This window comes from Pantherophis guttatus, chromosome 8, assembly GCF_059756535.1.
Source record: "Pantherophis guttatus breed Tessera chromosome 8, ASM5975653v1, whole genome shotgun sequence".
Lineage (NCBI taxonomy): Eukaryota > Metazoa > Chordata > Lepidosauria > Squamata > Colubridae > Pantherophis > Pantherophis guttatus.
In genome coordinates this window covers 67,256,074-67,400,252 of record NC_142070.1, presented here as the reverse complement: position 1 = coordinate 67,400,252, position 144,179 = coordinate 67,256,074, and the positions used below count along the sequence as shown (strand labels likewise).

At 38.6% G+C, this 144,179-nt stretch overlaps 4 protein-coding genes and 1 long non-coding RNA gene across 5 annotated transcripts; 2 read left to right on the top strand and 3 right to left on the bottom strand.

Moving 5' to 3' along the window:
* Positions 1-2,595: 2,595 nt before the first annotated feature.
* On the bottom strand, positions 2,596-18,822 carry PLRG1 (pleiotropic regulator 1). The gene is made up of 15 exons (XM_034411409.2): positions 18,613-18,822; positions 17,263-17,369; positions 16,404-16,543; positions 15,451-15,504; positions 13,951-14,044; positions 12,046-12,136; positions 11,794-11,895; positions 9,659-9,751; positions 9,193-9,342; positions 9,001-9,102; positions 8,301-8,403; positions 7,503-7,611; positions 5,822-5,961; positions 4,330-4,523; positions 2,596-3,303 (listed from the first exon to the last, which is right to left on the bottom strand). Exons 1-15 carry the CDS (start codon positions 18,619-18,621, stop codon positions 3,244-3,246), a joined length of 1,548 nt encoding a protein of 515 aa, XP_034267300.1. The 5' UTR covers positions 18,622-18,822; the 3' UTR covers positions 2,596-3,243.
* Positions 18,823-24,409: 5,587 nt separating this feature from the next.
* Positions 24,410-35,448, top strand: FGB (fibrinogen beta chain). Its single transcript, XM_034411410.2, has 9 exons — positions 24,410-24,538; positions 24,733-24,750; positions 27,717-27,929; positions 29,150-29,333; positions 30,871-31,098; positions 31,896-32,009; positions 32,358-32,480; positions 33,243-33,528; positions 34,859-35,448. Exons 1-9 carry the CDS (start codon positions 24,440-24,442, stop codon positions 35,085-35,087), a joined length of 1,494 nt encoding a protein of 497 aa, XP_034267301.2. The 5' UTR covers positions 24,410-24,439; the 3' UTR covers positions 35,088-35,448.
* Positions 35,449-47,547: 12,099 nt separating this feature from the next.
* On the bottom strand, positions 47,548-56,972 carry FGA (fibrinogen alpha chain). Its single transcript, XM_034411448.3, has 6 exons — positions 56,891-56,972; positions 54,813-54,941; positions 52,675-52,858; positions 50,876-51,021; positions 48,771-49,586; positions 47,548-48,449 (listed from the first exon to the last, which is right to left on the bottom strand). The coding sequence occupies exons 1-6, from the start codon at positions 56,939-56,941 to the stop codon at positions 47,700-47,702; spliced, it is 2,076 nt and encodes a 691-aa protein (XP_034267339.1). The 5' UTR covers positions 56,942-56,972; the 3' UTR covers positions 47,548-47,699.
* A 5,029-nt stretch (positions 56,973-62,001) lies between these two features.
* Positions 62,002-73,111, bottom strand: FGG (fibrinogen gamma chain). Its single transcript, XM_034411412.3, has 9 exons — positions 72,554-73,111; positions 72,402-72,446; positions 71,940-72,123; positions 71,748-71,841; positions 70,006-70,136; positions 67,017-67,150; positions 66,030-66,214; positions 65,020-65,297; positions 62,002-63,629 (listed from the first exon to the last, which is right to left on the bottom strand). Exons 1-9 carry the CDS (start codon positions 72,614-72,616, stop codon positions 63,433-63,435), a joined length of 1,311 nt encoding a protein of 436 aa, XP_034267303.1. The 5' UTR covers positions 72,617-73,111; the 3' UTR covers positions 62,002-63,432.
* Positions 71,277-122,198, top strand: LOC117662119 (uncharacterized). Its single transcript, XR_004590283.2, has 3 exons — positions 71,277-71,308; positions 74,827-74,938; positions 122,145-122,198. It is a non-coding gene; the product is annotated as an uncharacterized LOC117662119 (long non-coding RNA).
* The last annotated feature ends 21,981 nt before the right edge of the window (positions 122,199-144,179 follow it).

The following is a 144,179-nucleotide window of genomic DNA, read 5'->3' as shown; positions in this document are numbered from 1 at the left end:
GGAACTCGTAATCTGAAAAAGAATAATCACAACATCTAATATTTCTTATCTAGAAGATACTATTCACTGCAGTACAGATCCACTCATTAATTTTAGTTGCTATTGTTTCTCATTATAGCAGAGTAATATACACGTTACTTGGAGATAAATTACATAGAATGGTATGAAACCTATTATATTTCCTGTCAAGTACATTTAGTCCTTGTTTCTTTTGGGGGGAACATGCCTCAACAGTATTTCAGTGGTACACTTATGAATTACCTGCATTGACGTGGAAGAGATAGTTTTAAAAACACTTTTTTATGCACAAATCTAAATAAATTTGACTACTGTTTGAGTCTTGCCGTAGCCAAGGAAATAAATAAATCCCCTTTAACTGACTTTTTTCAAGTTGTTGACTCAGTCCAATACAAGCAGCTCTTGTTGCTTTTACCAATGGCAATAATGATAAAGGCAGAATAAATGAAACATATAACAGAAACTGTATTTTTTCCTTTAAATAAATGCGAAAAGATCATTTTGTGCTTTTAAAATTGTTATAAAATCAAACATTACTAGTACTTAATATAGCCCTGATAAATTGCCCAAATAGCAGTTTTATCCTTATGAGCTAAGGAGAATTTAGAGCACAAGATTTTTTGTCCACCTCAGTATAGACTGAGTACATCTCAACATTGTAAATATAGGATATTTTCCATCAATGTGGTTCCATGATTATCATCCAGAAATGATATATATCTAAAAGTAATTTAGTCATAACATTATTTTCTATGATCACCATTTTACTTACACCTGCAATTGTGCAAATCAACATTTATAATAGTTCTGGTATTTCTTAAGATAAAGATGAGTAATCTCATATCAACTGAAGTAACCATTGTACAGCTTATATCCAGTTCCTAATTTTCTCTGGATTGTTTTAGTATCTTGGAAAAATCTATTAGCAATTAATGATTAGCAATGATTTCTAAAACCTCTTCAACAAAGCTTATGTAAAATCCAAGTAGGTTGGACTATGAAATCCTTTCAGCGATTAGCTTTTTAGCTTACCCTTGTGGAAGCTATCTTTGGGGTTTTTTTGGGGGTAGGGAGTACTCTATATACCTGCCCATTTAACCATCCTATGTATGGCTCCTGGAGAATAAGATAGTACTTAAGAGGCTGTTTAGAATTTGGCCTGAGTAGCTATTCCCTGGAGCTCCTGAAAGATTACGCTTGAAGGATCACATTGAAAGCTCCCATTGATATAGAATAAAGATCTGGGCATCGTTCCTGAGATTGGCTCCAGCTCATTGGTCTGTCACACAATTAAAAAAAAACCAAGACATGATTACTTTCTGAAACGCTAGAATATACTGATTTACTTGACAAAGCTTCGGAGCACCCTGGCCAAGTAGCAAATGTTATGAAGTCTTTCCAAACAGAATATCCCTATTTTCAATTAAAATGTTAATATCAGGTACTCAACATATTAAGCAATTGCTTTTAAATGGAAACACTTTGAATGTGACCCAAGGAATCAAACATAAGGGAAATAGCTTTTGACATTCTTCTGCAAATATATGGACCAAAAGCAAGTTTCTATCAGAGATTCTTCTCAAATTGCAATTGCACAAGTGAAACTTTTAGTTCTTTTCTCCCATAATTCTCTAGTATGAGGAATAAAATAGTTATTAACACAAGGAGGTCACATACTTGTGATATGCTTAACTTAGGTTTATAATCTGTAGCTGACGTTTAAAAATATTGATGCAATGCAGTCATTTCATTTAACGAAAACTTGCAACATAAATTCCTAAGTAGTTCCACCTGATATTAAATATAATTGATCACCTTGGTATAAATATAAGCAATGGATCACAGCTTCACAATAACTCCAACCTGAGTCAGAGTATAAGGAAAAGTGATAACTATTCCAATTTTTTTAAGGTACTTAAAAATGTATCATTACACACTTGCAACATACATGATCTTTGTAACAAAAGCTTTCTACAGCAATTGCATATTTTTTTATCAAAACCTACTCATTAACAGCTTTAGGTGTTATATGGAAATTACACTAATAACAGTACCTTACAAATCAAGCATGCTACTGACATTACATGTGAATGAATACAAGCATACATATAATACATACCTTGAACATTTTTAAGAAAGTTTAAGTGAACACATTATATCATTTATATTTAACTTGTCTTTGTTACAACTCACATGGAGGGGAGAAAAAGCTAAAGATGTCAATCTATATTAGACACACCCTTGAAGCAGTAAGCAAAATCCAAAACAGAAAAAGATGTACAGTGATTTTTTTAGTCCTTCCTAAGGGACTTCCTCTCACTCTTTGAAAAGCTAGGGAGATCATGCTACTCAGAAGCAAAATTCAATGTTGTTTGAAGGGCTGCAAACCAAAACAAGGAACACTTTGCCACTACATTTAAAGCAAAGTCCACCCATATACAAGTATATTTTATTTCAGCTGAAAAGTGTACCTGTTTCTGAAATTTATTCTATATCCTCTCCAATGTACTACCTTCACTTTGTTTTCAAGCTTTTATAAAGAAGAACGTAAAAATGGAAGAGACAAACATCAAATTATTTTTAAAAGGTTGTTTCAATAAAATTTTAATGATGATTCCAACATGGGATAGGCAAAAATAGAACCGTGACTCAAGCAGAATGATGCACATTCAACATATGAGACTGCAGTTAAATCTTCTATTTTAGGGGAAATGAAATGAAATGAAATGTATTGGATTACATCTTGACAAGCAGCACATTGTATTAAGGACGTGAATCATTACTACAATGGCTTTTGTTTTCCGAATGGTAAAATTTTGACAATTTTACCGTTTGGGGTTCTAAGAGAGAGTAGTATATAATGGTTTTTTTAAAAAAATAATCATCAAAATTTCAAACATTACTTTTTCATCAAGAAGGCAGAAAGAAAACCTTCCATCCACACAGAAAGACATGCAAACATTTAATGGTTTACAGTTAACAGCACTCTACTGTGTAATGTACTCTGATTTCTTCAGACATGTATAATAGCTGCAGCTGATTTTTCTAGGTTGAGAGAAAAAATAAATTCCAAAAGAAAGTATTATAGAAGAAGAGAAAAAATAAACTCGGACAAGAAAGCAATACAAAATGTAAAGACTGCAAACTGAAGCAATGGCTTTAGCAGTGTTTCGGCTATGTCACAAAGGATTGGGATTATGGCACATCAATGGAAGTTTGGTTTCATTAAAATCGTTTTCTCTTGATGATTTCAGGTTTCCAGCTAACAGGATGAGTTTCTTCAGTCTGGAGAGATTAAAGGAGAAAAAAAAGAGTTCTAGCCCAATTCTAATTTTGCATATGCTACAGTTACATATTTCCTTAAATTGGCTCTAGGGAATTTCTGAATACAATCCCAAATGATATGTCAATTTAGACTACTTTGGTCTTTCTTATTTAGAACAGTCACTCATATTAACTTCCCAATCAATCCCTAGCTGAGGAGGAATTGTATCAATATTCTCCATTTCTTTTTAAATTTTAATGGGAAGAGAAAGACACTATTGGTATGGAAACACAAAAAACACATATGGGTTTATTTCCTATTTCATCTCAAGTTATCCATGATTAACAGTTTGGGAAAGAATTTTAAAAGTCCAATTGAAATCTTTCATATAAACCACAGCATCAATTAAGAAACATAAGAATTACAATTGTTTTTGAAAGTGTGTGCTCCATTTTACTATTTTCATTAATCAGATATTTTGCTAAATAGTCTAAGAGTGATTTCTTGTCATTTGTGAACTACCAGAATTCAACCAATTGGTTTGTTTTCATATATCTTCCTTTATACATCACAACATGCTGCCATACTAAATGTGAAAGCAGGTTGAAATATCATAAATTTACTTGGAAATAAATTCCACAAAACTAAGTTGAACTTTCTTATGAGTAAGATATATGTAAAATTGTTCTATAAAGTGTAATTCACTGTTTTTAAAATGCAATCATAAACACATATTTTGTTAGCCAAACTGAATAAATATCTGATCACATAATGTTCTCAAAGTTACTTTACTGAAACTGAAGAACAGAATGCAAAAGCATTTATTTTATTCTATTACTGGAAAGTTTCTATCAAGCAACTGAACTCAACTTATAAATCCTATTTTTTTAAAATAATGTTTCCAGTTGTGTAAAATGTTGTTTGTGAGCCTTATTTAAAAACAGTTTAACCTTAAATATACTTTTGAGATTTCAGAATATGTGCACTAAGTGTATCTTTAACCTAGTTTTATGCTGTAAAATGGTATTAAAAAATATTCCACATACCGCAGACTCATCTTCTTTGTAGACTTTTATAGTTTTGTCAGCTTCAGCTGTAAGAAGTCTGCTTTCAGATTGGTCAAATGCACAAGAAAATATTCCAGATTCACTGTCCAAAGAGCCAGGCTGTACAGCTGCATGCACCCTTTGGAAGTTGTACCCAGTTCTCCAATCCCAAAGGTGCATTGTACCATTGTCAGCTGAAAATAAAACACTGGCATATTCATTCAAAGTTACAATTCAAGTATAAAGCAGAGTTATTCCGAAGACTGACTACATCCACCATAATCCAGATCTGTTTGCATCTACACAATTCATTTCTACGTAATAAGATTAACAATCCATTTCTGTGCCCCTCTGATTTCACTAGAATTGACTTCTAGAAAAATTTAAACATTACAAGTGCTTTACCAAGATATAGTATTTTATTTTCCTATAACTTGTACTGATACTATGTATAGGAAAATAATGCTTGCTATTGGCAGTTAATATATATTGCAAATAGTCTCCTAGGCTTGGCCATTTGTATGTATTGGATTATATACCTAATGAGAATTATAGTTAAACATAACAAACGTACCTGAGGACTAGAAAGCCCAGAAAAAAAAAACTTCCCAGAATTCCTGTGCGAATATACTGGCACCAGGTAGAAACTCTTCATATTATCTGTGATGTTTTAGGCTAAACTTGCTTTACCATTTCTCCTGGTATATATATTTAAATGAGCTTGAATTAGCTTTTACTGAAAGCTCTCCCAAGAACATGGCTATATGATAGATATATATTCCTTTAAATACAAAAATAATTTTAAAATTAAAATATAACTAAGCATTGGGTGTTTAGTACTTGTAATTATTTTAATTAACTAGTCCCAAATGAACCAAATGTAAAATGCTCAAATCTATTTTTAAAGCAGTTTGCAGTGCCTGATGCTGAAAAATGAAATTACTACCCTGCAAACATTTGTTGAAACAAGTGTGTATTGCTGTCTTTAGAAGGAAAAAATTGAAAAACTGACATGATGCACTAGCCCTGGTGGGCAGCACAACTGTTAGTTTTGGGCAGGCTGATCTCCTTGCCCACATCAGATTGTAGCAAGTACCAAAATTTGAAGTAAATATATTGACTTTTGCCTTTGTGCAGGAAAATCTTACAGGAGAGAAGATGTTGAAACTTGGGCAAGGACATTTTAAACTAGAAATGGGAAACTTGTGGATTCTCAATGTCACAGCACGGCTACTGGTTAGACATGATGGTACAATAGTCTGACAGCCTATGGATAGCCACAGGTTAGCGTTCCAAAAATGAAAGGTCAAAATAAATTGGAAACCCAATTAAATCCTTCCATCACTGATGTTCATGCTAATGATTAAGTCTGCTAATAAGTTCTAAATAATCAGAGCTTTAGAATAGAAATGACAGTGCTGTATCATGAGTCTTACAGTGCATAATAGCAAATTAGAATTTGTTTTCAAATCATATGCAAATTTTAACTTACCTCCAGAAACCAGGACTCCATCTGAGTTCACAGCCAACGTGTTGATAATAGCACTATGGCCAGAAAGGTTTTGGATGAAATTTCCATCAGGGAATTTCCACTGTTTTATATTATCTGGAGATCCAGATGCAAATGTGTACCTGTAAGAAAATGTATATTAAGATTTTAAAAATTACTGGATGTCTAATTAATCAATATTTAATTACTGATTGTTAAAGTTACCAGGGTTTATTACAGTTTCAATGTTAAATTATTTCCTCTGAATTATTTTTAGTGGCGAAGAAACATGGCTTTCCAGGTATTTTTGAATTACAACTTCCAGTGATCTCAATCCACATTATTAGTAGTAAAAACTATATGGAACTTGACATTCAGCAGCAACTAGAAAGCCTACGTTCTTCACCCAGTAATTTAAGCACTGTAGAACTGCTTGTTTCAAAACAGAGTAACTGATTAATGAGGAGTAGGATGATTGTTAAAGCCAAATATTGTTAAATATAAATGGGAAGTTACATATACATAAAATAGGAAGGAAAATGTATGCATGTTTATTTTATTCAGTATAAAATGGTAGGTTTTTATATAATACATAGAAAGATATAGCATACAGATAAATTTTGTCCACTTTATATTACTTAACTAGGTTTCCCCTATCCAGTCCCACTTTAAGGAACGGTGCTCATCTCCATTTCCTAGCTGATGGAGCCAGCATTATCCGAAGACATCTTCCATTGTCATGTTGCCAGCCTGGCTATAAGCCAAAGGCACACAGAACACTGTTACCTTCCCACCAAAGTGGTACCTAATAATCTACTCACATTTGCATGCTTTCGAACTGCTAGGTGGGCAGGATCTGGGGCAGGAATGGGAGCTCACCCAGTTGCACAGCACTTGGGTCTCGAACCCAGGCTGTCAACTTTCCAGCTGACAAACTCAGCATCTTTAACCACTGAGCCAATGTGCCCCCTGGTACTTTATTCAACTAAAGATAATAAAATCAAAGATTTACTGTATGGGAATAATCCATCATAGCTCTATTTGGTCAGTAGAATATTAGAAGATATTTTCCAATATTCATTTTTCCCAAGTAAACAGTTCTATTTGGTGAGCAGAATATTAGAAGGTATTTTCTAATAATTTTAGAAGCCACAGTAAATTGGTGTAAAGTCTAAATGAAAGCAATCACACTATGGCTTAATTTGCAAATCTATCCACTCTCAGTCTCTTATTGAGATGTAAAAGGGGAACAACGCCAGCAGAAGGCATACTGCCTTCATCAGTGTAAAGAAATGAACTATTTAAATCTAAGAATAAACACCAAACTCTTCCTCACTAATTATAGTGAAACACAATCTAAGTAAGTTTATGCAAGATTGCAGCTTTAATCTTATATACTTTGATCTTGTTATGCTGTAATACAGAACCAACTTTTGCACAAAACCCTCTGGCTTTGATGAAGGAAAATTTCAAGCAATGATCAAAAGCTCAGAAGGTTTGTGACACTGCAATAATACATTGCTCTAATAGTTACAACTGCTAGAGAAATTAAACATATTATTGCCTTAAATAGGCAGCACAGTATTGAGTTCATGACTGGTAATCTGATTTATCTATACTAAAAAAAGTTTATTTACTTTTTTAAAAGCCTTTTTTTTAAAAAAAAAAACATGGAAAATCTTACTGTCTTGGATGCAAGACAACTGCTCTTACGGATTTCTTGTGATTTGTTAAGGTGACTCGTGTTTTTCCTGCTACCAAGTCCCAGAGACGTATGGTGGTATCATGACTTCCTACAGTGAAGAAATGAATTTAAGAAGTAATATAGATAAATACTTAGACCACATTTTGTTTTTCCTTAATGTTTTTCTTTGCCCTGCACTTGAAAATCTTCCTGATGCTTTGAGTCTTATTAAAATAAGAAAGGTGGTAGAGATACTGGTATTACTTCTGGCACCCCACTCCAGCAACACAGAGATCATACAGCACGTCAACAACAATTATGACCTTGGCAGAACAATACCCGCTCTGTTCTACCATAGCTCCAGGGAAAGTCCCAGGAGCCACAAATTGAACTGCTGCAGATACATATTCTAGTTCATTTGTAGGCCTTATTCATATGGTCAAAGCAGTAAAGAGATGATTTTCTGAAAGACCTTCTCTTCCTTTGTAAGACAGTTTTTCAAAACTTAAATCTATTTGCCTGAATAAGTATTAGCCGCAATCCAATAACAACTCTGAAAAGCATTCAAGATTCTCATGCTTTTAATATGTATTTTTAAAGGAATTCTGGGTATTTATACTTGTTTATACCCAGAGGTTCTTAGCTATATGCAGAATTATTGAAAACATTTACATAATTGAAAACTACGAATGCAACAAATGGAAGCATTTTATTCAATCATAAGTAACTACGTGCAAGTTGGCTACAGGACCAACTTACTGAATTATGTTCCACTCTAACAAGCAACATTAATCATACCTGTGATAATCTGTGGCTCTGCTGCTTGGCACTTCACTGTTGCCACAGCATTCGTGTGTCCTGACAATGTATGCACACTAGCTTTTGTTCTTACATCCCAGATCTAATAAGATCATAAATTTGAACAATTAAGTACAACAATGTAAAGGTTACAATCTTTATCAAACAAACGTTACCATTTGTATATAATTATGAGTTTATCACTCAGGATCCTGCTGACTTTAGTATCACTTATGAACTCCCACATACAGTAAGAACAGTATTCATATAGGAAAATAACAGAAACACACAAGCATTCCTGCCATTGGCATGGTTTGCTATTGGAAGGAGCAGAACTGAAACTGCTCAGCTTATTTTTGAGGAATAAAGCATGGATTACAACAGTTTGCAGTCCCAGGGACCTCTCTTATTTCTACTCCCGATCCTTAAAACAAAAAAGTATTAAACAGTACTCCCCAAATTTATTTTGCAAAAGTATTTCAGTGGCACAATCCTGGGATGCTGGGGTTACAAATGCATCAGATAACTCACTTTCCATATTTAGATATCATTCTTATTTGATTGACTGGAATTAATAGAATCTGAAGATTTTAAAAAGGGAGTATAAATAGCTAATGAAAAAAAAAATCACATTAGTTTCCACAGGGACAAACAAGTTTTTTTTTCAAAAAAAATATATAAAAATTTTGGCTTTACTTACACGTGCTGTTGAATCTCTGCTACAAGTTACAAGCACATCTATTGTTGGATGCAAATCCAAACCATACACAGCACTTAGATGGCCATGGTAATGCCTAATAACCTGGATGTAAACATATTACCATCAGTACTGAATGTTCTATCATCATTACATTGCTGAAAGATTCCAACTGTTTCAAGTTTATTTAGTTACCTTATTATATTCAAGATCCCAACATTTCACCTGTTTGTCTTCCCCACATGAGAACAGATAAGGACTTCTTCCACTGACTATTACACCTCGAACTGTACTAATATGTCCTGTTAAAGACAGTTTTAATTTGCCACTTGCAAGATCCCAAATCTGTAATGAGAAAAATACATCTTTGGTGTGCTTTGAAATAAAACACACAAATGTCTGTTATTCTAATTGAGCAACATCTCAAAGATCTTACTGGAATACAAAATACATTCCTTCAGGATGGTAGAAAGACTGAAACAATAGTTTACTATACCAATCCCAATTTGGAAGTCCTAATACACTTAAACAATTTGGCCTATAGGCAAAGATAGAAGATAATAAAATATAATGAAGTGGATATTACTAAAGCACTATTATGAAATATATTAGCGAAATAATAATAAAAAAGTACTGGACCACAATTAAGTCAATATCTCACCTTTATGGTCCTGTCAGCAGAGCCAGTAACAAACCACTGATTCCCTGGTTCAACTGCAATACATCTCACCCATCCCAAATGTCCACTGATAACCTGCAAAAGTTACAGGATAATTTATCAATTTAGATAAAATATGGAATGTTTTGGAAGTGTCTTCCAAAACTAACATATAAATCCTGACAGCTTAAAGCAGTTACATAACAAAAAGTCTGTTTGGTCATTTGGCTTCAAATTTACCAGTAACTGTAATGTTGACAATTTTCAATGAATAATGATTAAGGGGTTCCAAAGGAAATTGCAAAATGCAGGTTGCCCAGTTCTGCACTAAATTAGGATTATCGTTATGTGCAAATAGCAATAGCAATAAGACTTATATATCACTTTTTAAAGCACTCTTTGGGCAGTTTACAATGTCAGCATATTTTCTCCAACAATCTGGATCCTCATTTTATCAACCTTAGAAGGATGAAAGGATGAGTCAATTTTGAACCAATCAGGATCAAATTCCTGCAATACTGCATTCTAATTACTGAGCCACCGGAGCGCCTACACGGCGCCACCACAGCAGATCCATCCATGACCATGAATTTGTAGACTATGTTAAGTTCAAATTTTATTTGAAATAAAATTATTTTTGTTGCTGCCTTCTAGGGCAAATTCCTTTGCAACACCTTTTGTCTATATAATCCATAGAGCTAGATTAAAAGGGTCAGTATTATATTAGTTAAACTTCAGTTTGGAGCTGTGTTTCCCCCCTCTCCCCCAAGTTGCATCATTTTAATCTTTTTAAGTTTCCTCCTTGGTGGTATAAAGATAAATTGTCCGTATCTTTCTTCCATTTTAAAGTGAACTTGCGTTAATCTTGTTTGAACTGTATTTAAGAATGTGTTGCCTTGCCTACTATGGTTGTCACACCATTTTGTAAAAGTAATTAGTTAACTAATGTGGGAGGCAATAAATAAGTCATATACTGTGTACATGTCTGTAATGAGCTAGATGCTTCTAAGGGGCTCTACATACAGTATGTTTCCATGAAGTTCTGAAGGATGGGAGCTTAAAAAAATTAGTTCCACTCACTCTGACAGTTCCGCCAATAGTATTCCATGCAAGACCAAGCTATCTGAACTAAAATTAGTTGGAATTAGATTTTATATCAAGCTGTTTTTGCTATTTTTTCTGCTACTTTTCTGTTGGAGGCTCCAGCTGGTCCAGAATGCGGCCACGCGGGTGGTTATGGGCGCAACCCGTTGTGCCCACGTGACACCCCTCCTGCGCGAGCTGCACTGGCTCCCAGTGGTCTTCCAGGTGCGATTCAAGGTGTTGGTCACCACCTTTAAAGCGCTCCATGGCATAGGACCCGGGTACCTTCGAGACCGACTTCTGCCACCAACAGCGTCCCACCGGCCAGTTCGCTCCCACAGAGAGGGTCTCCTCAGGGTGCCATCAGCCAAATTATGTCGGCTGGCGACACCGAGTGGGAGGGCCTTCTCTGTGGGAGCCCCTGCCCTGTGGAATGAACTGGCCCCAGAAATACGTAAGATCTCCGACCTCCGGGTGTTTCGCTGCGCACCGAAGACCCTGTTGTTCCGCCAAGCCGGGCTATCAATGTAATGATTTTGAAATTGGGTGTTTTCAATTTTGGGGTTTTAAATCTGAGCCGAAATTATGTAATGATTTTAACTATTTTTAACTGATGTTTGTCTTTGTGCTTTTAATAGGCTGTACACCGCCCTGAGTCCTTCGGGAGAAGGGCGGTATAGAAATAAAATTATTTATTTATTTTATTTATTTATTTATTTACTTTGTAGTGATTAGAAACATCATTTCAAATTTTAAGTAACTCACAGAAATTGTAATTCAGTTATGATTTACTGGAACAAGACAGGATAAAAATGTGATACGACCTTGATTCAGTCAATAAACTTTAATCAGAATGCAGTTAGTTTATTAATAGATGTTTCCAATTTACCTGAAACATACTGAAGTAGGACTGATAGTAACTGAACTCAAGATCAGAATAGGCTTATTCTTCTAATAACCTCAGCGTATGGTTTTGTATCTCCCATCTAAACTAGTCCAACATTTCACAAACTATTTATCCGGCAATAAATACTTCTAATATATTTACTACTTACTCTGTATAGCTTCCATGGTGGATGCCACTGTGGTTTTGGCATTGTTGGAGCCTTTTTTGCCATCAATGCAGAATTTTTATTCCCACCAGCTTCCATCATAGCCTATAAATTGAACAAACACGACATCATATATTTTTCTTCTTTGGACTACTTTTACATGGGCCTATAATTCTGTCACAAAAATTCTATGCTCTTTCGAGCTCATTAGAAGGCTAAATATAATCTGGTTTTTACATGAGAAGTGAAACTTACCATAGTCAAACCTGGAGGCTGTGAACGCTCAGAAATCCCAGCATGTCTATATATATCACCTACACTAGCAGCAGTTCTATTTGATTCTATTCTGAAATGAGAAAAAAATGATGAGGGTTTATTACCTCCAGAACGAATAGACTGCTGATTCTGCATAAAACTGATAATACACCTATTCGAGAAAATCTGTGGAATATCATCATGCTAGTGCAGAACGAACAAATATGTTCAGATCACAATCCAGCTAAACTGGTAATAAGTAGCAACATTTTAATCATAACTATTAGATTCCATAGTATTTCATGAGCCTTAGACTTGACTAATTTTCACCTTGTATCAGTGCTTATCATAATACCAAAGGAAGAAATATGTCATACATGCACATCCATCGAGGCAAGCATGGTTTATAAGCTCTGTTGCTAATGGAAGCGTGTACGTCCAAAAGGATTGCTGGAGATAAGAATAAAAAGATGCTATTGCTGTCCCGTTGATAAGACCATTTACTCTGACTGGAATCTGTCTATCTGTCAGACCTGGAAGCCATCTTTCTACCTTTGAGGCTTCAGGCCTGCCACAAATTCTACTGTGGGAAAATGGGAGGGGGGATTGTATAGAGTGAAGAGGATATGTAGTCAAAATAAAATTCTTTCTAGAAAGTCAAGGCCATTGTGCCCTGCAGCTGTGCTGAGAAGAATGAGGAGGTATCTTCTGTTCTGGAGGGTACCTGATTGGTTCACGTGGTGGACGTGTGAGTGAAGGGCAAGGACTTGAACTTTCTTTTGGGTTAGGAAAATCCAGAAACTTTCAGATTCGGGTTTTCCCAGATGTGCCAATATGACATCTCTAATAAAAATTAGCTTTGAGGAACTTCAAGCCTCGAAGTTTGATTTCGGGGGGGGGGGTGTGTTACTTGGAACTCTGACACTATCAAGAATTAGCAGAAAGGGCAGTCTTCTGGATATGGCTTCCTCCTAGAATAGCCGTATGGCTCCTTCTCTAATAAATATTCAGAAAAGATATTAAAATAAACCTTTGCTCTTCTCTAAAGTCTTCAAGGAATAAAGTTATATTGTACTGTGACCGAGTAACTGATTTATCTGATCCTGTGATAGATTATTTTGGATTTTTTAAAAACAGGAGATCATTGTAACTGTAGCGTATTTTGCCAGAGACATTAGAATGAGACAGCATAGAAGACTAAGTAAGCAAATTGCACCCATCTTACTTGCATGCCTTTCTGGCTGGCCATTGTGGAAAAGAATACTTGACCAGACAGATCTATCCTTGCATGGCTCTTCCTTTTTAAGGTCGGTATTAATATAGCAATAATGTAGTAAAGAGCTGAAGTTAATTATCAGGTCATTTATACTGCAATTTATTTCTTTGTATTTTTAGGATTGCTTACTTAACAGCAATCCCACACAGGCATACTTGAATGTATGTCCTATTAAACTGAAATGATTACCGAGCAAAAGCCTGTTAGGATTATATTATTCATGGATTGTGTCCTGGCTCATACAGAAATCTTTAGACACTTATAGAAAGCAGCTTTCCTCAAAAGATCTTTTATGCCACACAAAGCCATCAGAAACAGAAAAGATATTGATTTACATACTGCTTCTGTTTTGCTGTTTGATGTAAGTTCCTATTTTACTTTTTTTCCCCTTAAATTATCAACAGTAAACAACGTCTTGCTGAACAATTAGAATAGAATAGAATAACAGAGTGGGAAGGGATCTTGGAGGTCTTCTAGTCCAACCTCCTGCTAATTACAAAGAACATAATCAAATGGAGCACACCATCATGAATAAACAAATACCGCTTGACAAATACCGCTGTGTTTTGCAAATGAATCTGAAATGCCATTTTGCTTTCTTAGCTGATTAATAAATAAAATATAATTACTTGGATTGAGAAGTAGGCAGTGCCACAGCTAGTGATTGAGATGCTGATTCACTAGGCATCCTTTGGATTTTAGTGTCTGCAGTCAGAGCAACTCCTTTTTTTTAAAAAAAAGAAAGAATATAATCAAGAACAATAAAATTAATAACTAAATGCTTATTTAGGTTATGAATTATATATTTAATACAGTACCATTTTTCATTTTGCAATACATAAAGGAACAATGATCACTTCTTCAAGCAATTGTGGAATCAGGGAAATCAAGGGAATTCTATGTGAAGTTTTTAACTGATAACAGACATGTTATATATATTAAAAGATTGCCCACTTCAAGTATTATTCTTTTTAATAGACTACTTTTTAATTTTGAATGCTTTTAATTCATTGCAGTCTCTGGATATAGGGCTAATGCTGTCACACAGATATTTCAACTGCTTAGTTTCATAGAACTCAGCAAAAATAATCAGTTTTTTTAAATTTTAAAAAAGACCAGTTTCACAATAATTTTACAAGAAGTTAAAACATTAATTCCATGTAGGAGTTTGGAAATTCAGTGAGTGGAAGCTGAGATTAAAAAATAAAATTGGATTAAAGAATGTTGTGATCCGTAATTTACCGTATTTTTCAGAGTATAAGACGCACCTCCCCCCCCAAAAGAGGGTAAAAATTTGGATGCGTCTTATACACCGAATGTAACCCCGTCAAGCCTCTGAAACGGAGGTTTCAGAGGCTGAAAAAAGCCTCTAAAACCTCAGTTTGAGAGGCTGAAAGCCTCTGAAATCTCTGTTTGAGAGGCTGAAAAAAAAGCCTCTGAAACGTCCGTTTGAGAGGCTGAAAAAAGTCTCTGAAACCTCCATTTGATAGGCTGGAAAAAAAGCAAGGCACAGAGCTCACAACCAAGGAGCCTGTTGCTAAAGTTCACTTCTGGGAACAGCTGGTTGGGGGTATTCCGGAAGGCCGATCCACCCCCAATCAAATTTTTTCTTATTTTCCTTCCCAAAAACTAAGGTGCGTCTTATATTCCAGTGCCTCTTATAGTCCAAAAAAAACGGTATATAACACATGAATTTGAATAAGATTTTTTTGAAGCTATATAAAAAGAGATAGAACATTCAAGAGAATTTAACAGTATATATCTACTGGGAAGCTGAATAGATAAAGCAAACAAAAAGAATATATTCCTAGTTTAAAAGTTTGAAAAATATCTGGCATCCTGCTAACTGTCTTAATTCAAAGTATTCCAAGCAGGAAGCAATTCTGTTTGTTTGTCTCAATGTCTAAGAATGGGTGAATTCTTCCATGAGATTGCTGAGCAGCTAAAAAGAATACAGAGAAGAACAGCAAGATGGTGAGTGGCTTACAGGCTCAATCTTAGAAATACTTCAGAAACTGGGTGTGTTTAGCCTGAAGAAGACAAAGTTGAGGGGAGACCCAAAGATCCTGTTCTAGAATACAACAGAATTCAACCTAAATATAATTGTATTTGGCAGTATGCTTACTCACCAGGTCCAGGAGGATATGGATGTGTTCCTGTTATCAAATAATCATTATCGTCTCCTAAACATTAAGAGATGTATTAAGACATTTATAGAAGAGTAAAAACAATCATTTAATGATTATACAATTCCTGTCATGATTTTAAACTGCAATCATTTGAATTTCTACTGAACAATTAATGTACAAAATCATGCATATATTTTATGCATATGAATGTGTATATGTATGTAAAAATGTATTTGAATATCTGAAAAGCTCAGGGGGAGTTTAGCAAAGATGTTAAACATATTCTGAACAATATCTGGAGGTTCAAGAAGTCTTCATATTTGAAATGATACTTTTTTCTTTTAATCAGGCACATGTGGACTTCACCCTGTAGGATCTACTTTATTTTGACTAGAATTTCAAGATCACTGATTGAATTCAGAAGAAAAATAATTGTTTGAACAAATGGACACAAGTTAAGAATTCACGAAGAATCTCTCTCTACCCACAAAAACTCATCCTAGCCACTTGTGATTAGTAGTGGAACTAAATTCATGTTCTGAAAATAGAAATTAACTCAGTTTTCTTTTTCATTTATTTAACTTGGGGTTTGAAAACTTTTTTAGTTATTACAATTTTCTACATAGCCAGTAATCAGATACTCTGCCAATGTATTTTAAAATATCTAGACATCTATTATTACATTATGATCTATATTTAATTATCTCTGCCTTAAATCAATGAATCAAGACAATGACAAGCCTTCAGGCAGTTACAATTCACTGTTCTTCAGCGAGCAGGCAACTCTCTCTTGAAAAGTGGAACACAAATCCAATAAAAACAATCCTAAGCATCTCTACAGTTACTATCATCTGATAGTGACCAAAGGTATTTCTTGAACACGGGTTCAGGATTATTAAAGCCATATCTGTATCCATCACCTACACACTTGCACACATGTAACGGTCACCTACCTGGATTTTGGAGATACTGCTTGTGTCCATAGGACTCTACACCATGGGAACCCTTCTCTCGAACACATTCTTTCAATACAGGCATGTGTAGCACAGAGCCATACTCTGTACGGAGTTTAACTGCCATCTTAACTTTGTGGCTGCATAAAAACATACTTTATTACATCTTTATTTTTTTTTACATATGTTTTACTATAATAACATATCAATTTGGATTATTTAACATACAATAACTTGAAGTTTATTTAACTGCATTAAGGGGAATCATTCCATTTTTCCATGGTATATAGCTCTGAATACTGGACTGATTCAAGACTTCAGGATACAAGCTATGAACAATGCCAGTGGTAAAAGCTAAAGTGAGGCAAGGAAAGGGAAGCATTGGAAAGATCAGCAGGGGTGGGGGGAAGCGGGGGACCTAGCTGCTACTGTCCTACTCGGTCTTCAGACAGCTTTCCTTTCCTTTCCTATCTGCTGACTGCCTTGGCTTCAAATATGGCATAAGGAAATATTTGGGGGGAGGGGGGACATTGGATAGATGGAGGAGGTCAAGTCAGTTAGATATGCTGCATTTGAAGTCACTAATAGTAGGGCAGGTAGGGAAAGGAAAGAACTCAGAAGATCATTGTACAAACCACATGGGGGATGCAAGAGAGATGCAGACTAGTCTTTCCTATTCATTATATTAAAAAATCCCAAATTTTGTTTCAGCTGAAACCTAGAACAAATGTTTTGAATTTGATTCTGCAGAACCACAACCTATATGATACCATTTGGCAGAACTTTTAAAGCACAATGTGTTTATTCTGGGTTCAAAACAAACCCTATTTTTCGCTTCATGCCTAGTTCTATTTCTTACCTCCTTTCATCTAATAATACAGGTTTTGCGTTGTCAGCCACAAACATATCATGGGTCCTCTTTAAAGACCTGAATACAAGAGTGTGGACGGAGTGCTTCTGCACTTCCTAAAAAAGAAAAAAAAAAAGCACACATTGTTGTTAGAGAGAAATTCCTTGAGGATGGGCTCCAGCCGGACTCCAAAAATTCAGAAGACTAAGCCTCTGGTCTTGGATTCAATTACTACCGGCAGATAACCATAATTTCTCTTTATGTGCCAATGAGCAAAGAAAATGAACAACTGACCTCATTGGGATTTGAAAAAGAAACCACATAAAACTTTTCCTACCTCCTTCAAAGCTCAACAGAATGTAACCTTCAGGTCAGAAGGAACCACTACATTAATCACTCAACAAAAGAATCATTATGTTTTACTTTTTATGGAATAAAACCAAAGGTAGCCATTCCTTCTTGCTCTAAAGATCAATATGTCACAAGAAATCTCCCCCTTACTATTGTACAATTTATATGGAAGTAAACCAGTGGTGGGTTCCTCCCGGTTCCGCCGAGCCGGTAGTGGTGATGATACGACTTCACCGAACCGGTTCTCCCCCCCCCGTTCCCCCGCGTTATTCTTACCTTTTATTTGGCCCCACCCCCAATCTATTGCTGCCTCCTGAGTCCCAGCTGATGGCTAGAGGGAGAAAAAACACTGTTTAAACTCTTGCTGGGGGGTTCAAAGGGCCACCCTGCAGCTGATCAGTGTTAAAAGTAGACCAATGCCTGCAAAAATAAATGGCTAGACCAGTGCCTGCAAAAATAAATGGGTAGATCGGTACAGCTCTGCAAGCAGTTAAAAGCCTGGTAGACCAGTACCTCTGCTAAATCCTAAAGAATTGTCACATGACCATCAAGCCACGCCCACAAACTAAGCCACGCCCACAGAACCGGTAGCAAAAAATTGTAGAACCCACCCCTGAAGTAAACGTCCAGCTATTTATTTATCTGCCAATATCTCAAGGCTTTGCTGGCTGGGGAATTCTGGGAGTTGAAGTCCGCCAGGCTTAAAGTTGCCAAGGTTGGAGACCCACCCTGGTTTGGAGGGCTAAGCCAGGGGTGGGCAAATATGGCCCCTTTATGACCTGTGGACTTCAACTCCCAGAATTCCTGAGCCACCTTGGCTGTCTCAGGAATTCTGGGAGTTGAAGTCCACAGGTTGTAAAAGGGCCACAGTTGCCCACCCCTGGGCTAAGGTGCTGGGCGAACACAGCCCCAGCGGGAAAGACCGAGGGCCCCGTCACTCATTTCCTTTCGAATAAAGCCCTGGACGCGTCCAAAGGGTCGGAAGGGAAAGCGCTCTTTCTTTCTTACCTCCACCATGATGGCAGCCGGCTTCGGTAAAGCCGCCCGTTTTCGGCAACGGATTCCTCCCCTCAACGGAAACTACTACACCACAACCAGGTCTGTTACTAACAGGCGCTTCCGGCAACGGTCACCGGCGCGACGGAAGTGACGTTTCCTGCTCGCACCCTGGAGCATGCGCAGAAGCTCGCCGTCTTGATTGGCGGCGCAAATAGACTCGTGATGGCGGAGCGGGGCGCGGGGGGCGGGGCAGTAGATGCGAAGTTAGAGTCAGAATTTCAGCCGGCTGGGGAGGAATCTTCTTACCGACAGAAGCAGCCGTGGAAGAGCTATAAATAATATACGATGTTCAATAAAAAAATAATAATTAAAAAACAATAATATACGATAAATTTCTTATATTAACACTTCAAATGTGTGAGATCTACTACTCCCAAGGTCCCTTCGTGGAGGAGGAGGAGTGCAAGCTTTTAGCACTCTTGAAATCCGGTTGATCGACTTTTACAAAACTGAGAAGAGCGGATCGCAAGATCCCAACGTAACAGAGTTGGAAGGGACCTTGGAGGTCATGTAGTCCAACCTCTTCCCCGCTCACGCACGAGACCTATACTAGGGATTCGAACTGCCGACTTTTCGTTCCTGCTCTGTCTCTCCCAAGTTCCGGATTTGATTAAAAAAAATCAACAGTTTGGAAGACTCTGAACCAGAAAATTCTAAATTTTAAGTTTTCTTTCAAACCCAAAAGAAAGGGTTTGTCAAAATTACACTGCCCCCAAAAATAAAGGGAACACAAGCAGAAGACATCCGAGATCTGAATGAATGAAATAGCCTTATTAAATACTTTGTTCGTTACATACAGTAGCTTTGTGTTCCCTTTAGTTGTTTGAGCAGTGTATAAACTACTGTATGTAACGAACAAAGTATTTAATAAGGCTATTTCATTCATTCAGATCTCGGATGTCTTCTGCTTGTGTTCCCTTTATTTTTTTGAGCAGTATAGTTTCGGTGCTATTAAAGAAATGGAAAACTAGCATACTTCTGTAGGCTAAATTTTGTTTTTATTTTATTTATTTGTCAAACATGTATAAGATTACAGATACAAGTATAAACATGATTATGAATACAGGATAAGGATACGAATAAATGGGGACAGTAGGACGGGGACGGTAGGCACGTTGGTGCACTTATGCACGCCCCTTACAGACTATATATATCATTATATATAAAATATAGTAATAAAGATCTATCAAGGTCTTCTTTGCAGCCATTCCTCCAGTCGGTAACAAGGTCTGCTTAGTAGAGGATTCCCAAGATAATTGGTCTGGGTTATCTTTAGGCCAGGCTGCATCCAGACTTGGAGAAAAGTATTAAGAGAAATTATAGAATTGAAGTACCTACAACACCTGTTAAGGTCAACCAGACTTTGGATAAAAATGCTGAAGTAGCCTGTGGAAAATGAAAAGCACTTGAGGCAGAAACTTTGCCCCCTTTTCTTTAAAAAAAGGAAGGTTTAATGGAGTGTGATTTTTTTTTTTAAAAAAAGGCAGTCTCCTATGCAATCCAGATATTCAAAAGATAACAAAAATATATATTTACAGCATTACGAAGTTTGCATAGTATTTCAGAGTTGTATACAACCTTGTAAAACTTCCATGCCCCTGGCTTCATGTTATATTTTGGGGCAGAAAGTGTTATTACAGATTCTGAACAGAAGAGAGTGTAGTTTAGCTTGTTTCACAGCAAAGTACTATAAAGCAATTATCAATATCAAAAGATGGGCCTTTCCCCCCTCCAAATGAAAAAAGAAAAAGAAAGAAAGCCAAAATCCAAACTGATGAAAGATTTAGGTTGGTTGGGGGCTGCAGTTCAATACTTACAGAGGCTACTAGCTTTAGAACAATTAAGACTATAAGCCTGTAAAATTTAAATCTCAAGATTTGTTGAATTTGAGTTTAAAGATGCTTGTTTCCTAATAAAGGAGTATCATGCTTTTATTGCTGAAATTATCATCTGCAAATAATTGGGCATCTGTGGCAGGGGTGGATTCTACTTACCTTTACTACCGGTTCGCAATGGGATCACGCGCGCTCGCTTTGCTTGCACATGCGCCTTGCTTCTGCGCATGTGCCTTGCTTCTGTACATGCGCAGATCGCTTCTGATGAAGTCAGGGTCAGTGGGCGGAGTCTCCCGCCGATTTTACTACCGGTTCTATAGAACCGGTCCAAACTGGGGGGGCAACCCACCTCTGATCTGTGGGAAGAAAATTTGTAAGATGCAATGGGCAAAATTGCCAATATATAAGGGTAGGATTTGCACCATGATGCTATTGCATGCATTTTATAATAATCTCAATTTCTGCAAGATATGCCGATAACCAAAATATGCGATGATATACAAAATGCTAAGGAAACTAGATTGATCATCAACAGTTTCAAAATAATCACATATCTAATAATTTCTGCTTAGTGGATTTTAAGATTTTCCTTGGAATAATTTTCAGTAAATATACTGATATTGAGTATTTAATAGCTAAGTGACTAAGAGCTAATCTGATAATTCCAATTAGTTTTTTTTTGTGTGTGTGTGTGCATTATAAATATGCAATATAAAAATAGCTGTCTTTTTTCCAAACAAGTTGTATTTTAAAATGTACATTTGGATTATGTGCTGCTACCATATTTACTCAGCTGGGGCAGCTGAAAACTGGAAACTATGCATTAGTCTTCCCAAAATGTTTTGGTTGTTTTCTTTATATTGTGATTACATTAGATTCTCATTTACAAGAAGTTACTACTTCAACTTTTTGCTTGCCTTCAGATTACAATTTGAGATATCAGAGATAGACTCTGTGTTTGCTGCTTTAAAAGTCAGAATAAACTTGCGACACCCCTTGTGAAAAAACACTTAAATAAACAACCAGAGGGACTGGTTGGCTTCAACATTGCTTATATTTGGTCAAAAGTCTCTGTTCCTGGTGCTATGTGCAAAAGCAGTCTGATATGAGTGCTGAGAGGTGGCCTTGACTCATCTGATAGATACAGCAGGATATTTCACCACTGTTTGAATAAGCCCAGTAAGGCAAACAATGCAAGTTAGCATCTCTGTCCTCCACTGGCTAAATAAATAACTTGGTAAATGAATGAAAAAACCAAGGAAGAACAAAATGCCTACCAACATCTTTACCTCCATTTCTGTTTACATGGAAAACACTGTTCTCCATCTAGCTTTAGCAATGCAGCTTATTTATATACTTCATTCTCATAAAAAGCTCAGGCAAGACAATATGCTATATGCTTAGTCATAATAGTTCAAAGAAACCATGATTCTCCTGTGTAATCTTTGCCTAATTTGAACTGCAATAGCAGATATTTCTCTACATGCTACTGCAGTTCAAATCAGGCAAACAGACACACGGGCAAATCATGGTGGCAAGTATTGTGTAACATTGGTCAACAGGATAATAAAGATAGTCAAATAATTTCCCCTAAATGCTGCAAGGTATTATTTGTGGCCTAACTTGGGAAAACTATTTTGTAATGTTAACTTTGGTGCACAGTGTACTACTTGAATAATTGTCTATTTTACTTTGCTGATTTTGTGAGTCATTGTTGGATGCTCTATTCCACATTTTCCTGTTATAACACTAGGACATCAACAGGTCAAACTATCTGTACATTAACAGATCAATCAAATATATTTAGGAATGGCTAATGCAAAAAACCATCAAATGTGGCATTCTTATATTTCATACTACATATGTTTAAATTTTAGGGTGCTAATTAGGTTGCGCTCCAAAGACTTTATGACAAATATACCAGAAGTGGTTAAGATGTTGCGCTAAGAATGGAGAGACCCAGGTTTTAGTCCTCCATCAATCATATACTGTAAGTTCCCTGGTTGTCTTGGATCAAATCATATTTCTCAGCACAATCTGTTTCATGGAGATGTGGGGAAATTAGAAAGAAAGAATGATGTACAGTATATATAACTCAAATGCTTTGGCCACCTAATGAGAAGGAACAACTTCCTGGAGAAGAGCCTAATGCTGGGAAATGCTGAGGGCAAAAGAAGAACGGGACGACAGAGAATGAGGTGGCTGGATGAAGTTACTGAAGCAGTCGGTGTGAGCTTAAATGGACTCCAGGGGATGGTAGAGGACAGGAAGGCCTGGAGGAACGTTATCCATGGGGTCTCAATGGGTCAGACACTACTTTGCACCAGTTTCCAGACTTCCTTTCCAACCTCAACATCTTTTAATTTATGGAATTGGATCATAATTCCTTCATTGGACAGGATGGCATAGAAGAATATTTTTGAAAAGAATGCTGGTGGATGATTTTCAGGTCTTTTAGTTGCAGAATCTTCTTTTCATAATTTATGTAGTCACCCATCTTAACCAATAATTGAGCAGGTAACACTACAATAAACCTGCATGTATGATAAAATAATATATCCAGCAAAATTTTATTTTCTCAAAGTTCAAGCCACCACAGAATACCCACAGCAGTATTTGATCAGTAGGAGAAATACAGTATCATATAATGTGGCCCTACCACTTCTTTTAGCTTCAGCTGGCCTAATAAATGTTCTTGCTCTATAATATAGACTTGGGAACTTTTCTCAAAGTTGAGATGGCTATTGACAAGCATCTGCAGAAAACTGAGTTTATGTCAGAAAATAACATACAGTGATACCGTATCATAAATCCAGACCTTATGTTCTTTCATCCTAATTCCCAGTAGTGAAATTCAAAATTTTTCCTTACCGGTTCTGTCGGCATGGCTTGGTGGGCGTGGCAGGGGAAGGATACTGCAAAATCTCCATCCCCACCCCACTCTGGGGCCAGCCAGAAGTGGTACTTGCCGGTTCTCTGAACTACTCAAAATTTCCGCTACCAGTTCTCCAGAACCTGTCAGAACCTGCTGAATTTCACCCCTGCCAATTCCTGATGCAAACATGAGTTCTGTTTGTTTGTTTTTTATCACTTTCCCTATAAGGGTTATCATTCCTTTTGTCCAGTTAAAAAAAAAGTGGTATCCCATTACGTCAATAACCATGAGATTTGATTATTTGATTTAATCAGGACAAAATACAGTGTGAATTCCCAAACATAACATAAGTTTCTCTGAAACCCTATTTTTTTTATGCAGGGAACAAATTTACATTTACAATTGTTTTTCTTTATGCAAGCCTTAAAGCTCAATTGTACAATAAGGCTTGTAATTGACAGGCAAATTATGTTTTTACAAAGCGGTGATGTGGTTCAGGTTGAAGTGTCATTTGACACAGGGGTGGGTTCTACTTACCTTTACTACCAATTTGCAATGGGGCTGCGCGCATGCGCGCATGCTCTTCTGCGCATGCTCAGAAGCATTTTGATGATGTCAGGGTCGGTAGGCGGAGCCTTCCGCCGATTTTACTACCGGTTCTATAGAACCAGTGCGAACCGGGCGCAACCCACCACTGATTTGACGGTACAAATCATTCTATAAGGAAACATCCCTAAACTACAATAACTAAAATTACTATTGGTCAAAGATATAACCCAAATTCAAAGAAATGGGTTGTGCTAAAGCCCCACTGAATACTCATCATTTTTGAATCACCGCCATTTGATGGCGCAGAACGATATTTTAAAAACTCATTGTTTCTGTGCTTAAGCTTGTGCATAGCAAAAAATATTGCTCAATTAGTGACTTGTCCAGGCACAATGTTAACTATTAACAATTGGAACGACAGTTGGACCTATCAGGAATCATTTAGTACCCCTCATGGTGACTCACTTATATAGGAGCTTGGATTTGCTTTCCCTAATTTGGGGGAAATACTGCAAAGATGTTCAAGCAACTCAGTATCATGAAACTACTATTGCTCTTTCTTCTTTCTGTTGCTCTAGTTAAATCTGATGAAACTGCAGATTATGATGATGATGAGGTTAGAATATCACTTCTTTTATATGGTAGCATGTTTTCTATTTCATTTAGATTAAAACATATTTCTGATTTGTACAAACAAAAGTTTAGTTTTCAACCTAATCTAAGAAAAATGTGCTGCACTTTTGCCCATCCGAGTACATATTTTCAATTTTTCTCTCTCTTCATTTTCTCCTTTTTTTTTTCTTTATACAGGTACCGGATGCATCACTGGTAAGAATATTTCTTTTAAAAAAATTAAGTTAAAATATATAAGCATATACTAGTTTATGCTTGTTTCTGTGGTAGATAGCATTCTGGTAATGTGTTAATAGTGTCCTATCAAATGCCTTAATGCAGAAAAATCTATATACAGAAAAGTTAAACTTGTCTGAAAAATTTCAATTCGAAAGCAAATTTTATTGTTACTAGGAATGAAATTTCGTAGGTATAATGGGAACCAGTTGATTTTATAGACATTACTTCAGCATCATTTATAGTATCCTTAGTGGTTATGGTTTTAAAAAAAATATAAAAAAAAAGAATGTGAAAGTATTCTTCATTCCTATAGTTAAGAGGGTGGAGTATAGAATCATTTGCTTTGATAATGCACACTGAAGATATGTTAAATAAAAGCCTATTGTCTGAGCAGGTAATCACTGAACTTTTCAGAAATTAAAAAATATTCCGTATTAGTCTAAAAACAATATTGAATATTTTATTATGCTTAATAGATATTTGTAAATGAAATTTTAAAACTTTGTGGAATGAAATATGGTATTAGATTACTTATTTATCAGCAAAATGTTATATAAAATATATGATTAACATGCTAATCGGTGATAATCCATATAGCTAATATATATACATGTACATATGCATGTACAAATATATGTAATCGAAGAAAAGTAAAGCCTATTTCTCTTCATATTTGTAGCCATAAGGCCTTAAGTTCTTCAGTCACTGTCTTTTATTTTAATGTACAAAAATATTTTAACTGCTTTCCATTCCCCCTCCCCCCCCCAAATTTATCTTTTGTTGTATAAAATGTTGTGTGAAGAATTTTGGAGATAATACCAAGCTTTTCCGTGATTTTTTGAACTTATGATTTCTTAGAAGGCCTGGCTAGGCTAAACTAAGATGCTGAGCTTGTCGCTCAGAAAGGTTAGCAGTTCGGCAGTTTGAGTCCCTAGTATAGGTCTCCTGTATGAGCAGGGGGTTGGGCTAGATGACCTCCAAGGTCCCTTCCAAATCTGTTATTATCATAGCCAGATCCATAGCCCACATCCACACAACTGTGTTGTTCCTGAAGTGGATATAACCCATAAGATCTTCATGTCATGAAACTTTTCCTAGCTACTTTAAACTGATTTTTATATTCTTTGGCTTTGATTCTTTTTCCTTTCTGCATATGTGGATTTTTTAAAATTTCATTTGGCTAGTCTTGGTGATTTATTCTTAGGCCATTTCTTTAGTTAAGGTAGACTTTCATAAGTGGAGTGCAGAAATCTGAATTACTACTAGTGGTCTTCCAGTTTTTCTTCCATTCTTTTTTTTTTTTAAAGCTATCTAGCACCCTCTCTTTCCCAACAAATATATACGAAGGGGTGTGTGTGTGTGTAATACAATATTTGACAGTACTAAGCAGAAGGAGGTCAAGTTTTTCTCTCTGCTGTTTTTCCTCTTATAATCATATACTTAGAGGCTGCTTCTCCTCCATGTGCTTTCAGATCAACTTTTATTGTGCATTATATTGAACAGATGCCCCAATATTGATCAGATGCCCCAAATATAAGTCCTGCCCACAGACACATTTTAGAGATGTGTGTTGCTTGCTGCTTCCTTCAACAAACTAACATTTGAAATGAGATCCCTTCTGCGTGGCTTTCACCCTGATGATGTTCCATAAAGCCTTCAAAACATAGTTGTTCTCTCAGGTCATGGGGTGAAATGAATGGGGCTCTTTGATTGAGTGTGCCTATTACTCCTTTTCTGGTCTATATATTGTGGCCAAATCACATTTGGGTTTTGGTTTATATTGGTTTTTATGTTAGTATTTTTGAGCTACCCAGAGTCAGTCAGAGTTGGACATTGTCTAAACTGAATTAAGTAAACAAACAAATAAATACAGAAACATGTCTAGGCTGAATCCTATTTTGGGGAATAAATCTCATTGAACTAATGGGTTTTACATTTGACTAAATTAATGGGAATAATTTGTTAATGCTGTAAACCTGCAGTTCAACCACATCACGTTTGCAATTTTTCTGAGAGTAATAGAGCTTTGTTCTGAATAGATATATATTGTGAATTAGTACTCTGCAGTTGTGTATAAATGTATGTGACAAAATAGGTGACAAAAATAGGATTGCCAACATGGTCTCCAATGTCCGATGACAGATAGGGCACAAGAAGAAGAGGTTGTGTATACTATAATAATAGAAGACAACAGTTATTTGAAAGAAGAGATGGCATTATTCTATGGAATGATGGATAATTACTTGTTTGTACCTTTCCCCCCCCTCCTGTGGATGGAATGAGCTAAGCCTAATGGAAATAATGCATATGTATCTTACCTAATCAATGTGGTTTGCATAGTTCCCCAAATCATTATTTTTAAAAATATTGTTGAATAAGCTGCATTGTACGAAAACATAAGTCACATAAACCCTGGCTAACAATCCACAGAATTCTGGTTGGATTAATACTGCATCCTAAATTAAAACCAAACCAATGATATTGTGCCATAGTGCAAACCTAGCTATTATTGTTAATCATATAGTCAAAAAATTAAAATGTTAGTTAGGTATTGTTGCTAATCATCTCCATGCAATCTACAAGTTCATTATTATTTAATTTGATCAATTAGTTTCCATGAAAGAAAACTTACAGGCTTATTATAAAACGTTAAACCACCAAGAGCATGCATGGTACAATAGCTAAGGTATTGGACTAGGACCTGGAGGGATTGGTGTCAACTTGATGTCTCAAGGAGACTCAGGATATAAATCTAACAAAGTAAGAAACCAAGCAAAATACATTACACAGAAATATTCCAAAAAAAGCATTTTTCCCCACATGAGTTCGCATCACTTTTTTTTGAGAATTTGATTGTCTGTGTTTTCTGCTAGAAAATTTCTCATCTTGAAAATTCTGACTGGTTGCAATTTATAACAATATTTTTCCTTAATGCTAAATAGGTTGAAAATAAAGGTAAGACTCCGGATGCACGAGGTCACAGGCCTTTGGACAAGAAACGGGAGCCACTTCCAACTCTCAGGCCAGCTCCTCTTCCTCCTGTTGGTGGCGTGAGATATAGAGCTCGTCCAGCCAAAAAAACTATTACTGATACAAAGCTAGGCCCAATCGTTTACCCTGATAGTGGAGGTTGCAAACACTTGGCAGAGGAACTGGTAGGTATTAATTGTCCTGAGATAGAGTTGGGCTAGAATATTTAAGACTAAATAATCTGTTGCTTTCTTTAATGCTTCCTTTTCAGATTTACTGCACATTTTCATGAATGGAATGTTTATATGGAAGTCCATTTATTATGTGGCCATTTGGTGTGGACGATAAACCGTTTCAAATAGAATACACGCATACACACACAAAAACATTGCTTCCTAGGAAGATTGTTTTAAACCACACAAATTAGACCATTACAATTATAATTGTTTGAGTATTTCTTCCCTTTCATTATTTGCCTATTTAAATCAGTGGCAGAGATGTCAACATGTTCTTTCTCATAGGACTCCAAAAGGCACCAAGTTCAGAGTATTGTTGGGCTCATTCCCTGTAACTCTGCTTGAAGAAGGAATGGGCAGGACCAGATATCTTGAGTTTGATTCATTTATTTTTTTAAATCCTTTTAGGCAGGGGTGGGATTGAAAACTTTAAGCAAACGGTTTGCTACTCAGTTGCTGGGTGGGCGTGGCCACGGGGGTGTGGCCTACTCGGCCTCCTGCACCACAGCGGGAAGGGCATTTGCACCCTCCCCAGGCTCCAGAGGCTTTCCTCGAGCCTCCAGGAGGGCAAAAACGGCCTTCCCTGGGGTTCGGAGGCCCTCTGGAGGCCAGAAATGGGCCCATTTCCAGACTTCCTGTACTTCCAGTAGGCCCATTTTTCACCCTCCCAGAGCCTCTGTGCGGGCCCTGCACTTACCTCGCATCCAAAACAGACCATGTGGAGACTCCTGGCAGGGGCGGGTTGGGCTGGGTCAGCTAGTCCTTGTAACTACCGGTTCGACAAACCAAATTAAAATTAACATCCGGTTTGCCAGAACTTGTCCGAACCGGCTAAATCCCAACCCTGCTTTTAGGGCTCCTTCCAGGTAACTTTGATGGCACCATGAGGAAAACGCTTCCATATTTCTGCAAATCCCCATGAATAGCACTCTTAGTCTCATTAGATCCATAGGATCCACAAAAATTACTCTTCATCTCATAACAGATTATTACTTGGAAAATATTACTTGTATTGGTGTGAGATGTTGTTAAGAAGAGAGATTTTTATAAGGCTCATAGCAAAATAGAAAAGAATTACGCTCTGTCAACCATCTTGTTTGCACTTTTTAAAGGTTATTTTATCATTTCTAATTTTGAATTAACCTACTGAATTTGTTGTTCTTTTTAAGGGTGTATTATGCCCAACAGGCTGTGAACTGAGAACTGAACTATTGAAGCAAGAAAACACAGTGAAGCCAACTATTAAGGATCTAACAGACAAAGCACACAATCTACACCAATCCTCCTCAACTATCAATAGCTATGCTCATTTATTGGATGAACGTTTAGCCAAAAGGCAGAAACAATATACGGGTGAGCTGTCAAACAGTAAATTAGTATGTAGGCAAAACTGCCTTGTTTTCATCATGAAAGTTTTGTTTTTAAAAAAGATGAGGGGTAGCAAACAACATGAAAAGGCAAATACATTCTACAAAATAAGTACACTTGAATTAAGTGTGCTTAAATCACATGATTTACGCCTCAAAGGTGCACCAAGAGCCATGGTGGCACAGTGGTTAGAATGCAGTACTGCAGCTACTTCTGCTGACTGCCAACTCCCTGTAATTAGGCAGTTTGAATCTCACCAGGCTCAAAATTGACTCAGCCCTTCCATCCTTCTGAGGATGGTAAAATGAGGACCCAGATTGTTGGTGGCAATATGCTGACTCTGTAAACCACTTAGAGAGGGCTGTAAACTGTGAAGCAGTATATAAGTCTAAGTGCGATTGCGTTTGTTATTTTTCAAAAGGCAGCTGGAGTTTGTTTTTCCTTGAAGACATTTTGCTTGGATATACAGGACTGAAGAAGCTTCTTGGATTTGAAGTGAAATGTCTTCAAGAAAAAAAAAACCCAAGAAAGTCCAGTTGCCTTTTGAAAAAGCACCTTTGGGACAACCATGACCTGGATGACTGAAAATCTCCGTAGACACATGATCTAAGTCAAAAAAACGTACAAGTGATTAATACTTAGTAAATAAAGCTTATATGGTTTTTCTAGTTTCTACGTGTTTGCTATAATACCTGTAAAAATTAATTTTAATCAGTGTTGCATTATCTTTATAGTTATACATTAGGTAAGATAAATAGCAGTTTTCTAGTATAATCTTATATTTATTTAAATGTGAGTTCTGCTAAACTAAAAAAAAATTGGAGCTGTTGCATTCCCGTCCATACTTTAACTTGCAATCTTTTAGATAGTCTAAATCTTATCTTTGGTTGCAAAATCTGCTTGTGAAATTTGCCATGAAGATCAGTATGCCAAGTTGCTTAACGCATTGTAAGCCGCCCTGAGTCTCCGGAGAAGGGCGGCATATAAATCAAATTAAAAAAAAAAGTTTGTCACATCAGTTGGTTCCCAATCTGAATAATTAGTGATTCCCGACCCTGGGCTATTAAATGCTTTTGACAAACATTTTCTTTCATTTTTGACCATTAACCATTCTTCCTGGGAATGATGAGACCTAGAATAATCTAGGAACCCAAGAGTGAAAACTACTTAAATTAATATAATAATACCAGTCAAGTACTGGATCCAGTAAGCAGATATGTCCCTCAATCATCTATGATCTTTGTCTAAGAGGAAAAGGGGAAGAAAGTTTTGACCTTGGTTTATAAAACGGCAATTTATAAAACGGCAAAATTGTAATTATTTATGTTGCATATAGTGCCACCTGTTCATAGAAATTTACATAGATTGGGAAGCCTGAGTTCTTTTATCCTGGAGTTTTAGAGTCTAGAAATAAGCACAGTACAGGAATTAGAAGGAAATGGAAAGTCTTAATATCTTGTTAAATGTATTTTGTTGTTCTTTTTAAAAAGCTTGCCACCTCTTCATTTCTTTTTATCTCCAGATAATCAGAATTTAATTTCCCAATATAACAGAGAACTTGAGGAACACTACACTTTCATCAAAGAGAAATTAGATAACAGTATTCCATCCAATTTACGACTTCTTCGTTCAGTTGTGGATACCTTGAACAAAAAGTTACAAAAACTAGAAAACGCTATTACGTCACAGTTGTCTGAATGCCAAACCTCTTGTACAGTTTCTTGCAATGTTCCAGTTGTGAGTGGCAAAGGTAATGTTTCATTTCTCCAGTGGTGGGTTCCTCCCGGTTCCACCCGGTTCTGCCGAGCCGGTAGCGGTGACGATATGACAATACACAAAATATACAATACACAAAACAATACACACAAATTACACTTTAATTTGTTATGCTCCTGGGGTTGGAAAGCAGGTTAGTGAAGGGATGTGGCTGCCTTTGGGGGGGAGGTGTGAGGGACTTCTGTTTGTGTGTGTGTTTTTCTCTCTCTCCCTCTCTCTTTCTCTCTCTCTCTGGAGGCCGGGGAGGCCAAAAACGGGACCGTTTTTGACCTCCCTGGCCTCAAGAAGGCGGGGGGTGGGTGGGCGGGCAGGTGGGGTGATGTGGGCAGTGCAGCATCATGGTCCCACGCGGGCTGGATTAACGGCTTCGGCAGGCCGTAGTTTGAGGACCCTTGTCCTAGACCTTTTCGTCCCACCCTTGTTTGGTTATTGTTCCCTTGCCCTTGAGAGTTCCATGTTTATACAATAGTTATTTTTTATCTCAACACTAATGGCTTCTGTATGGCCAAATTCAATCCTTACAGTGGGATGGATGAAAGAATTTCCAAATCAGCATTTCTAAAATTGCATTTAGTCCTAGGTAAGGCAGAGATCCCAAAAGCAAGCACATACTTGAAAATTCTATGATAGGTGTTTACTGCAGATAAAATCTTCAAGCCTTCCCGTGCAGTTTTAATTATGTTGTAGATTTCTGTAGTTTACTTATTCCTCTGTTCAGCACATTTTTGTTGCTCACTAAACTATATAGATAATGGATTTTTCTGTTTGCAGAGTGTGAAGATATATATAGAAAAGGAGGTGAAACATCTGAGCTGTACCTTGTTCAGCCTGATTCTTTCTTTAAACCATTCAGAGTGTATTGTGATATGACCACAGACGATGGAGGTAATTGTTAAGCTAGTATCCTTAATCAAAATGGTTTCAAATGATGGATCTGCCAGCTTTATAATATTCACTTGCTACTTCAAATACTGTATGTATACAATGATAAGAGCAAAAAACAAGAAGATCCACTTTCAAATGCTGGGATCTTTTTTTCTAGGCAATAGATTGAGAATAAAAGAAGAGGGCACATGATTGACTAAACATAACAGTGATAACAAAGGGGAATCCATTCTGAGTGGGGACTCTACAAAGAGCATCTGTCCCTTCCCCATCCTCCAGTTATGAGGCTTTATGGAAATATTTCAAGAAAGTGGACTATGTGATTATAATTGTTATCATTTTGAACAGGTTGGCTTCTAATTCAAAACCGCCAAGATGGGAGTGTTGGCTTTGGAAGAAAATGGGATGCATATAAAAAAGGATTTGGAAATATTGCTTCCAGTGGTGGAAAGAACTACTGTGACACCCCAGGTAAGAATCTGTTTTCCAGCAGTGTGTACCAATACATACTTTGTTTTTCCGAAAATAAGGGCTTGGCCTTATTATCGGGGGTCTTATTATTTCTGGGGTGCAAGAGGCCTTGGGTGGCCTACGCCCTCATAGCCAGGAGTCTGCCATAGAGAGGCTCCCTTCGTGCGCCGCCATCAAGCCGCTCCTCTCCCATGGTGTGTGTGTGTAGAACGCAAGTGGCCCAAAGCCACCAAGCTGCGCAAGTGCCTGTCCCCACCCACCACTTGCGTGCCTCCCAGGCCTCACCACGTCAATGTGGGCGAAGCTGGTGAGCACAGGAGCTCATAGCCAATGCCGCCAGCGCCCACCACCAGCACCTTCACAGAAGCCACGCCCTGGGCTAGCTCTCCCTGCAGGCTCCAGTTCCAGCCATCACCATAGAGTGGGAAGCACACTCCCAGAGCGGCCGCTGCCCTGGCTGGGGTTTGGAAGCCGCAGAGACAGAGTTTGGGGGAGAAAAAGAAAGATTTCTGCTGCTTCTGCTTTTGGCTGTGTGCAAAATAGAATGCACGCCATTCTATCCTTAAAGTTGATCTATCTTCTCCCAAAAGTCCAACTGAACTTGTTTTTGAGTTAATCCATTCCCAATCTATTTCAATCTTCATATTTTCATACATCCAGAATGACTTTGATTCAGTTATTATGGTATAGCTTTATGACAAATTGAAGACACTGCTTAAAATTTGATGAAAAGAGCTTCAAGGGATTTATTTTGTGTCATAGGTGAATATTGGCTTGGAAACGACAAAATCAGCCAGATTAGCAAATTGGGGCCGACTGAACTTTTAATTGAACTGAAAGATTGGGATGGCACTAAAGTTAAAGCTCACTATGGAGGCTTCAGCATTCAGAATGAAAACAGCAAATACCAGCTCTCCGTTAGTAACTACAGGGGCACAGCTGGAAATGCACTTTTAGAAGGAGCTTCACAGCTATTTGGTGAAAACAGAACAATGACAATCCATAATGGCATGTTCTTCAGCACTTTTGACAGAGACAATGATGGATGGTAAGTATATGCTTTTTTCATTCGGTTTCTTTATAGTTTTATATAGCACTTCCGCAAAAAAGTTTTTGAAATATATTTGCAAATCATCCTCCTACAGATGACTTTTTTGGTAATTTTTTTCTATAGTTCCTTGTGAATGAGCTCGGTTGAACTCTGTTAAATTTATTACAGACATTCATATCATTTGTCCAATTTTTAATCCCATGTTTTCTCTGGGAACTCAAGATTGGATGAATACTGTAGTATTTTTTTTCTCTCACTTTTCTCCCCAGCACATCTATGGAACAAATTAGGTTGTGAAAAAGGGACTGCCTGAAAGTCATCTAGTGCAGAGGTCTTCAAACTTGGCAAATTTAAGACGTGTGGACTTCCAGACTATGCTGGCTGGAGAATTCTGGGAGTTGAAGTTCACACGTCTTAAAGCTGCCAAGTTTGAAAACCTCTGATCTAGTGAGTTTCCATAAATGAGATGGACTTGAATCTCAGTCTCTTTATCTTAGTTCAATACCATAACCATTTTAAGTCTTCATTAGAGCTGTACTGTCTGGAAAAGATTATAAAGAATAGCCAAAAAGTAAAATTATGAGTATCTGATATTCCATTTTTGGACAGCTGATCTTCTAGAGTAGTTAAATTGATTAAAACAAGTAGATAGAGAAAGATAGATAGAAGATAGATAGATAGATAGATAGATAGATAGATAGATAGATAGATAGAAAAATAGATAGAATGCTTTATTGGCCAAATGTGATTGGACACACAAGGAATTTGTCTTTGGTGCATATGCTCTCAGTGTACATAAAACGAGAAGATACATTCGTCAAGAATCATAAGGTACAACACTTAATGATAGCCGTAGGGTACAAATAAGCAATCAAATCATACTAGGAAACAATCAATATAAATCGTAAGGATACAAGCAACACAGCCAGGCAGTCATAAGTGAGAGGAGATGGGTGATAGGAACGATGAGAAGAATAATAGTAAGTAGTAAGTAACCTTATCTAAGTAAAATCCAGCTGTTTCTGATGTGCTATCTTATATATAAAAACTATGTTAAAGCAATACTTCATATTGTTTTGTTTGGGATTAAGGAAAGTTTCAGGTATAGTAAATACTAAATGAATGCACTTTATGGGGAAATATAGACATTTAAAAGTGCAACAACTAAAATCAAAGAAGCCAAAACTGGAAGGTTTCTATTATTTTTGTTATGTGTCACAACAGTGGATATATACACATAGTAAGATAAGGGAAGATTCATGGTATGTATTTACATTTCATTTATTGGTATCTATTTTTTTAAATGTTATGTGTAATTAATTCACAGGATACACCCAGATCCCAAAAAGCAATGCTCTAAAGAAGATGGCGGTGGCTGGTGGTATAATCGTTGCCATTCAGCCAATCCAAATGGCAGATACTACTGGGGTGGACACTACACCCCAGAAATGGCAAAACATGGAACAGATGATGGAGTTGTATGGATGAATTGGAAAGGATCCTGGTATTCACTCAAAGAAATCAGCCTGAAACTCAGACCAATTTCCCAGTCCTAGTAACAATGATTATTTAAATAAATAATTGCAAATGTTCACATCTGTTTCTTGATACTCAACTTTACTTTGCATAAAAGCAGTGAAGAACAATAAAACAATTCTTCCTTGGTGATTTGTTTAAAAGCATTTTGATGAAAATGGAAAGACTATGCTGGAAATGAATCTACCAACCAACCGATTAAAACAATGTTATTTGTGATGTACAAAGGGGCAGTTCTGAAATCTACGTTTTGCTAAATAAATATTTTATCCTAATGTCTGCCCATTAGCTTACTCACTGAAAAGTAGATTCATAAGTAGTGAGTTCTTGTCACACATTTTGTTGAAAATGCTTAATAAAAGAAACCACATTCTATTGTCAGGGTGCTTTGTCCTTCTAGCTTCCTTCTTAGTATGCAAACATGATTACACTACCTGTTTCAAACAATATCATCGTATCTTTTGTTTTACATTGTTCTCATAGCTGTTAGTATGTTTCTGATTTCTTTTTAATCATTGGAGACTAAAACACTTCTGGATTTATACCATAACTTCTCAATCCCTGCAAGGCATATTAGAGGAATATTAAGGTTGGGAATTTCATTCTCAATATATTTGTAATGCACAGGTTAAAAGTAAAGGTAAAGGTTCCCCTCGCACATATGTGCTAATCGTTCCCAACTGTAGGGGGCAGTGCTCATCTCTGTTTCTAAGTCGAAAAGCAGCACTGTCTAATGATAATTCTGTAGTCGTATGGCCGGCATGACTAAACACCGAAGGCGCATGGAATGCTGTTACCTTCCCACCAAAGGTGGTCCCTATTTTTCTAGTTGCATTTCTACATGCTTTTGAACTGCTAGGTTGGCAGAAGCTGGGACAAGTAACGGGAGCTCACCCTGTTACGCAGCACTAGGGATTCGAACTGCTGAACTGCCGACCTGTTGATTGACAAACTCAGAGTCTTAGCCACTGAGCCATCACATCCCCTAATGCACAGGCTAGGAAAGGTTTAATAAATTTATTTGCTGCCCATCTTGCTACCAGGCAACTTTGGGCAGCTTACAACATTTTACACACACACACACACACACACACGATGGGAAGTGGCAACTATTATTAGTCGATCAACCACCTCCAGTGATATTCCCCAAAGGATCTCCAACTGACAGGGCCAGGTCTTCAAGAAAAATCAAGAGAAAACAACATGCTTGATCCCAGGTTAGTTTCTGGCATCCCTAGTTAAACCAGACAGAATTAAGACAGATCTCTGATGAGGTTATTAGAGAGCTGAAGTCTCTCCGAGGTAGCAGTATAAGGACATGGAGCTATGTTTAGACAGGGTATGAGATAAATTCATAGATTCATGCCATCCTTGTCCTGGAGATTGTAATGGTTTTACAAACAAAGTATATTTGCTTCCAAGTAAGTCCTACTGTCATCAGTGAGATTATTCTGTAAAAGTATAGCTTCATTCTCTACTATTAGGTTGATACTTACCAGATAATAGTATTTTCAGGATACTGTTGACTTGGTTGCCTCTTTGATCCCTTGACAGCTTTCTGTCATTTTCTCCAATGTTCCAAAAAATGCTACCATGGCATTTCCTCAGAGGAGGTAAACTGAAATGATGAGTAGCCTCTTGGTTCCAACAGTAAGAACTTAGAAGGATCTTGGTCAGGATATTGTTCCATCTAGTCTAGATGACCACCATCAAGCCACCAGATTTGAAAGTTTGGGCTTAGAAACTTAGAACCTACACCGCCTTCAGTCTGACCTAAGCATAGTACATAAAATTATCTGCTACAATGTCCTACCTGTCAATGACTACTTCAGCTTCAACCACAACAACACATGAGCACACAATAGATACAAACTCAAGGTAAACCGCTCCAAACTCGATTGCAGAAAATACAACTTCAGCAACAGAGTGGTCAATGCTTGGAATGCACTACCTGACTCTGTGGTTTCTTCCCCAAACCTCCCAAAACTTTAACCCTAGACTGTCTACTGTTGACCTCACCCTGTTCCTAAGAGATCTGTAAGGGGCGTGCATAAGCGCATCTACGTGCCTACCGTCCCTGTCCTAATGTTCCCTTTTATTCGTATCCATTTCATGTTGTTGTGGGCCGCCAGCGGCCTACGCGGATTGTGGCTGATCCCGACGAGGAGGAGGATGGTGTGGTGTCGCGCCAGCAGCCTGTGCAGCCGGCGCTCGAGTCGGACAGCAAGGAGGCTGAAGAGAATGTGGTGCCAGAGGCAGAGACTCAGCCAGGGCCTCAGAACCTCCAGAGGCTCCTTCAAGTGAAGAGAGTGAAGTGGAGGAGCCTCTTCTCAATGTTCGAGCACGCAGGGCTGCCAAAAGGCAGGAGTGGCTACTCAGGAGGAGGTCTCCTTGAGAGTAAGGCTTGGGGTTAAGTGGCCACTCCCTTAGCCAATTTAAATTTGCACACAGATAGCAAACATTGCTGGAAACAACATTTGGTCCTACGCAGAGCATTTTGAGAGTGAGTTTTTTGTTACAACTTGGTTTCTGAGCTGATTGCCAACCCTTGTCGGACTTCGTTTAATCTCTGTAATTCATAGCAGGCTGATAAGGACATTTGTGGTTAAAACCTGCATTTTGAAAGGGGTCTGTTTGTATTAAACTGAGTTTTTGGAGCTCTGTCTGTGTGTTACACTTCTTGGGACCCGTAGCTGGGGCAGAACACATGTATTCATAATTATGTTTATATTTATAACTGTTATCTAATACATGCTTAACGAAATAAATAAATAAATAAATAAATAAATAAATAAATAAATAAATAAATAAATAAATAATAAAGTAAGTAAGTAACTAAGTAAGTAAGTAAGTCTGTACTACATGGGGAATGTACTACAAATGTATTACATTTGGAGAATGCACAGGTCTGGCTTAAAGGGTATACCCCTTCCACTGTTCATCTGCATCTATCACACATACATACCCATCACACTATTTCCATTGAGTGTTGTGGAAAAACAAGAAACACTAACACAAATTCATTAAAAGCTTGAAATAATTTTTTTTTAAAAAAAAACAGCTAAAAATGTATTTAGCCATAGCTACATTCACAAAGTATTGCTCGTTGTTACATAGAGTGCCCTTTCAATTGGAATTCTACCAAACTTTTTCCCAGGCACATATAATACCGTGTTTCCCCGAAAATAAGACCCTGTCTTATATTTTTTTTCGAACCCTGAAATAAGCCTTATTGCCATGCATTCAAAAGCCTGACTGGGCTTATTATCAGGGGATGTCTTATTTTGGGGGAAATGGTAGTTTAAACCACTTGTGGTTTTTTGTAGTGTCCTTTTTTGCATTCTCCCTTGCTACTATTCCTTTTATATAGAAGAACAGTAATTAACATTCTTCCAATCATGAGGCATAGATACAGTCTTGTATGTTGAACAAATCATGCCCACCTTCCTCAAGCAAAGCACATTCATATTTTTAACATGTTTCCAGTTACTATTTCTTTGGATATGTCACCTGAAGTCTTACCATTCCCATAGCATTTATTATTTCCTATTCATCCCTTTTTACAATTGAAAATACTTAATTATTTTCAATTCCACTCTTCAATATATCACTCTCATTTTTGTATAGATCCTTGAACTATTTGTTCATTTCAGATTCATCACAAATCTTTTCATTTTTTTTAAAAAAAATCTATTCAGTCTTCTGGATGTTTATTTATCTCCTTTTAGAACACAAACCTGTTTCCCCCCATTTTTGGTCCTTATTCATCTTATTTTCACCCATTCATTGCATCTCTCACAAGAATAATTGTTCTGTTCATCCATATTCAATAGTTTTCCAAAATTTCTTCCATTTCTCATTATTATCATCACTCACTGAAGTGTAACATACAGTTATCCCCACCTATGGATTTCTATTTCCTTATATATATACTGTAGCCAACTATATAGATGCCAATTCATGCTTTTTAGCATACATTTTAGCCCTTTCATTCATAATTAAAACTACTCTTCACTTCCCTACTTCTATTAATCTCTTCCACTCCATGGGATTGGACAACATTCAGATCTATTCAGTGAGTTTCCGTGGCTCTAATGAACCGGAAGCTGGGTTTTATCAGCTTCATTAAAAGCTTGAAAGCTTGGTTCAGTCACTTAACCAATATACTATTCCACATCTGAGTTTATTTGGGGGGTCTTTGTAAAAGATTTTGTCAAAGGCTACTTAAAAAGTTCATGCATACAGTATACGTTGAAATGCTCTTGTGTGTATATTTGTTGAAATCCTCAAAAACAATCTAGAAAGTGAGATAGCTTTATCTTTGGAAAAACTATGTAGTTTTCTTTGAAGAAAGCTTGTTCTTCGATGTTTGTACTTATTTTTATTAACAACCATTTTTTCTATAACAGAGGTTGAGCTAGCTTGCTTATTATTTCTTTAGCAACCCTTTTAAAAATCAGAGCCATATTGGATATTTTCCAATCTTTAAAGCAGGTGCAAAAGGTTGTTTTTTTTTAAAAAAAGATCAGCTATTCATATTAACATTCTTGAAAGATTTTTGAGAGAATATCATTTGGACCCGTGAACCAATTTGTTTTTATTTTGTCAGCCCTTGTAATTTATAACTTCACCCCTTTACCTTTATTTGTCTCAATTCATCCAATCTTGTGCCTAAATAAATTAGTTTAGGAACAAAATATGCCTCTGTGTACTGTTTAGAAACAGAAAGAGGAGCAGGAATGCAGAAATGTGAACAAGAATTTGTCATTAGTGGGCTAGATATTAGAGGAAATCCAAGTCTCCTTTAAGTGTTTGAAAGTTAGCTATGCATAGGTTCTAAATAAACATTAAAAAATAAAATAAATAAATAACTTTATTGTCATTGTACGTGTATACACAGTATACCCATACAACAAAATTCACTTAATACCCAAAGACCAGGTCCAACACACATAACAATCCCCAAACACACTTCCACCCACCACAATTCTCCAACCACCCAAACATCCACACAACAGACCAAGTAATACTGTCCAACAGCTCACTGATGGTGGCCCTTTAGTTCATTGTTGAGTGTAATTATAGCTCTGGGATAAAAACTATTCAGAAAACGTGTGGTCCGAGTTTTAATTGTTCTGTATCTTCTGCCAGAAGGCAACAGTCCAAAAGGATTGTAAGCAGGATGGGAAGAGTCTCTGAGAATGTTATGCAACTTTCTCAAACAGCGAGATTTGAAGATGTCGTCCAGGGCTGGTAGCTGGAGTCCGATAATATTCTGAGCAGTTTTAATGATTCTTTGTAGAGCTTTTTTGTCCGCTACAGAGCTGCTCCCATACCGTGCAAGAATGCCATATGTCAGGACACTCTCAATGTTGCTGCGATAGTAGGACAAAAGTAGATGCTGAGATAGATTTATCTTCCTGATCATTCTGTGCCTTCTTCACAAGTATGTTAGCATTCATAGTCCATGAGAGGTCCTTTGAGATATAAATGCCCAGAAATTTAAAACTACCCACCCTCTCCACCTCCTCACCATTTATGTACAATGGTAAATGTACACCTCTCTTCCTCCTGAAGTCAATTATAAGTTCTTTAGTTTTTGTGGTGTTAAGTGTGAGATTATTTTCATTACACCACAATGTCAGCCCTTGTACTTCCTTCCTGTAAGCAGACTCATTGTTCTTATTAATGAGCCCCATCACTGTTGGGTCATCTGCAAATTTAATAATTGTGTTGGTGTTATACAATGGGGTGCAGTTATGTGTATACAAGGAATAAAGGAGGCTCCAACTGGTCCAGAATGTGGCCGCGCGGGTGGTTACGGGAACAACATGGCGCTCCCATGTGACTCCCCTCCTGTGCGAGCTGCACTAGCTCCCGGTGGTCTTCCGGGTGCGCTTCAAGGTTCTGGTTACCACCTTTAGAGCGCTCCATGGCTTAGGACCGGGGTACCTACGAGACCGCCTTCTGCCACCAATAGCCTCTCACCGACCAGTACGCTCCCATAGAGAGGGTCTTCTCAGAGTGCCGTCGGTCAAACAATGTCAACTGGCAGCCCCCAGGGGGAGAGCCTTCTCTGTGGGGGCACCTGACATCTGGAACGAACTCCCTCCGGAGATACGGAGGATCCTGGATCTGCGCACTTTCCGCCGCGCCCTCAAAACATTCCTATGGCCTAACCTCCCTTTTTAATTGCTTTTAAATTGGTTTTATAATTGGGGTGTTTTAAATCTGGCCAAAGTATTTAATGTATTTTAAATTGTTTTTAACGTTTGTATTATGTATATTTTACTTTTTTGGCTGTTCTCCACCCTGAGTCCTTCGGGAGTAGGGCGGTATATAAATTTAATTATAAATAAAAAAATAAAAAAATAAAAAGGAAAGGACTTAGCACACAACCCTGGGGGGCTCCTGTGCTTAGTATCAGAGTAGAGGAATGGTGAAATCCCATCCTTACTGACTGTGGCCTATCTGTCAGAAAATCCCTTATCCGCAAACAAATCCTCTGATTTATACCCAAATTGGACATTTTAAAAAACAAAATGGTAAAATGGTATTAAAGGCAGAGCTATAATCCACAAATAACAGCCTTGCATATGTCCCCTGTTGTTCCAAATGATTCAATACAGTATGGACAACAAGAGACATAGCATCGTCAGCTGATCTATTACCCCATGTGCAAATTGGTATGGGTCCAAAGTAGATGGAAGACTAGTCTTAATATAGTTCAACACCAGCCTCTCAAAACATTTCATGACAACAGATGTTAAAGCTACTGGTCTATAATCATTAAGGGATACCACTACTGTCTGCTTAGGGACTGGCACTATAAAGATGTCTGCCTGAAGACATCTGCCTGAAGGTAGGGATAGAGTACTGCAACAGGGATAGATTGAAAATATCCGTGAACACTCCAGCTAGCTCTGCAGCCCAGTCCCTGTCAACTCGTCCCAGAATTCCATCAGGCCCAGCTGCCTTCCAGATATTAACATTCTGGAAAGCGCGTCTCACATCAGAGATCTGCAGTAGAAGTGGTTGTCTATTGATGGTAGATGTTAATGGTGCACTATCAGTGGTAAATGCTGGAATGATGGTCGTTCCTGTGTCCACCTCAAAACGGTTGATTATGCTCAGTTGGAAACTATTGGTTATCTATTATGCCATCATCTCTATTGTGATTCCTGGATTAGATAGGCCAGCCTTTTAGTTCTCTGTTTGGCATTTTTGAGGAGAAAGTCTAATGGGCAAAATGGGAACCACAAAGCTTGTGGGTATTCAAGGGACCCTTTTCAATCTTTAAGACTTCTGAAAGTTGCTTTGTCCCTACTCATTTTGGGAAGCCCTTGAAACGGCAGGCAAAATCTGGATTTTGGCCTTAACCTGGCAGAAATGATACAGTTGTTATGATATGACAACCCAGTTTATAATTGTGCAGTTAGTATTTGAGAGCAAGTGCTTATATATATAGATTAGCGTTTGCCCATAATTGCTGCCATGCAAAAACATGTCTTAACCAAACTTATAATTGTTTTAACTGATTAACTGAACTGATTAGAAAGTCTTTGGAGTTTACTTTTCTGCAAATATTAAGCAACAGGGTTTTGTAAACTAACCTTTGAGTTTCTGGCTTGTCTTTTTCATGTGTACATCACATGTCTGCCTTAATATTTGACATGGACCTTAGTATTAACTTTAGTATTAACTTTGGACTGGATTCACACATTGCAGGAGCCATGGTTTATTTAAACATGATTTGCTGAGAAAGCCACAATTGATTGAGATCACACAATACCCTAAGCCAAAGCAAAACATGTTATAGATATGTGTGAACATAGCTAATCCTTGACTTGTAAAGAATTGGATGGGACAATTCCTAAAGATGGATGTCCTTGAACATGAGAGATAAATGGCATCTTTTCATAAGGGCTGAGGCCTTTGAACTATGGTGCTGGAGAAAACTCCTGCCAAGTCCCTTGGACCGCAAGGCCATCAAACCGGTTAGTCCTAAAGGAGATCAACCCTGACTGCTCTTTAGAAGGCCAGATCCTGAAGATGAAACTCAAATACTTTGGCCATCTAATGAGAAGGAAGGACTCACTGGAGAAGAGCCTAATGCTGGGAAAGATTGAGGGCAAAAGAAGAACGGGATGACAGAGAATGAGGTGGCTGGATAAGGTCACTGAAGCAGTAGGTGTGAGCTTAAATGGACTCCAGAGGATGGTAGAGGACAGGAAGGCCTGGAGGAATGTTGTCCATGGGGTTGTGCTGGGTCGGACACGACTTCGCAACTAACAACAACAAGACCCCCACAATATACAGTATTTCCATTTGATCTAGGATTTGTACTTGGGGGAAAAGACCTAAATGTTTCATCTCCTCTATACTACTATTCTTTGTGATTCCAGATTCACTGTGTATTCTAGAGCAAGGAAATGAAAGAAGGGAAGACCCAGGAGACTCTAAGGAAAAACAGCAGACCTCAACAAGGCCAGACCCTGGTGATTGGTGTCATCTGTAATCCAGCCAGTTAAGCCTGCCTGTATATTAAAGCCAATGCCTGAGGCCTAGTTCCGAGTCCTTTCTTCATTAGACATTAATAAGCACTAAAGTTGGAGCTTCCTTGGTTCAACCTGAATTCTAATACATCCTCAGATGGCTCGGATGGGCGCAAGAAGGCGAAGCTGGTCTAAGTGGCTGCTGAATGCAGGGTGTGTGTGTGTCCCTCAACTGGCTTCTCTGTGTCCCAAGGACACACACACACACACACACACACACCCTGCGCTCAGCAGCCACTTAGACTGGCTTTGCCTTCTTGCGCCCACCCGAGCCATCAGCTGCAAGCCAAGGAGGATGTGGGGTGATGATCGTGTCCCTATCTCAAAGTCCCCATGACTCCGGATGGGTTTCGCAGTTGTGTCTCTGAGTCAACACCGGGGAAGGAGCAGAAGGGTGGCCAGCTGCCCCACCCACTAGTCCTTCTCTGGCATTGGCTCAGCCGGCAGCGCAGCAATGGGCATGGTGGAGATCGGGTGATGGGTCCAACCACAGGCGGCATGGCACCCCCGTCTGACCTCCGCCACTGAGCCAGGCTCTCCAGCTGCCACAGGGGGAGGTGGCGATGCCCACAGTCCAGGGGATACATGCAACTGGCGGAACAAGCCATGAGGGTTTGTCAGCCCTGCTTTGATGGCAGCCATGTGGTCACCTGCGCAGGCAGCCCATCCCCCTACCCTCACCGGCTGCTGGTCCACCAAAGCCCCGCCAGCTGCACCTGCTCATCCAGCGGCTCCCAGCGGGAGGAGCCCAGGCAGGGTGGCAGAGTCCGCGCATTTGGAGGCTGAAGTGGCCCAGTCAAGATGCTGCCACCACCACCCACACATACGCGCCCTCGTGCCCTGTTTTGGGCCTGGAAAGGTTCCTGCACCAAACTTTGCCGACACGAACAGTCTGCCAATGCTGCTCCTCCTCCTCCTTCCAGCCTCGAGCTCCAGGCAGCATCCAGCATGGCCATTCATGCCGGTAAAAGTTGGTGCAACCCTCTCCAGCCACTTCTTCCAAGGGAGCCACTTCCGGCACGCGTGCCATAGGTTCGCCAACACAGCTCTAGGGGTTGACTGACTAGTTTTGTTGCTATTTGTTCTTTATAGGCAATTTTGTCCATCAGTTTCAATCAGCAATTTGCGGCTGGCTAGAACATCAATTCCTGATTATTACTACTACCAGTAGCGTTGAGTACAGTAAATATTAAATAGAAGTAGCAACAAAAGCTGTGGTTCATAGCTGCCAGTGGTCAGAGTCATAGTGATCTGATATTACAGGTAGTCCTTGACTTATGACCACAATTGAGCCCAAAATTTCTTTTCCTAATGTCCTGAGACATTTGTTAAGTGTGTTTTTTGCCCAGTGGTGGGATTCAAGTAATTTAACAACCGGTTCTCTGCCCTAATGATTTCTTCCAACAACCAGTTTGCCAAACTGCTCAAGAAGTTAACAACCAGTTCTCCCGAAGTGGTGTGAACTGGTTGAATCCCTATTCTATGATTGGTTTTGCCCTATTCTATGATCTTTCCTGCCACAGTTCTAAGTGAATCACTGCAGTTGTTAAGTTAGTACAGGTAGTTCTCGACTTATAACAGTTCATTTAGTGACCTTCAAAGTTAGAAATGGTGACATGACCATTTTTCACACTTATGACTGTTGCAGCATCCCCATGGTCACATGAACAAAATTGGCAACTGACTTACATTTATGATAGTTGCAATATCCTGGGATCATGTGATCCAGGGGTGAAGTGCTCCCAGTTCAGACCGGATCACCCGATCCAGTAGCAATGGAGGTGGTTGGTTCAGAGAACCGGTAGCAAAAATCCCTGCCTCCCCCCATTGCCCAGCTGAGCCGCGCAATCATCAGAAGCTTTTTTTTTATTTTTAAAAGCATTTTTTCTACAATCTCTTTGGCTGAAAAAAATGCTTTTAAAAGTAAAAAAAAAAAGCCTCTGATGATCGTGCGGCTCAGCTGGGATCATCAGAGGCTTTTTTTTAAAAAAGAAAGCCTCTTCCGATCAAGCAAGTCAGCTGGGATCGTCAAAGGCTTTTAAAAAGAAAAAGAAAGCCTCTGCCGATCAGGCAAGTCAGCTGGGATCGTCAGAGGCTTTTTTTTAAAAAAAGAAAGCCTCTGCTGATCAGGCAAGTCAGCTGGGATCATCAGAGGCTTTTTTTTAAAAAAGAAAGCCTCTGCCGATTAGGCAAGTCAGCTGGGATCGTCAGAGGCTTTTTTTTAAAAAAGAAAGCCTCTGCCGATTAGGCAAGTCAGCTGGGATCGTCAGAAGCTTTAAAAGCATTTTTTTTACAATGGTTTTAAAAGTTAAAAAAAAAAAAGTTGGCCACGCCCACTCAGTCATATTACCCTCACCACCACCAAGCCACGCCCACATAACCGGTAGTAACAAATTTTACATTTCACCACTGATGTGATCCCCTTTTGAAACCTTCTGACAAGCAAAGTCAATGGATAAATCAGATTCACTGAACAAACCTGTTACTAACTTAACAACTGCCGTGATTCACTTAACTATGGCAAGAATGGTCGTAAAACGGGGCAAAACTCACTTAAATGTCTCTTAGCAACTTAAATTTTGGGCTCAATTATGGCTGTAAGTTGAGGGCTATTTGTATCATGGCTGTTAAGTGAATGCACCTTCCCCAATGACTTTGCTTGTCAGAAGGTTATAAAAGGTGTTCACATGATTAACAGAATAACAGAGTTGGAAGGGACCTTGGAGGTCATCTAGTCCAACCCCTGATCCCGGTCCACACGTCTTAAAGCTGCCAAGTTTGAAGACCTCTGCTTTAGATCCAGGAAATGATTATTCAGATGAGGAGAAGTGAAATTACAAGACCATTCCATCACCATTCTCTGGATGCATCCAGTCAGCCTTTCTTAGCTAGCTCAAATAAATCAAGTCAGATAAGGGTCAGGTAAGCATGTGATGAGGGAACGGTGATAAGTGGTTATATGGCCTCAGAAGCTGAAAATGTTCCCATGCAATTAGATTAGATGATGAATAATTGCCCACCACAGTACAACTGCATTAAATGCTGGGTTCAAATCAGTATGAAGTTGAACAAGAAGGGCGCATATGTTTCCCAATGAGTCTTTGAGAACTCCAAAATTGTTTTTTTTTTCTGAACGGTGCTTGAACATCCAATAGGCTTCTTGTGCAGTTATTTGAAAATCTAATGGAAGTCATAATTATTTTTTTCAGTGTTGAAGATTATTATATTTCCTCAGTGAATATTTAACTATTATAGTGTGAGTTAGGCTTGGGGTAGATTTCCTATATAATTGTAGGCTTCCCTGTAATATTGTTTCATCACACTGATAATAAATGTTCCTGTGCCACATTTCAAAATTTTGTGTTAACAATAATTCCTTTCTAAGAAGGTTTTGCTTCTTTATTTTACAAATCAGGATCTCATCCTATTTAAAAAGGTAAAGGTTCCCTTCGCACATATGTGCTGGTCATTCTCGACTTTAGGGGAGGTGCTTATCTCTGTTTCAAAGCCGAAGAGCCAGCGCTGTCTGAAGACATCTCCGTGGTCATGTGGCTGGCATGACTAAACACCAAAGGCACACCGAACGCTGTTACCTTCCCACCAAAAGTGGTCCCTATTTTTCTACTTGCATTTTTACATGCTTTCGAACTGCTAGGTTGGCAGAAGCTGGGATAAGTAACGGGAGCTCACTTTGTTACGCAGCACTAGGGATTTGAACTGCTGAACTGCCAATCTTCAATCGGCAAGCTCAGCATCTTAGTCCCTTATCCTATTTATCCTATTTATTTATCCTATTTATTCAATTATAAAACCATTTCCACTGAAATGGTTTAAAATCTGGTTTCATTGTAGTTCTTCACACAGTTGCAGCATATAGAGAGACTTCCTTTTTATTTTGCAAAATAAGTTAAATACATCAGAAAAATTTATTAGAGTGAATCTGTTTATTTTGTTTAATAAGTAGGTATCACTCAGTTGCATTCAGATAGTAAAGAAACAAACACACACACACAGAGACACACATAAGTTTGAGGTATATATTGTTTTGGAAGTTGGATTAAATTTTAGGGCGGGTATCTAGTCTGTTTCCACTGGCCGAATTTTCATTCTCACAACTTTGAGAGAGTAATCTGATGGCCGAAAGGGTAACCAAATCACCCCATTTTCAATCTCATAAGGAGCATTGTTCCTTGGATCATACTGACCCCCTGAGTAGTAAATACCATTAAGATTAGCAGCTTGGCAGTTGTTATACCACCAGCCACCTCCATACACCTCAGCGCAATTATCCTCCCACTGATCACTGTCTTGGTCATAAGTACTAAATTTCATGTTAGTGTGAGCTGTATATTCAGTGCCATCTTCCTCTGAACCTCTGATCAGGGCATCCCCTGCTGTCCCCTTATAATTGGAGACTCTGAGTCTATAACCTTCTGATTCAGAATCTATGTGTATATTATATTCTGCATAAACTTTATCACCCTCCCAATCTTCTAGTTCAACCCGAAGGACAGTATCTTTTTGGGTCAGGATATGGAGATTTTCATTGCCCAACCAGAATTCTCCCCTCCCTTTGACATCCAAGCTTCCGAAACCTTTCTTGTAGTCTTCCCAGGTCCGGTTAAAATTCAATGACCCATCCAATCTCTGTTGGATCAGAAGCCATCCTCCCAAAGTAGTCTCTTGGTCGCAATAAACTGAAAAAACCTTAGCGGATCCTGCTGGCGTGATTCTGAAAATGCCACTTTGGGCACCAGAAGTGTGTTTTTGGTGGATATCCTCACAGTCTAAAAAAACAAAGTTGATCAAGTTGACAGAAGTTTTCAGTTAAGTTTTATTACAAGCTCACAGGTATCCAACAGTAATATTGCTGAAGTCAACTGACTATACTCAATGTTGTGCTACATGGAAAGACATATTGCATCGTCCCCCACCCGAAAAGTACACTACAGATTTAAATTTATTACCTCTGGCATTCTGTATGGAACTGCCTTGCTAACCAAAGACTCATGATAAAAACTCAATGTATCCCACCTTTCTTAAATGGCAACAAACAGACACATGGCTTTCATTAACTGAACAATGTCATGGATTGCAGTATTTGTGTCAGTTTGGTTGCAAACTTCATTTTCGCTCCCTCCACAATTATTTTCCATGAACTGGATGGATACCTGTCCCGATGTTGCCTTTCCCATGCTCTATGTTTTCATCATGTTGTACGTCTTCTGTTTCAATGACTCTTCTTGACTTGGTCTCTATGATTGTCTTGGTGCTGCCTCCATGGGAGATATGGTCAAAACTTGAGAAGTCATCAAATTCTCCCTCCCCTATTTCTGAAAAAGCGTCCCCTTCCTGTACTCTTCTGTGGCTGAGTTCGGAATCGGCATCTGGATGGTGGGGAACAAAGTCATGAGAGCCACTTCCGCCACTTCCACTACTGAAAGCTTCTTTAATGAAACCTTGCAAATTAGAACAATCGGAACCATCAGGAGTTTTAAATTCTTCAATGGTCTCTTCTCGTAAACCGTCAGGCCCACGAATGACTTTTTTAGTGATGGTTTTGATACATGTACGGCTGGTATGAACTTCAGTAGAAGGTCTTATTATTGCTTTGTTTATAGATGTTTTTCCAACCTCTCCTGTTCCGGAAGCAGCATATTTAGTGTCTGCTAAGGATCCTTTAGAATCTTCCAATACTACCTTAAACACCTTTATACTGTCAAGTATGTTTGCTTCCTGTTCAGTCAGAGGACCAGATTTATAGTGACTGGGAGCAGTAGAATCCTTCACTTGTGTTATTTTCAGGGACTTGATGGGAACAGCTTCTTCTTCTGATACCAGTTTAATGGCATTAACTTGTACGAGCTGCTTCTGTATGTTTCCATAACTCTCAGTGTCCAGATTGTAGTTGAAAAGACGAGCACACGATCCTTTGCAGCCACGTATCTTTATATCAATGTCAACCTAGGCCATAAGGATTTGGAGGGAAAAAATGTAGAAATTTGTAAGTAAACATTGATTACTAAAATTCTCCGAGTTGTAACCCTAGTTGCAGGGGTGCTATTCAACAGGTTCTGACGGGTTCTGGAGAACCGCTAGCGGAAATTTTGAGTAGTTCGGAGAACCAGTAAATACCACTTCTGGCTGGCCCCAGAGTGGGGTGGGAATGGAGATTTTGCAATATCCTTCCCCCAGGAGTGGGGAGGGAATGGGGATTTTGCAATATCCTTCCCCTGCCACACCCACCAAGCCACACCACACCGACCAAGCCACGCCCACAGAACCGGTAGTAAAAGCATTTGAATTCCACCACTGCCTAGTTGCTGCACCATAACATTAAAAATAAGGAACGCTTGTCAAGCCATTGCTGATCATAGCTCCATTGCTACTTGAAGGAAGGCCAAATTCTACCATAAACGTAGATGGGCCATCTGCAGCCATTGAGTTATATGTAGCTTCATTTCACATGACCCTGTATAATTTGCAAAGTCCTCTGAAAACAAATTGCAGATATTAAATATCCTTTCCCTAGCAGTCTGCTGCAAAATTTAAAAAGGAATATAGCTCATCCATGTTACTGCTGATTCACATTTTTGGTCTTACCTACCAATATATTATTTAACATAATAAAATAACATAGTAAAATGTTGCTGCTGTGAAACAGGAAGGAAGGGAGGAAGGGAGACTATCAATGACAAACAATCATTTTCTAACCCCACAATGGTTCTGAAACTGCCTGAGTCGTTGAAACATATAACCAAGGGTGGGCTGCTGGGGGTTCGGAGGGGTTCGGGAAAACCTCTAGCTAAGATTCTGTGCAGTTCGTAGAACCCCCAAATTCCACTCCTGGCTGGCCCCACCCACCCTGCCACGCCCCTTCCATGGAGTCCCCATGCTGCCTGTTTTGGATGCAGGTAAGTGCAGGGTGTACACGGAGGCTTGGGGAGGGTGAAAAACAGGCCTACAGGAAGTTTGGGAAAGCCAGAAATGGGCCCGTTTCTGGCTTCCAGGTGGGCTCCGGAGCCTGGGGAGGCTGTTTTTGCCCTCCCGGAGGCTCGAGGGAAGCCATGGTGCAGGAGGCCGACTAGGCCACACCCATCATGGCCACGCCCACCCAGCAACCGGGCAGAGAACCCCTTGCTAAAATTTTTGAAGCCCACCCCTGCATATAACTGATAAAAAGAAGCATTGGGAGATATTTGCTCCAGCATTTTAAAAAGATACATCTTTTAAAAAACAACAACAGAACTCACCTCTAAACGTTTCAACTCTCCAACTTGATTCTGGATTGAGTTCTGCAAGGTTTTAATCCTTTCTACTTTATCAGCAACTCTCTGTTTAAGTATCACCAACCTCCTTCTTAGATCATCAGATATTTGTCCATAGTTCTTATCTAATTCTGAAATAAAAGAAGTTAACGTAGCCGCAGCCCTTTATACAGTGTAAGCGATCTAAAAAAAAAAATGCACTAACCAAAACTACACAGCCTTCATAGTTTGATGTCTTTAAAATTAGATGGAACCATCTGTATAACAGTCAGTACTACTCAGGGGTCAAATTCAGCTGGTTATATCCGGCTCAGGCAAACCGGTAGCAGAGGCTGCGGGAGGCTCCGCCCACCCGTGCGGACATGATGATGTCACTTTTTTGTAATGATTTTAAGCCTCTGCGTATGCGCCGAAGGCTTTGCACATGTGCAGACGATGGCTTGCGCACATTTGCGAACAGGTAGAGAAGGTGAGTGAATTTTACTCCTGGTACTACTCTATATGTGTTTGTAAGACTGGATAGAGACTTAGAGATAGAATACTATATCTGCAATTCCTCCTTAATGTCCTTTCCTTTCCCTTCTAGGTTTTTTTTTTTTTAAACGAAGTATAGCTATGGACTAAGATTGGAATCTCTCTACTATGTTCCCTTCAAGAGTTCATCCCATCTCTTGTGGCTTTTTTCTCAGTCTATCATCCCAAAGCATTGTCTCTCACTCACTGTGGTTCCAATTAATATTGGGCTACATCGTTATTTGTAATATTGGAGTATATCATTGTTTGTGTTTCTGTTTTAGGTGCAGCCTGTCAAATAATGAGTGGGTAGCTTAGAAATGTATTAAGCATGTCTAATTTGGAACAGGATTTCCTCTTAATACTAACCCAGGTGTTCCAGAGATGGCACTGGAAAATAAATGTATTGGTCTGAAAGCATGGCAAATAATTTTCAGAAGGAAAAGTGAAAAAATAATGCACTGGAAGAAATACTTTTCTAAGATTTGGTTAAGTAATTGGTAAAAACATTTTTGTGATCTGGAAAATAACTGAAACAGCCCAGAATTCGTTAATAGTGCTTTTTACCAATGTATGTCAAATAGTTTTAATTCTGAGGTAAAACAAATATGTTTTTTTAAAAAAAGAAATAGCTAACAGTATTTAAACTCAATTATTTTATGCCAGCTTTCCCAGTCTGCTCTCCAGATACATTGAGGATAAAGAATTCAAAGAATTTCATATACATTTAAATTACAGAAATACAGATTAAAAGTGTTGGAAGGGACCTTATAGGTCATCTAATCCAATTTCCTGTCCAAGCAGGAGACCCTACACCATTTCTGACAGATGGCAGCCCAATCTCTTCTTGAAAGCCTCCAGTGATGATGCTCCCACAATTTCTGAAGGCAAACTGTTCCATTGGTTGACTGCTCTCACTGTCAGAAAATTTCTCCTTATTTCCAGGTTGAATCTCTCCTTGTTCAGTTTCCATCCATTATTCCTTGTCTGGCCTTCAGGTGCTTTGGAAAATAGCTTGACCCCTTCCTCTCTGTGGCAGCCCCTCAAATATTGGATGGCTGCTATCATGTCTCCCCTGGTCCTTCGCTTCACTAGACTAGCCATGCCCAGTTCCTGCAACCATTCATGTATGTTTTAGCCTCCAGTCTCCTAATCATCTTGGTTGCTCTTCTCTGCACTCTTTCTAATGTTAAGGTTAACATCTTTTTATAGTGTGGTGGCAAATTTTATGGGCATTTTAAAAATCTTCATAAAACTGTGATTAAACTCACCTTGTTCACTGGGCAGATATCTTTCCAGATAGTTAAAAATTTCTTGTTTCAAATTATTAGATGACTTGTAACTATTTTGGCTATCCAAAAGTGCCTTCTTAATATTTTCTATCCTGTTTTGAAAGTCATCGTTTGTTTCATCTATCAGTCCTTGAATCCTGCAACCTGAGGGACATTTAATGCCCTAAATAACAGAAACAAAATAAAAGGTTACATAAAGTAATTGACAAATAAATGACAAATTTTACAATTGATAAATGTTACAACGTATAGATAGTCCTCAGGTTATGAACACAACTGGAACCAGAATTTAGGTCACTAAGCAATGTGGTTAAGTGAGTCCTGTGTTGTGGTTGTTAAGTGAAACATTAAGGGAATCCAGCTTTAGACTGACATGTCTACTCAATCATTGTGGTTTACTATGGCTTACCATATCGTGTGCACCCAAACTGTGGTTAAAAACCTCTTGTACAGATTTGTATATTTCATGCATATTTACTCAAAAGTAACTCTTTGTATTAATTAACTTTTTGTTCAACGGCAATGGCTCCATTATCCCCTCTCAATTCATAAATTAATATTTGTGTGGAAATGCACAAGTCAGTATGACTAGGTTTGTTATGTGATGACTATTTTTTGAAGTTGTGCAAAAAAAAAAATCTACTATCTGGTTAGTTATTTTTTCTCTGGAGAGGAAAACAATTACAGGGAGTCCTTGACTTATGACCAGAATAGAGTCCAAAATTAATGTTGCTAAGGGAGACATTTGTTAAGTGAGTTTTGCCCCATTTTATGACCTTTTTTGCCACAGTTGTTAGGTGAATCACTGCAATTCTTAAATTAGTAATACAGTTGTTAAGTGAATCCCTATTGACTTTGCTCGTCAGAAGTTCGCAAAAGGAGATCATATGACTCCAGGACACTGCATAACCGTCATAAATGTGAGTCCCTTGTCAAGCATCCAGATGCAAATCATATGACCAGGGGGATGCTGCAACGGTCATAAGTGTAAAAAATGGTCATAAGTGTGTAAAATGGTCACTTTTTACAATGATATTGTAACTTCAAATGGTCACTAAGCGAATTGCTGTAAATCGAGGACTACCTATAGTTAAAAAAATCCATGATGGATGGCTGAATAAATAAATAGACTTATTAAATTCCATTTCTTTCTTCCCTTGTGTGACAAAGAAGGTATCGTATTATACTCCAGTTTACTCCAGTTTTTCTTCTGGAGTAATTAAATTACTTGTTTGCTTCTCTGCTAGTTCTCACAAAACACTTATCAGCCAGTGACCAGGTTAACTGTGCTGCAGCTCTTAGGAAACTGAGCAGAACTGTGGCCTGAACTATTCCTAATCAAGCCATTTCTAAAAAATGTTTCTTTAATGCTTTGTTTTGCATGAGTCAAAAAGAGGGCTGTGAAAATATTTACAGACCCCTTGCATCCTGGACATAAATTGTTTCAACTCCTACCCTCAAAACAACATTATAGAGCACTGCACACCAAGACAATTAGACACAAGAATAGTTTTTCTTCGAATGCCATCACTCTGCTAAACAAATAATTCCCTCAACACTGTCAAACTATTCACTAAGGCTGCATTACTATTACTATTGCTATTGGTCTTCTCATTGTTCCTGTCACCCATCTCCTCCCACTTGTGACTGCATGACTGTAACTTGTTGCTTATATCCTTGCGATTTATATTGATATTAATTGTTTCCTAGTATGATTTGATTGCTTATTGTACCGTATGACTGTCATTGGGTATTGTGCCCTGTGATTCTTGACGAGTGTATTTTGTCTTTTTATGTACACTGAGAGCATATGTACTACAGACAAATTCCTTGTGCGTCCAATCACACTTGGCCAATAAAGAATTCTATTCTATTCTATTCTATTCTATTCTATTCTATTCTATTCTATTCTATTCTATTCTATTCTATTCTATTCTATTCTTTTGATTAGTTTGGATAACTTAGAATAACATTTTTCAACCAGGAGCTTTCTACAGGAGTTGATATTCATATATACCTATATACCTATATACCTATATATATATATATATAAGCACATAGCAATGAGAAACAATATGATTCGTCTGCCATTGGCTTTTTGTTTTCTTTTGGCTTACCCAGTCCTCATCGGCACATATTGGCCAATCCTTATCAGATTTGCAGTCCGATTCAGCTTTATGTTCTACAATTCTGGGACCACGCAACACGTCGTCAAGTGGTGGAGGGGAGGATTCATTACTTGTCACCTGTGATAAAATAAGTAAAGGAGGGTAAAAAAAAGAGACCAAATTAAGGCTGAAATTAAAGGCTGAAAACTCACACAGTAATAAAATAATTCCTTTAATAAATAATTTGTACCTTTTAAATCGATAATCCTTAGTATTTGCTAAAAATAATCAACTACATTTAGACTGTTCTTTTTTGAAATAAATAGGTAACACTCATTCAAAGAAACAAAACCCATAAAGTCTCAAAGAGAGACTCCATCTCTGACAATAGGTACTTACTTCCTAGTTTTATAAATATGGATTGAGTGATTAATTTCACTACTCGGGAAAAAAAAATCCCCTTTTCCTATAAACAGATGACATTACATTAGAATTGCTTGATTAGGGTCCATGTAAACAAACAGTAACACATAATCAGCTTTAATTTAAATCTCATTGATTTCAATAGGATTTCAATGTAGCTCACCTGTTGGATTCAGGCCATAGTGTTCTTAGTGGTAAATTAACATATTACAAAATACATTAAATATTATGAGTTGGATATTGAAATTAGCAATTGCAATACAGACTGCAATACAAGTATGTTAGATAGCTCAACTTAACTCTCCATTTAATTAGGAGACATATTTTAATTTCTGTCATGGGACTTTCAATTGTGAAGTGAATGGATTGATATACAGAGAAATTCTTCCTTAATATTAACTATTATAGTAAAAATAGAAAAATAGAACGTTAAATGAAGTACAGCTTTCTCAGTTCAGATGCTGACTACATCAAAATGCACATACTGTGATAATTCTGATAAGTTCATGTACATTTTGAATAGTGTGTATAAGCTGTGTGTAGTTTATTTCAAATACAAAATAATCTCTAATTCAAACCAAAGGATTTTCAACTAGTATTGTAAAAAAAAATTATAATACAAATCATGATGTCACAAATTACTCTCCACTGGGACTATTCCTAGAATTATGTTGTTTCTGATGTAAATGAAGATCATGTCCTATGAATAGGATTATTGGATTATTGATAACAAATAATTAAACCTGAAATAAAAGATTAAAATCAGCAATACTCTATCCTTGTTAAAACGTTACCAGGGATTACAAAATAATCAATGAATCAGTGCAAGAGATATAGCTAACAATGCTATATCTCTTGGACTGCCTTTTTATCACGTGAACCGGATTTAAACAGCAGCTATTGAAATGACTGTAATATGCTGATTACCCGAGTTCCATTGTCCCAGATTTTTTCTTTAGATTACATCAGAAATCTTTGAAATCAATGGAACTTCTAAGCAGCCATATATAGTTTTACAATATTAGTTTTACGGTAATGCATTTGTAGTTAAGTGCCCCTGTGTGAGCCTGACTTCTGATAATTGTATGAACAAATGTTAGCACGTAAAAATATTTTTTCTTTATTTAATATTATAGATGACATGTTCAAACATGTCATCTAGATTTTGTATAAAAATATAAGGGAAATGCATATGAATAATGTATACTGTATTTTTAGTCAAATATTTATAAAGCACCCACAGTTTCTAAGCAAGCAAGATGGTAAACAGCTTTTGTGAGCATTTAAAATCACAAAGACACATCAGGATATGAGCTACATCGCAATATTCTTCTGGGTACCCGTCAACGCTCCAGAGATGGAATTACTTATTCCATGTAAGTCATTGAACATAAACAGGAGTTAAATGTGGCAGTAAGATTTTTACACATGTGCACACAAAGGTAAATACAATTTTTTATCAACAAACTTCCAAGTTGGTCCAAGAATTATACCACCCCTAAGAGAATATTTGAAGTGGAAAAGCTGTTGTTCTTGATCATATTATAGTGTATTTGATAGTGAAGGGATGAAATATGTAGCTGCTTAAATAGGCAAGCAATAAAAAGAACAGAAATCAATACAACCAGTAAAGGAAAAAACAACTAGATAAAATATATTCATACCAAAGTGATGCTGAAGGACAGCAGTGCACAGAGAATTCTTAGCTGAAACATCTTCAGAAGGGTATGGATGTAGCACAAAGGAATAGCCTTAATTTAGGCATTTTTGGTTATATTTCTATCTTTGTCTTGTCAATCCTCCTCCCCTTCCTTCATTAATGATTAGTTTCCTTCTGTTTACACAGGCATATTGCAATCTCTGAGTTTGGCGACCCAGCAGCTCTTGCACAAGCTCTTCAATTTGTTTTTTTTTGACAGTCTACTCTAATTGCTCAATGCTAGCAAACATGGAAGGCAAGTCATGATTGCTCCAACCATATTCCTGGAACTGAGATTGCCTAAAGGTTGAAGTGAGTCATTTCAGGGTAAATTGTAGAGAGGAATCCAACATTAAGCACAAAGCAAATGTAATGTCAAACAAATGCTATTTTTTTTTGCATTACAGGAATATGTTGCAGAAGATAATTTGTTCTCAATCTTTTATACCTCATTGTAATATCTAGATCTAGATCTAAGAGATCTCTGGAAGGGCTCTCTACATGGAGCTCCCCTTGAGGAGCACCCGGAGGCTCCAACTGGTGCAGAATGCGGCCACGCGGGGGATTATGGGAGCGAGGGGGTGATCCCATGTGACACCTCTCCTGCGTGAGCTGCATTGGCTTCCAGTTGTCTTCCGGGTGCGCTTCAAGGTGTTGGTTACCACCTTTAAAGCGCTCCATGGCATAGGACCTGGGTATCTGCAGGACCGCTTCTGCCGCCGATAGCCTCCCACCGACCAGTATGCGCCCACAGAGAGGGACTCCTCAGGGTGCCGTCAACCAGGCAATGTCGGCTGGCGACCCCCAGGGGGAGGGCCTTCTCTGTGGCAGCTCCTGCCCTCTGGAACGATTTGCCCCCGGAGATACGAAGGATATCGGATCTCCGGGTCTTTCGCCGTGCCCTGAAAACTTTTCTTTTCCATCAAGCAGGGCTGGCGTGAACCCCCTCCCCCCTTTTTAGTCTTTTTTAGTTTTTTAGTTTTAAATTGTCATGGGGTTTTAATTGAATTGTTTTAAATTGGGCCAGTTATGTAATTCTTTTAACAATTTTAAATTTTGTATCGGCATGTGTTTTAGTTCTGGCTGTTCACCACCCTGAGTCCACTAGGAGAAGGGTGGTATACAAATTGAAATAAATAAATAAATAAATAAAATAAAAATATTTGTACAAATTCTGGAAGATTTTGTCTGTCTGACTGACTTCTTATCCTACTCTTCCTTCCATCCCTGTAAGGGAGGTCCCTTAGTCCCTATGAGACAATAATGGAGGAAGTGTAAACACACAAATAGATCCTTTTTTGAAGGGGATCTCTTGAATGCCATCTCAGAATGAATGAATTTAACATGAAATGAAAAAAAGTTATATATATATTTTTTTGGGGGGGAGTTATATATCTCCCTCCAGAGGCTGGGTAAGATGCAGTCAAATCTAATTAAAAGGTGGTTTTCAAAAGGCAGCTGGGTTTTCTTTGTTTTTTTCTTTGAAAACATTTCGTTTCTCAGTCAAGAAGCTTCTTCAGTTCTGACTGAATAGTGAGTAATGGAAGGATTTACAATTGTTGCAGTCATCTGAAGGTTGGCCTTTCACACTCTAAAGGTCAGTAGTTAGCTCTCTGAGAGTTGTTGAAGCCACATTGCTGGAATATCTGAAAAGCTCAAGAGGATTTTCAACCAACACAACATACATGCACACTTCCAACTCAAGAATACATTAAGGCAGATGTTTGTCCACTCCAAGGATAAACCACCTGGACACAAACTGAACAATGTGATATATGCAGTACTTTGCAGTGAGATATGTGGAGTTAAGATCTGTACATTGGGAAAACAAAACAACCACTTCACAAACACATGGCTCAACATAGGAGAACAAACCCAGCAGGACAAGATTTAGCAGTCCATCTGCATTTAAAAGACAAAGGTCACTCTTTTGAAGACAGCAAAGTCTACATTTTGGACAAAGAGGACCACTGGTTTGAAAGAGGGGTAAAAGAGGTCATCTATGTTAAAACTGAACTGCCCTCTTTCAACAGAGAGGAGGGATATGACACCACCTATCTCCTGTCTACAATACAGTACTTTCAGCAGTTCCACACCCATTTGTATTCTGATTCAGGTGATCCTGAGGATACAGATAAACTCCCAAGTGGCCTCAATGCCTCTCTGAGAACTAATAACTGACCTTCAAAGTGCTAATGACCAGATGACTACAAAGAATATATATCCTTCCATTCCCCACCATTCAGTTAGAACCTAAGAAGCTTCTTGAATAAGAAACAAAACATTTTCCTTCCTTATACCATTCTCTGCCCTAATGATTTCTTCCAACAACCAGTTTGCCAAACTGCTCAGAAAGTTAACAACCGGTTCTCCCAAAGTGGTGTGAACTGGCTGAACCCCATCACTGCCTTGGAAGTCATCTAGTCCAACCCCCTGCTCACGAGAAGACCTATACTAGGGATTCCAGATGTCAAACTGCTGACCTTTCTGATCGACAAGCTCAGCGTCTTAGCCACTGAGCCACCTAGCCAGCTTTCATTTCTAGCTAGCTTTCATTTCTGAAAGGACAGTTTGAACACCATGAAGTTAGTCTACCTAGCCTTGTAGTATCAATGCTAATATTGGCAATAGATGTCCGGCTGGTTAGGGTCAGGTATAATCTATGCTTTGATGACTTCTTCTGCTCCAAGCTTTTGTTCATTTCTTTGATGGCAAAGATTATTCTACTATATATCAGACACTTGATGTTTAAGGGATTCAGAGAGTGCCATTGTTTGGGATTTAATAAACAAGATAATATTATCTGCTGCCATTAATGATAGGTGCAATATACTGCTGAAAAGTGACTCATTAAAAGCAGGGTTAGGAAAACAGCAACTAAATTTGTTCTTTATATATCCACTTACCCAACAAGCACAAAGACTTAAGATGAAGCTGAAAGCCAATATTTACCATAACATATGGTATGGAATAGTACCATACCATAGATTAGTCCTATCCCCGTTTTTTAAAAAGGTATATGGTATGTTCCTTTCCTTTCCTTTCATATCATATCATAACCAAGGACACTGTAGAACAATCATTTAACACATGTTGGCTTTAAAGTGGCCTATTAGTATGATACTGTTAATATTTATAATTTTAGATCATAAAGGTACATTATTTCATACATGGAATCTAATTTGCCAGTTTATTTTCCATTACCCTTAATTTTTGTGGTATATATATTTTTTTCACTATCCTGAATATTTGGAGCCATCTGAAAACCTGATCACAAGTTGCAGTCCTTTTTAGATCAGAAAATATTTTTGAAATTGACTCGAAGTTAAGCAGCTCCTTGAAATTAGACTATTGCAATTTGCGCTACAAGGGGCTGTCTTTGAAAACTATCTGGAAACTGCAGCTGGGACAGATTTCAATCAATACTTGCTGGCTGATGGAAACTGAATTCATACTATAATACCTGTGGTGAGGTTACAATGCTTGCCAATAGTTTTCAAAATTCACTTTGAAGTACTGTTGGTAACTAAAAAATCCTACTTGGTATGGCTTCATTTTCCTTTGGGATTGTTTCCCTTTAATAACATCTACCCATTGGTGAAGTCTTTCTTGGAGGAATTCCTTTTCGATAAGTTGTGGGAAATGCAGAAGGCTAGAAGATTAAATGTAGACTTGTTGTCTTGCTGTCCCCTAATTATATATGAATTTTCCCCAGAAGTTCCAATTCTTCTAAGTTTTAGGAAAACAGTTAAAACAGTCTTCTTCTGTTCAGTATCCAAAAATTAAGTGGTTTGTTGATTTATGTCGGCTTTGGATGACATACTTTTTTTTTTTTTAATTTGATTTATATGCTGCCCTTCTCCGGAGACTCAGGGCGGCTTACAATGCATTAAGCAAAAGCCTTCATACTTTTGTAAAATACTGTATTTTATATTTAATAGGATGACTGTTTTTCAATCTGTGTGTTTTTTATTATTTTTAAGGTTTGATTTTGTATTGGGATAGCGATATGTACTTTGAGGTTATGTGCTTACGTGGCATACTAGTATACAAATTTGATAATAAAATAAGCAACATACATTCGGTTCATAGGAGATATAAACAAATCAAATCATCTATATGATCGTTTAGCACAAACATGTTAATCCAATCTAGGTTTTTGCATAGAGTTTTGAAATAAATTTATTTGCAAATGAAGTTTTGAAAACTGTTTTTTATTCCTGTTAATTGCATCACTGATAAAAGCCCTTTAAAAAGGGAACCAAAGCTGAGTATCACCACTGAATTTTACCTTACTTGGCAACACCTTGATGATCTGAATTGATACCAATGCTTCTGAAACAATGAGTTAGCTGGAGGGAGGGGGTTGCATCTCTCTCTGTTTAATATTTAATCAAATATGTATATATGTATGTATGTGTGTATGTGTGTATATGTATGTATGTATGTATGTATGTATGTATGTATGTATGTATATATAATTTGATTTTAAATACAGAATACAAAATATAAATAATAAAATTAAAAACCTAGTAAAGGGTGCTAATGTCCACTGATCATATAGTAAAATATTGACTATAATGGATTCTATGATTTGCCTTTGATGACAGTCCTAGTGGAACTGTCTTCTACAAGGGCAAGCATGATCAGTCATGAGGAAGCTGTCAGTTCAGCCACACACAGAGAGCTGCCTGCAACAGTGGATACCAAATGGTTTTGCACCAGTAGTGTCGTTTTTGATGACATCTGGGTGGGTGGGCGGAGCTTCCCGCTACTGCCGCTACCAGTTTGCTTGAACTGGGGTGAACTGGGAGCAACCCACCACTGGTTTTGCACAAAACTCACCAGGATGAAAGAGAATCCTGGTGAGAATTAATGTAAGGTTAGAAGCCACTGTAAAATGTGCAATTGTTTTATTAGTCATTTTTAAAAATATGGGTCACCTAGCAAAGTTCCAATATAGGAACTATTTTTGAAAAGAACAAGCTAACCTGCTTTTTAATTTGAATGCGTGTGATATTTCTTGCCACATGGATATTTTTAGTATGGTAAGAAAAAGAATTAAATTTGATCAGCTTAACATGTTTGGAATTTTTATTCACATCAATTTGCATTTTACATTGAGTTGTCCATCTTTAATAGAATAAGCAAAGCTAATATTGCTATGTTTTTTTATGGCAGCTGAGAAGACATTAGCAACACATTAAAACTGATTCATATAAGACACACTGCAAAGTAATTAGAAATGATAGTGTATATATAGCACAGTTCTGCATGTGTAGGAAATTTATTCAAACATGGAAATCACAATAACATAAAGACTGTGAGACACAATGCAGAAAACATCAAGATTCAGATTTTTGACATGTCAACTATGCCATTCAGCTATTCACTATTCCAAAATTTAATGTACAGTCTACTCAACTGTACACACATATATTTATGCAATGTGTGCAAGAAATGAATGATGAATGTCTTTTATTCCAGTAACAGAGAAAATTACTGTCTGAACTGAGTTTAGCTTCACTTCCATTTTATTTTTTAAAGCATCTCTAACTTGCAGTAAAAATGAAAACGAACACTTTTATTTGAAAAATATTGGATTTTTAATGTCTGTAAATAGGATTCCATGAAGATCTTTGTTCATTTATCTGACATCCTCAGTAGACAGTAACCACATTCCTAATTTAAATGTTTACAAGAAGTTACACTTAATGAAGCCAGATTATCAGCAGAACTCATTTTCCTCAAGATTTGACTGGGACAAGACAAAAGTTATTAGAAGTTTAAATCACTGGGTGCAAATTTTACTCTAAGTCATAAACTAGTTTATTTGGCTTTGGCTCTTGTGCACTTACTGTTCTAGTTTGTTAACCAATGATTCATAGCCTATAAATCCACCCAACATACGTCCAATTGTTGCTGTACATGACTAAGTATGGTATGGCTTAACTCATTGTGGGAACCAGTGGTGGGTTGCCCCCGGTTTGGACCGGTTTGCAAGAACCGGTAGTAAAACCGGTGGGAGGCCCCGCCCACTGCCCTGGATGTCATCATCGGCGATCTGCGCATGCGCAGAAGCAAGGTGCATGCGCGAGTGAAGCGAACGGGTAGTAAAGGTAAGTAGAACCCACCCCTGATGGGAACCAAGCAATGATATCACTGAGATTTAAATTATTCATGACATACATAAAGGCTATAGATTTAAACTGATGTCCTCTAAATATGACTGAGTGTTAAACCAATCACAATAATCTATAGCATCTGCTTATAAAGTCAATTAAAGCAGTAAACACTGCCAGAACGTAAATGATCAGTAATTGTCATATGTTTATTAGAAAATTTAAGATGATTTTTTTTCTTTAAAAAAACCCCACTTTTTGTCATGAACCTGCCGTTTTATTGTAAACAATATGCTCAAAATTCAATAGCTCTGACATTTTACATAGGATACAAGAACAAATACTGTTTATGTTCATTGTTGCCTTTACATAGGCAGTTCTCTTTCTAAATGTCTCCACGGTTTCCAAGATCAACATCTTTTACTCCTCCACTTTGCTGCCCTGTCACAATTGCAAGTCTGCTGAAAGGAATGACTTTCATAACTGTTTTCTTCAGGGAGTACCACCGATTATGCCAAGTTACCCAGATAACGCCATTGTCATAGCCATGTGGACCTGCGTCTTTCTCGGAATAAACACCACCTACAATGTGGGGAGGAAAAGTAAATGTAAATGAGCCAGGAAATACTTTTACATAGCTTTGAGATACCTATGTAGGTATTTTAATGTTATTAATTCATAAAACTAATATATATTAATTTTAAGACCATGCTAGGTGAGTGTTATGTACCGTATTTTTCGAAGTATAAGATGCTCCCGACTATAAGACGCACCTACCTTTTTTGGGGAGGAAAACAAGAAAAAAAAAATCTGCCTCTGCCTCCCAGCAATTTGCAGCAAACAGCAGAGGCCCATGTGGCAATAGGCAATGGCAATCCCTGCAGCCTGAAACAGCTGAGGGTCGGGGGGCCGATCCAACCAACAATCAACTGCTTGTGCTAATCAGGCTGTGCTGAAGCTGAAACGGGCTGTTTTCCCTTTGCTGCTTGATGCAAGGAGGTAAATTGCCGGGAGGCAGAGGCCAAAGGGTGGGGGCCAGCAGGTGGGTGGGGCTACATTAGGTGTATAAGATGTACCCAAATTTTCACCCTGTTTTTTTTGGGGGGGGGAGAGGGAAGTGTGTCTTATACTCTGAAAAATACGGTAATTTCATTTACTCTATGATCAAGTTCAATGGTATTAAACTGCTATAGACATAGTGTTTAACATTTCTGCATGAATTATAATCCAAAATTGGAATTTGCTATCATGAGATGTGCTGTCTACCAGTTTGGCTGGTTTCAAAAAGATACCTGCATCAGTTCATGAAAGTTATCGGGATCAATGGCTATTAACCTTGATGGCAATGTGACTGTTCTTGAGAGCCAAACCAACAAAGGCATATTCAATCCGCTCTTTATGTTTTTATGCTTATTTAGAAATTCCACGGGATTAAATCAGATTGATCTTTTAATGTTGTTAGTTACGAAGTCGTGTCCGACCCCATGGACAATGTTCCTCCAGGCCTTCCTGTCCTCTACCATCCTCTGGAGTCCATTTAAGCTCACACCGACTGCTTCAGTGACTCCATCCAGCCACCTCATTCTCTGTCGTCCCCTTCTTCTTTTGCCCTCAATCTTTCCCAGCATTAGGCTCTTCTCCAGTGAGTCTTTTAATAGGTATGTTTATTTAGATCTAATAACCCCAAAATTACGTTGCAGATATTTAGTTATCTTTTTTTTTAAAAAAAAAGGGAAGGAGGACTTGAATTAATACCTGCTTAAAATACTTGAGATGGTTGATATTGAAAAGACATTGTTCAACTAACCTCCACTTTCCCTCCTGAATGATATTTCGTGAATTTTTAAAAAAGGCAAAAATGGCATGAAGAAAGGCTACAAGTTAAAAACTGCTGGGAAAGACAGAAAGCAGCTCTATGGGAAATGTCTCATCCATAGACCGCATTGTGCATATGGGAACTTCCAAATATTACCTTGATAATATTTGCCATTCAAATGAGCGGCATGACATTTGTTCATCCACCAGCCAGATCCATCTTGTTGAGCACAGTTGCCTTCATATTTATCATTATCGTTGTCATACGTGCTAAACTGTATGCCGTTGTGAGAAGTAAAAAATTTGTCACTGGGATCGTCTTGAAAATCAAATCCATCAAAGGCATCCCCAGCGTCGCCCCCAGCAAAATAGGCATAGATCATACGGTATTTGTCAGCTTCATTTCCCAATTTGAAATGGGCATAATCTGCATATCTGTGTGGGAAGAAAGAAAGAAAATCACTATTAACTTCTAGTGGCCTTTAATTTCTTGGCCATTCAGTTGGATGACCTGATGCTAATATTTCAAGGGCATTCATTCCTGAAAGATTATGAAAATACTTAATTTCAGGAGTTATACAAATACACAGGATCTACATAAACAAGCAAATAATGGAGAAATTATGATCATTCCTGCTGCAGACACTGCTGAAACAAACAACTATTTATTTGAAACAGATAAACAAACTAACCCTAGATAATATTATAATGCTTTATAATGCTAATGTATACATTGGTTAAAAGCAATTTAAATTCCACTAATTTCAATGGGTTTGAAATACAGTACATTTAGCTTGTAGGATAGCAATAGTACTTAGACTTATATACCGCTTCATAGTGCTTTACAGCCCTCTCTAAGCAGTTTACAGAATCAGCATATTGCCCTCAACAATTTGGGTCCTCATTTTACCCACCTCGGAAGGATGGAAGGCTGAGTCAACCTTGAGCCGGTGAGAATCAAACTTCCGAAGTGCTGGCAGCTGGCAGTCAGCAGACATAGCCTGCAGTACTGCATTCTATCCACTGTGCCACCATGGCAGCATTACAACTAGTTGCAGTGATCTTATTGTACCACTTATGTGCACACATGTAAAGTGCAGGTAGCTAAAATAGCAATTTTTGCCAATCCCCATTATGTTAGCCTTGAGTTGATAAAGAAATCTATACCTTTTTTCGTTACTCCAGTCCTCCACCTCTATTCTCAAGGCATATGGAACTGTAGTCTGAGTAGTTATTAAATGAATCTTTTCATTTCCCAACCAGAATTCTGTATTGTCATTAGGTGACAGATGTCCAAATCCTTCCTTATATTGAATCCAGTTTTTGTTAAAGTCTTCGCTGCCATCAAGCCTCTGTAAATAAAACAGAAGATGAATAGAAATTATATATTGTTGGGCCTCTTGATGCGGGCGAAGAAGGAGAGTGCAAAAGTTGGCTTGAAACTCAACATTAAGAAAACTAAGTTCATGGCATCCTCTCAAATCCTGGCAAATAGATGGGGAAGAAATGGGGATAGTGACAAATTTTATTTTCCTGGGCTCCAAGATCACCGCAGATGGGGACCGCAGCCAAGAAATTAAAAGATGCTTGCTCCTGGGGAGGAAAGCTATGGCAAATCTAGACAGCATACTAAAAAGCAGTATGCCAACAAAAGTGTTCATAGGCAAGGCTATGGTTTTCCCAGTTGCAATGTATGGCTGTGAAAGCTGGACCATAAGGAAGGCTGAGCACCAAAGAATTGAGGCCTTTGAACTATGGTGCTGGAGAAGACTCCTGCGAGTCCCTTGGACTGCAAGGCAATCAAACTGGTCAGTTCTAGAGGAGATCAACCCTGACTGCTCTTTAGAAGGCCAGATCCTGAAGATGAAACTCAAATACTTTGGCCACCTAATGAGAAGGAAGGACTCACTGGAGAAGAGCCTAATGCTGGGAAAGATTGAGGGCAAAAGAAGAAGGAGATGACAGAGAATGAGATGGCTGGATGGAGTCATTGAAGCAGTAGGCGTGACCTTAAATGGACTCCAGAGGATGGTAGAGGACAGGAAGGCCTGGAGGAACGTTGTCCATGGGGTCATGACGGGTCAGACACGACTTCGCAATTAACAACAACTAACACTCCTTTGCTGTATCTCCTTTTTTCTGTGATATGCTTACCCTCTGTAAAACTGTCCACCCATTGCCTAGATTGTCGATTTCACAGTACACCAGGAACTGTTGCTCCACTTTCAGGGGTTTTATGAAGTACAGTCCACTCTGCCGTGCACCTTTATTAGCAATGTCTTGACAATCTATAATAAATATGTAAGAGAGAAGTGGCTTGTAATAACTGCAATCCACCATATTCATTTTTAATTAACTCTAAAAAAAAAAAACCTATTTATTTTAAATGATGGTTTATTATGTTCTCATTCTGTCTTGCTGAAAGAACTCACAACACAATACATTTTTTTAAAAAATAATATCCCTTTAATCTCACATCTATCCTGTAAGGAAGAAAAGATTGGACTCCAAGCGTTCCTGTTGCAATGGAAGGTCTATTCCACTAGTTATCCTCAACTATACATACTGAATTGCTTTGGAATAAATGATTTCAAGATCACATAATATAAAAAGTACAGGGGCTTGTATCTGAACCAAAGCCTCACTGTTGTTATTGTTATTGGAATTCATTTGGTACTGAACATGATTTTTTCTGATGGAAATTGAAACGTATAGTCAAGCTTCTAAGCATCTGGACTTGTTGCCACAAACGTTGTTCACATCAGTTCAAATGAAACTAGGAGTAGAGCAGAGCAGAGCAGAGCAGAATATCAGAGTTGGAATAGACCTTAGAGGTCTTCTAGTCCAACTCCTTGCTCAGGCTAAGACCCTATATCATTCCAGAGAAGTAGCTGTCCAGTCTCTTCTTAAAAGCCTCCAGTGATATAGGACACCCACAACTTCTGAAAGCAAGCTGTTCCTCTGATTGATTGTTCTCAAGAAAGTTCTAAGTTGGATCTGTTTTTAATTAGTTTCCATCCATTGTTTCTTGTCTTGTCTTCTGGTGCTTTGGAAAAGAGGTTGATCTCTTCTTTTTTGTGGCAGCCATTCAAATATTGGGACAGTGCTATCATGTCTCCCCTGGTCCTTCTTTTCGCTAAACTAGACATGTCCAGTTCCTGCAACTGTTCATCATGCTTAATCTTCAGGCCCCTAATCATCTTTGTTGCTCTTCTCTCTGCACTTTTTCCAAAGTCTCGATATATTTTAATAGTTTGATGACCCAAACTGGATGCAATATTCCAGGTGTGGTCTTACTAAGATTTTGTAAAGTGGTACTAGTACTTCATGTGATCCTGATTCTATCTTTTTGTTAATACATTTTAGGATTGCATTGGCTTTTTTGGCTGCCGCTGCACACTGCTGGCTCGTATTTAAAAGATTGTCTATTAGGACTCCGAGATCCCTCTCACAGACCGACTGAGAAAATAACTAAGGTTCAATCAGTACAGAAATTAACTTAAAACAATGGGAACCAATCTTTGCCTTAGCATACTGAAAGAAGGAAGAAGCTATAATTTGGTTTATTTCTGCACCTTAGCATGTTATGGATATAGCAACTGTATTTTGCGATAAAGCATGTTATGTGAAACTAGCCAATGTAGATCAATAAAGCCATGTTTAGAAAATGTCTGCAAATGTTTCCATTGATCCTCATTGCCTAAATAAGTCTACAAGAAGCCCATTCAAGAATTATTGGTGGTCCTACACAAAAGCAGATACGGGAATAAATAAAGCAACATGAGCAGAATTATAACGTATGCTTTTGTTTGATACTTCATTATTATAAAGCTAGTTCCTATTTTGTTTCAACAGATATGAACATATATCTGTTTTTCAACTTTAATGTTTCATCTGAAAGTGGCATCTCCTTGACTTCTTCCATAGCAAACTTAGAAAACTGGAAGTGGAAAAAAAGTGTCCTAGTCTAGGCCATTGCCTAAAATACTTTTTTAAAAAATAAAATACTTATTTAAAAAAAGCTCGAGATAACAGATATTTGTGAGACACAAAACAGATATTTGTGAGACACAAAAGATCAGGTCCATATTGAAGGTCTGGTTAAACTGATTGATTGCTACTCATGCCTATGTACAGGAATATTCTCAACTAAAAGTTAGCACCTACTAGGAGTTAGGGTGAATGAAATTCAGGGGGAAGGGAATTGGGCTTAGTTTACTTTTGGTTATGTAAAGATTCTAGGCTTATCTCTCTTTTAACTCCACTCTAGGCTGTTGATAAGAATCCATCTGGGGGGGAAAGGACCAACTTCTTTTGGCCCTAATCAACCTTTGAGTGACATATTGGAAGGTCATACTTAATAATTAAGAAATTGGTGTTTCCAAGACCAGCAAGTGAGTAGTTCAAAATTAAATGAGTTAAGTAGAATTAATATTTCTCCCATTTACATCTTATTATAACTTAAAGGCAACTTTTAGTGGGGCATAGTATGATATGTATGCAGTCATGATAAACTATTTCTGGATAGAATATTTGTGCATTATCCTTATGTCAACATGCTTTACACAACTTCTGAAGCCACAGTTAAAATGCTTTTGCATACAGTTTCTTAGTGGCTTATTTGTGGATTGCTTCCATATGACCATAATTTTAAATGCCATTAATTTAACATAATACATTAGATCATAATATCCAAAATTCTAATTCTAAGGATATTTGACTATAAAAATGAAGAATGTAACTAATACTAAATGAATTGATCTATAAGTGTTCTTACAACTGAGGTCAAAAGATAATTATAGCAGTAACATCTACAGCTTAAGTCTGTTAATATCCACTGAAATCAGTTTATTTCTTTCACTTAAAAAATAGGTAGAGCACCTTTCAAATTTGTTTTGTTAAGATGTTGCCTCTATGTCTAACTGCTACCTAATAATATCTTTTCAAAAAATAAATTTAACCTAAAACATATAAGTCAACTAATTATTTCTGTTAATTTATAATATGCTAAAGAAATGCTTTTTAAAATCAATTATTAAATTATAATGGATAAAAATGTACTTTTGGCTTGGTAAACAGTTTTTCAGAGGAAAACAGAATTTAATGTTAGTAATAGCTTAATATAATAGCTTGTTACTCTTACCTCTTCCAGTTAATTCTTGTATCTGGACAGTGTCTTTACATGGCTGTTGACATTGTTCCTCGAGCTGAGCAGTTTTCTGCTTTAGTAACTGAATCTTATTATTGTTTAATATCAGTATGTCTGTCAATTGCCTGCAGTTTAAAAAGTATAATATAGTTTTATCATACTGGTTAGAAGCACTTGAAACTCACATATAATGGCCTTTTCTTCTATGAAAGAAAGCAGCGAGGAATGAAATAAATGAAAGGGAAAACATGAGTATGCATTGCCCGATATCAGTGATGGTTAACTTTTTTGGTGCTGAGTACTCAAAGCGCATGCGCCAGCACACGAATGCACACGCGTGTGCCCCAACCCCCAAAATTCAATGCGAGCGCCCCCACACATGTGCCCTGCCCCCGCGCATGCATCTGTGTTCCCTGTGCATGCACCCTCCCGCGCATACACCATGCCCCCGCCCCCCATTTTGGCTTCCAGGTTGGTTCTCCTGCATTTTTGCTGCCTGTGCCTTCCACGATCTCCTCAGTTTCTCCCCCCAGCATGCCTTAGCTTTCTCCTGCATTTCTGCCATGGAGAGGCATCTGCGCAGGGTGGCACCTGCAGAGATTGGGGAAGGCAAGGGTCGCAGAAATGGAGGAGAAAGGTAGGACGCGCTGGGGAGGAAACTACAGAGATTGGGGAAGGCCCCTCCCCCCATGCATGTGCAGCAGAGACCCGAAGACCAGCTGGCCAGTGGGAGGCATGTGTGCGTGTGTGGTGGAGCTGGGCTGGGGCGACAGCTGGCATGCCTGCAGAAAGGGCTCTGCGTGTCACCTGTGGCACATGTGCCATAGGTTCACCATCACGGCCCTATATGATCTATCCACTGAGGGATTCTAAAATTTCCTTTCCTCTTTATCTATTCAGTGTTTAATAAGAGAATGCTTGAATGGGACTATCAATTTGCAGACCAACCTCCGTATACATGGGGCTCTGTAATATTATTCTTCTATTTGTATACTAATTTTCTTCCCACATTACAGAAGGAAGGTCCAAAATGAAAAAAAAAAAGTGCAAATATAAACATATAATTTAAACTAAGGAAACTAGAAAGGGTCTAAAATGGATAAATCATTCTGTCTTAAGCTGATATGGGGAGCCTAAAATCTATTAAAAATTGGTAACTATAACTTTAAGAGATCCCAGCCATTGTAACCAACAAAACAGAATATTGGGAGCTAAAATTCCACAATATCTGGACAATGCCAAGTCTGTTCCTTCCCTACCTCAAAGGAGTGCTATATGGATAAGATGTACTCGATAAGTAAGTCACGTATATAGTGAGATAACAAACAAACATTCTCTCAGCATTTTTGCTATTCTTTATCCTTTGTAAAATATAAAGGTTCTTTTAAAAATAGGTAATTCTGCATTAGTTAAAATACAAAGCAATTCAATAGTGTACAAATTCTGTGCTTCTTTTAGATGAACAAGAACTGTTTGGTGTAGTCTGGCTCTACTCATATTTACCTCTCCAATAAGTTACATACGTATAAACTACAATATAAACAGTTTAACTTTCCTTGATGCCTGATTTTAAATTTGACAACTAATTCAACATGGACAACATGAAAGGAAGAAAGATTTGGTCTTCATACTTTAGCAGAAATTATGCTGGAAGAAAATAGATGCAAACCTTTTAATTCAATCCACAGTATGTTTTTTTGCATTCTCAACACTGAAAAAAAAATAATTAAACCTACTGTATGGTATTTTCATGACCCACAATGATGTTTTCATATCTCAAAATTTCATCAATGATTTGTCTGGACTTCTGTGTATAACCTGGAATCACATCTATAGGGAGAAAAAAAGCAGGGGTGCGTAAAACATTAAGGATACCAAACTAAATCATTGAAATAGTAAAACTATTTACGGTAGCCTTTGATTCTCACTTGACTGAGCTGCTGGCTGTGAGACGTGCACTTGTCGGATCTGGCGTATCAAGCTGTCAGTTACTCCTGAAGAATTAGAGATCTCCCCCAACAATTGTTCAAGGATCTGAAGATCTCGATCGACGTCCTTATGATACCTGCTTGCGAAATCTGCAACGCCGCATGTTGTAGGACAAAAGTTGCCCTACAGGAAAAGAGAAAATTTTTAAAATCGTATCGACTATAGCCAGACATTAAAGCTTTTTTTTTCTATACACATGAGATGATGTGGTACAATAAAGGGATTTGTGACAAATAGAAGTCTAAACATAAACAAGATGACCAAGAACCCTATACTGATTGTCAGTTGTTAATCTAAAAAGAGTTGTGGACTTTAGTAAGAACTTCATGTTTACAGCTAACAATCTACAGTAACAACCTGATTAGAAAGGACTGCAAAAACAACCCAGATTATTGACTTACGAATCGTTCATCCAAGATGCAGCAGTTGTCACGCGTGGCAAAATACTGAATAAAAGAAAATACAAAAAATATCAGGATGGCATTTCAGTCATTATGATATTTTGATCACTACGTATTTTACAAAGGTCCATACCCTGCCCAGGTAAACTTACTGCAGTACAAGTTGAAAAGAAGAAAAATAGAAGAGGCAGCCACTTGTGAAATTTTGGCAGCATATTGTCTGTAGCTTCCAGAACCGCCAAACACAAGAGAGGCAGTGCTTAATCAATGTGAGTTTGTGGACTTCAGAGAACTGAACTTGTTCTCTAAACTGTGTAGGGCAGCTTAAGAGATCATGTGGCATTTAGTGGGTGAAAATAGGCGGGGCTGACACATAAAGAGGACAGCCTCTTCCGGCCCTAGTGGGAGTGTTTCCAGAATTTGCTGCCACCCATTCATTGCATTTTAAAATCCTAGATGATTTTGACTTACCTCTGCCAGAAAAACCTATGGAAGGATAACTTGCCCTATGAAGCAATTTCTTCCAGTAATCATTTGCAATAAGGCTGACTTGCTTGTTTGAAGGACCTGAATGCAAAAGATAAGAATTTCAAAAGCAGCTGGCTCTCACAATTTCCCCCCTGCTCTTAGGGGAAAAGCTAAATTTTGTTAAACATGACTCATGTGAAAAAAAAAAAGTCTTCAAGCCATAGCAATATTAAAAGTTTTTGAGTGCAATACAAGGCAGCAGTTTTGTTCCATTTTAATTAGCATTGAAGGAAGAACATAGCTCTTTTCTTTGTCTACATGGCCTCTAATTTCTTCTACCTCCTCTGATCTTGCCCTGACCATTAGTTTAAAAATATCAATTTTGGCTTAAGTCATAGGACAAACAATACTTCTGCACCCTATTGATCAGGGTACAAAGGGAGCTCAAATCGGTAAAATTGTTTTATCACATTAAGGGCAACAGAATTATAGCAAAAGATAATCTAGAAGGCAGGATTAGTTTATGTAATAAAGAAGTGATTCTATTGCTTTCACTGCTTTTTATCCTACGGATACAATCATTAAAATTGCTTATTATATCGGTGTTAATTCAGGTTTCCCATTAACCAGCAGATCCTAGCTTTTTAGTGAATGAAAATTCTGATATACATTTATAGTAACATATCTCTTATTTAAAAAAATCCCCTACCATTGTTAAGGGCTAGCACTATATCTATTTTACTTATTAATTTGTTTATATATTTGTACATTGGCAAATCTTCACAGTGGGTTACAATATACTAAAAATCAGGGAAAGTGCACAAATTAAAACACAACATTTAATTATAATAATTACAGCACCTAATAATAAAAAGGACACCTGGTTAGAACCAATCACAATAATTCTCCCTTGGAAAAGTTCAGGCTTTAAAAGCATTCAGGAAGTAGCCAGCTTAATTTCTAGAGGGAAGAAGTTCCATAAATTCCATAAGGGGCTGCCAGAAAGAAGAGGGGGGCCAACCTATTTTTCAAAGTATCCGAGGGCAACACAAGAAACAATGGATGGAAACTAATCAAGGAGAGAAACAACCTGGAATTAAGGAGAAACTTCCTAACAGTGAGGAGAGTTAACCAGTGGAACTGCTTGCCACCAGAGGTTGTGGGTGCTTCATCACTGGAGGTTTTTAAGAAAAAACTGGACAGCCACTTATCTGAAATGATATATGGTTTCCTGCTTGAGCAGGGCGTTGGACTAGAATTCTTCCAATGTTCCTTCCAGATCTATTCTGATTGTTTGATTGATTGATTGAGTAAGTAAGGTGCTGCAGCAAAAAAAATAGCTGCTATTAGTCTTGGCTTTTCTACCTCATGGGTAGAAATGACTGTAAATAACATAATAGAAATGTAAACTTTGTGTCATATGTGTCCTACGGCTTAGTGAAATGTGCAAAAAAATGATATATATTTTTTTACATATATTGCCTTCAGTTAAGGCAGCAGTTCATAATAATTTAGAAACTAAAACCAAAATAGTTAAAATTTGAGAACTCATGCAGGGATTTTAGCCTCATCAAATTTTATGATCAGTTATCAATTTTTAATTCCTCAAGATGCAGGTAAATGGGCTCCAAATGAGATTGTAACAATTGTAATTTAGAATTTGCAACTTGAAATCAGAGGGTGGCCTGTAATAAAAATGAAAGTGAAAATTATACCAGAAATCAGACATTAATTTCTAATTTTCTTATAAACCACGGATATTTATTAATCCTATTTTCTGCAATTGTATAATCTCCCAACAGAAATATATTAATATTTTCCCCTGAAACTTTTCTTGAGTGACTTCTAATCTGGGATAAAAAAAGCAGTTCATGAAGGTTATAATGTCTGTCATATTAATCCATAGGCAGAAATTAATTGCACTAGAATATTAATCTTATTTCAACATTGAAAACAGGAGTTTTCCAAATCACATTTGATGAAGAAATTCAAAGGGTTGGCACAGACAGCTCTGTTCTCCAATATCTCATCACTGATGCTTTTCTCCAGGCCCTGCTGCTTTAAAACAGGTAGACCTTGATTTACAAAAGTTCATTTAATGACTGTTGAAAGTCATAGCGACACTGAAAAAAGTGACAATTTTCCACCCAACATCGCCATGATCACATGATCAAACTTTAGAAGCTTGGCAACTGACTCATATTTATGAATTTGCAGTGTCCCGGGGCAGTGGTGGATTTCAACATTTTTTACTGCTGGTTCTGTGGGTGTGGCTTGGTGGGCGTGGCAGGAGAAGGTTACTGTAAAATCCCCAGTTCCTCCCAATCAGCTGGGACTCGGGAGGCAGAGAATAGAAGGGGGCGGGGCCAGTCAGAATTTTTACTACCGGTTCTCCGAACTACTCAAAATTTCTGCTACCGGTTCTCCAGAACTGGTCAGAACCTGCTGAAACCCACCTCTGTCCCGGGGTCATGTGATCACCTTTTGCGCCTTCTGACAAGCTAGTCAGTGTTTCTCAACCTTGGTAGCTTGAAGATGGGTGGACTTCAATTCCCAGAATCCCCCAGCCAGCTGGCTGGGGGATTCTGGGAGTTGAAGTCCACCCATCTTCAAGCTTCCAAGGTTGAGAAACACTGAGCTAAGTCAATGGGAAAGCCGAAGGGACTTTACAAATGCGTAACTAACTTAACAACTGCAGTGATTGGCTTAACAACTGTGGAAAGAATGGTCATAAAATGGGGCAAAATTCATTTAATAATTGGCTCATTTAGCAACAGAAATTTTGGATAAATGTGCATAGAATCATATTGGAATACCAAATAAACAGCCCTTTTTCATTATTATACAGATATGGATTGTTAAATTTATCCCAGAAAATGAGCAGGACTGTGTATTTATTTACATTATTTATAATGTGCCCAGAAAATTATCAAGGGACTTTTATAGTTGATAGTACAACAAATTAATGATATAAATAAATGAACAAGGAAATATTGTCTGACAGATTACTAGCTAAAAGAATAAAAACGCAATAAAATGATTATTTTTCAAGCCTAAGAAAAGAATACGTCATAATATATCAGAAAGGTAAAGGAGATAAGATATTCTTCCCCATTTGTTTTTGCTCTTGCAAATTGTGTCCTTAGAAATGTTTTTCCAGAAACAAAACAATCATAAAATAATGTGTAATGCATTTTTAGAGGCCAAAATGAATCCTAGTATATCCCAATTGAGCAATTCCGACCTTTCTTGTAGCTTGCTTACTGATTTCTCAAGAACTTCTAAATGATTATACATGTGGAGATACAAAGAAGATTAGGTCTAGATTACCATGTCCCTTTCAAGCTGATTAGAAGGGTGAAATTGGTGCGAGGTTTGTTCAAACTTTCTAAATTATATTTGTTATACAAATACTAGTTTGATTCAATTCCTGTGACACAAAATGTTCTCGGTGAGGTGAACATTTTAGGTTAACAAAAACAATGAGATGTCAGCTGTCTGTTTGTCACATATTTTCAAAGAAACGTGGGAAATAGTTCAGGATATTTGTAGAACATTTAAGTTCAACATTACTATCAATTTTATAGTCCACACCCATTACGGGATTTAGATTTAGAATGGAATCCAAGGATGATTTTGGCAACCAAGACACGATTCATTGAGGATGTGCACACATGAAAAGAACTGCAAGCGTTTATTTTGCAAGTTTAATATATTATTATATATATGCAAAAATGTGGAGTCACAGCTTCCAATTCCTTAGCTGTTCTTCTTCTTCTTCTTGTGTCATATCCGTCATCGGACGTTGGCGATCACATTGATTCTTGATAAATATATCTTGTCCTTTTATGTACACTGAGAGCTTTAAAGGTGTTGGTTACCACCTTTAAAGCGCTCCATGGCATAGGACCTAGTTCTCTTCGAGACCACCTGCTGCTACCGACAACCTCCCATCGACCCATGCGCTCCCACAGAGAGGGCCTCCTCAGGGTGCCATCAGCCAAACAATGTAGGCTGGTGACCCCCAGGGGGAGGGCCTTCTCTGTGGGGGCACCTACCCTATGGAACCAGCTGCCCCCTGAGATAAGGAGAATCCAAGACCTTGGTGCCTTCCGCCGTGCCCTTAAAACTTTCTTTTTTCATCAAGCTGGGCTGGCTTAACATATTTTTAAATTTTAAATTTTTAATTGGTTTGTCATTTTAAACTGGGGCCAAATTAATATATATTCTTTTAATTGTTCTTAATGTTTGTATTGTATGTTTTTATCTGGCTGTACACTGCCCTGAGTCCCTTGGGAGAAGGTGCGGTATATAAATTTGAAATTAAATAAATAAATAAATAAATAAATAAATAAATAAATAAATAAATAAATAAAAATATGCACCAAGATAAATTCCTTGTGTATTTAATCACACTTGGCCAATAAAGAATTCTATTCTATTCTATTCTATTCTATTCTATTCTATTCTATTCTATTCTATTCTATTCTATTCTGTTCTCTTCTGTTCTCTTCTCTTCTGTTCTGTTCTGTTCTATTCTAATTGCTAGCTTTTCATAATGTACTGTGAAATAGGTTACAATTTACTACTTACTCTGGCTGACTGTGCATCACAACATACAAGCCACATATGATATGTAAACCCATCTACTGTATTTGTGATTAAGGTTTTTCTCCATTTTAAAAGCATCTTTGATTCAGTAGTGTATTATTTAAGCTGTTCTCCCACCATTTTATTTTATTGGTTTTGCTTCATTTTATTAGCTCAGTTGTTGCTATTTTATAGGCCAGGCTTGACGTTATGAATCAAAAGATCTATTTCAGCTACAGTGAAAATATGAGGGTCTAGAGGCAGAGGAAATGACAATACTTGAAGGACAGAGATGATTGGGGGGGGGGGGGAGAGAGAACCATATCTGCATGAGATGCGCAATCTACAGACCATTTTTGTAGTTCCTATAATTTTATACTTTGAAATTAAGTTGAGGCCAATGAGATTTATTTCCTGGTGAATTTGGATCACATTGCAGTTGGACAGTTATTGGAGGGACTTTGGTATATTTATAAAAGGTTATTTTTTAAAAAAGTTCTTTATTTCAAACAGATTGCAGTGTATACTTTACCTTGAGAGGAAGATCACTGAACTCCATTTGTTAACAAAGAGCAGACCTGCCAATGTGCAAGGAGAAAGTAAATAATCAGCTCAAATATTTGTAGAACGCATTTTAATTACGGGAAGATAGACTAGAACAAATTGGATAGTTTGTGGGCGATGATTGATGCAGTAGAGGCAAATAGGGACAGTCCACATAAATGAATAATACCAAATTTCCTGGATATGAAATGGGGATAATAAAAAAAACCCACTCTGTTAAGCAAGGACACTAGGAACAAAAGGTGGGCTGCTGGGGGTTCGCAGGGGTTCGGAAGAACCTCTAGCTAAGATTCTGTGCAGTTTGGAGAACCCCCAAATGCCACTTCTGGCCCTGCCCATCCCGCCCCTCCCAGAAGTCCCCATGTGACCCGTTTTGGATGCAGGTAAGGGCAGGGCACACATGAAGGCTCGGGGAGGGCGAAAAATGGGCCTATCGGAAGTTCGGGAAGGGCCCCGTTTCCAGCCTCCAGAGGGCGTCCGGAGCCTGGGGAGGCCATTTTCATCCTCCCAGAGGTTCGAGGAAAGCCTCTGGAACCCGGGGAGGGCAAAAATGTCCCTCCCCCATGGTGCAGGAGGCTGACTAGGCCACGCCAACCGAGCAACCGGGCAGAGAACCCCTTGCTAAAATTTTTGAAGCCCACTCCTGCTAGGAACCAAAAATAGAGATGAAAATAATTGCCAAAATGGATCATTTCCAAATGAACGCAGAGATGATGTGTTACTTAACATCTGTGGCAAAGTAAGGAGGCACAGGTTTAAGAACGAATGAACAAAAGAAAGTGGATTCAGTGACTAGTAGCAAAGAAGTACAGAGTTGATTTGCTAATTAAGAAAATGAATGAGGATCAAATGACAAAATACATATATGAGGAAGAGTGGATGAACTGAGAAAAAGTGGGGAGAACTTCAGAAAGATGAGAAGTGAAAACAACAAAAATATGGATGCTGTACGGACATGGTGGAAGCAGTGATTGTTAGGACAGAAAAGTAGAATGCTGTTGGATTAAAGTTATTTTAACTCTTTATTGTGCACCTTTAACTTCTTTCTTGCTCCTTTTCTGGGCTCTGCACAATGTTTATCTTGAATGAGAAAAAAGCATGATGGCTATACATGTGTATAACAAGTGCAACAGAGCCCCCTGCTGGCCAGATTATCTGTGAGAAATTGAGATACTCCAAGTACAGTTAGATGTAAGTCTATTTGTAAAATGTTTGGCAAACAAACCATTAACCCTGAATTTGCTAATCATTTTATTTTTAGTTTCAATAGCCAAAAACTAAGCACAGGTGCAATGAAGCAGCTAAGTAATTTTAGGCATTGGATAGTAATTTTAGGAATTGGATTACAAGCCAGAAAGAATGTTGATACAAGCACAATCAGTCTGAGTGGCCAATGACATACATGTACCGTGTTTCCCCAAAAATAAGACCCTGTATTATATTTTTTTGAACTCTGAAATAAGCACTTGGCCTTATTGCCATTTGGTCAAAAGTCCGATTAGGCTTATTATCAGTTGTTGCAAAGTCGTGTCCGACCCATCGCGACCCCATGGACAACGTTCCTCCAGGCCTTCCTGTTCTCTATCATCTTCTGGATTCTATTTAAGCTCACGCCAGTGGTGAAATCTAAATTTCTTTCTTACTGGTTCTGTGGGTGTGGCTTGGTTGACTGGGTGGGCATGGCTATGTAACCATGTGACTGGGGGATCAAAAGACAAACTCATTAAGAATGTCCTGCTGGAGCAGGGTTGGACTAGATGACCTCCAGGTCCCTTCCAGCCCAGGATTATCCTCTGAAGCTGCATCTAATGCCAGGTTTGTAGTCCTTCCTGCCTCTCCTTTTTCCTTCCTTCCTTCCTTCCTTCCCTCCCTCTCTTTCTTTCAAAAACGCACCCCCACCCCCCATTTTTGTCCTACACCCCTCCCCCCCGTTTTTGGCCTAGCAGACTTCAGGGAAGCCTACTGGGAACAAAAACGCACCCTCCACCCCACCCCTGTAAAAAAAGGTGATCCAATGATTGTGCGCCACAGCTGTGATCCTCAGAGCCTTTTTTTACCTTTTAAAGGCGTTTTTTTTTCTACCAGCTCAGGCGAATAGGTAGTAAAAAAATGCTTTTTAAAAAAAGGCTCTGATGATTGTGTGGCACAGCTGTGATCGTCGGAGCCTTGTTTTTACTTTTTTAAAGCATTTTTTTACTACCTATTCGCTCGAGCCGGTAGTAAAAAAATGCCTAAAAAGTTAAAAAAAAGTTCCGACGATCAGCTGAGCGATATTGGCACTTTTTAAAAAAACTTTTAAAGCATTTTTAACTACCGGTCCTGGCAAGTACCCCTGCATGAGCAGACGGTACAAAAAATATTACTTCCTGGTTAAAACCAGGAAGTAATGGCAACCGGTCGGGTGGGCAGAGCCTTGCGCCAGGATCGCTACCGGTTCTCCGAACCACCCGTCATGCTTGCTACCGGATCGGGCGATCCAGTCAGAACCGGGAGCATTTCACCCCTGGCTCACGCCTACTGCATCAGTGATTCCATCCAGCCACCTCATTCTCTGTCATCCTCTTCTTCTTTTGACCTCAGTCTTTCCCAGCATTAGGCTCTTCTCCAGTGAGTCCTTCCTTCTCATTAAGTGGCCAAAGTATTTCAGTTTCATCTTCAGGATCTGGCCTTCTTAAGAGCAATCAGGGTTGATCTCCTCTAGGACTGACTTGTTTGTTTGCCTTGCAGTCCAAGGGACTCACAGGAATCTTCTCCAGCACCAGAGTTCAAAGGCTTCAATTCTTTGGCGCTCAGCTTTTCTTATGGTCCAACTTTCACAGCCATACATTGCAACTGGGAAAACCATAGCCTTGACTATGCACACTTTTGTTGGCAGGGTGATGTCTCTGCTTTTTGGTATGCTGTCTAGATTTGCCATAGCTTTTCTCCCCAGGAGCAAGCATCTTTTAATTTCTTGGTTGCCGTCCCCATCTGCAGTGATCTTGGAGCCCAGGAAAATAAAATCTGTCACTACCCCCATTTCTTCCCCATCTATTTGCCAGGATTATTATCAGAGGATGTCTTATTTAGGGGGAAACAGGGTATGTAGTATTTGGATCTGTTTGTCATTGCCACATTACCAACTCTTTGATAGTAATTTGAGACCCTCTTGAAAATGGACCTTGTTTACTGCTATACAAGTAAAAACAAAGTAAAACTATTGCTTTGGAGAATGGGCTTGAACTTTGTTTTTCATTTCTTCATCAATGTTCATCATGTATAGCATCTTAGTTAAGGAAAATTTTGTTCTTATAATGGCTTACACCTTTTTAACGGGGAAAGTTACATTTTATTTTATTTATAAAATAAAACTTTAATTTTCTTTATCACAGATGGAAAACACACTGATGGGTTTAATTACTAAAGCAGGGATGTCAAACTCAATTTTATTGAGGGCCGCATCAGAGTTGTGTTTGACTTCAGTGGGGCAGGGGGGCGTGGCCAGCTCAACGTCACTCATGTGGGGGACTGCCTGAGGGGGCCCGAGTGCTCTGCCAGCAAAAATGGAGCTCAGGAGGGCCGTATGTAGACCTCCCAAGCTCAGTTTTTGCTGGCAGAGGCACCGTGGGCCGGTCCTTCACTGTTTCCAGGGTGGTCCCACAGGCGATATCTAAGCATCATGCAGGCTGGATTCAGCTTGCGGGCCTTGAGTTTGACACCCCTGTACTAGGATGATGGACACACGTTGAAAGATCTGGACAATCATGTTGGGGACAAATCTTCCTGGGGAAAATCTATGCGCACGTTTCGTCGTGCTCTCAAAACTTTTTTGTTTCAGCAGGCTGGCCTGGCCTAACTCTCCTTTTTTAAATTTTTAATTCGTTTGATTTTATAAATTGGGTGTCTTCATCTGTGTTTCGGCCAAAATATTTAATAATTTTAAGGGATTTTATATATTTGTATTATCTGTATTTTATCTTGGCTGTTCACTGCCCTGAGTTCTCCGGGAGTAGGGCGGTATAGAAATTTGATTAAATAAATAAATAAATAAATGGCCACTAATAGTCAATGTCAACTTAATGGCATATAATTGATTAAAGGGAAGAAAGGCAGTCATTTATATTTGCATTCACCTTCTATTTTGCTGTGTTTTAGGCAAGCCCTACTGGTAACCACTTCAAGAAAGAGAATGGTGACCAGGTGGGGGACATGGACTGAGCAACAAGACTATAGGACAAGCTGAATCTATTTAACCAATCTGATGCTGATAGCCTAAGAAAGATTCTGCCCATTTGCTTGAAAAAATTGCCAGTCTAGATGGTTTCCATACATGCTTTCTTTAAAAACCCCAATAGAAAAATAAGCTGTATCCAGCCCTTTCCTGATACTGGATTTTTTTCTTCTAGAAATGATTTATTATTCATGCACCCTTTCTTGTCTATATGAATAAGAGTAACAAACATTCTTCCAGTTGAGCTCAATTCTGCACAACTTTGTAAGACATCCAATTTTGTTTTATTTTGCCTCAAATAAACAGTCCTCTCTCCCAAAGCTTCCATTTACTTCATTATGTTGCTATTAAAATGATTCACACCCTCAGTTGAATGAAAGAACTGAAGTCTTGAACTTTAAAGAAGTCAAAACTCAAATCTTCCCATACCCCAGAATTTTCAATCTAACTTTTCTCACATGCGTGATCTGAAAATAAACTGGAGTATACTCCCACTTTCATTTTTGAAGCAATCTGGGAGAATTGTTGAAAGATTAATCATTTGCCTTAGGCTATATAATTCTTAAGCTCTGAAAAAGTGAATGTTCACCTTCAACAAGATGATTTTGAATAATTTGAACCCAGGAGAGAGGGTGTCTAAGAAGGGATACCGTGAGTAAATGAGAAGCAAAGCTGAAAGCTCATTCTTTATCCTCATTACACAACATTCTGGTGAATTTAGGAAAAACATTTTGTGGGGTCTTGTTGTTAGTTGCAAAGTTGTGTCCAACCCATCGTGACCTCATGGACAATGTTCCTCCAGGCCTTCCTGTCCTCTACCATCCTCTGGACTCCATTTAAACTCATGCCTACTGCTTCAGTGACTCTATCCAGCCACCTCATTCCCTGTCATCTCCGTCTTCTTTTGCTCTCAATCTTTCCCAGCATTAGGCTCTTCTCCAATGAATTCTTCCTTCTCATTAGATGGCCAAGGTATTTGAATTTCATCTTCAGGATCTGGCCTTCTAAAGAGCAGTCAGGGTTGATCTCCTCTAGGACTGATCGGTTTGACGAATAGGAGAGGGCAATAATGTTGGAAAGGGATGTATAGTATGAGCAAGTCAAATGACATGCACAATATAATTTTGTAATCAAGAATGAAGGAAAAGTTCATACCAGTAATTTCTCAGGATAGCATGGACAAAATCTAACTGAAAATCTATTTTCATGGCCAAAATTCTTTAAGCCAATGCTTTTCAAATTTGACAACTTTAAGATGTGTGGAGTTCAACGCTGAGAATCGGAATTCTGAGCATTGAAGTCCAAACATCTTAAAGTTGCCAAGTTTTAAAAAACATGGCTTTAAGCAATGGGCTTTTACCCAAAGAAGTGGATTAGGTTGTAGCTAAAGATACATTTGATAGGTAAGATGAAATTCCTTCTGGTTTGCTAATAACATTCGCATGGCCAGCCTGTAAATGTGAGACAAAACTATTGCCCATTATCTTAATGAAAAGCTTCATGGATATTTGGGAAATGTGTTGTTATCGCTACATAATCCTTGAATTAAAAGTCAGGGTTTATAGACCAGTCAAGAATCTTTGAGCTTTGACACTGAGTTTTAAAAATTAATCCTCTCATGTGGAAAGGAGTATGTGTACATTTATCTCAAGTTACATTTCCATAATTCTATATAACACGGGTGAGCAACTTTGGCCTTTATGCATTAAAAATTCAATTTATTAAGGATAGTAGAAATTCTGTTTCATCATGTTGTGTAAGGGTAATGCCTAGATCAGGGGTCTCCAATCTTGGCAAGTTTAAGACTTGTGGACTTCAAAGAAAGGTTTGCTGGCTGAGGAATTCTGGGAGTTTGTTTGTTTGTTTGTTTGTTTGTTTGTTTGTTTGTTTGTTTATTTATTTATTTATTTATTTATTTATTTAAATTTATATGCCACCCTTCTCCCGGAGGACTCAGGGCGGCACTCAACCATCACGTAGAGTAAAAACAATAACAACAATAAATAAAGTTTTTAAAAAATACAATTAAAATCCCACAATTAATTAAAAACTCCCAACAGATCAGACAATTTGTTTAAAAAGCCATGTCTTCAGGTCTTTGCGGAAAGAACGGAGGTCAGGGGCTGTCCGGAGCCCAGTGGGTAACTCGTTCCAAAGGGTCGGTGTGGCCACAGAGAACGCCCTCATCCTGGGCGCCATCAGCCGACATTGTCTGGCTGATGGCACCCAGAGGAGGGCAGTCCTATGTGAGCGCACTGGGCAGTGGGAGGCCGGTAGGAGGTGCTCCTGCAAGTACCCTGGACCCATGCCATGAAGGGCTTTATAGATAAGTACCAGCACCTTGAAGCGGACCCGAAGGACCACCGGCAACCAATGCAGCTCGTGTAGGAGAGGTGTTACCTGGGAGTAATGGAAGCTCCCGTAACAACCCGTACGGCCGCATTCTGGACCAGTTGGAGCCTCCGGGTGCACCCCAAGGGCAGCCCCATGTAGAAAGCATTGCAGTAGTCCAAATGAGAGAGAACAATAGCATGAGTGACTATACGGAGGGCATCCCTATCTAGGAAGGGTCGCAACTGGTGCATCAGGCGAACCTGTGCAAAAGCCCCCCTGGACAGCCATCAGATGATCCACTAAGGACAGCCGCGAATCCAGGAGGACACCAAGGTTGCGAACCCTATCAGAGGGAGTCAACAACTCCCCTCCTATCAAAAGTGATGGGGCCACTAGATCCTGGGATGCCGGCATCCACAGCCACTCCATCTTGGAGGGGTTGAGTCTGAGCCTGTTCCTGCCCATCCAAACCCCCACCGCTTCCAGGCACTTAGACATCACGGAAAGGGCATCCCTAGATTGGTCCGGGGTGGAGATGTAAAGCTGAGTATCATCAGCATATTGATGGTAACTCACCCCGAAACTCGAATGATCTCACCCAGTGGCTTCATATAGATGTTAAAGAGCAAGGGGGAGAGAACCGAACCCTGAGGAACCCCACAAGTAAGGGGCCATGAGGAGGATCTCTGCCCCCCTGCCCAGACAAACTGCGTATGGCCCAAGAGGTAGGAGGAGAACCACTGTAAGACAGTGCCCCCCACTCCCAACCCCTCGAGTCGTCGCAGTAAGATACCATGGTCAATGGTATCAAAAGCCGCTGAGAGGTCAAGTAGGACCAGAGCAGAGGAATAACCCCTGTCCCGGGCCCGCCAGAGATCATTCACCAGGGTGACCAATGCCGTTTCCGTGCTGTGTCCGCGCCTGAAGCCTGATTGGTAGGGGTCTAGATAGTCCACTTCCTCCAGAAATTGTGGAAGTTGACATGCCACAACAGACTCAACAACCTTCGCTATAAAGCGAAGGTTGGAGACAGGACAAAAGTTGTTTAAAGAGGCCGGATCCAGGCCAGGCTTCTTGAGGAGGGGTCGAACCATCGCCTCCTTAAGGATGGCAGGGAAGACTCCATCCCTCAACAAAGCGTTAACAATCGCCTGGATCCAGTCTCCGGTCACCTCCCTGGTTGCCGCAAGCCAGGAGAGACACGGGTCCAACAAACACATCAAGGCATTCAATCTACCCACAATCCTGTCCACTTCATCTGAGGATACAGGGTCAAAGTCAACCCAGATGACTGTGGGAGAAAACCCGAATAACCAAAGACCTACATACAAACACCCGTGAAAACCTCAGAAAACATATATATATATATTTCTTTTTCTTTTTCGTAGGCTTTTATGTGCATATTCTTTCTAGCCAGGTTTTACCTACATAAGCTAAGATGTTCTTCAGCCCTAGTTCTGTGAAATCTCATTCACAAGTTTCTGGGCTTTTTGTATCTTGCTGAAAAGCAACAACCCTAACAAGGGTTAGGGTTAGGGTTAGGGTTAGGGTTGTTGCTTTTCAGTTGCTTTTCAGTTGTTGCTTTTCATACACACACACACACACACACACACACACACACACACACACACACACCATATGGATGGTATATGTTCTTGTTTCATATCTTTTCCAAACCTGAGCCAAATCTTTTTCCAAATTCAGTTCTTAGAACTGGCATTTTTTAAAAAAATCTAACTTTATTTTACTGGTTTCATTTAGTCCAGGTGAGGGCAGTAAAAGACCTTTTGCTCATCTGGATCTGAACAGTTTTCTCTCTCTCTCCCTTTTCTAATATTTTCTCTCCTGTGGTTCATATCATGAGGCTAAAATATAGATGGCATTTTTGCTTGTTCTTAAAATAAATAAGATTGCCACCATAAGGGGTATTTTACCATAACCTCTCACTAATCTATAATCTTGACTGTGCTTTGGCCTAATAGCCTTTCAGATATCTTCTGGAACTAAAAGGTAAGTTCTTTGCTAAGATTTCCAAAAGGGTTTTGTACAGACTCAATAAACCTGTTTAAGTGAAATTTGTCACTCAGGCAGATGGTAACATCAAAATGATGTGCCTCAGACAGTTTTAAAATAAAAAACTTTGCAGTGGGTTTCAAGAGTACCTGCCGGAATGGAAAGTAAATAAATGATACTCTGAAACTGCTTCATAGATGGTCTGAAAAGAAAGATGTGTGTATCCATGGGTGGGTGGGGGGGACACATTAGACTGTAACCCTCCCTCCAAGCAATCCTTCCTGAGAAAATGGTTGTGCCTGCAATTACTTTTCCGTAATCTATTTTTAAAGCAGTTTAAAGAGAAATGAAGCAGTTCCTTTCAAAATCTTTTCTAAAGGGCATTGTGACTCTCCACTTACAACTGACTGCTTTTCATCAGTTGTTTTTATTATATTCTTTTGTATCCTCTGAAAAACAAGTGGATCCTCCTGGGGAACATTTTACAGTGATGGGGGAAGCCATCTTTCTGCTGAATGTTACCCATGGGAAACTGCTTGTATTCATTTGGAAAAAGAAAAAACAATGTGTTCTATAGCTCCAAAACATCCCACCGAACTGCCAGCCCTTTCAATGTTTTCTTTTCTTTGTGATTTCTATATACAGAGAGTCACTTGGTGTAGTGGTGAAAGGTGCTGCCCTAAACACCACTAGACTGTGAGTTCTAATCCTGCCTTAGGCACGAGAGCTGTTTGCGTAACTTTGGGCCACTCCCTCTCTTTCTCTCTCAGCTCAACTCACTTCCCAGGGTTATTGTGGCCAAATAGAGGATAAAGGAGTATTGTTTATGTTTGCCACCTTCAGTTACAAATATAGTACTACAGGCAGGATAAATATATAACAAATAAACAAATCTATGGGCCCTCTCTCTCTGGAACACCATTCCCCCTGAGGTATAGTTGGTCTTTTTCCTGTTTCTTTTCCAAAAGATCCTAAAAAAATATGCTTTTATCAGCCAGTTTGGGGACCCTGAATGGAGATGGCGCTAATCAAAGTGATTAATTTGATTGTATTGCTGCTGCCTGAGGAGGGGGGTTGTTGGTTTTTTTAAATGAGTTTTTATGTTGTGAGTTTTAATGTTGTAGGCCTCCAGGAGTTACCTATGTGTGAGTTGGGCTGCCAGATAAATTTGTTTAATACATACACACATACATGTTTTTTGTGAAATCATTTCCATGTATTCTGTAACCTGCTGCAATAGCAGCATTCCCTGGTTGGTTGGCTGGTTGGGGCCTTGCCAGAGGTGGGTTTCACCAGGTTCTGACCAGTTCTGGAGAACCGGTAGCAGAAATTTTGAGTAGTTTGAAGAACCGGTAAATACCACCTCTGACTGGCCCTGCCCGCATCTATTCTCTGCCTCCCAAGTCCCAGCTGATTGGGAGGAAATGGGGATTTTGCAGTAACCTTCCCGTGGATTGGGGACCGAATAGAGTTTTTACAGTATCCTTCCCGTGCCACACCCACCAAGCCACGCCCACCAAGCTACACCACGCCCACCAAACCACACCCACAGAACCGGTAGTAAAAATTTTGAAACCCACCACTGGGCCTTGTCCCTGGAATTGGGTCAGAAAGGGGCCCTGGAGAGGATTTGCTGAGAAAGGTAGTCTCTATCAGGAATTTGACAACTCCCTACAGCCAACTTGTGATGGGACAACTCGTTGTGGGATAATTCAACAATCCCTACTAATTCATCCTTGTCCTACTGTCCTATTGTCCGCATTTATTTGTATCCATTTCCTGTATTCATTATCATGTTTATACTTATATCTGTTATCTTGTACATGCTTGACAAATAATAAATAAATATATTCAATTTAATTATTCAAAATAATTAAAAAATTATTTTAATTTTTGTTATTCACATTTTATTTTGTCCCTCTATTTAGGCACCCTTTCTTTAATGATTCTATTGGATTATTTCTTCAATACTAGTGTAACTCTTGTCCTGCGGTGAGTTGTCTTACACCGAGTTGTCCATGGTGAGTTCTCCTGTGGCAATTTGGCTCTGGCGAAGTTGGCTATGGGGAGTTGTCATAAACCTCTAGCAGGGGCAGTTAAGTCTGAGCGCTGGGAGAAGAACAACAGATTTAAGCAGCTGAGGGGGAAAAAGGAGTGAACAGAACAAAGCTGCTACAAGGAAAAGAGGCTGCACTCCTTCGGAAAGAGAGAGAGATTGCCACCTCAAGGAAACAAGCCTAGAGACTATTTCCTGTCTGCCATGAGAGGTGGACTAGATAGGACTGTCACTGGCCAAAAAGGACAGTCTTTGGGACATTTTTACTTTCAGCAACACTGCTCACCATAAGATTTAAGGTTTTATGTTACTGTGTTGTTTAACTTATTTTTTTATCTTAACAGCCATTATGTTTAATTTAAAGCCGTAATTCCTTCCAAGGTGTGTTATTGTGCCTGAGTCAGGTCGGGCTGGTCATTGGGGAAAGGATAGAAGGACCCAATTGTCAGCAGCCCTTTTGGAGGAAATTATATTCCAAACAGTGGTGGGTTTCAAATTTTTTCTCTTATGAGAAGTTTTTATTTTATAAACAAGCATACATACAATATATAATCAATCAATCAGTGTATCATCTGAATACATCTTTTTTTCCTCTTACTCCTCCAATATTTATCATATCTTGATATTATCATTTCATTTGTTGTAACATTTACAACAATTTACAACAACAAAAGTAACGATTTACTTTTATATTTGTACCTTTATCTATTCAACAATTTTAAATTTCAAAACCTTCAGGAAACTATCCCTTAAATTTTTAATTAACCATTTCTATATTTTTCCAGTCCTTCTTCCTCAATCAACATTGTTCCCTAATAAAGTTCTAAATTAGACATTTATCCTCTTTAATCCTTCATAAAATTAAACATTTTAAAACTTTAAACATTTTATCTCATATACCTTCTTAAAATACTATAATCTTATGTTAAACATTTTAAAAATCTCCTAATACATCAATAAGACATTAAGTCATTTCTCAAAATATAAATTTCAAGCCCTTCAGAAAGGTATTCCTCAAATTTTTAATTAGCCATTTTAATACCTCGATAACTCTTAAAAAGCTATCCTTTTTACCTCGATAACTCTTAAAAAGCTATCATTTTTATGTCCAAAACCAAGTGTAATAACACATTTCCTTTATATTATTATCTTAGAATAAACTTTAAAAATACAAATTTAATTAAGCTTCTCAACCTATTGCCAAAATCCTCCCCAAAAAAGATTAATCTTCAGTTCTTCCCTTCTTTCTATATTTTTTCCAGTCCTTTTTCTTCGATAATTCTTTCTTCTTCAGCATTGCTCCTCCTTCTGCTTTTATTTTCGAGAATTTTAAAATTTGGATTTGAGGTTGATGTCTCTTTGAAAGTTTTTGTCTTCTTAAAGTTATTTCATTTAATCTGAAACCCCCATAAATCTCTCTCAAGTCCTCCTGATTAAACTCTTCCAGATTCCTTTGCTTTCCCCTCTTGGTCTGGAAAGCGTCCTTTTTATCCAAAGTCACATTAAACTGGATTTCTGCCTCATCTTCTTCCAACAGCTCACTACTGTCTAACAAGCCTTGAAATGATACTATATTCTCCTTTGTCTTCATGTTTTGAGTCAAAACAGTTTCTTCTTCCTGAGACCTTTCATCAAAAAAACCTTTAAGACTTTCCAGTAGAGTAGTGGTTTGTGACTCAAAAATTTCATGTATTATAACTCTTATTTGTGTATTTGCTGATGTGTGTAATAATAGTCCTTCAGCACTTTCAAAGGTACCAGCCATTTTCTTTTTTTCAAAGTCCGATTATTCACACAATTTAAAAATGTAAATTAGTTGAAATCAATTCCATAGTCTTTTGCTTTCCGCTTCCACTTTAAATCTTTTTCTTAATGTGTAATCTGGTAGTTGTTAACAATGTTTCTAACGTTAAAGCACTTTCACTGGTAAATTTCATTTTCATGCCCTCAAGCGCCATTTTCCCCTTTGTTTAAACGGAGTTAAAGCTCAATACTTGCTTTTTGTCGTTCTCCTGATTTTGCTCTGCCAGCATCCAAAGTCATGATGTCTTGTAAAACTTAAAATTGCATTGCTGGTGTGGTCGCTATGCCTCGGTCTGCAAAAGGCAGACTCACCCCGGATCCGGAGCTAACGAAGGGCTTTCAGGGAGCTCTCACCCTGCAAATCCCAGGCTTAAAAAGAAAAAAACCTGGGGGTCTAGGGGAGCTCTACCCAGATCCTTCTGCTCTTCTCTCCCCCTTTTTCCCAGGGGGATCCGCTAGACAGCTGGTTTTCACTGTTCTAGCGGCTATACAGATCGCGGGGCTGGGAAAATTTTTTACTACTGGTTCTGTGGGTGTGGCTTGGTGGCCATGGCTTGGTGGGCATGGCAGGGGAAGGATACTGTAAAATCTCCATTCTCATCTCACTCCAGGGGAAGGATATTGCAAAATCTCCATTCCCACCCTATTCTGGGCCCAGCCAGAGGTGGTATTTGCTGGTTCTCCGAACTACTCAAAATTTCCACTACCAGTTCTCCAGAACCTGTCGGAACCAGTCATTTATTTGAAGAAGCACTCATAAGTAAATTTATTGAATTCTACCTTCCCCTATGAAATAACAAGGCAGAGCTCATTCTTAGTGGCACTGGGAAAAATTATTCCAAGGATCCTAATAAGAAGTAAGACCATTAATGTAAAATGGATAATCTCTAAACAGGGACAGAGTTTTAAAAGGAAGAAACTTGCTCCATTCTGCCAAAACAGAAAAAAAAAATCTAGTTTCATCTGAATGTCAGATTGCTTATAGTGATCTTTACATCTTTGAATCAGTGGTGGGATTCAAAATATTTTACTACTGGCTCTGTGGACGTGGCTTGTGGGTGTGGTAGGGGAAGGATACTGTAAAATCTCCATTCCGTCCCCAATCCAGGGTAAGGTTACTGCAAAATCCCCATTTCCTCCCGATCAGCTGGGACTCGGGAGGCAGAGAATAGATGGGGGCAGAACCAGTAAGAGGTGGTATTTACCAGTTCTCTGAAGTACTGAAAATTTCTACTGGTTCTCCAGAATTGGTCAGAACCTGCTGAAACCTACCTCTGATTCCAAATATTAGAATTTCCTAATAAACCAGATGGATATGTTCTCATACGGTAAGTTTAAAAGAGCAGCACTATGTTCGTGAATGATGGCTTATATGAACTTTGATCCAGGGCCTTCCTAAATAATATTCTTGGGCATGACAGCCTTTGTCTATTTAGTCAGAAAGGTTTTCTATTGGAAATAGCAGTGACTCTCTGAAGAGTTGGACAGGGATTTTTTTACCTTTAAATGTGTTGCCATAATAGAAGTCTCATGTTCTGCCACTCATTTATGACCCTTAGTGTTGTGTATGATGTATTTTCCAAGAGATGTCAGAGCTGGAAGAAAACAAGCACTTTTATAATCTTGAAAACATTACCACAACCAAAATTTCTAGGCATAAGTGAAACATTTGTTAAATGAGCTTTTTACCTATTTTACTACCTTTCTTTTCCAGAGTTGTTAAGTCAATCATAGAAATTGTAAAGTTGTTAAGTGAATCAGGCTTTCCCATCGACTTTGCTTGTCAGAAAGTCACAAAAAGGTAATCAAATAATCTCAGGAAACTGCAACAATCATAAATATGAGTCAGTTGATAAGCATATGAATTTGGATTGTATGGGATGTTGCAATTTTCATAAGTGTGGAAAACAGTCATAAGTCACTTTTTCCAGTACTTTTGTAAGTTCAAACGGTCACTAAACAAACTGTTGAAAGTCAAGGACTAGCTGTATGTGTTATGGAACATATAATTTACCAAAGTCACAGGTGTTTTACCAATGCATACTGGTAGTAACTGTCTCATGCTTTCAGTATTACCTATGCAGTGAAATCAGTAAGATTTGTTTAGATTGTTTACATGTTTCTTCCAAAGGCCTGCAAATTTCTCTCAAATTTCAATGGGGCCTCAATCCTATGCAGCGAATACCTACAAATATGAAATCATTGCCGTGTTAGCTAATATCATTTACAGTGTAAATCCAACTATAATTTATCACAGGGTTATTTAATTTAATAAAGAACTAAACACACACACACATGGATACAGCCACTCCTCATTTGGAAACTATAGAGCTGAGCATGTTGACTTGTAATTAGTGAGCCTCCCATGATGGCCAACCTGACCTTAGGTGAACCAGTTGTTAAATTACCCTCCCCCATTGCTATCAAAGTGGATCCTGGGCGCTGTGCTGCAATAGAGAAACAGGCAATGGAGCTGCTGGCACAAGGAAAGGAGGAGGAGCAAGGAGAAGAAAGAGGGAAAGCGGCCTTCTCCTTCCCTTGCGCTGGCTGCTCCATTGCCCATTTCTCCATTGCAGTACAGCACAGTACCCAGAATCCACTTTGATAGCCTGGGGTGGGGTGAGTGGGAATTTAACAACCGGTTTGCTTGAACCGGCTGAATCCCACCACTGCATAAGATCTGTAATTATGAGTGTAATCGATCAAGGAAAATTTCTGTCCTATTTAAAGCATTCCTGAAATATTTACCTTCATCCACAATTTGGTTTTCTATAATTAAGAATTAACTATCCAATCATGTATTGTACAAAATATCAGCTTTACTGCTTTGCATCATTCCCATTTACATTAGGAAATAAATCTGAGCTCAGTGAATATTATACCCATCATTGTACAGATAGACAGCCTAAATAATAGATACAGCTGCTAATAACATAGCTCAACAATTACTTTCCAGATTTCATTTTCTATGCAGACCTGCAGAACAACAAACCTGCTTAATAGCTGAATACAATTAATCATAGAGAAGGAAATCTATTTCTAATTTTTTATATTCTACCTGCTTAATTGCCTATCTTTACAATTTGCCTTTGAATTTTATAATTAAACCTTAGGTCTTTTAAGCATGACCCAAACAGTAATTATCACGGAGGAACAAATACTGTATCACAGTGATTGCTTTCATCAAATTAGCTGAATTATTGATATGAATAGGGAAAAACAGTTAATGTTCTGTCATTATACCACAAGAGTAAAGTAACCACGGTGGTTTAATGGGATTTGACTGATTTTAGTTGATTCACCCTGAGTCTATGGAGACTTCGTTTCAACCTGTCAATTCCAGTTTTGCATACACACAACACTTTTTGCTGCACATACCTTGAATTTGACTTAGGTTCTCTGGAGACCCAGATGAAGCTGCTTGAAGATATTTCACCTGTCATTTTTAACAACCATCAGGAAGATGGAATTGTATCTCTTTGTGGAGAGATTGAATTTCAGTTGACAGAGCAAGTGTGCAACTTAAAGTCCCTTGTAAGTCATTTATTATTCTGCACACTTGACCCAAAATTGCACTTCTGAAAATGGATACAAATCTGGGTAGTATTGAACATATATTAAAAAGTTTTTTTATTTTTTAAAAAATACAATTTTGTAGGTGTGTATTCTTAACATAGCTCTGCAGACTAAGCACTGTAATTTAAGACCAGCTGTCTGCAATTAAAGTAAGTTCGAATCTTGCCAGGCTCAAGGTCAACTCAGCCTTCCATCCTTTCTAAGGTAGGTAAATTGAGGACCCAGTTTGTGGGGGCAATAAGCTGACTTTGTATAAAATATACAAAAGTATGAAGGCTATTGCTTAACGCATTGTAAGTCGCCCTGAGTCTCCGGAGAAGGGTGGCATATAAATCAAATTAAAAAAAAAAACATTTTCAGATGAGTGGGGAAAGGCATTTTTGAAACTTTATAGATGAAATTACCATATTTCTCAGAGTGTAAGACGCACTGGAGTATAAGACGCACCTTAGTTTTTGGGAAGAAAAATAAGAAAAAAGCTGATTGCAGGTGGATCGGCCTCCCGGAATACCCCCAACCAGCTGTTCCCAGAGGTGAATTTTAGCAACAGGTTCCTTGGTTGTAAGCTCTGTGCCTTGCTTTTTTTTTTTTTTTTGCTTTTTTTTTCTGCCTCTGAAACTTCTGAAACTCCATTTCAGAAAAAAAACTTTTTTTCCTACCTCTGAAAGCCTCCAAAACAGAGCTTCAGAAAAAAAGCCTCTGAAACTCTGTTCAGGGCTTCTTTTCTGAAGCTCTGTTCGGGGGCTTCTTTTCTGAAGCTTCTTTTCTGATGCTTTTTTCAGCCTCTGAAACCTCCATTTGAGAAGCTGGGCAGGCCTACATTTGGAGTATAAAACACACCCAGATTTTCACCCTCTTTTTTGGGGGAAAAAGGTACTCCGAAAAATATGGTAAGCCAAACAACAAAACCTAATTTTCTAATCTAAATGCTTTGATGGTAGGAGTTCTTAAAATATAATTTGAACACTACCCAAAGACAAGCTAACGGGGGTAGGTAGAGGCTACTTTTGTTACAAGAGCCTATAAGATACCTGCTTTCTTTTAAAAATTGTTTCCTCTAGCATGAGAAAACAAACAGAGCTAAATCCAGTAAAAGCCACACTACTTTTGCAATGCATATGTGCGAGGGGAATCTTTACCTTAAGAAACGTGACATTGACAGATATATGTAGGAAGAATTATCTAGGCAAAAGGGAGTGAGATACTTTAAAGTCTGAACAATGAGATAAGATTCAGAAGTGGCTGAGGCAGATGTCTCCCTATTTCTTGCTCTTAATGGTTAGATGGATAGTGAATAATTTTAATCAATAAAACAAATAAATAATTCACTGATTTATATGACGGAGGATGAGGTATAGCACAATCAGATTTGCAACATTCTATTGTAGCCAATCTCAATAAAGGTAGTTTTAGCCTTCCTATGGAGTTGATTATTTAGTCTGTTTTACTTTAATTTTAGGCTACACAGTTCCAAAATGACTCAGAGACACTTTATAAGATCAAAAAAATACAATCATGTTATAAAAAGAACATACAATCTTATACAAGAACATAGAAATTATGGAAAAGAACAATGTAATATATTTCCATACCCCATACCTCTCAACTAAAATGGACCTCCAAGACCTGAGGAAATAATCAGGTTTTTAGAGATTGCTTGAAGGCAGGAAAGACAGAGCTATATGAAAAAGTAGAAAAAGAAGAAATCTATCTATCTATCTAATCTATCTATCTATCTATCTATCTATCTATCTATCTATCTATCTATCATCTATCTATCTATCAAATTTATATAGCTGTCCATCTCACAAAATAAGTGGATTTGGGCAACACATAACAAAGTTTAAAAAAACAATAATACACAAATAACGGCAATTATTATTACTATTAAAATATTAAAAACTGTAAAACACAACTAAAATAGATAAATAATGGACAAAGGGATATCAATAATAATAAAACCACTTCATTAATTCCCCAAATCTCATGGCTCCACTATATCTTGAAGGACCTTCAACATTCTTAGAAAACTCGTATGATTTGATATTTTTGAATTTATACCTGAATAATTTTGTTCCTGATAATCTCCTTTGATGTCCTATATGCAATTACATTATTGTGTTAGATATCCTTGAAACTGCAATTGGATAATGCTTACAGGAAAAATTAAAAACTATGTATTCCCAATAGATTTGGAAACTCCAAATCTGGAAAAATGATCTACATTTAGATTTTACAAATGCAGGTGAAAGTTTTGAATGAGAAAAATTTATACCATTTTCATTTTTTCAGTGCTTTTAAATCCCTGGTCTCGAGAATCTAAAAATCAAAGAGACCTACAGCTTTTAGCCATAAAGATATACTGGATAGTTTTATTGTATTTCTTAGGATAAACTATTTGATAAACTGGCTATGTAAATAAATGTGAAAAGTACATTTTAATTCAAGTCAACAGACTTTCTGAAAAATACCAGAAGGCCAAATATTTCACATGATTCATTTGTTTATTATGAAATTAAATGCCTGGCTAAGGGTTCTGTACCCATTTCTTTTCTATAAATTACTTTTTCATCTGCTTAAAGTAATTTTTCTTTTAACATTGTTCCAACACAGATAGTCAGGGTAACTGGTTTTAACAGTTTTTGCATGTATATTCTTTTTAGTCTTTCTAAAAATGAAAGGCCATCTTTATTCGCATATACATTACTCTTAAACAGTGGTGGGATTCAGCCAGTTCGCTCCTATTCGGGAGAACCGGTTGTTAACTTTCTAAGCAGTTTGGAGAAGCGGTTGGTGGAAGAAATCTTATTTTGTTTTTTTCCACTTTACAGGGCTAATCCTGTAAGAAAGGCAGGAAGGAAACATTCTGGTGTTGTTTCTAGCCTAATCTTTATTGCCCTGCTTACAGAAACTGCCTCTCTGGTTAACCCTTATTACATTGTAACAGCTAAGGTGAAGCGCCCATCGACGTGAGTGACATTGAGTTGACTATGCCCACACAGTCACATGACTACTGAGCCACGCCTACCCAGTTGGTCATTAGGGCAGAGAACCGGTTGTTAAATTATTTGAATGCCACCACTGCTCTTAAAGTATGAGTGCCTTCCATTTGTATTTTGGAGAAAAGGGGACAATATAATGTCATTTATTTGAAGAAGCACTCATAAGTAAATTTATTGAATTCTACCTTCCCCTATGAAATAACAAGGCAGAGCTCATTCTTAGTGGCACTGGGAAAAATTATTCCAAGGAGCCTAATATGAAGTAAGATCATTAGCGTAAACTGGATAATCTCTAAACAGGGTCAGAGTTTTAAAAGGAAGAAATTTACTACATTCTGCCAAAAGAGGAAAAAACAAAACAAAACAAAATTCTAGTTTCATCTGAATCTCAGACTGCTTTTAGTGATCTTTACATCTTTGAATCTATATCTTTACATCATCACCACACATTTTAACAGATTAACAGAGTTGGAAGGGACCTTGTAGGTCATCTAGTCCAACCCAAGCAAGAGAACCTGCCTACACCATTTCTGACAGATGGCAGTCCAGTCAGAAATCCATGCACATAATGTGGCTTGCAGCCTCATTAAGTGGGCTCCTGCACCAAAAAGAGTTCCATCTGGTTTTCAGAATCTGAAAAAAAGAGAATAATATCTAGAAATATATGTATGTATATAGATTTACTTATTTGTACAAAATGTATAGCCTTCCCAACTCAAGAATTTAGGAACATTCGTAATCCACAAAAAACCATAACAAAACTCAATCTTAAAACTTCCAAATGGATTTCCTAAACATATTAATTAAAATACAACAAAAACAAAAACATAAGTACATATGAAAATGAAAAACAAATCAGACAGATTTGTTCCCCTTCCTTCTCTTGGGAAACCAAACTGAACAATGGACTTTTCAGGACAGACTAGACTTCTGTGGACAAGCTGAGCCATACAACAAAGAATGGCTCCCACTTCTCCTCTTTTTCCATGAAGAATTATTCCCCAAAACAACTCTGGAACTGATCACCCAAGTTGCATTGATTTTACTTGAAGAAGATAGTGCAGAAGATAACTGGGAACATAGTAGATAGAATCCTACATTTACATGTGTCTCTGATTTGTCCCTCAGCCCAATTTAAAATACAAGCATTCATATCAAGGGACCTATGAAATAGGGCACTTCATCACAATCAAAATTTTGCATAGGCTCTTCATACTTCCTCCCAACTCATCTGAAACTCTGAACAGAAGGTTTTGGACAGGATGATATATTCAACTTCCCTCAGGTAGTTTTGAATTATGTATGTCAGGGATACACACTAACCTGTCATTAAATCATGGATAAATGTGATTCTATTCAGAATGCCCTCACATTCACCAACAGCAACCTGAGACTAAGGCACTTAACAATCCAAGCTCTGGACTTATGGAAAAAACTGTGGTTCTGCAATGCCCTGCCCAGTGCTTCCCATTACTGTAAACCTCACTCTGCTTGTCTCTATGGTACCCTATAATCATAATCATAAATTTATTTGTCAAGCATATATAAAATAACAGGTAAAAGTATAAACATAAATTGAATACATGAAAAGAGTAAGTAAAAAGGAATATTAGGACAGGGATGGTAGGCACTCTGGTGCACTTATGCACGCCCCTTACAGACCTCTTATGAATGGGATGACAGTTTAAGGTTAAAGTTTTGGGGGTTAGGGAAGAAACTACAGAGTCAGGTAGTGCATTCCAGGCATTGACCACTCTGTTACTGAAGTCATATTTTCTTCAATTGAGTTTGGAACGGTTTACCTTGAGTTTGTTTCTATTATTTTCTCGTGTATTGTTGCAGTTGAAGTTGAAGTAGTCATTGACAGGAAGGACATTGTGGCAGATAATTTTATGTACTATGCTTAGGTCAGACTGAAGTTGGCGTAATTCCAAGTTGTCTAAGCTCAAAATTTGGAGTCTGGCAGCATAAGGTATTTTATTGCAGTTAGAGGAATGGAGGACTCTTCTCGTAAAATATCTCTGGACTCTCTCAATTGTATTTATGTCTGATATGCAGTGCAGGTTCCAGACAGATGAGCTGTATACCCTGACACTATCATTTCCCCAGAGACTTCCCATGCCTTATCCTCACCATTATAAAGGAGGCCTATACTCATCTAAGAAGCAATTGCAATATCACTCAGATATCGCTTCATAGTGCTTTACAGCCCTCTCTAAGTGGTTTAGAGAGTCAGCAACAAGCTGGGTCCTTATTTTACTGAACTCAGAAGGATGGAAGGCTGAGTCAACCTTGAGCCAATCAGGATCGAACTCCAGGCAGTCAGCAGAATTAGTCTGCAATACTGCATTCTAACCATTGCACCACCACGGCTCTATCTAAACCAACAGAATTTATGAACCAAGAGATTCCTGTCCAATCAATCTACCCCTCTCTTCTTATAACTCATATAAAAGGTAAAGGTTCCCCTTGCACATATGTTCCCGATTCTAGGGGGTGGTACTCGTCTCCATTTCAAAGCCGAAGAGCCAGCGCTGTCCGAAGACATCTCCATGGTCATGTGGCTGGCATGACTAAATGCCAAAGGTGCACAGAATGCTGTTACCTTCCCACCAAAGGTGGTCCCTATTTTTCTACTTGCATTTTTTACGTGCTTTCAAACTGCTAGGTTGGCAGAAGCTGGGACAAGTAATGGGAGCTCACCCCGTTAAGCGGAACTAGGGATTCAAATTTGACCAAGTGCTATAGATCTACAGAAGGATAATAAGATGCCTGCATAAATGAAATATCAGAAAGATAACTAATTTCCATATGTTTTAAGATTTGTCATGCTGCGTGACATCACGTTAGATATATGTTGACATTTGTCATGTCAGCTATCTTCACAACATTTGTGTTTTTCCGTATTACACAGAAGAGAAGGTATTGTAGCTATTGTACAATATGGGAACAACTAAATGAAATTACTGACACAGAGAATGAAATACAGGCAGCACTTGTTCTCATCTTGAAACAGACTGGAACTGCTTACTAATAGATATCTGTAATTTATTCTGGCAGCTGTCATAGCACCTTGTGTTTGTGCTAGCATAGCTCTGCAATGGGAAAAAAAACCTCTCTCGATACTGTCATATGATGCTCTGTTTTCAGGCTTTTGCAGAGGTAGAATTGCATGCAGGGAATCTGCCATTTTCAGATTGGAATCCTCAGGTTTATGCAAAAATAGTGTTTTCTAGAGTTTGCTTATTGGATTTCCATTATACATAATCTTCTATTATTTAAAATTGTATATGAGTCTATAAAGACAGTAAGTATGTTTTTGTTTCACTATCAGTTTTCTGTTCAATTCAAAGGTGTAGTCATCTCTCCAAGTTGCAAATGTCAGCTTTCTTTTGCAAGCCATATTAATATGATTTTCTCCTTATCTTTAAGACTTCACAAAAGTCTGGTAGCATAATTTCTTCTGTCCTAACAGGCAATTGCTATTCTACCTCTGTACAAAAATATGGAAGAGTGGTGCTTTCCTTATCCTTACAGTTTTAATATAGGATAAGTTAAGGGTAGTGATTTTTCCGTGACCAGCATCAGTGATGGGATTCAATTTTTTTTTACTACCGGTTCTGTGGGCGTGGCTTGGTGGGCGTGGCAGGGGAAGGATACTGTAAAATCTCCATTCCCACCTCACTCCAGGGGAAGGTTACTGCAAAATTCCCATTTCCTCCCGATCATCTGGGATTCGGGAGGCAGAGAATAGATGGGGGCGGGCCAAGTTGGAGGTGGTATTTGCCGGTTCTCCGAACTACTCAAAATTTCTGCTATCGGTTCTCAGGAACTGGTCAGAACCTCCTGAATACCACCTCTGACCAGCATTCCCTGACAAGTGAGGGAAAAGCAACCACCAACTACTTTTCTTAATGTTGAAGAGGATGGAAGCCTGGGTATCAGAAACCTGTTTATTTTTCTTCCATCAGAAGTCATTAATTAAAGCTCTTACACTGTGTGGAAAGTTTAACAATTACCTGAAAATGAAATACATGATCTTGACTGTTGTTCAACTTTGCCACTGGATTGATTGCTCTCTGATATGGGTTGTTATCTGAATTAGTTCTGATTGTGTATTAGTCAGGAGAGTAGTAGACATGTGCAGGGGTGGGTTCTACTTACCTTACTACCGGTTCGCAACAGGGCAGCACGCACGCTCTTCTGCACATGTGCAGAAGCGTTTTGATGTCGTCGGGGTCGGTGGGCGGAGCCTTCCTTCGGTTTTCCCAGGGACAACCCACCACTGGACATATGTCAATCCCTACCCATCCAGGTTGACAGGTGAATGGAGCAGTGAAATGGCATGGGACCAAGTGGGAAAACACATTTGGGGAACATCAACTGAATTATTTCCTGACAGTTGTGATGATGTCTATACTCTATAATCTACCTTCTTAGAACCATGGCCTTTCTCAGTGAAACGAACGTTCTGGCACACAGCTCATCTTGTTCATTTTGTTTTAAAAAAGATTTTAAGAACTGCTGAATTTGTGTGTTGAAAGAGGTCTTGTGCTCTTTAAAAACAGTGAGTGCTTGTTAATAATGAGTATGTTGGTTGATGACTGCAATTAAGTGAAATTAATACAGAGCCCATGTTAGGTCAGATTTACATATCAGAAAGCATCAGCCAGGCATTTCATGGACTACCTACAGAAGTCAGATGTTATGTTAATCCACAAATCACTGTGACCATGAAGTGCAGTGCTCAGCACCCAGTACCCATATGAAGTGGGTGTCTATACTGCAAACAAAAGAACTTCATAAGAATTGGGCAGACCAAGCCTATGACCGTAGTGGCTGCTGACATACCAGAAAATGTTAACGTAGCGAGTCTTGTATAGGCAGAAAACATTTCGTTGGCCTAACATTTTGAAGTGTCATTTACCATTTAAAGACTCAAGGATCAAGGATCAAGAAGTAGGGATGACTACAATGTGAAATGTATTTGATATTATAAGTTTGGGACTATCAAACTAGGAATAATGGAAGAATAATATTTTTCCAGACAGGATTCTTTATGGTTCTGGCTTCTGACAAGTATGATAATGTGTAAAGTCTTAGTAGTACCAGAAAATAACAATCCAATTTGCTCTTGCTTTTGAAAATGCATTACGTCTAACATATGCAGAAAGTGTTTTTATAACTTATCCTTAAGCAATTCAAATAGACATTTTTTTTGTTTTAAAACACATTTTTATAATCTTATTTAAGACAAAAGCTCATTCTCTGACAACGACACTTGAAAACTACCATTATCCAGTTTAAATTTGTCCTTTATTAAGACAGTTGTGATTAATCACATGAAGTAGCTGGAATCTTCCTACCTCCAGACTTATTCTTCAGCACAGCCAAACTATTTAGTTTAAAGATCTTATCTATCTCAGTGCAGAGTCCCACTGAACAAAAATGGACAAAAGACATTCTGAAACATCTTTCTTACTCAGGCATTTTTCGCTCCAGAAAGTTTCAAAGATGATTGAGAAGTACCGGTATGGCACATAACTCCTTGGCAACTAACTCGGATAAACTGGAGAGTGTTTAAGCAGACATCCGAGATGTTTCGGTGTCCAAGGCAGATAAGGAAAAGCAACAAATAAAATTAGTGGTTTTGAGGTAAAATCCCCTCTGGCTTGTTTTACTGGAAAACTGTGTCTTGCATGTCAGCACTATACTACATGAGGAAGGTGAAATGTTTTTTCACTAGTTTCTGAGAACTGATGGTTCTTTTTTTTAGAAATGAGATCTATGTCCTTTTATTTGTTTGAACTTGGAGCTTCATGTAGGGTAAATAAAGCCTCACTTATGTAAGAAGAACAAGATGATGAAACAAGCTTCAGATACTATGAACGATATTAGAAAAAAACCCTAAATAAAAACCCTAAATAATATTATATATTGTATATTATTATAATAATAATATAGTGGATATCTATACAATATACTGTGCTATTGTCAGTAGCATTTAAATTGGAGGGGGGAGATTTATGTCAGTGGTGAAATCCAATTTTTTTTACTACCGGTTCTGTGGGCATGGTGTGACTTGGTGGGTGTGGCTTGGTGGGCATGGCAGGGGAAGGATACTGCAAAATCTCCATCCCCTCCCCACTCTGGGGCCAGCCAGAGGTGGTATTTGCCAGTTCTCTGAACTACTCAAAATTTTCGCTACCGGTTCTCCAGAACCTGTCAGAACCCGCTGGATTACACCCCTGGTTTAGGTGTATATTTCAGGTTAATCTGTATGGATATGGCTGCTTGAATAGTCTTTACTCAAGAGGACATGCCCAAAAAATAGCTATTATGTAAAAACAACCATCAATAAATCTGAACCTAAAATACATCAAAAAAATCAATTAGATGTTGTTGGTGTTGTTTTTCAGTACGATCGCATTCTGAAAATGACTATTATTTCAATCTATTGCAACAAGAAGCAAATTCGAATTAGACCAATGCATAGTCTTTGGGCTAAAGAACTAATTGTCTTCATGATGCTCTCAGATCCCTCTCATTTAAAACATTTAAAATGTGCTGATCAAAAATGCTTATCAAATTGAGCTAAATTAGTGTACAATACATTTGTGATGCTCAATTTAGCTTTACCATGAAAAATCAATTTGGGATAATAGATGTTGTCCCTGGGATTTAGAAGAATATTTAAAAAAAAAAGGATTCAGGTTTTGGATTGCTAATTAAAAATCAGTAATACTGAAAACTTTAATGATTTTCTCTCATTTTGACATGCCAGTGAATGTAGTCATGGTCATAATGCATTTTTTTTAAAGTATAAGTTATTACATAAATATATTTAATATTTAACAGGATACTTATGCTGAAAATATCTAGCAAATAATATATGTATATTGGATACATTTACTGTGAATTGTAATACCATATGAATGTATGTAAAATATTAAATAGATAGAATATAGGATATTTCTGAATTATTCTTTAGAATTAGCCCTGGAAACTCACTGAAAGCTTTTATACCAAATACTCTCTATTGATATATATTACGTATTATTATTATATATTTTATTCATTAAACATGAAACTCAGTCAACCGAACATTCAAAAATGTGTCACAAATACCTTTGACTGGTGCTAATGGTTGATATGGGTTGCTGCCAGCATCCTAGGTATCAACCAAGTACCTTCTTAAGATGTACGAAGTTCCAAGTAGTGCAGTTTTTTGCAGTTCTGCTGCTGTTATTGCAGGAAGCTGCAATTTATTGATGTATCTTATAAAATTCTTGGATGTATTATTATTATTATTATTATTATTATTATTATTATTATTATTATTATTATTACTTTATTTATTAAATATGAAACTCAGTCAACTGAACATTCAAAAATGCATCACAAATACCATTGACTGGTGCTAATGGTTGATATGCATTGCTGCCAGCATCCTAGGTATCAAACAAGTACCTTCTTAAGATGTATGATGTTCCAAGTAGCGCAGTTTTTTGCAGTTCCGCTGGTGTTATTGCAGGAAGCTGCAATTTGTTGATGTATCATTATTGTATGTTGTTGCTGTTGTTGTTGTTGTTGTTGTTATTATTATTATTATTATTATTATTATTATTATTATTATTATTACTTTATTTATTAAACATGAAACTCGGTCAACTGAACATTAAAAAATGCATCAAAAATACCATTAACTGGTGCTAATGGTTGATACAGGTTGCTGCCAGTGTCCTAAGTATCAACCAAGTACCTTCTTAAAGATATACGATGTTCCGAGTAATAATAATAATAATAATAATAATAATAATAATAATAATAATAATAATTTATTGTATGAGTGTGTGTGTGTGCATGTGCACATGCAAACATGTACAAACTTGAGGTTTGAAGAAAAAGCTGTCACGAGCGGACCCACTTAAGGAACAAAGAATTTTATAACTGAACCATTGGCTTAGGAATTGGTGCCACTAAGAGAACTTCAGATTCCTAGACCATGGTCTGCATTACCTACATGAAGGACTTCTGGCAAGGGATGGACTGCACCTTACAAAAACCAGGAAAAATATATTCAGAAAATGACTGGTTCAACTTAGCAGAAGTTTAAACTAAAATTTAAGGGAGAAGGTGACCAATCCTTAGGATCTTTATGAGCTATTCTCAAGCATAAACTGCAAGACAACCAATCAAATGATGACATAGAGAATGATGGAAAGGAAGAAACTCAGATATAAAATAGGAGATATAGGAAGCATATCCAGAGTTAGACATAAAGGACTCAAATGCCTATACACAAATGCTCAACATTTGGGGAACAAACAAGTGAACTTGAAGTACTAGTACATGAGGGCAAGTATGATATACAGTATTTGCCATTGCTGAAACTTGATGGGATGAAACTCAAACCTGGAATGTACTGATGGAAGGATACAAACTGTTCAAAAGAAACAGGTCTAAGAAAAAAGGGAGTTGCATTATGTGTAAGAGGCCACTATATCTCTACAGAAATGCATAAAACCAGAATGAAAGCCTCCTAGAATGCATATGGGTCAATATAAAAGGAAAAAAAGAATGACATTGCCATAGGTGTATGCCACAGACCGACCAACCAAGCAGAAGAAATAGATGAACTTTTTGCTAATCAATTAACAAATGTATATAGGAAACACCCCACAGTAGTAATGGGGGACTTTAACTATCCTGACATCAATTGGGAGACAAACTCTGCATCAAGAGCTCTGTTTTGTTATTATCCTACTTCAGACTCTTTGTGCAATAACTCTATCAATAACGTTAGAGAAGACTCTACTGCTGAGAAAGATGGAGGTAAAGAGACAAAGCAGATGACTATCAGCAAGATGGATGATCTCAGTTACAGTAGTGATGGATATACCGTATTTTTTGGAGTATAAGACGCACCGGAGTATAAGTCACACCTTAGTTTTTGGGAAGGAAAATGTGGGGGGGGGGAGGAAATCTGCCTACCAGGTATTCATCTGGCTAGCATCCTTAGTCTGGTCAGCTTTAGCACATTAGTTCATTGGTTTTGAGCTCCCCTGGTTGGAGATAAAAAACAGCTTCTAAAGCACAGCTGATCGTCAGAGAGAGAAGCAATGAGAAAAGCAGGCGAACTGCGGAAGATCGCTTCACTCGCTAGCACCTCGTTAGGGCTAAAAAAAAACTTTGAAAAAGCTACATTCGGAGTATAAGACGCACCCAAATTTTCACCCTCTTTTTTTGGAGGGGGGGAGTGTGTCTTATACTCCGAAAAATACGGTACTTGGGAAAAGACTAGGTTAGAGAGAAATAATCATGGAGGAAACCTAACATGGTAGCTAAAGGTCAGTAATGACTGAATGGCACATATTCAATCAATTAATCTGTTATGTTCAAAGCCAAACTACAAACATTTTATATATATATATATGGGATAAGATATGACTTTTTGTCTACCAAAGTTCCAAAATTGAAATATTCAAGCAACTATCAAGTCATATACAGGCTTCTTAGCTGCAGTTCTTACCTTTTCATTCACACCAAAAGATACTGACTACTGAAATATTTTGTGTTTTCTGATCATAATTCCATATTGTATTTTGGCTCAAGGTACTCTATGAGCAAGCTTTCTTGAAATATATGTGTTGTCCTACTCATTATTATATTCAATTACATAAATATCAGGCATATAAATATTAATACAATTCTACAATGTGTCTTTTAATTTCCCCAAAGTTTTCTCTCACTGTAAAAGAGGCTTCTGTTTTCCTACCTTATTCTCATGGTGCTCTAGGACTTCTATAATTTATTTTGGATATTGTTTTGAGCTCACAATTGTTTTGAGTTGGTTGTCCATCACATTGTTGCCTCGCAGTCAGTATTTGCTTCTGAACAAGTGAAACTACAAGCAAGTTTTATTTGAGATTTATCTGAAATATGGGATGTTATGAATGCTGCAAACAAGTGGAGAGATGATTGTTAATGAAAGATTAGACAATCTACATTCTTCAGCCATAACTAAGCCAAATGATAATTTCATGCTTAATGCCCTGGAATTTCATTAAAGTTACTTAGCTTTGAAAAAAAAAAACCCCTGACTGCCTTTCTATCAAATTTAATAATTGTTCCTTTTCTAAAAATGGTTTCTGCTTTTCATTTGACTGCTATATATTCCTTGCTACCCTGTTTCCCCTAAAATAAGACATCCCCTGATAATAAGCCCAATTGGGCTTTTGAGCGCATGCACTAAAATAAGCCCTCCCCTGAAAATAAGCCCTCCCAAAAATATTTAAATGCATGTGCAGTTGGTCCCCGCCATTTCCTCTGGTTTCCTCCATGCACCCCAAAATAATAAGACCTCCCTGAAAATAAGGCCAAGTGCTTATTTCAGGGTTCAAAAAAATTTAAGACAGGGTCTTATTTTCGGGGAAACACGGTATATAGTCTCCCTGAGCTTTGGTTGGTTTCCTCTTGATTTTTCCCACTCCAGCCATTCCCTCATACTATGCAGCTCTGCTTTTTGACATAATGTTCTTATTGGCAGACTTGTCTAATATTGGATAGTATTCAGATTTATTGAAAAATTCTTGGCTCTTAATGGTGACTCAGATCTCTTAATGGTTGGCTCTTTGTTAATCCATTACAATGAACTATAATTTTGAAACTTACCCAGGATCTTACTACTATTTCACTATTTTGGAACTAAATCAATAATATTACTGCTATTTATTTATTTGATTTTTATCCCATCTTTCCTCCTCCTATTTTCCTCACAAGAGGTTTGGCTAAGAGAGAAAAATTCAGCTGGCTTTCATGCCTAAAATGGGATTAAAACTCACAGTCTTTCAGTTTATGAAGCAGATTAATTCATATTTAATAAGAGGTATAAGTATGATTCCCCCCTCCAATTTCTTTTAAGAAATATGTGTCAGGAGCAAAAAATCAGGACCATTTATAAGGTTTCAGCATAGATTTATTATGTATACACATAAGAGTCTGGTCAACTAAAGTTAAATACAAAATTGGTACCAGGTAAAGGTCAATGGAGGATGCGATAGCTCAGAGGTTAAGACACTGGACTTGTTAGCTGGAAAACTGGGAGACCCAGTTCAAGACCCGAGACTTTCCAACTGACAAGCCCAGCATTCCTTCCCCCATTCCTTCTCCAGCTCCTGACCACATAGAAGTTCAAAAGCATGTGAGTAGATAAATAGGTACCACTTTGGTGGGAAGGTAACAGTGTTCCATGTGCCTCGGCATAGAATCATGCTGGCCACATGACCACACCCAGCGTGGTCACTCAACGACTCTAAACTGATGATGCATTTAACTCCTGCCCCCAGCTCAGCCTCCTGTTCCCCTACAATGTGTGAGCTACTTGTACTTGCAAATAATAACATTAATCCACATGATAATATCTTTTCTCTCTTTTTTTGTTGAATCAGATATATCTGGAAATATTTGTTTTGATTAAATTTGTTAGCTTCAAGCATACAGAGAATTTTGACATTAATGCCTGTTTTAATTAAAGAGAGGATTTGTGGTCATAAGATTCTTGAGTCTTTATCTTGACTTAAATGAAAATACTCAAACAAAACTATTGAACAATTGCCTGGAACAGAAAAAGAAAATCTTAGCACAGTGATATCAATTTGCAATTACAAAAAGTCCTATTTAATGAAATGTAACATTGAACCTGGAAAGATCAAGGAGACAATGCAACTTTTATCAATCTAAGAAAAGCAGAAATAATACACTTTAGGGAGACAAAGGGCAAAGCTGCCAAGGAGACCTTGCTAAATGCTGTGATTCAGACGACTGCAATAGTGCAAGAGAGGCGTAATGGAATTGAAAATAATAATTGAAGGGGAAGAAATCATGGGCATGCATTTAAAGGGAATGAGACAGGAGAGCAGAAGCACCAAAACAAATAAAAAGAAATCAACATTATCAGTGGGTGTTTGGAAATAGAGAAAAGAATTACCTGCATCTGTTTTGCTTTTGTGACAAATATTTAACAGGACTGACAAAGATGGGGGGGAGGGGAAGGAAGATAAATTAAAATCTACAAAATATTCCCATGAGAGTGATAAAAGCAATGGTGAATTACAAACAAAGACTGATGAATGTAAATGGCATAATTAAAATAGCACTTGTAGTACTTGGAATGAGGATATGTGTGTGACATTCAGAAAAGAAAGCAGGGTAAAATGCTAATTTGGGGGTAATATTATGCAACAATGAGGGGGACGCGGTGGCTCAGTGGCTAAGATGCTGAGCTTGTCGATCAAAAGGTCGGCAGTTCAGCAGTTCGAATCCCTAGTGCCGTGTAACGGGGTAAGCTCCTGTTATTTATCCCAGCTTCTGCCAACCTAACAATTTGAAAACACGTAAAAAATACAAGTAGAAAAATAGGGACCACCTTTGGTGGGAAGGTAACAGCATTCCATGTGCGTTTGGTGTTTAGTCATGCCGGCCACATGACCACAGAGATGGCTTCAGACAGGCTCTTTGGCTTTGAAACAGAGATGAGCACCTTCCCCTAGAGTCGGGAACGACTAGCACATATATGCAAGGAGAACCTTTACCCTTACTTATTATGTAACAATAAACTAGGGGGTGGTGCTAATCTCCGTTTCAAAGCCAAAGAGCCAGCGCTGTCTGAAAATTTATTTATTTATTTATTTTTATTTATTTGTTTCAATTTGTATACCGCCCTTCTCCAATAGGACTCAGGGCGGTGAACAGCCAAAATAAAAACAGGACATACAAAATTTAAAAGCAGTTTAAAATAATTAAATATTTGTCTCCGTGGTCATGTGGCCGGCATGACTATACGCCAAAGGCACACGGAACGCTGTTACCTTCCCACTGAAGGTGGTCCCTATTTTTCTACTTGCATTTTTTACGTGCTTTCAAACTGCTAGGTTGGCAGAAGCTGGGACAAGTAACGGGAGCTCACCCCATTACGTGGCACTAGGTTCGAATCTTTACACATTATTGTGTAGGAATATATGGATCCTACCTGATTCAGTTGTCTCAGCTACAAATTTTCACAATTTCAGTCACAAATTGACTTTCGTGGACCATACTTAAATGGTCAGTAGAAGGGGCGTGCAAAAGTGCACTAACATGCCTATCATCCCAGTCATTGTATTTTTTTCTTTTATTCTTGTTCTCATTTTTGTTTGACAAATTCTAATAAATAAAATAAATAAATATTCTCTTGAAACTGCTGCTTTGTCACCGTGAAAAATTCAGATTATTATGTTTGTTCATGAAATAAATACATACTAACTGGTGCTTCAAGGGCAGCACCGTAAATCCAAGAAATAAATAAACATGTCTTGGAAGAGATTAAATTGCAATTAGATTGAGAAACATTGTTCAAGTTTACTTAATATAGCCATGCAATCCTGAATCCTATCAAAATAAGATTTTATATGGTTTTGGTGCACTACTATCCTAATCCTAGTAGGATTATAAACAAGGATTAACCCTCTTTTATGATATGATACCTCAAAGTTATGCTTTGTTACTGAGCTATTAACAATTAAATGAGATTTTGCTTTAATATCTTGAAACCTATTTATTTTGTTTATAAAACACTGGGTTAAAAATATACATACATATATATATATACACATATACATACACACACATCACCATTGAAATTAGAATTAACTGCTCCTTTCTAGTATGATATATGAATCTGCGCTGGATGGCCTCCAGTTAGAATAGAATAGAGTAGGTTTTTTTTTTTAATTGGTCAAGTGTGATTGGACACACAAGGAATTTGTCTTGGTGCATATGCTCTCAGTGTACATCAAAGAAAAGATACATTTGTCAAGAATCATAATGTACAACACTTAATGATAGTCATAGGGTACAAATAAGCAATCAGGAAACAATATCAATATAAATTGTAAGGATCCAAGCAACAAAGTTACAGTCATACAGTCATAAGTGGAAGGAGATTGGTGGTGGGAACGATGAGAAGATTAATAGTAGTGCAGACTTAGTAACTAGTTTGACAGTGTTGAAGGAATTATTTGTTTAGCAAATAATAATAATTATTTATTATATTATTAAACAAATAATTATTAATTATTATTTGTTCTTGTGTCTAGTTGTTCTGATGTGCAATGCTCTATAGCCGTGATGGAGAACCTATGGCACGCGAGCCACCTGTGGCACGTGGAGCCATATCAGTGGGCACATGTGGGTTGCCCTAGCTCAGCTCCAGAGGGCCTCCAGGGGAGTGGGAAAGGCTGTTTTCGACCTCCCCAGGCTCCTAGAAAAGCTCTGGAGCCTGGGGAGGGGGAAAAACGGCCCTACTGGGCCCACCGTGCTATCATTTGCCAAAAGTGGGGGGACTGCAGGGGGGTGGGTCACACACGCATGCACAGGGTGGGGTGGGGCATATTGAATTATGGGTGTGGGCACGTGTACGCATGACTCCCCGTCCTACCCCCGCTTTTGGCATGCAATGGCAAAAAGGTTAGCCATCACTGCTCTATAGTGTCAATTTGAGAGTAGGAGTTGAAACAGTTTATGTCCAGGATGCGACATAAACTTTAAATATTTTCACAGCCCTCTTTTTGACTTGTACAATATACAGGTCCTCAATGGAAGGCAGGTTGGTAGCAATTGTTTTTTCTGCATTTATAATTATCCTCTGAAGTCTGTGTCTGTCTTGTTGGGTTGCAGATCCAAACCAGACAGTTATAGAGGTGCAGTTATAGGATTTTCCAGTCTGTACAGTAATATATATGTCAAATTCTTTGCATCGCATATGAGATTTGATCTTCGCTAAAAGGCTGAGAAAGGTTCTATTATTTGAAACTTTACTGTATCTGAACTTATGATTGTAATAAACAATTCTGTTTGATTTGCCTCATGTAATTTCCTTTTGTAAAAGTTTTATTCTTGCCTTTCAGTGAAGCAAGTCTGTCAGTCTCTACTGACAATTAAGTAGTTTTTGAATTTGCTGAAAAGTAGAAATGGTTTCAAATGCATTTTCGAAATCCCTTCTCTATCCAGGACAGTCAGTGGGAAATTTCATTTTAGTTTTACTGCTACATAAAGAGACAATAATTAGCTGTTTAGGCTTTTATATATTTATGGTGATACTGCTTGAAAGTTCAAGCAAAACATCTGAAAGATCACTGAGTATTATAAAAGAGACTTAATAGTGTAGAAGAGGATTTATTTCATCTTTATTTATTTCATCTTTAAGCATCTTTAATAATTGCCAGCATATTTTGGTACTAAAAGAGCTTTGAACGCTCTTGGAGTAAGAATTTAGAAAAATTAATATAAATTGAGAAAGTTGTTTAGTACTCTGCTTCAAATTTAACTTGAAATGAATGCAATTATGTACACATTTAACACAGTCATCCATGTGTTTTGTATAAAGCACAAAAAAGAAAAAAAATTCTTCAAAGAAAAAAAGCCAGAAAGATAGAGAAACTGTTTGTTTTGTTTGTTTTATTAGATTTTTATACTGTGAAAGCAAACTGTATATTATAAAACTCATTGGCAGTATAGAACATACCATTCCCTTCTAATTGACTGTAGTGGCTAAGCCACATATAGAGAAGGAGTTATTGGTGTTATGCGGTTTTCCCAAGAACTGCTCTTTGGCACTTCTCGGAGAAAATGAATGTTGATTCTCTATCTACTAATGATTTTTTGATTCAAATAATGTCTGCTGCTATAATATTTGATAGGGAGATCTGACCTGAGTTAAATGCATTGAGGGAGCAGAGCCAATGTGCCGGTTTGCTTGACATATTCATATCTGCAAAAAGGCAAGTAGAAAACAATAAATGTAAGCCAAAAAAATCCAAAGGAAATTCACATTTTTGAAAATGAAGATCTACCTACTTAAAACCCACTAGTGAAATTTTCTAGTCTCGCCATACGAAATAACTCTTAGAAAACGAAATATTCTTTAAAGTGTCCTGAAACAACTGTTTTAAAAATAAAATTAGAACTGTAATTCTACTGTGTAAATTCCAGTATTTACACAAGTAAATACTAAAAGAATTTCTTGACATCTGGAATATTTGGCAGTTTAAGGCAGGGATGTCAAACTTGTGGCCCGTTGCTGGATGCATGATGTGCTGGCCACACCCATGCCCAGTTTAGCGAAGGGGAAAAAAGCCGCAATAGGTCATGTGACAACACCATGATGACATGAGTTTGACACCCCTGGTTTAAGGGATAAACCAGTGTAGCTTGTAGGTTTTCCACAGTTCTAATTACAATTCCTGAAATCTTTTCGTCAAATGACTTCTTCTGGTAAAGTTTAACTTGCTAGAAATTCCTACTGGAAATAAAAATAAAAATAAAATCCCTGATCTTAGTTTTGTACAGTACAAAATGTTAAACAATTTTAATTCAAAGATTTTGTGAGGGCAAAATAAAATTATTTGGCACATAAACATTTTTCTGCTCAATCTCCAATTTGAAATGGAGATAGAGCAGAAAAATATTCTGACAAGCTCATTCATGCTTGGATGAGAACAACTGGAAAATAAACATTTTCTTGATTCAGTTCCAATGAAACAGCAATTCAAAACGATACAACTATAATGTTCTGCTCTACTACCTGACTTTTCTTTTTTTAAATGTATAAACAAGATATTTTGGGACTTAACTGGCATTACTTAACTCACATATCCTTGAAACAATTGTAACATTTGTGAGACCTACTTTCCTTATCTGAAAATTAGTGCTAATAACGAAACTAGAAGACATTTTCCTTTTTCTTTTATGTTTTACAAAGAAGATTATATACCCCCCCAAAAATACACAATCAACAGATTGGAAATAATAAATGAACACTTTTATATAATTTTACTTTTAATAGTTAAGGGTACTAAGTTCCTTACTTAGGAAGATTGAACACAGTCATACTGTTATTTTTCATTAAACATTGTTTTTGGACATTTAGACAATAAATCATATATACAGTCATGAGGGCCCATAAACATAACATCCAGCAATTTTATATATTGCTGCTAGCAAGATTCAGGTTTCTGACATTTTGAATGTTAGAAGCATTTACTATTTTAAACCTTTTTCTATCAATTTAGAGAAAATTTAATATTAAAAACCACAATGTATTGCATTAAATAGAAATTCAAAGTACCATTTTAGCAGGTAGTGAGAAAGAAGATTTCTTTTAAAAAGCCAACAATACCAAGCTAACTAACAAACACGTCAAGAGGATAAAATACCTAAATGATTTTATTTCTAAGCTCCCAACATCAGTGGTTTGACCTGAGCCAAACATCTGGCTTTCTGATTTGCCTGCTGATTTTGATTGCTATTAGTATGGGGTCCCCATTTCCAGCTTTAAATCCACTCCAGATGTTGTCCAACACAATTTGGTAATCTCAATAGCTGAGGCCCACTTAAACTAATTTTACATTTGGGACTGAAGTGGAATTAAGAACAAGTTTATCTATTATGGGCATAAAGTGGAGGAATGAAATGTGTTGAATATAAAACTAAAGGCAGGCATCTTATCCTGATCATAGCTGAACAGCAGGAGAAGTGTCCCCTGACAGTATAATTAAAGATTAAATAAAAAGTGGCACCAAAATAATTATAAATCAGTGTTGATACAATGTTCAAAGAAACCTGTTGCTGAATTAATAGCTTTATCTTGCTCTCCTCCCAAATGTTCATTTAATTGTTTTTACAAACTTGCTCTTTTCCTCTCCCTATGAGCAGTATTGGTTTTCAACAAAAAGAAACATTAATTTCCATAGCATTCAATTACTGCCATGCTTTCTAAAACAAGAATTTCTGCATGATCACATCAGAAATTTACCAAAGCTTGTTAATGAAATGCTACATATAATTGGAAGCAAAACCTTTATAGTTGATGATTAAACAGACTGAGATAGGGAGCTGTGGAATATGATCTGATTACTCTACTTAGGTTACAAAGTTATTTCAATTCCTATCTAATAGCCTTGGAAACACTATGGAATATAATTCAGTACCATCTAACAGGTTGGATAGACCATACATATTGTTTATAACATGGCCTCTGTTGCAGGGGTGAAATCCAGCAGGTTCTGGAGAACCGGTAGTAGAAATTTTGAGTATTCGGAGAACCCGCAAATACCACTTCTGGCTGGTCCCAGAGTGCGGTGGGAATGGAGATTTTGCAATATTCTTCCCCCAGGAGTGGGGAGGAAATGGGGATTTTGCAGTATCCTTCCCCTGGAGTGGGGTGGGAATGGAGATTTTGCAGTATCCTTCCCCTGCCATACCCACCAAGCCATACCATGCCCACCAAGCCACGCCCACAGAACCAGTAGTAAAAAAAATAGAATTTCTTCGTTAAACTTGAAATCATTTTGTAAACTCTTATTATTTGTGGTAAGCCTCTTCAATAGACAGCCTAAATTTATATCTTTCATTTATCGAAATGTGGCCTCTTCACACTCAGCAGCTCATTTGTTTGTACCTGAAAATGGAAATGTTCTACTCCCACTATTTAAATGTAAATGTTCTACTCCCACTATTAATTTGATAATTAATCAAATTATTTCTCTTAAAAATAATTTGATTATTGAGCTGGCCATTGCTGTTACGATGAAAGAATAGAGAACTGGATTTACTGCTGAATCCCTATTTAACCCTAATGAATAGGGTTAATTTTCTTTTTTGGCGGAGGAAAGGGAAATAGAAGTATAAATTATTAAATAAAGAAGTCTGCTCTTGTCTTTACAGAATTGCGCCTGTCATTTTTTTCATATATAAAACAGAAATGAAATCAAATTGAATCAAATCAATGACTTTTGATTCTTGTGTATTCTAATATTTTTTTGCAAGGCAAACTAGATCCTTATTTATTGGAAATCAATCAAAGGTGGTAGCTTTGCTTTTTTTTGTTTTTGTTTAACAATAATCCAAAAAGAAATGTGAGGTACCAAACCTGAGACAAAACCTTTCAGCTCTTGCTTATGTGAATGTCAGTTTATGTAAGGTGACCAACTTTTTTACAATGAGAAGGAGGACACGTGTGTGTGTGCAGTGTCTTGTTTCGGTAAGAAGTAAACAAAGCCACTTGCGCATGGCACACTCTCTCAAAACAATTCTCCTGTGCAGAGTGCATGTGTCTCATAATTATGTCTTGCCGCACTGTACCGAGCGTTGACGAATTGTCATGTCAAATACAAATACGTCACATCACACGCAACTGATCGGTTCACATTGATTGAATACGGAGATTTACAGATTAGTCTTCAAATATCGAAAAGAAGGACATGTAGGAGGACACTTTTCAAGAGAGGACAGAATTTACAAACGAAGGACTGTCCTCCCTAAAGGAGAATGATTGGTCACCTTAGTTTATGGAGATCATGGTACACTGCAAACGGGGCCATTGTCTATGCTGCTCAGATTGGTGATTTTTAAAACCGCTTTTCTGGAAAGTCAGTTTGCTTTTTCAACTCTTTAGCTTTCTCCTATTCAGTGATATAGGCTTTGAATCAATCAGTAGATCTATTCTAGAAACATTTAAAGATTAAAGCTATAGTTTTACTGTATTTTCTCTATTCTTCACTTTGCAATTCAGTTTCCCTTTGATCTTGGGAAAATAGCTAGAGTGCTGCATAGTATTGGATGGTTTGACCTTCAAGTCAATTAAAATAATCCATGAAATCTACTTTCATATCATGATTGTGGTCTACTGCAGGTATGTGCGATATTATTGTTATCATCTGTTCACAATATTATTATCATTGTGCACAACAATGTGAAATAAAAAAACCAAGATTATTTGGATAATAAAAGGCAACATGTCATATCTGATGTTTAACGAAAAAGAAAGAAAGAAAGAAAGAAAGAAAGAAAGAAAGAAGGAAGGAAGGAAGGAAGGAAGGAAGGAAGGAAGGAAGGAAGGAAGGAAGGAAGGAAGGCAGGCTGATGTTTGTAATCCAGTATTCCTTGCCAGGATTCCAGATGGTATTTTCACAGTAGATTCAGATTACTGTTGTGAATATAACAAGCATAAGGAACTTTAGATAGTAATCAGGATTCCAGCATTTACTACAGTAAATGGATTGATAATCCCTAAAGAAAGAGCCCAGCTGGGAAATGTAAACTATGATGAGCAACAGACAGCTGTTTCTGTGCAATACATATGATGTCAGAGTTCAGCTGTATCATTTATATAACATCATAAGTAATTTTCTTTAACGTATCATTTATACTATATTTTTCCTGCATTGGTAATCACTACTGGAAAATTTGATGAAAGGTGTTTTCAGTTCCGTATTGAAACCATCTTTTGTTCCGAGATTGCTTGTTCACATACTTGGATGTAAGTTCACTCATAGAAGTCTAAGCGGGGCCTAACCAAATGTAAGCTTTTTAAGTCTGAATTATTTCAACTGATAATATTCAGTACATGATTAAAAATACTTTTCCAGTGGAATTAGGCAGATATTTTATTTATTTATTTATTTATTTATTTATTTATTTATTTATTTATTTATTTATTTATTTATTTATTTATTTATTTGTCAAGCATATATAAGATAACAGGTAAAAGTATAAACATAATTTGAATACATGAAAAGAGTAAGAGTAAAGAGGAATATTAGGACAGTTTAGTTTAGTTTAGTTTAGTTTAGTTTAGTTTAGTTTAGTTTAGTTTAGTTTAGTTTAGTTTAGTTTAGTTTAGTTTATTTGATTTGTATACCGCCCTACTCCCGAAGGATTCAGGGCGGTGAACAGCCAAACAATAAAATACATAGATACAAAAAATTTAAAAACCAAATAAAATCAAATTAAATCATTTTGGCCCAGGACAGGGACGGTAGGCACGCTGGTGCACTTATGCACACCCCTTATAAGTGTGCACTTATGCACACCTTCTTAGGAATGGGGTGAGGTCAATAGTAGACAGTTTAAGGTTAAAGTTTTGGGGGTTTGGGGAAGAAACCACAGAATCTGGTAGTGCATTCTGTTACTGAAGTCATATTTTTTGCAATCGAGTTTGGAGAGGTTTACCTTGAGTTTGTATCTATTATTTGCTCATGTATTGTTGTGGTTGAAGTTGAAGTAGTCATTGACAGGTAGGACATTGTGGCAGATAATTTTATGTACTACACTTAGGTCAGATTGAAGTTAGTGTAATTCTATGTTGTCTAAACCTAAAATTTGAAGTCTGGTGGCATAAGGTATTTTATTGCGGTTAGAGGAATGGAGGACTCTTCTCGTAAAGTATCTCTGGACTCTCTCAATTGTATTTATTTCCGATATGCAGTGCGGGTTCCAGACAGATGAGCTGTATTCAAGAATTGACCTAGCAAATGTTTTGTATGCTCTAGTTAGTAGTACAATATTACCAGAGAAGAAGCTAAGCAAGATTAGGTTAACAACTCTTAAAGCCTTTTTGGCAATGTTGTTACAGTGGGCTTTGGCACTTAGATCTTTAGAAATGAGTACCCCAAGGTCCTTGACAGAGTGAGGGCCATCTACAAGGTCATGTCCATCTAATTTGTATTTTATGTTTTGATTTTTTTTGCCAATGTGCAAGACAGAGCATTTGTTGGTTGAGATTTGAAGTTGCCACTTGTTAGACCAATCTGACACATAGTCAAGGTCTTTTTGAAGGGTAGTTGCATTGTCGGTGGTGTTCAGGGGTGGGTTCTAAATTTTTTTACTACCGGTTCTGTGGGCATGGCTTATTTTGTGGGTGTGGCTTGGAGGTCATGTGACTAGGTGGCTAGCTGGTCAGAGTCATTTCTGGAAGGTCCTCACACTTACAACCAGTCCTCGCACTTACGACCCGACTCATTTGTTTGCTTTTAACACTGATCAGCTGTAGGACGGCCCTTTGAAGCCCCGCGGCAAGAGTTTAAACAGTTTTTTTCCCTCTAGTCATCAGCTGGGACTCAGGAGGCAGCAATAGAGTGGGGGTGGGACCAAATAAAAGGTAAGAATAACGTGGGAGGGCGGGGGGGGAGAACCGGTTCGGTGACGTCATATCGTCACCGCTACCTGCTCGGCTGAACCGGACCGAACCGGGAGGAACCCACCACTGGTGGTGTTGAATAGTTTAACATCATCAGCGAAGAGAACACAGTTGCTTTTAATATGATCGCAAAGGTCATTTACAGTATGTAAAGTATGAAGAGTGTTGGACCTAAGACACTGCCTTGGGGAACACCACTATTAACAGGTACAGGAACAAGCCATGTACTACTTTACCTTCAGATCATGGTTTCTAATGCAGATTAGAAGCAATGTTAAAATTATTCTAATTTAACAAATGTTCATGTATAAATCCAAAGCTATAATTGAATTGTGTTCATATAGTATTAATTGTGTTAATATTAACACTACTAATCATGTAATGTTAACATAATTAGTCTTATTAACATTTTTTTCGATTTGCCAAAGAGATAAGCTACCAGAACTACAACATTATGTATACTGTTTCTTCAGTTTTAAATCACTCTTCTACTTGTGATAAATAAGTCATCCAACTGGTTCATTGGTTTCATCAGAAGAGGTCAATTCTGCTGCTAGCAGACAACCTGTTTCCAAAGAACCTATGATTATTTCATGGCATCACTATTAAGACATGTAATTATGAAAAATGCAAGACACAAATGATTCCTGTTGACATTAACAATAGTTCATATTTATCCTTTCCTCCATCCTTTTCAATCTCAGTTACGGTTTATATAATTGAATTCTTCTTTTAGATGCAAACTTTTTTCTGTAGAAACTATTGAAGGCCAGAGAGAAATTCTTTAGGATTGTCTGCTGGCAATACATTTTTTTCCTAGCTGACAATGACATTAGTGATCTTGAGCAACTATCATAATAGGACCTAGTTACCAGTTGGATAAGAGAGCCCCAACAAAGACCACTAACAAAAGCTGGAGACTAAATTGGGAAGATGAAAATAATTCTGAAAGAAGAAAATGACAAGTCACCCCCATGTTATTGCCATGAAAACCAGGGATGAAATGTTCCCGGATCAGACCGGATCGCCCGATCTGGTAGTGATGGAGGCGGGTGGTTCAGAGAACCGGTAGTAAAAATCCCTGCCGCCCCATTGCCCAGCTGAGCCGTGCAATCATCAGAGGCTTTTTTTTTTCTTTTTAAAAGCATTTTTTTCTACAACCTCTTTGGCCGAAAAATGCTTTTAAAAGTAAAAAAAAAAGCCTCTGATGATTGTGCAGCTCAGCTGGGATCATCAGAGGCTTTTAAAAGCATTTTTTCTACAACCTCTTCAGCCGAAGAGGTTATAGAAAAAATGTTTTTAAAAGGAAAAAAAAAGCCTCTGATGATCGCACGGCTCAGCTGGGATCATCAGAGGCTTTTAAAAGCATTTTTTCTACAACCTCTTCAGCCGAAGAGGTTATAGAAAAAATGTTTTTAAAAGGAAAAAAAAGCCTCTGCTGATCAGGCAAGTCAGCTGGGATCGTCAGAGGCTTTAAAAGCATTTTTTTACAACCTCTTCAGCCGAAGAGATTGTAGAAAAAATGGTTTTAAAAGTAAAAAAAAAAAAAGGTGGCCATGCCCACTCAGTCATATTACAACCCCCCACCGAGCCACGCCCACTGAACTGGTAGTAACAAATTTTACATTTCACCACTGATGAAAACTGCATGACATACTCATTAAGTTGCTAGATATAAAATTTGCCTTAAGGGATATGTTATTATGATACTATATGTTTTTAAAGTTTATAGAAATATACACATATACCACCATTATATGCAGTCTGAGCGTCTGGATGATGTTCGGGTGGGTGGCCAGAGCCTCCTAAGCTACCGCTACTGGGCAAACCAATAGAAACCCACCACTGTTTTGACTGGAATACCAGTTAACATTTAGTTCCCATTTCACTTGTTTTTTTCTCCACAAATCTGTTTTACTTTTCTTATGTTCAATGAAATTTATACACTACTAAAACTCTTATGTGCATTTGTATCCTTTAACTGGGTGAAACAGTACATCATAAGGCAACATTTCTTGAACTAAGGTGCCTCATATGACTTGTATACAGAAGGCTTTCAAAATCTAGGACCCATGACTCCTATAGAAATAAAAATTTGACAACATTGTGGTCACTTTAGTACCATTGCACCTTCTGACTTCGCTTCCCAGAAACCCGTAGGCAAAGATGGGAGAGAAGCATATCCCTGCCTTCTTTCCTGCCTCCCTTTTGACTTTGTGCTGATTGGTTGACAGCAAGGTGAGTGGCAATTGGCTGACATTTGAATGATGGTAGGCTGTGAGGGAAGGTCTGGAGTGTGGCTGTTGGTGATGTAGGGCTGTCAAGGGGTTTGTTACCAGTCAACATGTGAACCTTCTTCCTTCCTGGAAGGAACAGGATGAGGAGTGGGTGCAGTTTTTGTCATGGGTGACAAAAATTGTTCTCTGTCTACCAGCAAAAGTGGTAGGCAATTCTACAGGTCAACTAAGGAGGAGTGATTTTTGATGCTTCCTGCCAGCTTCCCACAATGTCAACAGGGAATCCAGTAGGAAGTTAGACATCGCTCCCACTCCTGTTGTCTTTTTAAGCAATAGCAATAGCACTTAGACCTACATACCGCTTCACAGTGCTTTAAAGCCTTCTCTAAGTGGTTTACAGAGTCAGCCTATTGCCCCCAACAATCTGGGTCCTCATTTTACCGACCTCGGAAGGATGGAAGGCTGAGTCAACCTTGAGCCGGTCAGGATCAAAGGAATCAAACTGCTGGCAATGTGAGCAGAGTTAGCCTGCAATATTGCATTCTAACCACTGCATCACCATGGCTCTTTACTTCCTAGGTTCATTCTGTTTCTCTGTTTAGATAAGAAAATATCTCTGAAAGATGTTCCAATGGGTCATGGATTGTCTAGCACTCCTATAGTGCTTTATCTTTCCCCTAAAATCCCTGACTGTAAGATTAAAAAGACAAAGGTTAACTTTTTTAAAGCTTATTTTTCATGTAACAGCATGATCTACTCTAAACCGGCCACCATGGCTTTGTTTATACTTGAACTGTTGCTTTGAATAAGTACAGGAATTGTCTGCAAAGCCAAAAATGTGTATTAAGCTTTTCTCTATTATTCTCTGTGTTCAGAACTGCTTGGATAAAAGGAAACTCCTTAAACAGAATGAGAACAAACAAGAAAGGTATACTACAATTTATACACTAATCAAACATTTTATGTTGTCGCTGCGCTATGCTGTATAATTGTTCTCCATAGTGTAGAAATGGGAGGTGCCAGGCTGGGATATTCTATGCTCTAGCTCTATGTCCTGAGTTGAAAACTTCTGAAGATCCGTCTACCTGGTGACGTCTCTTCAGTTTTTTTCAACTCAGCACTAGCTCATGGTTGCAACTTCAGCTCCTGAGCTTTGAGTTGAGTTTAGGATTTCCCTGGAGAATTTTTTTTTTCCTTTTGATTTTCTCTATTTCTTTCAATTTGAAGAGCTGGCTTGCAGGTAATTGGCTGGGGAGGGCTCTCTGCTAGCAGATTGAGCCTGGGGGGGTGGTTTGATCGTCTCCCCCCAACCCCTCCTTCTTTCTTAACAGGCTGGGAGTGTTGGTTGGTTGGCTTTCGCCCCGGTGGTCCCAGAAAGCCTGCTTTGAGGCAGGGATCGCTCTTTTTAGCTGCTGGAGCCATGCCTGTGCCTTTTAGCCTTGCCGCGCGGCTCCTTTGATCCCCGCCTGTCAGCTGTAGGGCGGAGCAGTTTTTTTGCTTCTTTTTTGCTGCTTCTCGCCTTGCTGAAGCCAGCCGTTGAGGCGGGGATCGTTTTCTAGCAGCTGAAGCCGTGCCAGTGTGATTAGCTTGCTGCACGGCTCCTTTGATCCCTGCCTGTCAGCTGTAAGGTGGAGCGGTTTTTTTCTCCGTTTTTTTTGCCGCTCTCTCGCCTTGCTGCAGCCGCGCCAGCCTTGAACAGTCTGGGCGTTGGCTATTTCCTAATTTTGAGTCGGAGGAGGCTTGAAGCTCAGAAGAGGGCTGTGCCAGCCGCCTGGGTCACACTCCGTCATTTTTGGACACCTTTTGTGCAGAGCGGGCCCTTGATTGTCCCTGTAAGTTGCAGCGGCCATTGTTCCCGTGTAATTTGTGGCAGCCATTAAGTCCGGGCGGATTTGATCCCCCGGCAATTTCTGTGGCACAAGCTGGTGGGCTCTCCGCTGGAGCGGATGGGAGCCTGGACTGCTGACCAGCTTTGTTAATGTCTGTGGGCTTGCTTTGCAGCCTGACCTGACCTCGTTGGAGCCCTCAGATTGCTATGCTTGCTGTTTGAAATTTGACAGTTACGAGTGGCCATTTTGAAGGTTGCAGCGGCCATTTTGTCTTCATTCAGGCCAGTATATCTACATTTACTAATATTCAGGCCTTTATTTCAGCCCCTTTTTCTGGCTAGACTTTGGACTGGAAATCTCCTTCTCAGTTATGGGGGATGAGGATAGGCATGCATCCTTTTCTGCTGAGGGCTCTTGGTCTCCTATTCAAGACAGAAGCAGAGCTACTTCTAGGCCTCGAACTGCCAGCATTGCTGCAGCCAATAAGATTAAGGCCAAGGCCAGGGCTTGCTCTGGCCTGTCCAAGGCTGATGAAAAGACAGCTCAGGTCAGACAACGAGCCTTGGACAGAGAATTTGCAAAGGCCTCTACTGCTAATCCAACTCCTGAACCCCCCCAGGTTTCTGTTTCTGTACAACACCAGTCTGTTCAAAGTGTGGAAGCGGCAGTTCCACAGACTGTACAATCTGCTGCTTCAGCAGGGCCTGCTAGGCCGTGGTCTCCAGAGATGCAGGCCGAGCCTCAGCCCCTACCAGGGGCCTCCGCCAGGGTGAGGTGGGGGGAGCAGGATGTTCCCACATTTATGAAGGCCTGGGTTGAGCAGGCAATTAGACAGGGCATTGCAGAGGGTATGCAGTTACAATCGCAGGCCTTTGCCCAAATGTATGCCTTCCAACCAGAGGTAGAGGCTCAGGAATATGTTGCAGCTCCTGAGGACTACCAGGACCAGAATTCCCCTTCTCCATCTGAATTGGCCGATTATGAGGAGGACTATCAAGGGGAGGGAGAGTTTTCTGATTTAGATCAAGACCAGCCCCCCAGGCCTTCCTTCAAGGGTTTATTTAATCCAGCCCTTTTGAAGCCTTTGCTGTCAAAGGCCAGAGCTACTGCTCGTTTGGGGCCTGATCCATCACTCTCAGGTGCCAACTTGGGTAGTGGAGAGCAGGATGATTTTTTGTTCATGGAACAAGCCATGGAGGCGGACACTATTCCTATCCTGGGAATGTTCCTGTACATGATTCGTAGGCAGTGGGCGGCCCCAGCGGTAGCTGCCAGGGCCTCAGGTCTGGACAATCAGTTGTTTACGGTTGATGCGGACATGCTTACCTTGATGGAGGTTCCCAAGGTTGACGCTCCGGTGGCGGCCCTCACCTCGTCTTCGGTTTTACCACCTGATGCGGAGGACGCCTTGAAGGCAGAAGATAGATGGGAGGAGACGGCGCTTCATCGCGCTCACCAGGCAGACGCCTGGGCCATGAGAGCTTCTTCGGCAGCATCTTTCCTCCCCAGGGCGTCGGTCCGATGGCTTCGCCAGCTTCAGGGCTGTTTGGCGCCAGATGATGTTCGGGCCCATCAAGACCTCTCCAAGATCCTTGCAGCTGCTGAGTATACTGCGGATGCTACCTTGGCTGCTGCCAGGTTCTCCAGCAGAGCCATGGCTTCGTCCGTGACAGCTAGGTGTATGCTTTGGCTGCGTCATTGGCGCATGGATGGGAAGAACAAGTGGAAGTTGGCTTCAGCACCATTTGAGGGAGGTTTCCTTTTTGAGCGGGCCCTAGACCCCTTGCTCATTGTATAAGAGAAAGATTCTCCTGTCCCAGGGCAGGCGAACAGATTTCCGTTCCTCACCTTACTACAGGCAGCCCTCCTTCCGCCAGGGGGGAGCTGGGCCAAGCTTTCCCCGTCAGCAGCGGCCCTTCCACTACTCTAGGCCTAGTTTCCAGGCCGATAAATCGACCTTCTCCCATGGTCGTCAGCAGCAGACCAACAAGCCCTTCAGGGGCTCTGGCGGCAGAGGGGCTAGGAGATCAAAGTGACTGCCCGCCTCAGGCTCCTATTGGGGGCAGGCTCACCTTGTTTGCAGACCACTGGGACAACCTGACAACAGACAATTGGGTGGGGGAGACAGTAAGAGCAGGGCTCTCCCTTGAATTCCTTTCACCTCCTCCAAGGGGTTTCCTCTGTTGCCCAGTTTCAGGAGACCCGTCCAGGCGGGGGCTCATGGAATTGGCTATCCAGGCCATTCAGCTGGTTCCACTGGGGCAAAGGGGGCGTGGATTCTACTCCATCCTCTTTGTCATCCCAAAGGCCTTGGGGGGGTGGGGGTGGAGGGCAATTCTAAATTTGAAGGGACTCAACGAGTATATCGTTTACAGGACGTTCAAAATGCACTCCTTGCATTCCATCTTAGCGGGGATCAGGGAGGAAGACTTCCTAGCCTCCATAGATTTGACCGAAGCTTACCTCCACATCCCTATCTGGCTGGAGCATCGTCAGTACCTGAGATTTTGTTATTCAGGCCACCACTACCAATATCTTGCCCTGCCGTTCAGGCTGGCCTCCGCCCCCCGGACGTTTACCAAGATTCTCTCTGTCTTGGCGGCATATCTCAGGTCTCTTCCCATCAGAATCCAGTGCTATTTCGACGATCTGCTCCTACAGGCATCCTCACAGCGGCGAGCGGAACAGGACTTGGCTTGACAATAGGGGCGCTGAGGGACCATGGGTTCTCTGTGAATCTGTCAAAGTGCCAACTTGTACCTTCAACGAGGTTAGTTCACTTAGGGGCCCTGATAGACACGCAAGCGGGGCAGGTTTTCTTGTCCCAGGACAGGCAGGACAGTATACGGGTGCTGATTCAGCTGATTCAGCTGATTCAGGGGAGCCAGACTGTGCAGGTAGACCAGTTGTCCCAACTGTTGGGGAAAATGATTTCCTGTCTGAACATTGTTCCTTGGGCCAGGTACCATGCAAGACCACTACAGTGGTTCTTGCTCCCATTTCAGAAGGCGGGAACAAGCTCATCCAGGATCAGAGTTCGGGTGCCGCCACGGGTTCTGCGTTCCCTGGCTTGGTGGATGTCAGAGGCCATCCAGAATGGGTGTTACTTCAGGGAACCCCACAGGGTGGTAGTGACATCAGATGCCAATCTGTTGGGCTGGGGGGGCCATTGCAAGTCGCAGGTGGCCCAGGGACACTGGTCCCACCTAGAACTTTCCCAGCAGATCAATTGGTTGGAGCTCCGAGCGGCCCGTCTGTCTCTGCAGGCCTTTCTTCCACAGGTGAGGGGACAGCATCTGCTCCTTCTCACAGACAACACGACGACAAAAACCCATATAAACACGCAAGGAGGGACTCATTCCCGGATTCTGATGCGGGAGGCAGAGACACTTTGCAACTGGGCAGAGACTCACCTTCTGTCCCTAACAGCAGACCACATCGCAGGGACGGACAATGTCAAGACCGACTGGCTGAGTCGGGCCATTGTGGACCCATCGGAGTGGAGGCTCCACCCCAGCCTGTTTGCGGACATAGTCGACCGGTTCAGTCGCCCGGTGATGGACCTCTTTGCCTCTCCAACAAACACTCAACTTCCCTGTTTCCTCTCCCGTTTCCCTGCCCCGGGAGTGGAGGGAGTGGCCGCTCTGCAGACCCCGTGGCCCAGGGGCCTATTATACGCCTTCCCTCCCCTACCTCTGATCCCAGCTGTAATTTGGAAGGTGTTGTTGGAGGGGGTGGAGATAGTGTTAGTGGCCCCTCACTGGCCCAGACGGCCGTGGTTCGCCGGCCTGGTCGACCTGTCGGTCGCCAGGCCCTGGCGGATTCCCCTGGACAGAGTCTCCCTCAGTCAGGGCCCGGTGCAGCACCCGGACCCACAGAGACTGCAGTTAGCCGCTGGAGGTTGAGCGGGGGCTCTTGAGGAGGGAGAACTTTCCTGCCAGGGTCATCCGGACTATGCAGGTGGCCAGGCGGCCCTCCACCACGTGCATTTACGAGGCCACCTGGAACAGGTTTGCAGTGTGGTGTGCCTCCAGACATTTGAGTCCAACTTCAGCATCGGGGGTGGAGGTGCTGGAATTTTTACAGGAGGGGTTGGACATGAGACTTTCCACTAACACCTTAAGACGACAGGTAGCTGCGCTGGGATCTGTCTTGACATTGGGGGTGTGGGGTTCTCTCGCTAACCATCTGAGAGTGAGGACTTTTCTACGTGGAGCAGCTAACTCCCTCCACTTCACCGTTATCCCACTTGGGACCTTTCCAAGGTTCTACAGTTATTGACTAAGGCACCTTTTGAACCGTTGAGGGAGGCTAGCCTTCGTCTCCTCTCGTATAAAGTAGCTTTCCTTGTGGCTGTCACGTCTGCCCGACGGATATCGGAGTTGGCGACATTATCGGTGCAGAAAGACCTGTGTATTTTTCACTCCAACAGGGTGGTCCTACAGCTGGATCCTACCTTCCTTCCTAAGGTCAACTCCTTGTTTCACCGAGCGCAGGAGTTGGTCCTGCCAGACTTCTGTCCTCAGCCTCAGCACACCTTGGAGCAGACCTAGCACACTTTGGATGTGAGGAGGGCCCTCTGTATTTACATTTTTCAGACCTCTTCTTTCTGGAAGATGGAGGCACTCTTTGTCTCTTTCCAACCGTCGACTCTTGGCCACAGGGTGACCTCTTCCACGGTGGGGCGGTGGATTCGGTTGTGCATTTCATCTGCATACAAGCTTCAGGCTCTCCCGGTGCCTCAAGGGATAACGGCCCACTCCACCCGCAGTGCTGCCACAACTGCAGCCTGGGCTACTAAGGCATCAGTCGAAGACATATGTAGGGCGGCCACGTGGACTTCTCCCACTCCCTTTATATGCCACTATAGACTGGATTCTTACGCATCAGCGGAGGCGGCGTTTGGGAGACATGTGCTGCAGAGGGTTCATGAAGATCCGGAGTCGTCGGACCAGGACAGCTCCCACCCTTAGGGCTGGCCAGTCTTTGGTATATCCCAGCCTGGCACCTCCCATTTCTACACTATGGAGAAGGGATGTTGGTTTTACCGTGATTTGTTCCTTCTCGTAGTGCAAAATGGGAGGTGCCAGCCCCACCCTGCCTGGGGCTGCCTGGACCGGCTCCCTTGGTGGACCATGTTGTTTCTGTCTTTCAGACTGCGGACCATTCGCTTTGGCTTCGTTGGCAAAACTGAAGAGACATCACCAGGGAGGCGGATCTTCAGAAGTTTTCAACTCAGGACATAGAACTAGAGCATAGAATATCCCAGCCTGGCACCTCCCATTTTACACTACAAGAAGGAACGTATCACGGTAAGACCAACATCCCTTTTCTTCCATTTTCTCAAGGATACTACAGTAGTTACCAAAATTGTGGAAATCTTTTGGGAATAGTGTATTTTTGAAGTTTGGTGGCTAATGATACCACTTTTGGGGGGGAGTTTCAAGATAATCATATCCTACTGCTGGAATGTCCTGGGAATAGCTCAGACCTTAACCCAATTGAAAATCTATGGAGCCGACTAAAGAAACTTGTTAGTCAGAAGCGACCCTAGTTAATAGAAGCCATCCTATAGCTTTAATTGCTTCCTGAAATTAATTCACTTTCTTTTAAAACTATTACATACAAACCCATCACTATTAATCATAATTCTATACTTTGCTTATAACTTATATTTTGTTATATCTCTGACATTTCTATTTTGTCACAATCTCTAGGTCAATAATATTGCTAAGCTTTATATTCATTCTGCCTGCCTTTCAGCTACAAATTACTTAGCAAAACATGAGTGATCCAACTGTATGATATATTCTGCAAATTTTCATTATCTTTTCCACATAGTTCTAATACTGTGGCATAACTATGCCAGCATATAAAATGAACATCATTCCTAGTGATCAGGAAAAAATAAGTACTATAAAACAACATGAAAATGGAAAGATAATACAACTGTTAGAATTAACTATTATATTGTGGGAATCAAACATAGATTTTAGAATTTAATTAACATAACATAATTACAAAATAACAGAGTGTGAAGGCCAACCCCCTGCTCAAACAGGAAACCTTGTACTATTTTAGACAAATAGTTGTCCAATCTCTTCTTAAAAATCTACAGTGTTGGAGTACCCACAGCTTCTGGAGGCAACTCATTCCACTAATTAATTGTTCTAACTATCAGGAAAGTTCTCCTTAGTTCTAGGTTGGTTGTCTCCTTGATTAGTTTCTATACATTGCTTCTAGACCTGCCTTCATGTGCTTTGGAGAATAGGTTGACCCCCTCTTCCTTGGAATATTGGAACATTGCTATCATGTCACCCCTAGTCCTTCTTTTCATTAAACTAGACATACCAATTCCTGCCACTGTTCTTCATATTTTTTAGCCTCCAGTTCCCTAATCATTTCTGATGCTCTTTTCTGCATTCTTTCAAAAGTCTTGACATTTTTTTAATATACTGATTTGGTCACATACTGATTAAATCATAAACTCTACATACTCTACAGTTAAATTCTGACTTACAAACAGTTCTAACATTTTTGTTTTAAAGACAGAATGTGGTATAGTACAAAACCAGGATGTATTCATTACCTGTGCAAATAGTTTGCTCTTGGCATGTTATGCTACAAGGGATGGGGATAGGTGTTTGGTTAGGAATTAAAAGGATTGGAGTTAGCAGATTAGCAAGTTTTCATTCTGTAGCATAGGGAAGACTTTATAATGCAAAAATGAGGGAATGATTTTAACCAAGTCATTTACGGTTAAAGATTATCCTGTGTTCACTTTAAATTCTATTATTGGGAGAATGAAATAACCATTCTAATCTCTAATTCTAGAGATAATGGAAGTGAGAAAATTAAACATCTTTGGAACAAACAATAATGTCCATAGCAGAATTGTAAACAGTAATGGTAAAACAAGTGTGGGCCTTGTTTGGTCTATCTAACAAAAAATAAATATTTGTTTATTAATCCCAGTGGTGGGATTAATTTTTTTTTTACTACCAGTTCTGTGGGCGTGGCTTGGTGGGTGTGGCAGGGGTAGGATACTGTAAAATCTCCATTTCTCCCTATCATTCTCTGACTCGGGAGGCAGAGAATAGATGGGGACGGGGCCAGTCAGAAGTGATATTTACTGGTTCTCCGAGCTACTCAAAATTTCTGCTACCGATTCTCCAGAACTGGTCAGAACCTGCTGAATGCCACCTCTGATTCCAATGAGTGCCTGGCTCATGCAGCCACCTTCACAAGAAGTTCCAGGTCTTCCCTTGCAGATTGAAGAGAAATAATTTTTTAATAAAATGAACTTTTTTTCTCTTAAATACGTATGTAGTCTTAGAATCTTTCTAACTGGCCAAGAATTTATTTGTATTGCAGGACGTTCTAAAATTGTATTGCTTAAGGTTTTACCTTAACCAGCTTGTTACAAATTCATATTTTTAATCAAAAATCCATAGAAAGCTTTATCAGAATTTAGGAGTGGATGAAAGTTGAATTCATTTTTTAAACCTCATAGGCTGACTAAGTTTCAACATTTTTTTAAAAAAAATATTTAGACGCTGAGTGTACAACAATTACAACTATGGGCTATTTGAAGAGGAACTACAAACTCAGCAACTTTAAACTGTGTAGAGTTCAACTCCCAGAATTCCTCAGCCAACAGGGGAAGCATCTGGATATTTTCTGAGACAGAATGAAAGTCTAGAAATGTATCCTATTGATCCTATTGATCGGCCAAGATATTCCCAAATTTTCTCTTATAAGGATCTGTAGGAAAATTCTAATGTATAAACACATGGCACTAAATTGAAATTTTATTTGACAGATAGTGCCTAATTTCCTTCATTTGCACCAGAAAATATATTTTGCTCATCCCCTAAAGTCAGATAATTCAAGAGAGAGGTGAATTACTTGATACTACAATGAAAATCGTGTCAGTACATATGGTAACAATGTTCTGCATTAATTTTATCTGAGTCTAAATGCAGAACCTTCAGGCAACAACATATCTGAGGTTAGCAAAAGACAGAATGAGGACAACTTCCTCACACTTTCATTTTTTTTAAGCTTATGGAAATGCTGAATGCTTTCTGTATTTTTATATACACTTTATCCATGAGGCAATCCTAACAGGATGAAATTAGATGTAGTTCCAATTAACAAAATAACAATTGGATTAACAATTATATCTTGGATTTTAGGCATCTATTTCTAACCACCAGGATACCAAAATGATCTGTGTGCAAGTTTCCTCAAAAGAGAAAGATTCTGCAGTTGTTCCTAATCCCTTTTGGTTGTGATTGGGTAGTGTTCATATAACTATACTTTATATTGTAATAGGAAGGATTTATGACTTAGCAGATATACTTTCAGATATAAGTATTATTTATGTAGCCTCCTTGCCTTTATAATTGGTTTTGACAAGCAAGTCAGACATTCCTGACTTCCATTCAAAATTCTTTCATGATTCTTCTAACCAATTTTTTTTCATCTGATAAAATCAGAAAGGAAAAATCAAATAGCTATGCAGTGCCCTTTGATTTATAACACAGCACTCAAAATTTCAGTCTTTTTTCTTATTGTTCTCGGATGCTTTACTGCAACTTCTGTATTCTGCACCAACAACGTAGTAATAAAAATAGTAATTTCTAGTTACTCATATAATAAAAACATCATATTTTTGGAGTACAGTTAAACATATCCAATGTAAATGATAGAAACTATCATTTAAAATATATTTCTGAAGGATACCACTGTTAAATTCAGTGTGTCTTACATGACATTGATCACATTCAGTGGCACAGTCTTGTCTGTGATTGACCTGCATTTGACACCTGTAAGAGATTTTGTTCTTTCTATTTACTCTCATGGACTGTGAGATAACAGACCTCCAGCTCTCACCCCAATTTGATAATCATTTCCTGTGATAATAATCACAGGACAAGACTGTGCCACTGAATGTGATCAGTGTGATGTAACACACACTGAATTTAATAGTGGTGGTATCTTTCAGAAATATATTTTAAATGATAGTTTCTATCATTTATGTTGGATATGTTTAGGCAGTGACTGTGCTCTACAAATATGAGGCTTTTGTCTTAAAAGTAAAGGTCCCCTTGCACATATGTGCTAGTCATTCCCAACTCTAGGGGGCGGTGCTCATCTCCATTTCAAAGCCAAAGAGCCATCACTGTCCGAAGACGTCTCCGTGGTCATGTGGCCAGCATGACTAAATGCCAAAGGCGCATGGAATGCTGTTACCTCCCCCAAAAAATGGTCCCTATTTTTCTACTTGCATTTTTTACGTGCTTTCGAACTGCTAGATTGGCAGAAGCTGGGACAAGTAAAGGGAGCTCACCCCGTTACGCAGAACTAGGGATTCAAACCATTGAATGGTTTGATCGACAAGCTCAGTGTTTTAGCCATGGAGCCACTGCGTCTTTTGTCTTAGCAGGCACCAAAACCTGCTAGACACTTAAGCCTCAATAATACAGAATTTTCCCTTGCGGATACCTAAATTCAGCAATTCAGGGACAGTAGCTGAAAGACTTCAAATTTGTCTAACGAAAGCAACCAGTTTGTGAGCAGAATTCTGGAGATAGTTTTCACTTTTTGGACTAACTATGGCAGATTGAGAAAGGACCCCAGCACTGTGCATATATTTGGGGAAATTTTCTTAAATAAACTTTCTCAAAGTTTGTAGCCTTGTTGGCATTTCCTTAGCATTCTTTGGTATTTGCCCTGTAAATTTCAAATGTGTCAACACACAAATTAGCCTCAACAAATGCACATTCAACTTCTTTGTCTTTCCTTTTTAGATACTGGGAGGGACATGGTGGTTCAGTGGCTCAGTGGCTAAGACACTGAGCTTGTCAATCAGAAAGGTCAGCAGTTCAGTGGTTCGAATCCCTAGTGCCGCGTAACGGGGTGAGCTCCCATTACTTGTCCCAGCTTCTGCCAACCTAGCAGTTCAAAAGCACGTAAAAAATGCAAGTAGAAAAATAGGGACCGCCTTTGGCATTTAGTCATGCCAGCGACATGACCACGGAGACATCTTCAGACAGCAATGGCTCTTTGGCTTTGGAACGGAGATGAGCACCGCCTCTAGAGTCGAGAACGACTAGCACTTATGTGCGAGGGGAACCTTTACTTTACCTTTAGGGACCAAATTTGCATGCTAAATTTTGGTTCAATGAATAGTAACTGAATTGCTTTTGGATTGATTGGAGAATACCTAATATACTTTTATAATGCTCGGTCACCAATATACTAAAAAAAATCCTGAGGTGGAAACTCAGAACATATGCCTGACCACCTGGCTTCTGGTAAAAAACTTTAAGGTAATATATGCAGCATTGCCTTTCAGTTTGATCTGCAGTCAAGTATGGTACCTTCAAAGGGACTGTCTGCTGTAAAAAGTAAGAAGGAGCTGCAGAATTTTGCCAAAGAGGGATTCAACTGTGAATTGATTAAAATTAAAATGTGCATAAATTATATACAACATTTCAACAATAGTCTAAACTGCAGCTGGAAGGTATTCTTGAGAGAGATTTTCTCCTTTAAAAATATAAAACACCAGAAAATGTTCTGTGCAAAAAGTTAGTATGAACTTTTTGAATTATGACAACAGCCATAGAGAGAAATAGAGATGATAGAAGAGAAAAGAAAAGAAAAGAAAAGAAGAGAAGAGAAGAGAAGAGAAGAGAAGAGAAGAGAAGAGAAGAGTTTCTGTAGCTTGGGATACAGCTGCCTTTCCAAATTTGACATATCTCAGTACTATTGCACCAATTCCCATCTGTCCAATCTAGATGAGTTCAAATCACTGGGACCTGATGGATGGCATCCCAGAGTTCAAAAAAGAGAAAGAATGGATCCAAGAAACTACAAACCAATCAGCCTAACATCATCAATACCTGGGAAGATCCTGGAAAAGATAATCAAAGTTATAATCAGAAGCCAACACAGGTTTGTCAAAAACAGATTATGCCAAACAAATCTTATTTCATTCTTCGACAAAGTGACTAAATTAGTGGACCAGCAAAATGGACATAGTATATTTGGATTGTATTAAGGCATTTGACAAAGTTGACCATAGCCTAAGTCTTGGTAAGTTAAAAATCACCACCAGATGGATTGTAACACACTGAGAAACTACTAAGCCAATGCTAGAGCAGTAGATTAAAATAGCATTGACATAGATGATAATATAGGTATAATATAAAATAGCATATGCTTGGTAATAAGTAGAAAATAAGTACCGGTAGACAATAAATTAGCTTATTTTTCTAAAAAAGATAAAAGCTTCTGTGAGGAAACTGATGTTTGATGCTGGTTTGTACTGTTTCCCAAAAGTACACTTTCACACACCCTTACAGAAAATAAGCAATGAAACTAAAATAACTAATTCAATCTGACACATTTTGTGTCTATGTCAGAGAACTTTGCCCAAGGCTCAACATGATGGATTCTTTTTTTAAAGAAATAGTCACTCCAGTTAAACCAAGGTGGAATTTTAAGATTTCTTCCTTTCTTCTCTTTTTTTTTTTTAAAAAAACCCTGTTAATTGTTTTGTGTAGCGATGGGATATTGGATGTTTTCAGTTGCAGAAAACTATTTCCCGAATGAAGGTCACAGAATTAATCTCAACTAAGCGTATAAGACATTGCAGCTGTCAATAATTTAAATGAAGGTGATAGCCCAAACATCTTATTTAGCCAGTAGCTGGGGGTAGGAGGTCAATGTTATGAATTAAAACAAAAGTATGAAATATTTGAGTAATTAATTAGCCAGACAAGATGCTTTTTCAGAATGCACAACTGCATTCTTATAAAGGGAAGGTTGATGAAATAATAAAACCAGAAGCAGTTGTTAGGCTGGTAACTGTAATACAATTTTCCCATCCAGAATCATTTGATATGCCAAGCACTAGACACATTGCATTAACCTTCATTCATTAGTCATTAACCCTCACAGAATGATCTTTATAAAAGCATTATCTAGACATTCACATGCTTCCCTGATGTATGCAATCATTTACCTTATTTTTCTTTTCAGGTTGAAGTAGCTTAAATATAATTTGCTTAAAGTATAAAGCTGTCTACAAGATGCAAGGGAAATAACAGATTCACAAAGCAGAAACCATCTAGGTTCTAGTGGAAATTATCTTTCACAAACCTTTCCTTACTGGACTCCAATCATTTTTGCAAAGCAAATAAATGTTGTTTATTTGATACATTTCGTTGTATGCATCTGAAATTTCATAGCACGATCCCAGTAACATAAGAACTATGCTGAGTTTGTTCTCATACTGTAAATGCAAATATGCCTTTAATTTAATTAGGAAGAAGAATTGATTGTGAATGATATCATAATATAAATTCCAACTGAAACAAGTCAGTTAAAATATCAGTTGAGAACTAAAAAAAAAAAAAATGGAAATATATTTCTAAGGCAGGGAAAGATATATTTGTGATTGTGATGGAATAGCAAACATGAATTAAACCTTTGGCTGCTTTTCTATAAGAAAAAAAAAACAGTATAAGGCAGTGGTGAAATCCTCTGCAGTTTGCCATCAGTTCACTGCCCGCGCATGTGCAGTGTGCACCAAATGCACGCTTCGCGCGGAAAAAGGAGGCTTAAGAAGGTAAATGGAACAGCAAGGGGGGAACAGCTGTGCCGTGATTTAGATTCACTAAAAAGCAGGATTTCCTGCTTTCTCGTGAATGTAAATTGCGCGGCCCAGCTGACTGTTGGAAACAACAGTTCGGATGAACCGGTAGCATTTTTTTACTACTGGTTTGCTCAAATGGGTAGCTTTTATTACTACTGGTTCACCTGAACCGGTGCGAACCGGTAGCATTTCACCCCTGGTATAAGGTATAGTTAGATCAAGGAGGGAGGTTTTCCTTATTTTTCTCACTTCAATATGTCTCTTCTGAAACTCTTTTCTTACAAGTACATTTAGATATAACTGGCCTTTATTCAGATGCTTATTGGATTATTTACTTTAAAACATGAAAATAAGAGTGAAACTGTTCTGCCCCAGCTCCGGATTCCCAAGGATATTGACACATACCAATGGTCCTTATCAAATTTATTAAGTAGCAAGAATAAACCAAAGTCCAGCAAAGGTTGGCAACCAGTCCAGAAAACAAGATACAACAAGACTTTTCCAAAAATGCTCTGATGATAATTACAAGTTGTTTCTATCAAGAGACTTACTAACGGCATGTGACTTAAATAGGCTAAGAGAGTGGCCAATTATCCTCAAGCCATACTCTCGAGGAGACCTCCTCCTCCTGAGTAGCCACTCCTGCCTTTTGGCAGCCCTGTGTGCTCAAGCATTGAGGAGAGGCTCCTCCACTTCGCTATCTCCACTTGAAGGAGCCTCTGGAGGTTCTGAAGGCCCTGGCTGAGTCTCTGCCTCTGGCACCACATCCTCTTCAGCCTCCTCGCTGTCCGACATGAGTGCTGGCTGCGCAGGCTGCTGGCGTGACACCACACCAGCCTCCTCCTCATCAGGATCAGCCACGATCCGCGCAGGCCACTGGCGGGCCACAACAGAAACCTTCTTTGTTCTTCTGGACCTTTCAGCAATTTCTGATAACATCCTTCTGAGGTACTTGTATCAACATGTGGGAGTGGTTCCAACCTTATTTGGCTGAGGAGTATTGGCCTGTGAATCGGCCCCAATCTAATTCAAACTGCTGGTTCAATTCATAACATTGCTCTTAGGGATTTGTCTCATGTCCTGTTTTTAATGGCATAAAGATAGTTTACTAACCATTTTCAAGGGACGTGATATTTCTTCAGTTTCATAGACACCTCACTGGTTGTAGCTGTTTCAGTTTAAAAGTGGTATCTTTCTCCACCTTCTGATTCTGTCACAAAAGTTACTCTGTGGACAATCTAGGTGCCTTAATGATGATCCTAGGCCCGTGATGGCGAACCTATGGCACGCGTGCCACAGGTGGCACATGTAGCCATATTGGTGGGCATGCAAGCTCAGCTCTGGCGCGTGTGTGCACACTGGCCAGCTGATTTTCAGGCCTTCTGGGCCCACCAGAAGTAGGGAAACAGGCTGTTTCCTGCCTCCAGAGGGCCTCGGGGGGGGGACGCCCGTTTTTCTCTCTCCCCAGACTCCAGAGCCTTTCTAGGTGGGATCAGAAGTTGCCAAATGGGACATTTCTCGCCTCCAGAGGGCCTCCGGGAGTGGTAGAGAAGACTGTTTTTGCCCTCCCCAGACTCCTAGAAAGGCTCTGGAGCCTGGGGAGAGAGAAAAACGGGCCTACTGGGCCCACTGGACCATTGCGTGCCAGGAGCAGGGGGAGCGGGTGTGTGTGTGTGTCACGCACAAATGCATGGGGGCGGAACACATAGAATTATGGGTGTGGACACTTGCACACACAGCCCCCCCCCTGCGCTCCCCTCGCTCCTGGCATGCAATGGCAAAAAGGTTAGCCATCACTGTCCTAGGCACATAGCAGGGTCAGGAAAAGAAACCTGCTCTTCTTCAGTTGATCAAAGAAGCTTGCCACTGGATTGTTCCTTCTCCATCTGGTCACCAGATACCGTCTTGCACAGAATAAACCTAGTTTTTGGGGAGGTGATGGTCAAATTCTCCATTTTCCTGACATAACAATGGCTCAATTTTTTTAATGTGACCTTTTAAAGCACTCTTTTTAAATAACCCCTCCCTCTCTCTCACACACAATTTTATTGCTTTTTTTTCATAAACAAGTTTTTTTAAAAAAATCTAAAATCTCTGAATACTGCTCAGAAAGGATATATACAAAATCTTAATGAAACAAACTAAACTAAAATAGGCAAAAAGGGGGGGAAAGCACCTGAATTATTCTATGCTATTCCAATATAATTCCAATACAATAAGAGGGACGTGGTGGCTCAGTGGCTAAGATGCTGAGCTTGTGGATCAAAAGGTCGGCAGTTTAGCGGTTTGAATCCCTAGTGCCACGTAACGGGGTGAGCTCCCATTACTTGTCCCAGCTTCTAAACCTAGCAGTTCGAAAGCACATAAAAAATATAAGTAGTAAAATAGGGACCACCTTTGGTGGGAAGATAACAATGTTCTGTGTGCCTTTGGTGTTTAGTCATGCCAGCCACATGACCACAGAGATGTCTTCGGACAGTGCTAGTTCTTCGGCTTTGAAATGGTGATGAGCACCGCCCCCTAGAGTTGGAAACGACTAGTACATATGTGCGAGGGGAACCTTTACCTTTACCTTTTATTCCAATACATATATAACAACTGCACCTATATAAAGTTTATTGCAACTTGTTTTTTAAACTTTGGGTTTAAACTTTGATCACACAGAATCATATTGTCTGGCTTTTCCTTTTTGCCAATAAATTGCCAAATTAAAAGGCAGAGAGTTGTCCATTTTCACCGAGGCAACCTATAATATCTTCTAAGACACCCTGATCTTGAATTAAGGGCACAAGATAGAGCCCTGGATTAAAATACTAAAGACTTGGTGCCAAAGTTGGCTGGCTGTGTTCAGCAGTTAATGCTAGAAACTCATCAGGGTGGGGTTTTCTTTTGGCTGATATGCCATTCTGTAAAAGGAGGTGATATGCGATATTTCTCCAGATGTCTTTTTTTGTGAATGTCTAGCTTTAAATCATTTATTAAGCAGCTTGCCTTTCTTCCATTTAATAATGAGAAAGGGGGACATTTAAAAAAGTTCCTTGTCAGTTCTCCTCAACCTGAGTCCTTCGGGAGTAGGGCGGTATAGAAATTTGATTAATAAATAAATAAATAAATAAACTTCACAATGTAACTTTAGCGTCACAATCTTCTTAGCGAGCGTGCTGCAGCTCTAATATTTTCCCTCCATTCTATCTTGCTTTTTTTTTTTTTTGGTTTGGTGATGAAAAAAGAAAATTTCCAGTCAAAGAGAAGAAACAAAGAGAAACAAAGAAGGAAATATATATATGGGATATGGGCTAGGGGAAAAGGGCCATGAAAAAAACTTTCTGTATTTTTGTTCAGCAGTAAAGAGCTTGGCGAAACAAAGATCAAAACAGACAATGGATGAAATTGCAGAACCTGAATCTTTGCTGGTTGATGCTTCCTGATTAGATTTAATTCATGACTAATAAAGATCACCTCTTAACTGAAGCTGACATAAAACTGGAAGCATATTCCTGAAGTCTGTTCCTGAAGTCTGAACTGAACAGAATCACCTTCACCAGCTGCAGAAATTTGAAGGCTGATGCCATAAACCCTGTGAATTCTTTGTCATGGGAATATTCATCTATCTTCCAAGCAATTGAAAGATTAATATTTCCATGCTAAAAGAATAAACATGCAAACAATCTAAATCGAAGTTATAATCTAAAGCAGGGGTCTCCAACCTTGGCAACTTTAAGACCTGTGGACTTCAACTTCCAGAATTCCTCTGGGAATTGAAGTTCACAGGTCTTAAGTTCCCAGAATTCCTCTGGGAATTGAAATCCACAGGTCTTAAAGTTGCCAAGGTTGGAGACCCCTGATCTAAAGTGTCCAATTCAGATGTTGGATGGTAAGAAAGCCTCAATATAGGGAACTACCTCTTCCCAGTCCAGCCACAGAACCTGCTAGGACTGAGTTGAAGTGATTCAAAAGACTTATTAGAATTTGTTTAACTTTCTTGTAGGAGTAAAACAAGGAAGAAAGGAGTTGTGGGTTGGGGGAAGAAAAGCCAAAAGAAAAATAGATTGGAGCAACATTTCAAGATAATGTTTTTTTTAAAAAAAGTTATTGGCTAGGTGTGGCATAGCCTCTCTTGTCCATATAGCCTACTTACAACAGTCCATATATTGATTATTTATGCATATGATAGACTGACACTAAATTGAAATTCCTGTCATAGGAAGAGAGTGGTTATTTGATGTTTTCAAACTGAGGGACAGACTCCGCTGTGCTCCAATTAAAAAAATAAAAGAAAAAAATGTACTCTTTGCCAGAGATGGCCACAAAGCCAACAATAAATTTAATAAAACTAATGTAAAAATGAAGTACATGTCTGCAAGGCATTGTTTTCATTAAAGTTGAAGATGATTTCCTGCCTTTTTCCAGACAATTTCCCTTCTCCCTTGGCTGACATTTTCTTCTTATTAAAAGAAAACAGAAAGAGAACAATGTTTCCAGAAATGTCTACATTCAGACCAGTACACAGGCATACCGCTCCGACATGATTCCTGCTGAGATAACTTTCCTTGGTCAATTTTAGAATGCTCTACATTTTTGTTAAAACTACATTTTAAATGGTTGAAACACTTTTCATATAAATGTAAATGGGGGAAAAGGAGAAAAGTGTAGGTTACAATATGTATTTGTTAATGAGAAAAATGGAAAAGAAGGGCAAGAAAAACCCCCCCCACAACTACAATTAAAAATGACAAGTACAGCTCCTAAAGCATATAACAATAAAAGGGCATTTTCATTCAAAATGAATATTGTAAAGTTCAGGAGGTGGCTATCACATCTACAAAATACATTTAGCCAGTGGTCTTGAATACAGGGGTACTTTGCTTTAAATTTTCAATATATGCTTCAGAATGTTTGTTTGTTCATTAGGTGGCTAATGTTCTTTAGGGTCTGACCATTTTCATTTTCATTTTGAATTTACAGGCTCTTTATGTAGTAAAGTAAAAGATAAAGGTAAAGGTTCCCCTCGCACATATGTGCTAGTCGTTCCTGACTCTAGGGGGCGGTGCTCATCTCCGTTTCAAAGCCGAAGAGCCAGCCCTGTCCAAAGACGTCTCCATGGTCATGTGGCCAGCATGGCTAAATGCCAAATGCACAATGAACACTGTTACCTTCCCACCAAAGGTGATCCCTATTTTTCTACTGGCATTTTTTACGTGCTTTCAAACTGCTAGGTTGGCAGAAGCTGGGACAAGTAACGGGAGCTCACCCCATTATGCAGCACTAGGGATTCGAACCGCTGAACTGCTGACCTTTCGATCGACAAGCTCAGCGTCTTAGCCCCTGAGCCACCGTGTCCCTGAATGTAGTAAAGTAGCTCCCCACAAAGTAATATTTCACTGCACATTCACAGGTTCCTGTTTTAGAGCATGCCAACCTATTTTTTCCTATTGACTTTTTAAAAAAAAATTAAATAGGAAGCTGACATGTTGTAAACTATCACCATCACTTTTAATAAATTAAAAATGGTGAATGGCTTTTAGAAATATGAACACCTGGCAAGAAAAAGAAAAGAAAAAGACAAATTAGGTTAGTACAATCAACTGGGAGACCAGCAAGGATGGGGATGAAAATCGTCATCTATTTAAGTTCTAGTAAATTGGTATTTTGGTTTTGGTTGATTGGCCACTATTGATCAGTGCAGACCTTTTGTGTGTCAGATGTTTCCTTTTTCTGACAACAATTTCATTTGTCCATTTTGTGCTCTCAATGTTTCAAATATACCTATTGGCTGCAGCATTTTAAATATATCTATTCCTGGAATCCCCATGCAATATTCAGATACTACTTGTAAAGTCTGAAGTTTGAGACCAGGGAAATTTCTTCTGTTTTCTTTTTGCATGAGACTGATGTGGGATTCCTCCGAATACACTTGGTGTGCTTAGTTATTCTCTCATTTCTGGTATGTTTGAAATGTAAATGTGAAGTGTTTTTTTTTTCTTGTAAGTACACGTGGCAACTTATTAAATCAGACAGATAATGTCTTTTACTATTTATGAAGTTCCTATGCATAATACACCTGTGTAAGACTCTCAAAAATTATCTTAATTATCAGAGTCCAATTATGGCTTTAAGCACTTTTCAAACTTTTTAACTGATTCACCAGCCTTTGTGTCAGCCTTGGAAGCCATTTTTTTCCGTTGGATCTTCAGGCCTGCCACATTTACTACTGTGGGAAACTGGGAGAGGGGATTGTATGCAGCCAGGGCAATATATATATAGTCATAATGACATTCCTTTCTCAGAAAGTCAAGGACATCTTGCCCTGCACCTGGACGGCTGGAACTGGGAGGCATCGCCAGTTGGGATGGTGCTTTGATTGGACCGTGTGAGGCAATGGTGGGTTTCAAATTTTTTTTACTACCGGTTCTGTGTGTGTGGCTTGGTGTGTGTGGCATGGCTTGGTGGGCATGGCAGGGGAAGGATATTGTAAAATCTCCATTCCCTCCCCATTCCAGGGGAAGGTTACTGCAAAATCCCCATTTCCTCCCGATCAGCTGGGACTCAGGAGGCAGAGAATAGATGGGGGCAGGGCCAGTGAGAGGTGGTATTTACCGGTTCTCCAAACTACTCAAAATTTCCACTACCGGTTATCCAGAACTGGTCAGAACCTGCTGAAACCCACCTCTGATGTGATGGACAGGTGGATGTTGGGCAGGGACTTGAACTTTCCTTTGGGTGGGGAAAATCTGGAAGCTTTCAGATTCGGGTTTTCCCAGATGTGCCAATATGACATCTCTAATAAAATGGAACTTTGAGGAAACTTAAGTCTCGGAGTCTTCTTTCATTGGGGGTGATACTTGAAACCCTGACACATTTCTTGTTTCAAGAAGAGATATGTACCTGTCTCTACATTATACATGTAGTTTACTGTAGAGAGTTTAACAAAGACTACCTTTGAAATGTGCTCAGTAGATTCAAATTCTAGGCAAACCAGATTTTATTTGCGGCAAAAATATCACATATCATATGTGTCATATAGAATGCGAACCTTATTATGGTCAGTGACCAGATTAAAACAAGATACAGCAAATCCAACTATGCAAATATAACCAATCATATTATTCTATATTACTCCTACATTTAATTCCAAAATATCGATCTTACTGTAGAATTTTGCTTTATCTGCTAAATAATAGTGGAAAAGAAGATAGCAGCATCAAGCAGAATTCCATTACTAAAAAAAATAGACATAATGATTATTCTTCAGGAAGGCTAAAATAAAGCAGTTTAAGAAAAAGCTTACTATCTAATTAAAGATGGTATGTATAAGATATAGCATATAAAGGTTGTGCATGTGCCTCTGTGTTTATGTGTACTTATGCTGCACACTGGAACAGAATACATTGAATTGTATAATCAAGTTGCTGGCATTATGTATAGGAACACAATTAAGATGAATAGAATAGAATAGAATAGAATAGAATAGAATAGAATAGAATAGAATAGAATAGAATAGAATAGAATAGAATAGAAAGGGACCTTGAAGGTCTTCTAGTCCAATTCCCTGCTTAGGCAGGAAACCCTACACCACTTCAGACAATGGTTATCCAATATCTTCTTAAAAATTCCCAGTGTTGGAGCATTCACAACTTCTGGAGGCAAGTTGTTCCACTGATTAATTGTTCTAACTGTCAGGAAATTTCTCCTTAGTTCTAAGTTGCTTCTCTCCTTGATTAGTTTCCACCCGTTGCTTCTTGTCCTACCCTCAGATGCTTTGGAGAACAGCTTGACTCCCTCTTCTTTGTGGCAGCCCCTGAGATATTGGAACACTGCTACTGTGTCTCCTCTAGTCCTTCTTTTCATTAAACTAGACATACCCAGTTCCTGCAACTGTTCTTCATATGTTTTAGCCTCCAGTCCCCTAATCATCTGGAGAAGTAGCAGGGCCTGAAGGAGGACATGGGGAGAATGTAGAAAGTAAAAGCCAAAGTTGTCCCAGTGATGGTAGAAACACTGGAAACTGTGACTCCTAACTGGGAGAGTGGCTCCAGCAGATCCCAGGAACAAAACTGAGCAATGTCCAGAAGAGTGCAGTGTTAGGAGAAGTCTTAAACTCCCAGGCTTCTGGTAGGGGACCCACTACTGAGGAGGACACAGATCAGAAATGAGAATTTTTAAATCTTTTGTGTAGTCTATAACAGCATGTGTACCTTTCATCTCTCTTTTGATATTAAGACAGGGAAATCTGAACTGAATAAAATTTTGATTTTTAAAAGAATTACATACAAGAAAAAATAAAATGGAATCCAAAGTGCATAATGTCTTTAAAATTAGGGACTTTTTGTTAAATACCAATGTGGGCTATGTTTGAAGATAATTGTCTTCCAAATTTTATTAATTCAAGGCTGCTTATTTAATTGTCTTAACTT

Coding starts and splice junctions, on each gene's coding strand:
- PLRG1 (XM_034411409.2), bottom strand. Junction 9,752..11,793: donor CACCATGGAAGCTATACAGA/GTAAGTAGTAAA, acceptor TAACTTTTGCAG/GTTATCAGTGGACATTTGGG. Junction 7,612..8,300: donor AGAGCCACAGATTATCACAG/GTATGATTAATG, acceptor TCTTCACTGTAG/GAAGTCATGATACCACCATA.
- FGB (XM_034411410.2), top strand. CDS start 24,440: ATGTTCAAGCAACTCAGTATCATGAAACTACTATTGCTCTTTCTTCTT. Junction 32,481..33,242: donor GAACTACTGTGACACCCCAG/GTAAGAATCTGT, acceptor TTTGTGTCATAG/GTGAATATTGGCTTGGAAAC. Junction 33,529..34,858: donor GACAGAGACAATGATGGATG/GTAAGTATATGC, acceptor ATTAATTCACAG/GATACACCCAGATCCCAAAA.
- FGA (XM_034411448.3), bottom strand. CDS start 56,941: ATGTTTCAGCTAAGAATTCTCTGTGCACTGCTGTCCTTCAGCATCACT. Junction 51,022..52,674: donor ATATCTGCCCAGTGAACAAG/GTGAGTTTAATC, acceptor CTTTTATTTCAG/AATTAGATAAGAACTATGGA. Junction 48,450..48,770: donor TCCATCCAGTTCATGGAAAA/TAATTGTGGAGG, acceptor AATAAAACTTAA/CTGAAAACTTCTGTCAACTT.
- FGG (XM_034411412.3), bottom strand. CDS start 72,616: ATGCTGCCAAAATTTCACAAGTGGCTGCCTCTTCTATTTTTCTTCTTT. Junction 72,447..72,553: donor TCTTTTCAACTTGTACTGCA/GTAAGTTTACCT, acceptor TCTTTTATTCAG/TATTTTGCCACGCGTGACAA. Junction 67,151..70,005: donor ACAAGAATTAACTGGAAGAG/GTAAGAGTAACA, acceptor TATTTATTATAG/ATTGTCAAGACATTGCTAAT.